We start from the raw sequence: 140,052 nt of genomic DNA on the forward strand, positions 1-140,052 counted from the left end.
ATGACAGATAAATCGGGGTTGAGAGCAGTTGTAATTGGTAAAGAGATGGACACCATTAAAGAGAAATCCAGCACTCCGGACCAGGACACTGGAAAATATTTCACTACAGAGACACCCTCACCCCACGCCTGGGCACCTGTGTGTGAAAATGCAAATTAAATAGAAAAGAGAGAGTCTGATCTGAAAATACTGCTAGAGGGGTTGCCTGTTTGAAAGCAGCTCCTGGGCAAGTGGGTCTTTAGAGCTGTGGCTCTCAACTTTGGGTCATGACCCCTTGGGGGCAGGGGAGAGGAGGTCACATATCAAATATCCTGCATATCAGACATTTACATTACAATTGACAATGCGCCAGGGCGGTGGTGGCACACGCCCTTAATCCCAGCACTCTGGGAGGCAGAGGCAGGTGGATTTCTGAGTTCTAGGCCAGCCTGGTCTACAGAGTAAGTTCCAGGACAGCCAGGGCTACACAGAGAAACCCTGTCTCAAAAAACCAAAACATAAAAAAATTTACAATTCATATCAGACATTTACATTACTATTGATATCAGTAGCAAAATAACAGTTATGGAGTAACAGTGAAATAGTTAATGGTTGAGGGTCACCACAGTGTGAGGAACTATATTAAAGGACTGCAGCACTAGAAAGGTTGAGAACCACAGCTCTAGAATCACTACACAGAAACGGGTACAATTGTGGTCCAAGGGAGCCAGGTTTCAGACTAAAACGATACTGAAACCCAGCAGGCAGACCCCAGTTCCCAGTTCTACTGCCTAGACTTCCCGAGGTTTGGATGTCCGTGTTCATCCAGCTCTTCTACCTACCGCATGCATCGGCTCTTTCTCGGGCCAACTTTATTCCTTGCAACTTTATTTCTTGGATGGCTATCCCATGGTCTTGGAATCACCAACATCCTGGAATTTCCAGAAGCCTCGCCTTCATAGACTCATGCAGTGTCCTCTCAGGGCCCCTCTGCAGAGATTCTAACCCTACCTTCCTATTGCTTGGCTTCAGTGCCTCTCTGGAATTGTGGTTCATGATCCCTTGAAGCACGCATCCCCTATACCTACAAAATCAGTACCATGTGGCTGATGCTCCCAAGTTCTGCCATGTCCCAATGGAGCCTGCCTACCTTGGCCTGGGACTGTTAGAGTCTTTCCTTTGGTAAGTCACATTCCTGAAAGGTAGCTGTTCTGCAGCAGGGAACCCCATCACTTCATTCTTCATTCAGATTCTCTTCTTTCAAAGAAATTCTCATCTTCGCAAATTGGAGCTTTCAGCAGGTAACGGAAGTGGGAAGACTCACCCTACCTGTGAACATTCTGGAGTCCTGGGCTACAGAAACAGGAATGTGTGCTAAGCCCTGGCATCCACCACTCTGCTTCTTGACTGGAGGCATTGTGGACAGCTGTCTCCCCTTCTTGCCACCACGTCTTCCCAGCCATGGTGGACTGTATCCCTTGACTCTAAGCCTGCACAAACTCTTTCCTCCCTCTGGTTGCTTCTTCTTAGATCTCTCTGTCCAAGCAGGGAGAAAAGTAATGAGCACCTGAGCCGAGACATCCTCAAAGAACAGCTTGGAGCACCAAGAAGAGCCAAGGTTTGAAGTAAGCAAGCTACAGCCATCAAAATGGCGGCATGCGGGTGGGTGGGAGAACTAACAAAGAGCCAATGGGACAGAGTGGAGAGCACAGGCATGTACTCACGTAAACACGGTTTAACAAAGGCGGGCGTGATGGAGGGGATGGCCTGTCAGCTGCTGGAGCAGCCGGGCACTCGCTTGTGAAGACTGATTCTCAATGAAGACCTTATGGAGGCACAAAAAAAACTAACCCCCCACTGCAAAACATAAAACTGAAAGATAACACAGAAAACTTAGATGACTTTTGGCCTGGCGATGACCTTTTTAGATCTGACATCGAAGGCACAGAGGCTCAAAGAAATAATTAGCAGGCCAGGTTTCCTTAACATTTTCTGGTTTTTGAAAGACACTCAAGAAAAGGAAAGGGAACGGGCGAGGGAAAGGCTCTGCAAATGTTGTATCTTGCTAAAGGACATGAAATAAAATAGAAATAGAACCCTCAGAACAACAGTAAGAAAACAGCCGGGCTGTGGTGGTGCGTGCCTTTAATCCCAGGCCTTGGGAGGCAGAGGCAGATGGATCTCTGTGAGTTTGAAGCCAGCCTGGTCTACAGAGTTGGTTCTAGGACAGCCAGGACTACACAGAGAAACCCTGTCTTGGAAAAAAAAAATTCCCCAATCCCCAAACAACCCAAAAGTCAAACCAAACAATTGAGAAAAAAAAAAAAAAGAAAGAAAAAAAGAAAAGAAAGAAAGAAAAACTGACTGAAAAGTGGACCAAAAACCTTAACATTGTACCTGGAAGGACTCTTCACACCACAGAACATCAGGGAAGTACAAACTGAAGCAGTGAGACACCCTAACGTCTATCAGGAAGGCCAAAGTCCAGGGTGCTGACACCACCAAAAGCTAACAGGGGCGTGGGGCGACAGGAACTCTCATCTACTGCTTGTGGCCACACAAACTGACTTCTTTGGAAGGCAGCTTGCCAGTAGCAGCGTCCTCTTTCCCTCTGCCCCGCCTCCACCCTACTCAGTATCTCCTCAAGTGAGTAGGAACAAAAACTCACATGGACAAGTTTTGTCAGGTTTGTTCATCATTTTGAGAACTTGGAAGCAGCCAATGCATCCTCCAATAGTTGAGCTGTGAATTGTACAGATGGAGTATCATTCAGATAAAAGAAATGAACAATGAGAAATCAGAAAGAAACCATAAATGACATAAATGTGGACTGCTACATGGAAGAAGCCAGTCTGAAAGGCTGTGTACTACACGATTACAACTTTGTGATGTTCTGGAAAATCCAAAGCTACACAAGCATGAAAACATTAGGCCCTCCGAACTGTTCTTGTGATTGGTTTGTTCCCAGTATCTACCATGGCTGGCTTACAACCGCCTTTGGCCTTCCTGATAGATGTACTAGGGTGTCTCATTGCTTCGATTTGTGGTTCCCTGATGTTCTATGGTGTGAAGAGTCTTTCCTTTCAGGTATAATGCTAAGGTCTTTGGTCCACTTTTCAGTCAGTTTTTTTGTTTTTTTCCATTTGTTTTAGTTTGGCTTTTGGGGTTGTTTGGGTTTTTGGATTGTTTTAGTTTTTGTCTTAGGGTTTTACTGCTACAAACAGACACCATGATCAAGGCAACTTTTTTTTTTTTTCAAGACAGGGTTTCTCTGTGTAGCCCTTGTAGTTCTAAAACTCACTCTGTAGACCAGGCTGGCCTCGAACTCAGAAATCCACCTGCCTCTGCCTCTGCCTCCCAAGTGCTTGGATTAAAGGTGTGCTCGACCACTGCCTGACTCAAGGCAACTCTTATAAGGACATTTAATTGGTGCTGGTTTACAAATTCGGAGGTTCAATCTTTTGGCCTTTTAAGGGTGCCTGCGTGCATATGTGTGTACTGACATGCATACACATATAAATAAAAACTTTTTTAAAAGATATTTTTTTAAATTTAGGTGTTCCTAAGAGCCTGGAGAAAGGGAAAGCAAATAGGTAGCTAGATGGGGGTTTTTAGGGCAGTGAAATCATTCCTATGATTTTACACTGAAGTGGAAACTTCTGGTTTCTTTGGAAAGTCAGCTAGGTCAAATGATGTTTGCTGGGGCACACAGGTGAAAAAATGCTTCTCTGAAGCAGACACAAGTGAAAGGATGTTTCGCTGAAGCAGACACAGGGAAAAGGATGGTTTGCTGTAGCAGACACATGCAAGGATGTGTGATATTTAGAAAGAATATAAATATGACCCCATGACAGTGGGAGCTTGAGCAGTGGTTCGCCTTGCTCTGCCTTTGCTAATGACACACACGTATTGGTTCACCTTTCATTGCTACATGAGCTTCACTTGTGGTGGCGTCATAGAGAGAAACTCGCCAAAGAACTTATCCTGAGGTCCCTGTGGCTTCTTGCCGCTTCTGCAGACTCAGGCAGGTTGGTGGGCCTCGAGGTTTCTTCTGGATTGAACTGACCTTGCTGATTCGTGTGTGGTGTCTGCCAAGTGGACTGGAATGCAGCTGCTGATTCGTGTTTGATGTTTGTTAGTGGACTGGACTGAGAACAACGAAGATTAGAATCACCCCAGAAGAACTATTTCTAAGCAGTTCCGCTCCCCTATATTCTAATAACCTTTCTTTTCCACTACCTCTGGTGGTGGTGGGCTAGAGGGGAGGTTGAACCCTTGTTAAAATAGGTTGAGAAAACTTGTGCCTATATTACATTGATGGCTCATATTTCGAACCATGCTTCATGGTTCATAGAGCTACACACCATAAGAGCGCTAACGTAAACTGTTAGGCAGGATCATGTATCAGCTGGAACAGATGCCTCGCACAGTGGGCTGTGATAATAAACGGGGAAGCTGTGTGCAAGATGGAGCAGGAAGAGCACAAGAGATCACTGTACTTTCTGTGCATATTTTCCGAGAGCCTAAAGCTTGTATTAAAAACAGACAGACAAACCAACAAACAAACAATGACCCCACAGTCTTTCTTTTCTTCTTCTCTTCCCTTTGGTTTTTCAAGGCATGGTTTCTCAGTGTAGTCCTAGAACTCACTCTGTTGACCAGACTGGTCACCATGCCTGGCACAGTCTTTTAAGAAAATAAAAACTAGGCCTGAGAATACCGACAGGGCAAGAACACTTGCCTAGCTTACACAAGGTCCTGGTTCAATCTCTACACTGTCAAACTCATCACAAGCAACAACCCCAAACAAGCAAGCCTGGCTTTGCTCCCATTCCATAGCCTCTGCTAGCTCTTGCTGGTTTCTTCCTGTTTCATAACAAGCTTCTTCTTGTTTACTCAGAGTCAATACAGAGCTGTTTGTTTGCCAGATTGCTTTTCAAAAGTACCTAAGTCAGGCATGGTGGTGCACACCTTTAATCCCAGCACTCGGAATGAACTGACCGGCAGATCTGAGATTGAGGCTAGCTTGATTTACATAGTAAGATACATTGATACAGAGTTACCTTGAAACCCTAAAACCCTGTCTCAAAAGAAGAAAAAATAAATAAAACCAAAACCAAAACAGAAGCAATAAAAAATGAAACCAACAACAACAGAAATATCTAAGTCAGTCAGGAACAGATGATGGTTATTTATTGAATGCCTGCTGTGCATCACAAATGTTGTGGAGATTTTAAATATAGTTCTGGAGATGAAACCTAGGGCCGTGTGCGCTAGGCAAGTACTCTACCACTGAGCTATGTTCCAGCCTTCTGTTTATATTTTGTTTATTTCGAGAATGTCTTACTAAATCTTCCAGGTTGGCCTTGACTTTGTAACCCCCTTGCCACCAGCCTCTGCTAGACTGGTCTGATTTGTGGTTCACCAGAGTTCTATTATTACTAAACTGGGTATGGTGGCACACACCTTTAATCCCGGTTGTCTAGATGCAGAAAGTTCATGAATCCAAAGCCAATCTGGGTTTCACAGACAGACTTTGTCTTTAAAAAAAAAAGGGGGGGGAGGGGGAGTGGGGTGTGGGGGTGTGGGGGTGTGGGGGTGTGGGGGTGTGGGGGTGTGGGGGTGTGGGGGTGTGGGGGTGTGAGGGTGTGGGGATGTGGGGGTGTGGGGGTGTGGGGGTGTGGGGGTGTGGGGGTGTGGGGGTGTGGGGGTGTGGGGGTGTGGGGGTGTGGGGGTGTGGGGGTGTGGGGGTGTGGGGGTGTGGGGGTGTGGGGGTGTGAGGGTGTGGGGGTGTGGGGGTGTGGGGGTGTGGGGGTGTGGGGGTGTGGGGGTGTGGGGGTGTGGGGGTGTGGGGGTGTGGGGGTGTGGGGGTGTGGGGATGTGGGGGTGTGGGGGTGTGGGGGTGTGGGGGTGTGGGGGTGTGGGGTGTGGGGTGTGGGGGTGTGGGGGTGTGGGGGTGTGGGGGTGTGGGGGTGTGGGGGTGTGGGGGTGTGGGGGGGCTGTGGACTGGAGAGATGGCTCAGGGTTCAGAGCTTTTGTAGCTGTTCCTAAGGACTGGAGTCAGTTCTCAGTTCCCACACGGGATGGCCTATAGCTCTAACTCCAGGGATCTGATGCCTTATTCTTGCCTTCTTGGGTGGACACACACACACACACACACACACACATCACATACTCAAACACAAACACACAATCTTCAAAAGAATAAAAAGTTCTGCTTTTGCAGATTTGGCCGATGACATGTAAAAGACTTGAATAACTTGATCCAAGTTCATTCACATTGTGTGGTTGCAAGCACGGGGGATGGAATGTGAGGCCTCAGATGGCTAGGCAAACACTTTGCTGTTGAGTTGACCTCAGCCTTGAGTGTCCACAGTCAACTGGAAACAGAACCAGAGTCTGAGTAGGAGCCGCTTCACTCCAGAGGTTGTGCTGCTAAACCATTACACTCAGACATGGTATCCTCATCAGGTTCTCTTTGTTATGTGCTTCTGAGACATTACAGTCTTTTAATCAATTAATTAGCCAATCAATTTATTTATTTATTTATTTATTGTGAATCTCTTTATGTAGTCTTGGCTGTCCTGGAACTCACTATGTATACCAGGCTGGCCTCAAACTCACAAAGATCCACTTGCCTCTGGCTCTAGAGTGCAGGGATGAAAGGCATTTGTCACCATGCCAAATGATCCTTTTTCCCCCCTTAGTTTATTTATTCACTGAACATCCTGATTGCAGCCCCTCTTTCCTCCCAGTCCCCCTCAGGTATCCCCTCCTCTCCCCTTCTCCTCTGAGAAGGGGGAGGGATGATGCTTTTTAATGGTGTCTTCGGGGCCATAATCTGAAAGATGCCTTATATTATTATGTAGTATGGTAGCCCAGCTTGCCTCCCACCAACTCTTCACCCCACTCCATCTTTTCATGTGATGCCCTCTGACTAAGGCCAATGATCTCATTTTACTGAACCCTGTAGACCTTTCAGTAGCATTTGGTAAAGGGTAAAAAGTTAGAGGTCCCTTCTGTGTTTTGAAAACCCACCGATCCCGGAGCCTGCTGAAGATCAGGACTTAAAATCCCACCAGTCCCCACCCTGGAAATTGCCACCCTGGGAAACTCTGCCCCCAAGAAACCATACATAAGCCTTCACCCCACTCAGTTCTCTGCTGTTTCACACCCGGGCAGAGACAGCCACCCTCTTGCGGCTTCCCCAGCAAATCTCTTGGGTGAGCTTTTTCGTACTGTGTGACTTCCAGGGTACCTTTCCCTTCAGAGCTGCGCCACTGGCATTGGGGAACTCTTTGCCCCCCAGACCTGCAGCACTTACATGGCTGCCTTAACTTGGATAGGCGCTCCAGTGCCTGGTCTTCCCCTCCCCGTGTGAGTTGCACCAAGACTAGCCCTCATCTCCAGGCCACCCACAACAGACTCACCTTCTGGCCTACTGATCACTTGGCACCCACAATTTGGCAAGTTACCCCCCTTAGGTTGGTAAAGACTTCCCCAAGTCCAAAGAAGCCACCATGGAGCATCTGGTACACTCCGATACTCTTGGAGTCAGAGGTACCTTTTGTCCTCAAGTCATAAATTATCTTTGCCTTTACTTGGACTAACCCAGACACCCACCTTTCTACCCAGCTCACCTGGACTGTCCTCAGACTCCAAGCCTGGGAACCAAGACCCTGCCCATCTCTCTTCTGTCGAGAGATGCCATTGACATCTTTAACCAGTAGGAGCAAGGTCACAAAGCATTACTTGATGTAGTTAGGTGTCTTAGTCAGGGTTTCTGTTCCTGCACAACATCATGACCAAGAAGGAAGTTGGGGAGGAAAGGGTTTATTCAGCTTACACTTCCATGTTGCAGTTCATCACTAAAGGAAGTCAGGACTGGAACTCAAGCAGGTCAGGAAGCAGGAGCTGATGCAGAGGCCATGGAGGGATGTTTCTTACTGGCTTGCTTCCCCAGGCTTTCTCAGCCTGCTCTCTTATAGAACCCAAGAGCACCAGCCCAAAGGTAGAACCACCCACAAGGGGCCCTCACCACTTGATCACTGATTGAGAAAATGCCCTACAGCTGAATCTCATGGAGTCACTTCCCCAACTGAAACTCTTTTCTCTGTGATAACTCCAGCCTGTGTCAAGTTGACACATAAAACCAGCCAGTACAATTGACCCCTTATCAACTTGACACACAAACACATCACTATTAAGCTTCAACCCTTACTTTCTTATTCATCCCCAAGATCTAAATTACTTTAAAAGTCCCACAGTCTTTACATATTAAAAGTTCAATCACTTTACACTGTCCAATATCTTTAAAATTCAAAATCTTTTAAAAGTTCAAAGTCTTTTAACTGTGGGCTCCACTAAAATACTTTCTTCCTTCAAGAGGGAAACATATCAGGGCACAGTCACAACCAAAAGCAAAACTCAAATTCCAAATGTCCAATGTCTGGGATCCAACTCACGATCTTCTGGGCTCCTCCAAGGGCGTGGGTCATTTCTCCAGCTCTGCCCTTTGTAGTACACAGCTTGTCTTCTAGGCTCCAGCTGCCTGTACTCCACTGCTGCTGCTGTTCTTGGTAGTCATCATATGGCACTGGCATCTCCAAAACGCCGCTATTTTCCACTGTAATTAGGCTTCACCAATAGCCTCTCATAGGCTCTCTTCATGGTGACAAGCCTCTGCTCCTATGCATGACCCCTTCAAGTCCTGGGCCATCAATTGCAACTGAGGCTGCACCTTCACCAATGGCCTTCCGTGGCCTCTCACTGTGCCAAGAGCCTCAGCTGCTCTTCATGACCCCTTCATGCTTTCAAAACCAGTACCATCTGGGTGACTCTTACACAGTACCAAGTCCAGCCACAGCACAAAATACAACTGTGGCTATCTCTGGAACACACACTCTGTGCCCTCAGAAAACACTTCCCAGAAGATTTCACCTCAGTGATGCTGGTTTCTTCTTAATCACCGCTAATTTCTTAGCTCCAGCTAACCAGCATCAATAGTCCCAGTAACACAAAGGTTTGCTTTAGTGGTTCTGGTATCTTGTTACTCACAGCTGATTCTTCAGCCCAAGCTAACCAAAACCACAGAATCTTCACAATCAAAACATGGCCACTTTAAGAGTCTTTAATCTTCCCTCTGAAATTTCACAAGCCAGGCCTCCATCTTCTGCACTGTTCATAACATTGTCTTCCAAGCTCCTACAGAACTTTCCACAGCTTTTCTAGCTCAAAGTTCCAAAGTCCTTTCACAATCCTCCCCAAAACATGGTCAGGTTGTCACAGGAATACCCCACTACACTGGTATCAATTTGTCTTAGTCAGGGTTTCTATTCCTGCACAAACATCATGACCAAGAAGGAAGTTGGGGAGGAAAGGGTTTATTCAGTTTACACTTCCACACTGCTGTTCATCACTAAAGAAAGTCAGGACTGGAACTCAAGCAGGTCAGGAAGCAGGAGCTGATGCAGAGGCCATGGAGGGATGTTTCTTACTGGCTTGCTTCCCCTGGCTTGCTCAGCCTGTTCTCTTATAGAACCCAAGAGCACCAGCCCAAAGGTGGAACCACCCACAAGGGGCCCTCACCACTTGATCACTAATTGAGAAAATGCCCCACAGCTGGATCTCATGGAGGCACTTCCCCAACTGAAGCTCCTTTCTCTGTGATAACTCCACCTGTGTCAAGTTGACACACAAAACTAGCCAGTACACTAGGATTCTCTTGTCCCCAGAGGTGACCAGGCCTTGGGCCAGTGTTCACCATTACAATGCATAGCAAAAGACCAAACCTCAACTAGTTACTTCTTTCCTCTACCTGTTCTACCTATCGGGCTCTCCTCGGCAGCTGATAAGTGTCCTCGCCCTGGCTCCTGGAGCCCTCTATATCCTCTGGGGCCCCATCACATGGGCAACTTGCTAGTTACTAAGATTCTTCTTGCCCTCGTGTTCATTTTCCTAAAATTGGGAGTGATACCCAGAGAAGAACTCTTGCTGGTTTCCATCAGAGTTTATAGCAGCACAGCATGAGAAACGAATGGTTCGGGTCCTAACCCTTCTCCCAGGCCTGGGTATAACTGCTGGTGTCACCACTGATCACCACTGACTAACTGCCTCCTTTACAATCTACTATCACGGGGCTGGAGAGATGGATCAGCAGTTAAGAGCACTGACAGCTCTTCTGAAGGTCCTCGGTTCAAATCCCAGCAACCACATGATGGCTTACAACCATTCGTAGTGAAATCGGATGCCCTCTTCTGGAGCGTCTGAAGACAGCTACAGTGTACTCACATATAATAAATGAATGAATGAATGAATGAATGAATGAATAAATGAATACCCAAACTATCTGCTATCAGTTTCCCTCTTAGTTCATCCAGGACCTCCAATGGGTGGCTCAGACCGTCCTCACCCTCCAGGGCCAAATTGACTTGCTGGCCACTGCTACAAAACTGGCCAAGGATTAGATTTACTAACAGCAGAGAGAGAGAGAAGTGGTCTTTGTCTCTTCCTTAGGGAGGACTGTTACTTTTGTGTCAACCAGGTATAGAAACAGATAAGATCTGACAAGTGGACAGATTTCCAAAAATAGAAGAAATAGCTCAATGCCTCTGGCCAGTGGACCACTGACAGTCCAGTATGGGACTGGATACTGCCTTTCTTAAGCACCTTCCTCCTTTCTCCAGTCCTACTTCTTATAACTTCTTGTTATATACTTATAACAAGAAGTCTTATAAACTTCTTGTCTAGTTTTCTTCAACAACAAATTCAAAAGATTCCTAACTAGACCTGAATCACTTACTATTACAGGATTATCAGGCCCTAACTACAGGACCAGAGGTCTATAACCTCCAATTACACCCGATGCTGAAGATCAAACTTGCCCCATGGATTTTGATGCCCCTATACTGCAGGAAGTAGTTTAATCATAATGCTGGCCCTCTTCCCAACTTCTGGATATTTATTAATCATAAAGAGTCTGAGCCCACTTCTGGGTCTTGAAAACTCACCCCCATCCCTGAGCTCAAAAACCTACCGATTACTGAGCCCACCCAACCCTAGGACTTGAAATCTCACCAGTCCCCACCCTGGAGGCACCACCCTTCCAACCCTATATAAACCTGCCTTCCACTCAGTCTGCTGCATCTCCCTGGAGCAGAGGCAGCCACTCTCTTGTCTTTCCCAATAAATCTGTGTGAGGTTTGTTGTGCTGTGTGATGTTGTGGCGTTCCTTAGCTCCTGACTACCTGATGCCTTTCCCTTTGTAGCCTCAACACTCGCACTGGGGAAACACTTCTCAGAGCTGTAACACTTAAATTTGGGACATTGACTACTCCCTTCTACAAAAAATATATATTTTTTTTTCTCTTCAGAAACTAGCTTTCCCTCTTCCATCTTTGGTTTTTGTTTCTCAGGATCATTTGTTAGTTTGTCATCTGCCTGTCTGTTGAACATGGGAGTCCATGCGGTTTTGGCTCAGGGCTTTCTCTTTTTAACCTCATTCTGTGGGTACGCCTACGGTCCTCTTCAGTGATCATCTAGATGTCTGTCTTAGTCAGAGTTTCTATTCCTGCACAAACATCATGACCAAGAAGCAAGTTGGGGAGGAAAGTTTTTATTGAGCTTACACTTCCACACTGCTGTTCATCACCAAAGGAAGTCAGGACTGGAACTCAAGCAGGTCAGGAAGCAGGAGCTGATACAGAATCCATGGAGGGATGTTTCTTATTGGCTTGCTTCCCCTGGCTTGCTCAGCTTGCTTTCTTATAGAACCCAAGACTACCAGCCCAGGGATGGCACCACACACAATGAGCCCTCTCACCTTTGATCACTAATTGAGAAAATGCCCCACAGCTGGATCTCATGGAGGCATTTCCTCAACTGACACTCCTTTCTCTGTGATAAGTCCAGCTTGTGCCAAGTTGACACACAAAACCAGCCAGTACAATTGACCCCTTGTCAGCCCTGGCTGTCCTGGAACTCACTCTGTAGACCAGGCTGGCCTTGAACTCAGAAATCCACCTGCCTCTGCCTCCCAGAGTGCTGGGATTACAGGCTTGCGCCACCACTGCCCGGAAACCCTTACTTTCTTATTTGTCCCAGAGATCTAAATAACTTTAAAAGTTCCACAGTCTTTGCAAATTCTTACATATTAAAATTTCAATCCCTTTAAAACATACAATCTCTTTTAAAATTCAATGTCTTTTCACAATTAAAAGTCTCTTAACTGTGGGCTCCATTAAAATACTTTCTTCCTTCAAGAGGGAAAAATATCAGGGCCCAGTCACAATCAAAAGCAAAATCAAATTCCAACTGTCCAATGTCTGAGATCCACTCACAATCTTCTAGGCTCCTCCAAGGGCTTGGGTCACTTCTCCAGCCCTGCCCTTTGTAGCACACACCTTGTCTTCTAGGTTCCAGATGCCTGTACTCCACTGCTGCTGCTGTTCTTGGTGGTCATTCATGGTACTGGCATCTACAAAACACTGCTGCTTTCTGCTGTAACTAGGCTTCACCAATAGTCTCTCATATGCTCTGTTAATGGTGCCAAGCCTCAACTCCTTTGCATGATCCCTTCAAGTCCTGGGTCATCAATTGCAGCTGAGGCTGCACCTGCACCAATGGCCTTCCCTGGCCTCTTACAGTACCGAGCCTTAGCTGCTGTTCAGGGCTCCTTCATGCCTTCAAAACCAGTACCACCTGGGTGACTCTTATACATTACCAAGTTCCACTGCAGCATGAGGTACAACCTTGGCTATCTCTAGAACACAGCCTCTGTGCTCTCAGAAAACACTCCCCAGAAATGTCACCTTAAGGATGTTGGTCTCTTCTTATTCACTGCTAATTTCTTAGCTCCAGCTAACCAGCATCAATAATCCCAGTATTGCAAAGGTTTTTCTTTAATAGTTCTGGTATATTGTTAATCACAGCTGATTCTTCAGCCCCAGCTAACCAAAACCACAGAATCTTCACAATCAAAACAGCAATGGCCCTGATAAGAGTCTTTAATCTTCCCTCTGAAATTTCACAAGCCAGGCCTCCGTCTTCTGCACTGTTCTCAACATTATCTTCCAAGCTCCTACAGAACATCCCACAGAGCTCTTAACATCCCAATGGCTCTTCTAGCTCAAAGTTCCAAAGTCCTTCCACAGTCCTCCACAAAACACGGTCAGGTTGTCACAGGAATACCCCACTAATGCTGGTACCAAATTGTCTTAGGGTTTCTGTTTTGTTTTTTTGTTGTTGTTGTTGTTGTTGTTGTTTGGTTTTTCGAGACAGGGTTCCTCTGTGTAGCCCTGGCTGTCCTGGAACTTACTCTGTAGACCAGGCTGGCCTCGAACTCAGAAATCTACCTGCCTCTGCCTCCCAAGTGCTGGGATTAACCACTGCCCAGCTTAGTTAGGGTTTTATTCCTGCACAAACATCATGACCAAGAAGCAAGTTGGGGAGGAAAGGGTTTACTCAGCTTACACTTCCACATTGCTGTTCATTACCAGAGGAAGTTAGGACTGAAACTCAAGAAGGTCAGGAAGCAGGAGCTGATGCAGAGGCCATGGAGGGATATTTCTTACTGGCTTGCTTCCCCTGGCTTGCTCAGCTTGCTCTCTTATAGAACCCAAGAGCACCAGCCCAGGAATGGCACCACCAACAATGGGCCCTCCTCCCTTGATCACTAATTGAGAATCTGGATCTCGTGGAGACATTTCTCCCCTAACACTCCTTTCTCTGTGATAACTCCAGCCTGTGTCAAGTTGACACAAAACAAACCAGTACACACACCTCTAAATGGTACTCTAGGCTTTTAAAACATGAATGGAACTACACTGTGTGTTTTCTTTTCTGTCTTCCTTCTATAAGGGAAGGGGGAAAAAGGTCTTTTTCTTTTAATCTGGCTTTCTAGCCGGGGTCCAAAGGTTAAACTCACCTAAGAGAAACAAAAACCTGGGCTTGAAGGGACAGGGTTTTCAGCCTAGCACTCGGGAGATGGAGGTTGCAGCATCAAGAGTCTGAGGCCAGCTTGAGCTACACAGCAAGATCATACCTATATCAATAGTGATATAGATATAGTTTGTATGATATATATTACAAATATGCTACATATGTGCATATAACATATATGTGCATGCAAGGGAGAGAAGTAACAAGATAGGCTAGGAGTGTTGTGTTGCTCAGTGGTACAGAACTTGCTTAGAGTATGTATGTCTCTTGATTTTGTTCCAGTACCCCCAAAATAAAAATACCTCTGTCTCAAAAAACTCTGTAAAATTATAATAATAACAATAATAGGGGCTGGAGAGGTGGCCTAACAATTAAGAACACTTATTGTTCTTTTTTTAGAAGATTACTTATTTATTCATTTTACATGTATAAGTACACTGTAGCTGTACTGATGATTGTGAGCCATTGTGGCTGGGAATTTGAATTCAGGACCTCTGCTCGCTCCAGTCAGCCCCACTTGCTATTTATTTATTATATGTAAGTACACTGTATCTGTCTTCAGACACACCAGCAGAGGGCGTCAGATCTTTTTACAGATGGTTGTGAGCCACCATGTGGTTGCTGGGATTTGAACTCAGGACCTTTGGAAGAGCAGTAGTGCTCTTAACCTCTGAGCCATCTCTCCAGCCCCTTATTGTTCTTTTTACGGCACAGATTTGATTCCCAGCACCCACATGGTAGCTCACACGGACCTGTAACTCCAGGTCCAGGGGATCCAGTGCTCTCTTCTGACCTGAGGCTGCCAAGCATGTATATGGTGCACAGATATACATGCAAGCAAAATGTTCACACACATAAAATACATCTTAAAAGTATCTTTATATTTTGAACCACTTCAGACCTAAATAATAATAAAGGTTGAGTCAGTGTGTTGGCTCGGCAGGAAAAGGAGCTTGCTGTGAAGCCTGAAGATCCGTTTCCTCCCGGGATCTACATGGTGGAGGGAGAGAGCTGACGCCCACAAGCTGTTGGCTCACCTCCTCATGTGCACTGTGACACGCACGCAAGGCACCTGTGTGGCACTTGTCTCTGAGACTGAAACAGTCCATTCTTTGGACAAGCTCCATAAACTGGAAGGAAAACAGCTCGGAAACAGCTCCTGGGTGTCCCTGAAGCTGACCAGATTCACCAGGCCCCGCCTTTCCAGGGGAAACAATAAAACCTGCTGGAATAATAATGCTTGCAGTGTGCTCCAGGGTCCCAGTTCTCTGAGCTGTTGCCTGTGCTGGGATGGGCTTTGGTGATGTTTGTGTCATTTCTGCTCCTGTAAGTAGCAAAGGGTCTCCCCCTTTGTGGTGCTTTGAATAGGTATGGCCCCTCTAGACTCACACGTTTGACATGCTTGGCCCTATGAGTGACACTATGGGGAGGTGTGGCCTTGTTGGAGGAAGTGTGTCACTGTGTGATCAAGCTATGCCCAGTGTGGCACACAGTCTTCTGCTGCTGGCTGTGGATCAAGATGTAGAAGTCTCAGCTCCTTCTCCAGCACCGTGTCTGCCTGCGGGCCACCATGTCCCACCATGATGATAATGAACTGAACCTCTGAAACTGTAAGCCAATCACAATTCAATGTTTTCTTTTATAAGAGTTGCCATGGTCATATCTATTCTCAGCAATACAACCTTAACTTACAGGGTTTTAGTTAACTTAGTATTAACTTAATAACCCTGATAATACATTTATTCCTATAAGTAATCCCAATAAAACTCATTGGTTCACCAAATTGGACTTTGGTGATATCTATACTTCTGTGTGTGGTGGGCTTCCAGTCTGGGCAGACCTGTGTATGTTCTGTCTCTCTGGGAAAAGTCTTGTCATACAACAAACATGCCCCCCCAATAAATAAATAAATAAATAAATAAATAGTAATAGGTTCGTAAGGTAAAATATGTAGAACTGCAGTGTAGTTCAGTGATAGTTTGTCTAGCATGTTTGAAGCTTGTGTGTAATCTCAGCATCACACAACATACACACACACACACACACACACACACACACACACACACACACACACGGTGAAACACACAAACCTATAGTGCCAGCACTCAGGAGGGAGAGCTAAAAAGGGTGGCAGTACGGGTGAAGCTTAGGTCCTGTCTAAAAATAAAAATAAAAAGTAAAATAATCAATCTGCACCTCGTGTGTGAGCGAAGCTAATGATATCACTTTCTTGTAGGCACAAGATTCTGCTGAGTCCCCAGCACCGCAGTCCATATCTGTCTGCTTGTGTGATGCACGTGTGTGCCTGTGTATGTGTGTGGAGGTTAAGAGTGTAGCCTATAGAAGTTACTTCTCTCTGGAAGGACCAAACTCATGCTGTCAGGCTTGGTGGCAAGTGCCTTTAGTCACTAAGCCATCTCCCTGTCCCTTAATTATTTTTTGAGATTTTTTTTTTTTGAGGTAGTGAGAAATGAAGACAGAGGGCCGACAGGATGGCCCGGTAGGCTAAGGCCTGCCTGGGTAAGCCTGGTGCCTGCCGACCTGAGTTCCACGCCTTGAAACCACATAAAGAAGAACAAGGAGAGGACTTGGCTCTGATGACCACCACATCAGATGGCAAATGCAAATATAATAATACATAAATAAAATAAAGTGTGAACGCTTGAAGTGGTGGCACACCTTGAATTCTAGCTCCTCAGTAGGCTGAGGCAGGAGGATCATGAATCTGAAGCTAGTCTAGACAGATGAATGACAACATTAAAATTTTTAAAAATCACGACGGTTCTAGGGTTGCGGCTCAGTGGTAGAATGCTCATTTAGCCACGCAACCTGGATTCCATCCTCAGTACCAGATGAAGAGAAAAAGTGGATGTCTCTCGGGCATACCCTGGTTCCACATCCTGGTGTCTCCTCGAATAGAAGCTGGGATTCCAGCAAGGAGAATGGCTGAGCGATGGCACTGGAGAGATGGCTCTGCGGTTGAGGGCACCTGCTGCTTTCTCAGGGACGCCATGTTGGCTCTCGGCACCCACCTCAGGCAGCTCACGGTCACCTGGAGCTCCAGCTCCAGGGAATCTGCTGCCTCAGGCCTAAGTGGGCGCCTGCCCTGGCCTGAACATATACTACACATGCAGACATGTCACCTACACATAATTTAAAATGACAAAAAAATATTAAAAATCTCAAAGAGACATGAGATCGTGTATTCTAGAACACTTATATGAGTATAAGCTTGCAGCTGTCTTTATTGTTTTTTTTACATTAAAAGTGTTTTGTGAGGGGCTGGGCAAATGGCTCAGAGTACACAGAGTGACAAGTGTACTACTCTTGACCCTAAACCATCCTTGAAAGGGACCAGTATAGGATCAGGAGTCCCAAGACCAAGTTCTCAGAAAAAAGGAGATTTCTTTGCCCCAGAGGAGGAAAGGGCAGGCAACAAGAAGCAAAACAGAGAGAGCTGGCTGGTGTTGGCGCAAGCCTTTAATCCCAGCACTCAGGCTGAGGTGGTCCTCTGGTCTACAGAGTGAGTTCCAGAACAGCCTACACAGAGGTGTGTGTGTGATGGGTGTGTGTGTGGGGGGGGGGGAATAGAGGACAAGGAAGAGGGGAAAGCAGTATTTGTCTCAGAAAGGGGTGGGGGATGGGGAGGGACAAAGAACCCCTCTGGATAGACAAGGCCCTTAGGAAAATGGCAGTTTCTAAAGGTAAAGGTGTTAGCATCCCTTCTAGGACCTGCCTCACAGTTACCTGGCAACAGCAGGGTATGCCTGACTCAGTATAAAAGGGACTGTTACTCCTTCCCTCTCTGCCCCTTCTCTTCCTGTTCCCCTCCCCTCTCTCTTTCCATGTGTTCATGGCCAGCCTCTACTGCCCCCCCCCCCCTTTTCAGTCTCTCCTCCCTCCACTCCCCTCCCCATGCCCTATGCTATACCATACTGTGGCTGGTACCTCAGGGGGAAGGGATGTCTCAGTATGGCCCGCAGAAGTACCCCCTTCCATCTCACCATTCTGCGTCTCTACCAAACATATTCCTGGTTCTTTCTTTTATAAAACACAACAAAAGGTATTTACCCGGTGTTCTGGATAAGGTGTTTAATTTCGATTTGACAGGTTAATTGATGAACCGAAGGGAGGTTTTTGATTTCTGGATCTTACTACTTTGATAGCTGGACCTTGGTTTTTGGTCTCAGGAGGAGGAGGAGGCCAAATAAGGGACTAGACCTGGGGGAGGGGGGCTAGCTTAGGAATGTAATGTAACAAGCAAGGCAGAAGGAATGGGGAGTTGGGGGCCTGAGGTGGGGGTTGGGGGGGGGAGAAGGCCCGCCTGAGCCAGGTTTGCCAAGCTGGAGCTGACTAGAGTCTCTGGAATTGTCACCAGCCTTTCCGTCTCTGACTTTAAACATTTTACTGCACTGGAAAAAAAGTTTAGTGGTTTTTTTTTTTTCACTGATCCGCGGGTGAAGTTCCAACTTTACAAACATTTTACAAACTTACAGTTTGTAAGTTTGTCCAGCTGAACAACCTGCTTCCTGTTTACCTCTCCTGCTTCCGCTGCCTGGGACAGAGCTCTCCAGCACTAGGGCACTCGGTTCCTTCCATCTCAGGGCCTCTCCGCAGACCACTCAGACACCATCACGGCTCCCCGCGGGGTAACCCTTCACTGTTCCGCAGAGGCACCATCACTTTCCTCTAGGAGGCATTTCCCGACCTTCCAGCCTCAACCAGAGCCCAGTTCCGTGCTTTGTAGCGCCTATCTCTCAGTAATTAGTACATAAACTCCAGGAAGTTCTCAGCCAAGTTTGTTTAGATGCTGTTTGATCCAAACATGACTGCTACATAGAAAATACTTACTTAATGTTTTCCAAATGTGAACTTTGAGAAAGTGTGGCTCAGATTAATTTAACAAACTACCACGCCAAGTCCACAAAATGCGAGCCGGGCTGCCGACCGGACACATCCTGTTGACTCACTCTGCACCGTCCAGCCCAGATCCACTTTCGCTGTCTTCAGCTGCCGGAGCTCTGCCCAGTCTCTCCACTTAGATCTAATCTCTGTCCATCTGATTTGAAATGGTTAGGCTTGGATACTTCCTTAATATAGGCAAATCAATACATCCATTTTAATTCCCGCTGAATGAGAAAAGGCTTAAGGCAAGGGCTGGGCCTGGTGGAAGAAACGTGAGCGAGGTGTGATGTTACGTAGCTGCTTACATTTTTTAAAAAATTATTTTTATTTAAGTCCGTGTGCATGCAAGTGTCCATGGAAAGAAAGAATCCAGTCCACTAGAGCAAGAGTTACAGGCAGCTGTGAGCTGATGGATGGAGGTGTTGGGAGTTAACACACACACACACACACACACCGTCTTCTGTAAGAGCGACAAGCATTCTTAGCAGCTAACCTTACCTCTGGACTCCAACATATATACTTTTAGTATGTTGGTTTTGGTTTATGTTCTCGCTGGTTTTTTATTTGTTGCAGTTAGGGTGTTTGTTGCTGTGATAAAACATTATGATCTTTTTTCAGCTTACAGCTCATAAATCCATCACTGAGGGAAGCCGGGGCAGGAACTCGGGGCAGGAACACAGAGACAGTATCTGAAGCAGAGGCCTGCTTGGAGTGCTGCTTGGCTGGCACCCGCCCAAGGCTGGCACCGCCCACAGTGGGCTGGGCCCTCCCACATCAAGTACTAATTAAGGGAACACCCCACAGACTTGCCTACTCGCCAATCTTATGGAAACAGTTTCTTGATTAAGATTCCCTCTTCCCAGACACGTCCAGGTTTCTGTCCAAAATATGACCAAGCAGCATGTTGTGGGTTTGGTGGGTTTTCTAGTTATTTCTTTTAAACATTGGGATTTTTGTAGTCCTTGATGGCTTGAAACTTATTAGCTGGCCTTGAACTTGAGGTGATCCTCTTCTGTCTGCCTCCTGAATGCTGGAAATACTGGCCTGTGTCATTGTACCTAGCAATTTGTACTAAGATGTCATAATGCGCCGAGTAATGGTGGTACATGCCTTTAATCCCAGCACTTGGGAGGCAGAGGCAGGCAGATTTATGAGTTCGAGGACAGCCTGATCTACAGAGTGATTTCCAGGACAGCCAGGGCTACACAGAGAAACCCTGCTTAAAAAACAAAACAAAACAAAACAAAACAAAACAAAACCAGCGGGGGGGGGGGGGGGGGGAACATAATGCAACCCATTGCTTTATATGCAAGCTAAAAGAACAGGTTAAAAAAGTTTAAAAAGAAAACTTTTTAAAACTTTTATAGCTTTGCCAAAAACTATAGCCCAAAATTAAGGCTGAAATGGAAATGTGTGTTGCTATTTTACATTCTTTTGGAAGGTCCGGACCATGCTTTTAGATAGTAAGGCTCCCAGAAGGCTCAGAACTCGACTCTGGAAGCCAGGTGAGCATCCTAGCAGTTGGGAGGTAGAGGCTGGAGGACCAGAGCATCGGGGTCATCCTTCTCTACATACCGAGTTCAAGGCCAGCCTGGAATAAGATACATGAGACCCTATCAAAAAAGAAATAAACAGCAGAGATAAATTTCATTTTACCTAGAGGTGATAATCTCAGAGAACTAACTGGAAATCATTTTAGGTGATAAAAGAATTAACGAGTAGTTGAGTTAAGAATATGAGATGTCCTCCACTGGACTTGGTGCCCACCATCTTTAATCGCAGCTCTCTGGAAGAGGGGCATGTAGATCTCCGCAAGTTCAAGGGAGCAGCTTGGCCTGTGTAGGAGTGCTAGCCAGGGCTGCATAGTAAGATCTTGCCTTTTTTAAAAAGCAAGACAAGACAAAACAAAACAAAACAAATAAATAAATGGAATGGTGTGATTGTATAGCACTTAATTAAAGAAAAACACCTAGGAATCAACTTGACAAGAAAAGGTGAGAAAACATTGAGGTGCTATTGTCGGACACAAACAGTAAAGTTCCAACACACAACACACGGGTGTGCTGCCGACACACGAACTACACGTCTGACAGGAAGAGCCAACACCAGGAGGATGTCAGCTTTTCCCAACTAGTCTCTGTCTGCTAATAAGACTGGAGCTTGTTTGGGACTAGTACAGTGCAGGCAGCTTAATGCTCAGTTTGAACAGTGTCACACAGGGCTGTGTCTGGATAGCATTTCCTGTTTCCTTGTGTGTGTGTGTGTGTGTGTGTGTGTGTGTACTTGTGAGGAGAGGGCACCTTTCAGGAGTCAGTTCTCTACTTTTGACAAATGGCTCTGCGGATCAGACCTGGTCATGGTCCTGCCTGGCATTCAGCTCTTACCTACCGAGCCCTCCTGCTGTCCCTGGAACCCCACTTCAGTGATCTTCCCTGCCTCCCTCCTTATTTTGTTGAGCAGAATGTAGTAATTAAAAAAATATAAACACATTGGAATAATTATTAAGGATTCATGTTCTTTGGCTCTAGCATGACAAAGAAGAAGATTTATGTTTGTGAAGACACCGTCCGCCATCACTTCGTGCAGAAGGAAGTTGGATCTAATTTTCATAGTCAGCCTTAAATAACCCATCTCTTGGCCCAGCAGACTCGCGGGGTATGTGTTTTTCTGCCACACCATCTTGATGAAGGCCAGCTATCGAGCTCCTAAGGCTTGGATCCATACTGATTGCCTTTTATGGAAGGAACGATCTGCCCTGAGCAATCCTTCACACTCCGGTTGCCTCTGCCGGGCAGTATGGTGGAGAAATGTGTGAGCAGCAGACATTCACTAATGAAGGGACAAGAGGGTTGTTGTTTTCTTCCCCGGGACAGGGTTTCACTGTGCGCTGACTGTGTCAGAATTCACTCTATAGACCAAGCTGGTCTCGAACTCAGATCTACTTGCCTCTGCCTCTCAAGTGCTGGGATTAAAGACGTAGGCCACAATCACCCAGCTGGGGGCAAGAGACATATTAAAGACTCTTGTTTGCTTTTAGATAAAGATAACAGGTACGCAGTCATGCCTGCTCCTTCTGAGCTAAAAGGATGAGACCAGCCTAGATTTCTCTTCACCAATAGCACAGAAGTTGGCCTCTCATATGGTAGGTACTGGGCACCCTCTACTCCTTCCAGACAACCCTGCTTTCCACTGAGCAGGGCAGTGGCGTGTTTGGGAATGCCCTGAGACAGCACGTGTGGAAAAGACATTTATCCTGGTCTAACTGGCTTGAACAAAATGCCTTGTCTATGCTTCTGTCTCATTTGTCGAGTGCCTGCCTCATGGGCACTGGGAGGACTGAGTCAGCGTGTGTTGTAGGTGTATAGAATACTTCCTGGCAAGCACTTAGCCACTGATGCTTAATTGGGATGCTGGTCTGAATGGAACCCAGGGCCCTCCCAGAAGCCCCTTTGAGGGCTTATTTATATTCTTGTGCTTTCCCCTTTGCCTTTGTCCTAATGATCTAGTGTGTTTCCATATAAAACCCAAGAAAATAAAGGATCTCATCTTGTCTTTATTCGAATGTGGTTACAACTCATAAATACACTTGTTTTTCTCCTGTTCCCAAACTCTCCTCCACACTCGGTGACGCTACCCGAGCCCCTCCACACTCGGTGCCGCTACCTGAGCCCCGATCCTCCCCTCTCACTGTCCTCTCCCCAGGAGCGAGGGAGGGATGATCCTCCAAGCGACTTCATCTTCACCCAGGGTCTGTCTTGGTCCATGCAGTAAGCCCTCAAGGCCTCTCAAGGTTGGGGATGAGCACCACGAAGCCTTGCAAGGTCCCCAGGATGTCCTTTGCAAGTGACCCTGTGACCAGCTCCCTCCTCTGTCATGTTCAGAGCGCAGAGAGACATGGTAGGGTCACAAGCCGTCCCTGTGTCTGAAGCTCAATGGCTGAAGCCTCTGGGAGCTGGTGGGTCTGCAACAAGGTCTCAGGCTTGCTCAGGCAGTAGTCAGAGTCCTGGGCGGGCGCTGTGGCCTGCTAGTGTCCGGTGCTGCTCTCAAGAGGTGTCTGAGGCCAAGTCCCTTAGGGTTCTATTTCTCAGAGCTACCCAGACCCTGTGAGTCCTGGTGGGTAGAGCAGCCTCAGGAAGAAGGTTCTGGACCCTCTCTCCTCCTTGCCCTTCCCAGATGCCATCAGGCATGGGTGGCAAATAGGTTCATGGCCCTGTCAGAGGTCTTGGCACCCTAGGGTCTCTGTCTCAGCCAAGTGCCAAGCTTTGCCGTCCTCCTGGTAGGGTGTAGACAGTTCAGGAGGGCCAGGGGCTCCCTCTTCAGGAGTGGGGTATGGAGGTTCAGGGGGAGCTGGAGGGTCCCCAGGGCCCCGTGTCCCCCCCAGCACTGGCCCATTGTATATATAGATGTTGCCGGTGACAGTCACAGAGCCCCCGGTCACGTGAATGCCGTTCGCACCTGTGGGAGGGAAGGTGGGAGGAGAGAGGATGTTTCCAGAGCGTTCTTCTCCTTTCCTTCCAGGTCCCCCTCCCATTTGTCACTCCTTTCTTTGAGTTAGGGTCTCACACGGCCCAGGCTGGGTAGTGCAGGATAGCTCTGAAATGCCATTTTCAGTGCTGGGGTCGCAGCTGTGCCCCAGTCCCAGCGTGTCAGCCTTGCTATAGGCTCCACACGTTCTGTACACACTGCTCTGCTTCCTTCAGACCCTTCCCTCAGAATAAAAATACCTTTTTATTCTGCCTGGACCGTATTCTTCCTCCCGCCCACCCAGCCACCATCCCTCCCTTCCTTCCTCCCCCTACTCCGTTCTCGCTCTGGCCTGCCCAGCTCACCGTGGGCCACCTGGCCGAGTTCCCCGGGCTCAGCCTCCAGCTCCCTGGCCTGGACCAGGGGACTCTGCTGTTGTAGCACCACTTCCTCCAAGGACGGGGCCGTTGGGGGTCCAGCAGGGGCTGGGGACAAGTCTCCAGACATGGGTAGGAGTGGCTCTGCCAGGTCAGGGAAGTGTGGGTTGGCTCTTGGAGGGGGGCAGGGGGGAGATTCTTCTCCCTGCAGAGGAGGTATAGAGAGAACCAACGTGCAAACGTTGATGCAAACGTCAAAGGGACCTAGACTTCACCACAGCTTCCCTCCCGCGGCCCACGGCTTGTATTTCGGGGATTCCTTGTCTGTCTTTGTCCCTCACTACGCTTCTTGCCTCAGGACCTTTGCACCTCCTGCTCCTCCAATTCCTAGATCATTTCTTCAAGAGTTCACTGGCTACCTTCCTCATTTCTTCAACTCACTGCTCAAATAATCAGTGTATCAAAGAGGCCCTGTCCACTCTGTCTAAAAGAATGTACCCCAATCCTTTGCTGTCACTCTCTGTCATTTTTATTATGGTTGCTACCTGATGTGTGTGTGTGTGTGTGTGTGTGTGTGTAATTACTGTTGCGGTAGTTTTGTCTGATGCAGGTTCTCTTACTCTAGTCCAGGCTACCCTGAATTTCACTAAATAGCCCAGGCTAGCCACAAACTCCTGGTGAGCCTTCTGTCTCTGCCTCCCAAATGCTTGGATTACAGGACCGAGCCACCCCGCCCTCCACCCCAACTCCCCTCGCCCCCCCTCCCCCTCCATAGCACAAGCAACGGAGTCCAGGTACACGCTAGCTAAGGGCTCTAATCCCCAGTCTTTGAACGGTATTCTTGTTCCATTCCTGTGCAAACCCCAGGGTGGGAGGCACTCTCTCGGGCTGTGTGTCTGGTGCCTGAAATGGGGGCTGGACCGTGGCACACTCAGCAGCCAATCAGTGGGCGGAATGGACGCTAAGCCTGCCTCCCGGACCTCACAGCCCCGCCCCTCCTGGACGGCTTCTTCCACTCCTTTACCTCTGGGTGCGGCTTGAGCAGAGTACCTGAAATGAAAACCACAGTGGGTAGAGAGGCCTGCGGTTCCCAACCTTCCAACGTCTATCCCGACACCGCGTGTCCCAGCGGAGGATGATATTGCTACCCTTATCCCTAGCGTCAGGACGAGGGCCAGGAGAGAGAGAGTCTTGTGTGCGAGGGTTTGCCCTTGACCACCCCTCCTGTCAATCACCACTCCATGTGGGAGGCTCCTTACCCAGCTTTCTGCAGAGGGAAGGGTGTCTCATCCAGGCGCAGGCCAGGATGGTGGTGAAGAGCAGGAAGAAGACCAGCGACAGCAGGATGGCCAGCAGCATCATCGTTCCTGCCAGGACAGCAGACAAGAGGGATGGCACCAAAGGACAGGGGGGAGGGGCTTCCCCTCTTTTGAAGCCATGTCCCTTGGGCTGTGGACAAAGGGCTGAGGCTGGTCTCGGGAAGGATCTTTTGACCACACGAGAGACTCTGTCCCGAGTGGTGGTGTCTAGACCTCTCGCAGTCAGTGGGTGAGGGACACTTCGGAAGCTGGTTTTCAAGGCTGGAAGGCAGGCGTGTGTGTGTGTGTGTGTGTGTGTGTGTGTGCACATGCACGCTTGGACCTAATGGAGAGCCCCATTTCTTTGACCTGGCCTCTCTGTGCCTGTGAGAACTTCATCCATTTCCGAGCCTGGCCTATGGCATCCGGGAAAGCAGGAATTGCGAACTGCTCACCGGCTTGCTCATGACAGGGCATAAGAAGGAAAGGGGCAGAGAGCTGGCAGTTTGGTTCCCCAGCTTGCCCCCCGGGGATTCAGCCACAGCTGTGGCCTAAGGAAATACAGAATGCAAGGCAGGGAGAGAAGCTGGACCAGGCATCCGGACACTAGGTCCCTGTCTTTAAGTCAGTTCACCTATTAGAGCATCAGTGTGTCATACATGAAACAAGCAGGCTAACAGACTTTCAAATCCTAGCTCTGACACGCCAGTGACCTTTGATGCCCAGCTGATTTTGGATGCATAGCTCAAAGTTTCTGAGAGAGCATGGGGAAAATATAACACACTGTTAACCAGTATATAAGTGAATATATTATATAATATATACTATATATTATAGTATATAAGGGAATATATATATGAATATAAGCGAAGCTAGTATATAAGGGAATATATATGTGAATATAAGAGAAGCTAGTATATAAGGGAATATATTATATAATATATACTAGTTATATATTATAGCACATAAGAGAATATACTAGTATATAAGGGAATTATATATATATACACACACACATATATGTATATGTATATATATGAATAGAAGGTAATCTAGTATATAAGGTGGTTCAGTGGTTCAGCATCTACTGACAACTTCTCCCCATCAAAAAAATGTCAACCATAAAATACTCTATCACCCCACTTTTAGTTTAGAAAATTATATGACTAGAAATGCATAGGAAATGTGTTGGAAGGGATAGACCAAAGCAGTTAGAGCAGAAGGGGTCTACGTTCAGTGGGGGAATTTTCGTTCTCTCTTTCTCTCTTCCCTCTCTCAGAGACGATCTCTTGCAGCCCAGGCTCCGAGTTCTGGCTACACACACTACAAATGTAGGGATGACAGGCATGTGCTACCACACCTGGTATGAATTTTTAAAACATTTTATAGGAAAAAAAAAGGCAGTAGTGGCACATGCCTTTAATCCCAGGACTTGGGAGGCAGAGGCAGGTGGATTTCTGAGAGTGAGCTCCAGGTCAGCCAGGGCTGTACAGAGAAACCCTGTCTTGATAAACCAAACCAAACCAAACCAAACCAAACCAAACCAAACCAAAACCAAAAAGCAAACCAAAACCAAAACAAAACAAAACAAAAGCCTTTGTATAGCATGTGTGCCTTATAAATGGGCCCTGAGTAAGGAAGACATAGATACAGACAGTAATAACATGGTTTACACACACACACACACACACACACACACACACACACACACAGGTGATCTCAGGCAAATCATTTAACATCTCAGTTTTCTTTCCCCGTCAGTGAGAATGAATAATCCCACTTTATAGAATCATGAGGAGCTTAAGTGGGATCACTGAGGGTTTCCGAGTAATTCTCTGTACACTGGAAGCTATAATTACAAAAGTCTGGTCATTCAAAAATGTTACTCCTTTCTGTCAATTAGTAGCAATTACAGTCATCAGAAACAACCTATAGTCAACCAGCAGGCTGGGAAACTAGTGGGTTTCCTGGAAGACAGAAACCAAGAAACAAGAAAACCTAGAAAGAGCCCAGTGGGGGAGCACGTCTCCAGCAGATGTATGTCACTGAACAAAGAGGTATTCAATGAGTGAAGGGAGCCTGTGACCGAATCACATGCAAACATACCGATGAAGCCGGTTAGAATTACATCACAGCACAGGAATGCTTCCTGGCACAATTCATAATTTTGAAAGTGTAGGAAAAGAGTCTAGGGATGTTCTAATTTCCAGGCCCTCTTTGGTGACAGGCTCACTCTATAGCCCAGGCTAGCCTCAAACTCTTGATTCTTCTGCCTCGGCCTTCAAGTGCTGGGGATGACACGGGTACGCCGCCACACCTAGGTTTCCAAGTTTTTGGTTTTTTCTTTTGGTGGTCCTTGGGTTCAAACTCAGGGTCTTGTGTACCCCAAGCAAGCACTCTACCACGGAACTACACGCTACCTGCTTCGGATTTCTTCAGAAGAAATGTTTCTTCCTTCGTCTAACCTTGGGAAGAAAGATGCACATGCCCCTGTTTCTGTGGATGAGGGAGGTTGAGGCAGCTTCCTAGACCCTGCCTTGTGTCCCTCAGCCCAGCGTCTTACCTGGCTCTGGTGGATTCTTACAGATGGTATCCGAGTAGGAGGTACCTGGCGCTGCCTCCACCAGGCCCTGGCTCTCACATCTGTGGACAAACAAGACTGTGAGCCCTTCCTGCTCCCCTTGGGGTCTAGCTCCAGGAACACATGGTCAGAGTGGCCAGGACCTGAAGTCAGGGATGGAGGAGATGACAGTCCTTGGGCTTCCTGGGGTGACTGTGTGTGTGTGTGGGGGGGGGAGGCATGTGGGACAGACCCTCTCACCTGGTATGGGGTTGACAGCGGGCTCGGGGGGAGGAAGTGTTCTGGAAGTGTCCTGGCTTACAGGTGACACAGTTGACGTCAGTATCCATAATTTCATCTGACAAAAGAAAGGCGGGCCAGTCAGGGTGGGTGGGTGGGTAAGTGGGAGACTGGTGGTGGGCTTCTGTTAGGACTCCTCTTTGCCAACCTTTCTGTTCTGTAGCTGCTGTCTTTCCTAAGCTTGGCTTTGTAGCCTGCTGTTTTTGCCCAAGCTTCCCCAGTGCTGATAAGAGATACCTTCTAAGCAACTCACACCAGTTCAAGTCTCGGCAGACCCCCTCCCGTGAGCCCTTTTCAAGGAATGATAGGTTTATGCCAAAGAGAACTCCAGTGGGGAGAGGCACCATGGGCACGTGTTCCTTGCCCTTGATGCCCAGCCTCCCTTCACTGGCTGCCTTCAGTGACCTCTGACCTGTGACCTCAGCTTCTGTGCCAGGCCCGCAGAGTACAGGCCGCTCCTCCTCACAGTGCACACACTCGTCGTCCAAATACACACAGGACATCCCCGGCTTACAGCGGCACTCGGCTTTCCGATCGCTGGTGCAAGGGGCAACCTCCTCAAAGCCCAGCACTGTCAGGGAGAGGGAAGAGTCAGAGAGGAGCTGGCCTTCCCGCAGTGCCCCATCATCCGGGTGCCGTCCCCACCCCACTCACCAGAGTCACAGGGGCGGCACAGCTGGCAGGTGGAGAGATGGTTCCAGTGTTCGTTGTAGGAATTACGGGGGCAAGTCTTGCAAGCTGTGTCTTGGCTGTGGCTGCATACAGCATGGACAAACTCACCTGTGAGGCGAGTGGGGACAAGAGGGCTATCAAGAGACAAGGAGTCTCTCCCTGCCTCCGCGGATTGCTGCATTGAGTCATGGAGCTTCCCCTTGGTCTCTTTGTCCCCATCCTGTCTTTAAGGCTACTCGACTACCTCTTCAAATCTCAGTGTCCGTGTGACAGTGCTAATGCCTCTCAGTCTCTCCTTCCTAGCTGGTTTCACCAGTGTTGGGCGTCACTCTGCCTCGCCTCTACCACCCAAACGTCCTGGGGCCACTGTTCTCACCTGGGGGACATCGGGAGCAGCAGACGTCATGCATGGGCTCGTAGTATTCCTTGTCCTGGTCCCAGCAAGTCTGGTTTTCTATGCGATATGGGGGCACCTTGCAGGGGAGGCCGAGACAGAGAAGAAGAATGAGGCAGGGTCAGCTCTGGAGGGCAGAAGGGCTAGAGAGAAACCTCACCCATCCCGCCCAGACCCTCCCTCACCAGCTGGGGCGGAGAGGCCACCAGGAGCCTGCTGAGTCCCAGCAGGAGTGGCCCCCAGACCAGGCCGCAGGGAGAGGAGGCCCCGGGCAGGCGCATGGCGGCCTTTCGGGTCGGCTGACCAGACCGGGTGGAGGCCTAGGAGGAAGGTGGGAAGCCCGGACGTCCTGAGCAGCGGTGGCCACGACTTCCCAAGCCTGGCGGCTGGGCCGACGTGCCCCCGGGGGCCGGGAGCGGCCGGGCCTGGCCTCCAGGGCTCCAGCGCCGGGCTCAGGAAGTGGGAGTGGAGAGAGCCGGCCGGGGGCGGGGGCAGGGAGCTCTGGGAGCAGAGGCCGGCCTGTCGCAATCGCGACGGGGGAAGAGGAACAGGCTTGGCCGCCTCGACGCAGGGCGGGAGGGGGTGGCCGGGAAAGCACGTGAGAGCGGCGGGCCCGGAACCCGGCCTCCACCTTTCTTCGGAAGCCTGGTCCTAGGAGGGGGGTGCTGCCGATCAGGACCACCTGCTGGCGGAAAGAGGGGGCGACAGAGCCAGTGGCTAGCCATCATCAGGCAGGCTGACCTCCAAGAAGAGCCCGAGGCAGAGCTGACCCGGTTGACCCCGACATGGATGTTGAGACGGTGGACAGCTGGGTGCCAGATTTGCAAAGCGGTGACACCCGGGGATTGACAGTGCACCCAGCCAAGATACCCAGACGTGGCTAGCGTCTGCCCAGGACTTGGCAGAGACTGAGGGCCTGCTCCAGCTTTGACTTTTTAAAAAGAAGCTGCCACAGTAACAAGCCCGCCCACGCCACACACCAGGGTGCACACCACAAGACGTTGGAGAGAGTTCAGCTGGCCCTGAATCTGCCTTGTCCTATGGGGACCTCTCTCTGGAAGCGTGTGTGTGTGTGTGTGTGTGTGTGTGTGTGTGTGTGAACCCAGGTCCTGGTGAGTGGGGACCTCAGAACTGGGGCTGGCATGCACATACGCCTATAACTCTCTTAGACAGAGGAACCCGAGAGCCCAGCCAGCGTGGGTACATTGCTTTCTAGAGAAGACCTGTCCAGGATGCCAGGCAGAGGAGTGTGGGGTTCCGAGGTTGTTCAAGCTGGTGGGCCTTTTCTTCAGGTCATTAATAGCCCAGAGCTGCTGGAAGCATGTAACACCCCTCTTTCCCACTTCCACTGGTTGCCACCCCCAAGACCCCCTCACCCAACCCCCTCTCCAAATTTCAATTCAGAAAGTGGCCATGGAGACCCTGAGGAAGCCTAACTCTCTGCCCTGTGCTCCTTGCTAAGGCTGTGGGCTGGCCCGTGGCCTGGGTTGGATATTTAGTCTAGGCTCATGGAGTTTAGCATGATCTGGCTCATGCCACATGCCAGGTACATATTCATGGAGCAAATGAAGGAGGTCCACACTGCTTGGCTTTGCACTGAGGGGAAGTCTCTTGTGATAGCTCAGGACAGGCACCTGAGAACGGGCCTTTTCCATGGTGGATTAGATATCCAGACAGGCTTTTGGTGGAGATGTGAAACGTTGGTGAGGGAGTGAGTTTTAGAGGTGGGGGGGGGGGGGAACCTGCCTGGGCTTTTGATAGTCACTCTGTACTGTCTCCTCACTGGGTGCCTGGCCAGCAGGTCCACTCTGCTACCTGCCAGTGGTAGAGACACTGAATTGCAGACCTCTGATTTTCTTCTCCGCTCCGGGAGTTGGGGCAGGGGCTAGACTCACTTGGATCTCTTAAAAACATAACGGGACAGGTGAGTGGGTAGCAGCCTTAGATAAATTTCACTATTTCTTCTTTTTATGTTTTATTAGGGAAAATTCACATGTACTATGCAGAGAGAGAAAAAGAGAGAGAGAGAAGGAGAAAGAGAGAGAGAGAGAGAGAGAGAGAGAGAGAGAGAGAGTAGGTATTTAGAGCTACTATGTTGTCCTAGCTTTTGTTTGTGACCAATTTTTTTTTCATATCCTTTTTTTTCTCCACATAGCTCTGGCTAACCTCGAACTCCCTCTGTAGTCAGGCTGGGCAGGCCTTGAACTCAGAGATCTGCCTTCCTCTGCCTCCCAAGTTCTGGGATTAAAGGTGTTGGCTACCACTGCCTTTAATGTGTATTTTAAAGTGTCTGAGTTTTCACATGTGGACTAGTGGACTCTCATTAATTTTTTTCACCTGTTTATTTGTATATTTATGCAGTAAGTATGTGAGTGTTCTGAGTCAGGACCTGCAGTGCAAGAAAGGTAGGGAGACCTGACCCACCTCCTGGCAGCCTACAGACTGCAGACAGACAATATGAAATGGTTAATATACTGCCTCTCCAACCTTCTTCTGGGGGATGGAGACTCAGGGTGAGAAATCTTCAAATTCTTAGTGAACACAGCATTGCCTTTGTTACTTGGGCTTTTCACCAGTTTCTGCAAACTTTTTTTGTTTTGTTTTGTTTTTTGAGACAGGGTTTCTCTATGTAGTCCTGGCTGTCCTGGAACTCACTCTGTAGACCAGGCTGGCCTTGAACTTAGAAATCTGCCTGCCTCTGCCTCCTAAGTGCTGGGATTACAGGTGTGAGCCACCATGCCCGGCACTGCAAACTTTTATCAGTGTCCATTGGGCAATACCAGACCAGGACCGAGTGCCCCCAGACTCCCAGAAGGCGTGAAGGGCTCTTCTCCAAGGCCTCCTCAGAGGGGATTGCTGAAACACCCCTTTCCCCACAGCATGTAATTCCCAAAGAGAATTAGTGTGAGTCTCTCACTCTAAAACACTCCTGCCTTCTTCCTTATAGTTCCCTTAGCCAACTGACCCTGTTAGCCAGCCCAGCTGGCCTGGTAGACAGAGAGAAATGGGCGGAACAGATGACAGGTAGCCTTTACCCTGAGTGTTTGGAGTTTCAGTGGGAGCAAAGACTTGGCCAGTTATTCTCCATCTTGGTAACCTTGCAGCACCCCAGAAAACATTTGGAAATATAAGACATTTTACGTTGCAACTGCTTGGAATTCCGATGGTCACCTAGTGCACAGAGGCCAGGGATGTTGCTGTGATCTGCAGTGCAAGACAGGCCCAGACAATGAGGAATTGCCTGGCTGGGAATGTCAGTAGCGAGGACCTTGTCAAGCCGCGTAACTTACCAAAGGAGTAAGTCATCTTCCCAGGTCGCTAAATTGAGGATGGGAGAGAGAAATTTTCTGGTCTATCCCGTTAGCTTTATACTACATAAAGAAAGATAAAAGGATGCTGTTTGCCACAGTAGACTGCCCCATAGTTAGTGCTAAGTATAAGAGTAAAGGGGTATGTTTAATTGTGTGACTCGTTTTTACCCTAGAAAGCATAAAGGCTGAAAGGGAAAAGGGGAAAGAAATTTCGATAAATTAATAGATTCCCACAAATCAATGAGGGCCGAGATGGTTGATGTTTTTCCAGTGCATGCTCTACTCTGTCAAGAGATAAACCTTGTATCCTAGCCACGATGTGAGATTCTGTTGTCGGTGGAGTAGGCCAGCAAGTAATGACCACTGAGCTGGGCCCAGTGGCATACATTTGAAACTTCAGCGCTTGGAGGACTGGATAGGAGGATTGAAAATTTGAGAACAGCCTGGACCACAGAGGGAGTGTCTCAGAAACAAAAGAGAAATAGTAGCCAGGAGTCACCAAGGTAAACAAGGCTGGTGCTTGTCAGCAGAGTTTTCATAATATGGTCTACACACATGAAGGCATGTGGAAGGGAACACAGGTGCATATGTGGGCCACATCATTAACAGTAAACAGCAGGAGGTGTTGAGGCAGGCTTTCCTGGGGGTGGGGCAGGTGTGGAGGAGAAAGGGATCCTTCCTGTCACCTGTCCCTGAAATGATGAGGCTGGAAGACCCCTGAGTCCTAATGCTCACCCCACTGTGACCCTGAACGTTGGCTTCCTTCCCTGGTGCTGCTGTATCGTTTATGGCTGTACTGAGGGTGGGTGGGTGGCTGGTATGGGGCAGAGAAGGCAGCTCCTTATTTAAGAGATGGCTTGGGGCCCGGAGAGGCAACAGGGAGCCCTGGGTAGGAGGCCTTTCTCAGAAAAGGTAAAAATGTCCTTGAAATGACATACAGGACTCTTACTATTTTGGGAGTCAGGAAAGCAGCACCAGACTTGGGAAACCATGCACCCCAACTCCTGGGTGGTCCTGACAAAGTCACTTTGTTCTTAGGCCTTAGTTCCCCCATGTTCTGAGCGGGGAACTAGGTGCAGTCACCTGGCAAGGCCTTCGTCCTTGGGCAGCCTGCCCACTACTTCCTTCTCTTCATTCTTTAGATGACAGCCCTGGGCCCAGAGGTAAAAATGTCCATCCTCTCTCTGTCTCTCTCTCTCTCTCTGTGTCTCTCTCTGTGTCTCTCTCTCTGTCTCTTTCCCTGTCTCTCTCCCTCTTTCTCTCTCTTTCTCCCTTCCTCTCTCCCTCCCTTCCCCACCTCTCTCCCAACTCTCTTTTGATAGGATCTCTCTATGTAGCCCTGGCTGTCCTAGCACTCACTGTGTAGACCAGGCTGGCCTTCAACTTAGAGTGCTCTGCCTGCCTCTCAAGTGCCAGGAGTAAAGGATGTACCACTATGCCTGGCTTAAAAATGCTTTCTGGAAGACAAACAGTTTAAAAATAAAAATGGAAGTCATAGAGTAATACGTATGAAATGGTCACACTTATTATTATTATTATTATTATTTTACTTTTTGGAATTGCATGTAGGCTGGCATGCCATACACATCTGTAATTGCAGTACTTGGGAGGCTGGGGCAGATAGATGATGAGTTCGAGGCCAGCCTTGGTTATGAAGCAAGTTTAAGGTCAATTATACATAGAAATCTTGTCTCAGCATATGGCACAACAAAACCTGTAAGTCTGAAAGACAGCCAGGAAGAGATGGATTGATGAACATGTCACAGTGGTTCTCTTGGGGCTGTGGGGAAGGAGGAAGGGGGACAGTAGGCAGCTTTTGTTGTTTCATGATTCTGCATTTCTGGGAAACTATACACTGACAAAAATGGATTCACTAGGAGAGCTGAGGCAGGAGAAGTACTGTGAGTTCCAGACTGGGCTACAGAAAGATCCCCTGGTTGTGTGTGTGTGTGTGTGTGTGTGTGTGTATGTATTTGTGTGTATGATGTTTCAAATGGGACTCTGACCCAAGTACCACTATCTATCTCACATCAGGCTTGCACTGGTCCATTCCAGCTCTCTAGTGCCAGGGTCACCAAGCCACGCCAAGCCACTCTCTCACACTCTGTCAGGACACGCCCGAGTCACCACACTCTTTGGGCTAGGCATTCTCACAGAGTCCTTGAGATGAAAACTATTTGTCATGCTGCCTTAAGCCAGTACTCGGGTTTCAGGCCCAGCTAGCAAACAGAAGAGGCAGGGAGGAGCCGGCTTCTCGGAACCTCACAGACTAAACAGTCAGGGGAAGCAACCGGGCACCTTGCCTGTAGGACACTGGCTTCAGGGCTTGCTTGATTCAAGGGAACATAGGGGCGCTGGGGATACGGAGAGGTAGAAACAGCTCAGAGACACACACAGCCAAGGAGACATTACCTTGAGAGGATGAATCCATGGGCTTTGTGTGGGAGGGACCAAGCCCCTCCTGCTGGGCTGGCACCCCAGGAGTTATGACTGGTCTGTCTCAGGAGGTAAATGAAGTGAGGCTCCGTCAGAGGTTTACAACTGCTGCCGTTCTGCTTTGTGACGTCAGAAAACTGGTTTGTTGTTTTGGAGGGTCAGTTTCCTCCTCTGAAAAGCAGAGAAGGAGTCGGCCTCCCTCTCCTTACTGAAGGCTTCAAGGTATCATGGAAGTGTGTAGGGCATCTGTCAAACAGCCCAGCTAGCAGGTGGAACCCAGGTTGTCTGTTTCAAGAATGAGACAAGGCACTAGCTCAGAGGGGGACCCTCTTATTTATTTGGTAAACGCCTTATTCTTCAAGATTCAGCGCAATGCCAGTCTTCAGGGTGTCCTGTGAAATGGGTCCCTCCTGCTGTATCCCCCACACTCCCCCAGCACTTGGTTCTTATCCCTGCCTCCAGAACCCTCATCTCACTGTATTTCAACTACTTGTTAGGCAGGCCTGTTGCTTTCTACGAGCCTCTATGGCTGCTTAGGTCTGTGTCTGCAGGTCTGAGGCACAGAGAACACCTCTGTCTGCTGCTCCTCCTCCTGCTGCTGCAGAGAGGGCAGGAAGAGCCAGTGAGCACACGGGAACACTTACTTTGTGGCTGCTGCCCTCTCTGGGGCTCAAGTGACCACAGTCACTAGGGAGCTCTGCAGGGCCTGGGCTGTGTGAATGCCTCTCCTGTGGCTTCTTCACACTTTCCTTTGGGGTGTGAGCCTTTGAGGCTTTCACACCTGTGTGGTCACTGCTTGCAATCTGTGTCCTCCTAGCTGAGGTAGCTTGAGGGAGATTTTGGAGAAAAACACAGCCTGAGGAAGAGGAAGGACTTCTCCTTCCTGGGACAGCGTACCCACCCTCCTTGCCCCAGATACCAGTGTGGACCCAGCTTGTGTTCTCTTCCAATGTCTGCCATCCCTGCCTGTCCCTGGGCTCTTGGTCTGTGCCCACAGAGCTCTGCCTGGCCCCCACGCACACGGTTACCTCTGGTGCCCACATTCCTGCAACCCTGTGACCACAACAGGGGACATTACACATTCCTGGCCTATCAGCCAATGGTGTCAAAAAGAACAGAATGTCCTAGGACCTGGCCCAGCCCCCTACTTCGCCTGGGCCCCTCCCAGGCCTGGACAGGGCCAGGTAGATGGGGTGAGGAGTTCAGAGGGAAGGGGATGGGAAGAAGATGGTGGGGCCAGCAGGTGCTCGCAGTTTTGGGGGGACCCATTCTCCTTTTCCTCCAGCATCCTGGGTGTGAGGCTGACCTGGGATGACCTTGAGGGACCTCAATCAGAAGGGACCCTGGCTTCTGAAAGTCCACTTGAGTTTTCGTTCCCCTGGCCAACTTGCCTGACAGGAGAGTCCCTTTGGAGCTGGCTCTCTTCTCTTTTCCTCCTCCTACACCTTCCCTCAGCACTTTGCCCTGTCCTCCTCGGCTGTCTCCCTTTTCTGCCTTCCTGGCTTTTGTGTGTAGACTCCGTCCTTCCCCTCAGGTTCTCTAAGCCTCACCTGTCTTCTGTTCCTAGTCTCCTTGCCAGTCACTTCGCCATCCATCCCTGGCCGAAACTCTGCAGCTTCCCCCTGTCCCCAAAAGCCCTCCTCCCTGGAGAGCTCCCAGACCAGACTCCTCCTCCGACCCTCCCTCTGCCCTGCTCACCTTTAATTGAGATGCTAATGAGGCTTCTGTCGCTCCCGTCCTTGCCCGTGGCCGACTGGCGGGCTCCGGAGCCCGGCACTGCACCTGTCAGGTGAGAGGGTGGAGAGGCTCCGCTGCCAGATTTAACTGGAAAGGAACCAGTCACAGCCCAGCCACACCTGGGAGCCGGGAGCAGGAGGCAGCTCCGGCCTCCTGCTGCTGCCCGCGGTCCCCGAGGCAGAGAAGGAGGTAGCAGCGAGCCGGAGGCCAGGGCTAGAGCCTAGAGCAGAGGACCCAGGAGGAGCCAGGGGAGGCAGGGGAGGAAGTGGGGCAGGATCAGAGCGCCTGGCACAGAGAGGGAGACCCAGAGAGAAGCGGGAGTCAGCTGGGCCAAGAGGGCGTGAAAGCTGGAGCGAGTCAAACAGTCTGGGAGGAAAAAAGGGCAAGAGGGAGAGGCGCTGAGCCAGGCGGTGGAGACCCAGGGAGGCGCCGGCGGGCAAACGAAGGTGGCCTTCGCTGTGAAGCTCTGGGGCCTCTCCAGTGAAGGCACTCCGTGCTGCCTGGTTGGTCCCGACTCCAGAAGGTCAGCTGGCTCCTGGAGAGGTGGAGGAGGGTGGGAGGACTGAGGGCGAGTGAACTCAGCGTGGGATGCAAGGACGGTCAGGGGCACCCACATTCCGCCTCCGTACTAAAGATGCTGGACCACACCAGAGCCCCTGAGCTCAACCTTGACCTAGACCTTCACGACCCCAACTCGGCTAAGGGATCCATGAAGGGTGACAATTTCGAAGAACAAGACCCTTGTCCTCCTCTGCCCATGCAAAGGCTGGGGAAGGGGGACAAGCGTGAAGAGCAGGGGCTGGGCCCGGAACCCTCGGCGCCCCGGCAGCCCACCGAGGAGGAGGAGGCGCTGATCGAGTTCCACCGCTCCTACCGGGAGCTCTTCCAGTTCTTCTGCAACAACACCACCATCCACGGTGCCATCCGCCTGGTGTGCTCCAAGCACAACCGCATGAAGACGGCTTTCTGGGCGGTGCTGTGGCTCTGCACCTTCGGCATGATGTATTGGCAGTTCGCCTTGCTGTTCGAGGAGTACTTCAGCTACCCTGTGAGCCTCAACATCAACCTCAATTCAGACAAGCTGGTCTTCCCTGCCGTCACTGTGTGCACCCTTAATCCTTACAGGTCAGTCTGGCCGGGGTACGGTAGAGAGGAGTAGATCGGTGCTAGAGGGTATACTTAGCGCGCACAAGGTCCCCGGAGTTCTACCCTCGGCAGCCACAAAGCAAGCAAGCCGGAGAGCAAACAATCGTGGTCATGGAGCTGTGAGGTCAGAGAGCTGAGAGGCCAAGGCCTTGGCGGTGGATAAGATCTTTGTGTAGAGGGGAGCAGGTACCATGGGGGTGGGATCAAGCTGTCCCCGAAGTCTCCGGCTGACCTGTGCAGGGAATCACCACTCATCTGCCTTACCCACCTGCCCAGGACTCTGACTTTTAAGGGTTTTGGTGTGTTTTGAAGTTTTGGGTTTCATCAATGCTCTTTTCAGTTTGGGTCTGGAAACTGGGCTGTTACCATGGAGACGAGAGGAGGGCGGGGCCGGGTGTTTGTACATACCATTTGGTCTGCACTCCACACATCGAAAACTTACATCAAGCCAGACTGTGCTAGGCGCCCAGCAGAAGAGCATTGTTGCTACTTTGACGACCTTTATCCAGGGCCAGGTACTTTGCTAGGTCCTGGAGACGGAAAAACTACCACAGGGTAGGAGAGGTAGGCGTGTGAACAAATACTGCAGCACACCGTGATTAGTACAATAAAAACTCGACGTTGGTCTGCCTTCCAGGAGTGTAAGGTCTCTCGGGAGGGTTTGAATGAGGGTAAATGCGGGTGAGCACACCCTGAGGAATGTGGGCAATTATGGATGGCTGGGATCCGTCGCACTCTGAGGGTGGAGGCTCTCTCCGGTAGCCTGTCATGTCCAAAGATGTGTCATGGATTAACAAAGGTTGGGAAGTCCTGTTCTGGAAAGGTAAAACCGCCCCCGTAAAATGAACACGGTAGGGGTCACTTACTGGAGCTGAACATATCAGACCCTTAGAGGTCATCTGCAGCCTCCTGGTGTCTTTCTGTTTGGGGGCAGGGACTGGTTTTGTGTGTAGGAAACTGAGGCCAAGAGGCCAAGGCAAGTCAACAGGGTCACCAATCCTGACCAATCCTGACCGGATTCTGACTTATCCCATTAGCTTGATCCCCAAACTTGGCCCCCTCTTATTCTCAGGAGCTGCCATGAGGAATAAGCAAAGTTGTTCACCTGGTTACCTCCATTTCAAGCCTTGGGATAGCTCCTTCCCTTAGCCTCAGTTCTTTCTCACCCCCGACAAGGCAGGGTGGGGGACAAAACAGGCAGAAGGTGCTGGCAGGGGAGGGGCCGGGGCCTGGAAGTAAGCTCCAGGCACTCAATAAATATTTGTGGTCACAAAGATGAGGAGATATGGGGAGGGCTGGGTGAGTCTGTTGAAGTCCGCATATTTTCTAAGGTTCTGCTGGGTGCATGACCGTGGACAGGCCAGGATAAAACACCAGAGAGTGGACATCACAGGGCCTAGGGGCCCCCGACCGGGAAGCAGCTGTCCGTATAGAAAATTTCCCTCTTACTAGACAGTGGCGGCAGAGGGAGGAGAAGAAACTTCAGAAGGGAGGGGAGGGACCCCAAGTATAGAGGAAACTGAATACCTATTAAGTGCTTGACTCAGTGTTGGGTGATTTTTAAGCACTAACTCCTTGATCCTGCAGTGTCTAGCGAGGTGGGCACTTTTATAGATGACCCTTGTTGCTTCCTTTTCTTTTTTTCTTTTTAAAGACAGGATCTGGGTGCAGTCTAGGCTGGCCTTGAACTCTTGGCATTACAGGGTCCTCGCTATCACACCTGCGTTATTCCCAGTTTCCAGATGAGGATAATTGATGTTCACTGAAGCAAAATTAATTAGACCCAAAGCTGTATATAGCTAATAATGAAGAAAAATAACAGTAACAATAGAGAATGCATATTTATGTCCCAGATGGCTCTCCAGAGGAATCTAAATCTGAATGAAATATTGTTAAATGGGCCAGGTGTGATGGCACGTGGTTTTAAACCTAATACTGTGGAGGCAGAAGCAAGCAGATCTCTTGTGAGCTGTAGGCCAAACTAGTCTATATAGTTCCAGGACAGTCAGAGCTATGTTGTGTTGTTAGCTGTGCCCCCAAACCCAGGCTGAATGAACCTAGGAGACCCCTGCTCAGTCATCCTGTCCACCTGCTCAGGTGTCTGACCTTTAAGAAAAGAAATATTATGAAATGACTTAACCCCACAACAGACTTAGGGAACGGGTACCACTATTCCGTCCATCCGATAGATGAGGAAACAGATACCCAGAGAGTTAAACTCAGACAGATAGCAGGTGTCCACACTGGGATGCAAAAATCACTTCCAGCTAAGAGCTAGAGCCTCTCGGGTTAGCAGTGAAGTGACCTCAAAGCTCCCTCTCACCTTGGAAGGGTGGCTGGGAGGAGCCCAGCAGGAAGATGGGGGGGGGGGAGGAGCTCCTGGTTAGGAGTGCAGGGGTGGGGAGCCATTGGCCAGTGAGAGGCAGAGGTGGCAGACAGTGGTTGCTGCCCTGAGTGTGAATCATGGTCGTTGTCACAGGGAGTGACGCGTGATCTGGGGAGAGAGGAGGATAGAATGGAAGACTGAGTTGCCAAAGAAGGCCTGGAGGGGAGCAGAGTCATGCTGGGGCATCCACCTGGTGAGGGACACAGGCAGCAGAGAGCTGTAAAACGGAGGTCCTGACTGCAGCTCTGTGTGGCTCGACAGTTTCTAGTCACTCGGAGGAAAGAGCCATTCATCACCACATCCTGGAAAACAGAGCCTCTCTCAAACACGTATGTAACAGGGCTGGACCCAAGGCAGATCAGCCAGGCCTGCTGGCACGTGCTAGTAATCCTGGCCCTTAGGAAGTAAAGACAGGAGGAGAATTAGAAGTTTAGAATTAGTTTAGGCCTGGCTACACCTTGAGTCTGAGGTTGGACAGGCTGCATCAGACCCTGTGCCCACAACAAAGAAAACCTCGGAAGAGTGTGGCGCTTCCGGACAGGGAAGATCATGGGTCTTAGCTTTTCTGCAGATGGCAGAGCAAGGAAGAGCCTGGCAGCGGGACTGAGCAAAGGGAGGACATTTCCTCAGACAGCCACAGGAGGTGTGGCTCTGAGCGGGAAAGCCACCCTTGACCCGCACTCTCATCTCGTCTGGGTGCCAGGCTGCTCCTCGGTGTCTGGCAGGGAGAGGCCGGACTGAGGCTGAGAGCCTGGGCCGCCAGTGCTCAGGGCTTCCTTAGTCAGGCAGTCGGTGCTGGGGTCAGCGTGGGGCAGTGCAAGGGTTCTTGCACAGACGAAGCTGTGTGTGTGAGTGTGTGTGTGTGTGTGAGTGTGTGTGTGTGTGAGTGTGTGTGTGTGAGTGTGTGTGTGAGTGTGTGTGAGTGTGCGTGTGAGTGTGTGTGAGTGTGTGTGTGAGTGTGTGTGAGTGTGTGTGTGTGAGTGTGTGTGAGTGTGAGTGTGTGTGTGTGTGAGTGAGTGTGTGTGTGGTAAGTACGTGGAAGAGGACTTTCTGTGGCCAGTCTTCTTTCTTCCTTTACCTGGTTTCTCTTCTGGGGCTGAACTCAGGCTGCTCCACTATTCGGCAATGTTTTGTTTTTCTTTTAACCTACAGAGCCATCTCAGCTTACTGAATAAGCAGATGACAAAACTGAGGCCCCAACGACCTAAAAGCAGAGAAACAAAAAGCCATCGGTTGTTGAGAGGCGTGAGAATTAGAATCTGGGTCTCTAGTACTCTCCTGCGACTTTTGTTACAACTGCGAGGGTCTGGTCATGGTAGATAAGAGGTGGTCAGCACTCCCTGTGATGGCACGTATCTCTAATAACGATGCTCATGATAATAAAACACCAGCTGCAGTCACATGGGACCCACACTCCCAAGAGTGAGGTGTAACCCTTCTCATGTATTATTAGAAACTCTTTGCCATCTATGTGGGGTTCATATTTCAATGACAAGGTGAACATCTCATTGGATTGCAAAGGGAAAAGGTTTGTTTTTTTAAAAAATACTCCTTTCAGATTTATTTATTTTTTGTGTATGAGTACACTCTCGCTGTCTTCGGACACATGAGAAGAGGGCATTGGATCCCATTAGAGGTGGTTGGGAGCCATGTGGTTGCTGGGACTTGAACTCAGGACCTCTGGAAGAGTAGCCAGTGCTCTCAACTGCTGAGCCATCTCTCCATCCCAGAAAAAGATTTTACAGCATGAGTTATTATTTATTTTAAGGACTGGCTATCCATAAAAGATGTCTTAGGTCACTAGGAGTCACATTCTACATGGCCTGGGCCAGCTCATTAAAATATGGACTTCTAAACTGGGAAGTGATGGCTGACCTTTAATCCCAGCACTCAGGAGGCAGAGGCAGGCAGATCTCTGTGAGTTTGAGGCCTGCCCTGTCTACAGAGCAGGTTCTAGGCCAGCCAGGACTATATAGAGAATCTGACGCCAGGCGGTGGTGGTGCACCCTCCAGCACTCTGGGAGGTAGAGGCAGGTGGATTTCTGAGTTCGAGGCCAGCCTGGTCTACAGAATGAGTTCCAGGACAGCCAGGGCTATACAGAGAAAACCTGTCTCCATAAAACCAAATCCAAAAAAATCAAAAGAAAAAGAAAAAGAAAAAAAGAAAAAAAAAAAAAAGAAAGAGAATCTCTGTCTCAGGAAAAAAAAAAGTGGAATTCTCCACAGCATCATCCTGACAGCCTAAGAGAGATTGCAACAAGGGTTTGTTGTGACTAACTCTTCCTAAAGAAATAATGAATCCTGGTTAGAGGTGACAGCGTTGCCCTGAGCCCAGCCCGCCCAGAGGCAGTAACAGTCCTGTCAGTGAGGCCAGAACTCAGCACAGCCCTCCGCCTCAGCGTGGTGCCCACACTCACCACCTGGCTGTCCTTCCTCTCAACAGCTTAGGAGAACCTTTGGCTCTTAAATTGCCATCACTGAGGCAGACCATGAGGGTTCAGAACCCACATAAGGGCTATATGTGAGTGAATCATGGTACAAGCAGGAGCAGTAAGGTCTGTGGGCGTGCCCCGTTAGCACTGTTCAGAGCCGGCTTGGGAGAGAAAGGGCTGGGAAATTGATCAAAGAGAGGGGTGTCAAGTGTGGCTTGGGTTGAAGTGGAGAGTTGGGCCAAGCACACAGGAACGCATTGCCAAGGAAAGAGCCTGGTTTCTTTCCTGTTCTCAGCAGAGGTCCCTGAGGGAATGTTTGGGAGCCCACCAAGGATATCAAGGATGGAGGAGTAGACACAGAGGGGAAAATATGTATGTCAGCTCCTGAATCTCTTAGGAGTCCTATATCCTGCTAGCCTGCCTTATACAGAGGAGAGTCAGAGGGGAGGCTTCAGAGAGAGGATGCTGATAGCCAATTTCAAACAGGCCTTAGCCTTAGCCAGGAGTAGTCGAAAAATGAAATAACTCTGGAGTCCAGCAAGCCTGGGTTCAAAGCTATTCAAAGCTCAGGATTTCCCTGGTGAGTGACCCTAGAGTAGTTGCCTAGTGTAAGTACTTAGGTATCCTGAGTTGTAGAATAAGACAGTAATAAGGCCTGATGGAATTGGATTGGGAGCAGGGAATCACCCACCTCCCACAGGTCAGACAGACACGGGTGAGGGCAATGAGCATGGCCAAGGAAGGAAGTCAAGGCCACACTGGGTGGACCATCCTGTTAGCATCCTGTCAAAGGAGTCTTGATCCTTTGTGTGCCTCCTGGTCTCAGGACAAGACCTGAGTGTTTCACTGTGCCTTGCTCGTGGTCAGTTCTCCCAGCACTAGTGTCAGCCAAGGGCTCTGAATCCCGTCAGACAAAAGCAGAGAAGTGTCCTTGGGGTCAGAAAGACCCCTGTGTGGAACCTGACTTCTGCGGGGACCAAGGCTTGGGAGACCAGACAGGTGAGTGTGTGCTCATTGGCACCCAGTCCAGAAGAGACAGGAGGATGCCTGCCTGGATTGTCACTGAGAAGAATTTGGTTCAGGGATGACTTAGTCTCAGTGGGGAAGAGTGTGATGAGGCAGAGAGGTAGCAGTGGTGGGGGAAAGGGAGATGACAGTAATGGCTGTGTCATAGTAATAATTCCAGCAGAGTTGGGGATCTGGATTCTTCTTGAATGACGTTGAGGAAGTTGAAGTGACACTCTCCTGGGCATCCGGCTCCGTCTACATCTCCCCGAGGCCTGGCCATCTTTACTTAGTGTCCCTGAGCATTTCCTAATTCATCTTTCCAGAACTTTATGTGTCAGGCTGACCCTAGCGCTGTGTCCATTCTACAGATGGGCAAAGGTTGGATGCCTTACCCAGCATTACGTAGCTGGGGCACCAGAGTGCCCTTCCAGCAGGGGGCAGCATGTATGAGCACTAGTGGTCTTCCTGGGACAGACTAGAGGACACTGAAAAGTTGGACCACCTTCTGACTCATGTCCTGGCCACACTGTCTTGGGAAAGGGCATGACAACAGTATTAGCCCAGATTGCTGAGCGGTAGATGTAATGGGTGTACCTGGCTCCTCAGAAGGGCTCACAGGAGCTGGCACGGCCATTCTTGGAATCATCAATACTGAGTCAGTCTCTCAGAAGGCCTTGGGCACACACCTTGAACTTGAGCTCTGTCTTCTTCTGTGAGGGGATGAGGGGCGGCTGCAAAGAGGGAATGCTTAGGGCCCAGCCGGCTGGGTTGTCAGGACGAAAGCAGAGCCAAAAGGAGAGAACCTTGTAGTTCTGAACTGGACAGCGGGACATCGGGACTGTGCATGAGATTTTAAATAAGCTTGCAGCTCAGTGGTGGGGACTGGAGGAAGGGCCTAGCATTGTAAGGCTCAGTGCCTGTGTCCGACCCCAGATGCACTCACCCCACACCTCTGGCAAGAGCAGGCTTCACTAGTGCTCAAGGTTTGATTTATGATTATGATTATTACTATTACTATTACTACTACTACTACTACTGTCTTATCTTGTAGGTGTGGTTGACCTAGAACTCACAGAGATCCTTGTGCCTCTGCCTCCCAAGTGCTGAGATCAAAGGTGTGCGCCATCACACCTGACTCTCGAATTTTTCTTTAAGTGACATTTAATAGTCAAGATATTGGGCATTTCTAGCCAATCCCTCGTGTGTGTGTGTGTGTGTGTGTGTGTGTGTGTGTGTGTATGTGTGTTATTTCTTGAGACAAGGTCTCACTATAGCTCTGGTTGATCTGGAAGTTGCTATTTATATCAGGCTGGCCTAGAACTCACAGATCTGCCTGCCTCTGCCTCCCCAATGCTGGGATTAAAGATGTGTGCCACCATGTTTGGCATAGCAAATATTTTTAAATTATTTATTATTATTATTATATTTTAAATGTATAAAATGAATACATTTGAATGTATGTATGTTTTTGCACCAAGTTCATGCCATGCTCATGGAGGCCAAAAGAGGTCGAACCCTGGGGCTGGAGAGATGGCTCAGTGGTTAAGAGCACTGATTGCTCTTCCAGAGGTCCTGAATTCAATTCCCAGCAACTATATGTAGCTCACAACAATCTGTAATGGGATCCAGTGTCCTCTTCTGGTGTGTCTGAAGACAGCAACAGTGTACTCATATAAAATTAAAAAAAAATAATAAAAAAGAGGATGAATCCCCCAGAACTGAAATTATAGATGGCTGTGAGCTACCTTATAGGTGCTAAGGATTGAACGCAAGTCATCTGGAAGAACAGCCATGTGCTTAGTCTCTGAGACATCCCTCTGTCCCCCTTTGTAGGAAATATTAAACTCAGGCAGTACAAGCTTTTCTCTTTTCCACAACTGTTTTGGCCACAGCAGGTTCTTTGCAAGCAGGTGTTGTGGAGGCATGGACCTGTAAGCTCAGCTGCCCATAAGGCTAAGGCAGGAAGGTTTCAAGTGTGAGGCCAGCCTGAGCTTATAGAAACTCTTGGCATTCTATAGAAATCTTAGAAACACCTGTCACTTCTTTTAAAAAATGTTTGCTGAAGCCGGGTGGTGGTGGCGCATGCCTGTAATCCCAGCACTCTGGAGGCAGAGGCAGGTGGGTTTCTGAGTTCGAGGTCAGTCTGGTCTACAGAGTGAGCTCCAGGACAGCCAGGGCTAAACAGAGAAACCCTGTTTCCAAAAAACCAAATCGGGAAAAAAAAACCAATAAATAAATAAATAAATAAATAAATAAGTGTTTGCTGAATTTGGGATCTGGATTGTATGGGATCTGAAAATCAAGTTGGGAGACATGACATTAGCAGCTGCATGATTCCATATGTTTTGGCCTCTGTCGGGATTCTAGTGTGCTCCTCGGTGTAAGAAATCTTGCTTATATTAAATTTAGGAGTAGATCTGATAGATAGAAGGTTTACCTGTGTTTATATGTACATGGGAAGGTCTGTGAGCATAAACCACATGTGTGAGTGTGGCTGGAAGCCAGAAGAGGGAGTCAGATTTCCCTGGAATTGGAGTTATGGGGTTGTGAGTCCTCAGATGTGGGGGCTGAGAACTGAACCTGGATCCTCTGGGAGAGCCTCAGGTGTTCTCACTGGCGTACCCTCTCTCCAGCCCCAGTGTGGTGGTATTGAAAATATTTTCCATTTGTTGCTAGTATTTAGAAATGCAGCTGCTATTTATGTATTGGATTTGCATCTTGCAGCCTGGTTTTAATTTCTTGTCTCTGCTTTGTTTCTTAGACTGTAATTCTAAGGGTGTCTATCGTGCAGATGTCTGTACAGCCAGTATTGAGAATGAAAAATGTAAGGATTTATATGGACTAGTATTTGGATCCCTTCTAAATCTCATTATAATGTAGTCTTTGGAGAAGGGGCAAAGGTGGGAACTTCATCTGGCATTTTCAGAGCAGTGCAGGGAGATTCTGAAAGTGCAGTTACTGAGAAGCCACGATTTGAAGGCACAGGGAGCAGGCATTCCCAAAGGCCACCGTCGCCAAAGGGGACCAGGCAGAGCGACCTGAGCTAAGAGAACACTCTTTTTAACCTGTGCAAATACAATTCCTACACTCTACACTACCCAGCCGACAGCCCTGAAGCTCTCATAGGGATCACTGATCCCCTCGATGTTTATGGAGAACGCCGTGGCTCTTCGATGCCAGAGATTCGGCGGACCGCCCCTGGACCGACCTCCTGACTATTGGCTTTTTCAGATACACTGAAATTAAAGAGGATCTGGAAGAACTGGACCGCATCACGGAACAGACGCTTTTTGAGCTGTACAAATACAACTCTTCCTACACTCGCAAGGCTGGGGGCGGCCACCGCCGCAGCACCCGCGACAGCCGGGGTGCTCTCCCGCACCCCCTGCAACTCCTGCGCACACCACCTCCGCCCTACCCTTCCCGCTTGGCGCGCAGCGCGTCTTCCAGCGTACGCGACAACAATCCCCAAGTGAACAGGAAGGACTGGAGGATCGGCTTCCAACTGGTAAGCCCCGCCCCTCGGTCCAGGGCCTGCCCTCGAGCTTGCTCGGTTCCAAGGACAGCCTACTCCATCAGACTTAAAGGCCTGATGGACTTTCCAGCAAGTAACACCAATAAGAGATTGAATGAATGAATGAATGAATGAATGAATGGATGGATGGATTAATGAATGGACGATTGGATTAATGAATGAATGTTAGCAGAAGATAAGTGGTGAGAAATAAAATCTGTTGCAGAAAATAAACATTTCTGAATTCTAATCCGTACTGATGGGACTCAGTTGAGACCCTCCAGTGAAGAACTGAAGTTCTTCAAGCCTGTAACAGAGAATAAGTAAATGAGACACTTAGACAGTAAAATGAGGTGTATGTGTGTGTGCATGTCTGTGTGCGTGTGTGCGTCCATGTCTGTGTGTGTGTGTGTGTGTGTGTGTGTGCGCGACCCAGGCCCTTGCCTGTGCTGGGCAAGGACTCTTCCGCTGAGCTACGTTCCTACACTCTAAACATGTAGACTAAAAAGGAAGGGTAGGAGGAAATAGGACAGAGGGTCATCTAGTGAAGGAGAAAGGGAGGCCCCGGGGAGATGGGCTGCACCAGCAGCACACGGAAGTTCTAGACCCACCTCTGCTGTGGGAACAAACATCTGATCCCAGAAGCTTTGGCACCAGTGAAAGGGGAGGTTGTATAACTAATTACAGTGAGGAGTCACTGCCCACCACCACCTCAATCCCATGATCCTCTGGCCAGCAGCTCTCCTAGGGGCGTCTAGGAAAGTGTTTCTCCCCTTCTCTTCTGCCCACACCCTGCTCCCTGTACCCGCCTGCCCGGCAGCCCTCAGGACACCTCAGCTCTTCACCTTGACCTCGGTGGCTCTCTCAGGTGCCTTGACACTCCTGTCTCTGTGCAGTGCAGCCAGAACACATCAGACTGTTTCTACCAGACGTACTCATCGGGGGTGGACGCCGTGAGGGAGTGGTACCGCTTCCATTACATCAACATTCTGTCCAGACTGCCCGACACGTCGCCTGCTCTAGAGGAAGAGGCTCTGGGCAACTTCATCTTCACCTGTCGCTTCAACCAGGCCCCGTGCAATCAGGCGTGAGTAGGCCTTGCTGGCTCAGGTGTTCCTCAGAGTCTCCTCGCCTGGGTCCTCCTGAGGGCTCAGGAAATCCTTGGTGGTTAGGTGAGGAAATGATGCAATGCAGTCTGTGCCCAAGTCTGTGCCCAGCATGCCATCTGTAGACGGGAGTGTGGTAGGATCCATGGGCGGCCGGTCCCAACCCGCGTTCCCACTACGGTTCTATCTCTTCGTGGCCTGGTGACTCTTCCATTTCAGATCGTTCTCCAGAGTCTTTTCTTTGTAAAATGCAGACAAGTCCAACCACAAGAAAGAAGGTTTACTCAGCAAACATTTCTGACTATTCTGTGTGGACCATGTGCCAGACTGTGCTGAAGGCATCTGGGATATATTACAGGAAAAAATACGTCCGATCCTTTCCTGATTGGCACTTTTACTAAAGCGATAAAGACAACGATGCTAATGCACACTTTAAGTCTCGTCACTGGCGTGAGATGACAAATATGAGGTCACCTGATACACTCTAGGGCATAGTGGGGGTCGGTCCTCCTGCACCCAAGCAGCTGAAGCGACATGCCCAGAGGCTCAGGCTGGCCTAAGGATTCTCCACAGCCCACTGTCCCTCGGGGATAATTTCTGTCAGGGCTCCTGCCACAACATCCTTCAAAAGAGGCCACATCCACCTGTTCAAGCTCTCTGAGAGCGTACAAGGTGGAGGTGAGGGGCTTCCTTCTATAACCTCTGCCTGCCTACTCCTGCCTTCTCTTCCTCTGTTCCTCCGTTTTCAAGGGCCACCTTCATGCTTCTGGCTGGGGAATGCACTGAGGCAGTATCTCTATAAGGGACCCTTCCCTCCAGTGTCACCCGAGAGTGGCAGCAGGACCAGGTGTCACCTGCTTCTTCTGGCTTCACACTCTGCGTGCTCACTGCCCATCACAGCTCTGTCCCGCCTGAGCTAGTTGTTTGTTTAGGGATAAACTCCAGCAGCTGGTAAGTGACACAGCTAAGCCCACCAGCGGTCGGCCAGCCAGCCGCACCTGTCGCCAAGCCTCTCTGCCACCTTCCACCTGGAGTTTGTCCCCATCCTCTCCGGTTGTCCTCTCCCAGCTCTTGCTGTCCTCGCCGGCAAGTCCACCGGTCACGCTAGTCTCAGCACGCGGGTCCCTTCCTCAGCTCATGATCTGATCCATTCCCACGAGGACTGTTGGGACAGCACTGCAAACTGTCCATCTTTCTGCCCCCAAGTTCTCCCTTCATTCTGTTGCTGTAACAGAATACTAAGGACTGGTTGGTTTATGAAAAAAAAAAAGAAGAAGAAGAAGAAGTTCATGTCTTACAGTGCTAGGGTTGAAAGTCCAAGAGGCTGGTGCCGGAAGCTGGCGGAGGCTCCCACGGAGAGCAGAAAGGGGAAGGGAAAGGAGCATGGGAGAGAGAGGGTGAGGCAGGGCGGGCCAACCGACTGAAAGCCCATGTGTTCTTAGCTCGCCCTCGCTAGAACTCTGTGGTAATGCACTGGATCCATTCGTGAGGATTTGCTCATGGTCCTGTCTCTTCCCATTGGATCTCATCTCCAACACATTGGGAAGTAATTTTCCAACCCAAGAATGGAGAGGCACATTTGAAACACAGCAGGGAGCTTAAGTGTGTTCCATTAACTATTCCAGTCAGTCCCTGTTCAAAATCCTCCGAAGTAGAAGCCGGAGAGACTCAGCAGTTAAGAGCTCTTGCAGAGCTCTGTGCTTGCAGAGGACCCAGGTTCCGTTCCTAGCACCCACATGCGGCTCACAATTGTCCTTAACTCCGGTTCCACGGGATCCGACACCTTTTTCTGGCCTCCAGAGGTGCCAGGCATGCTCGCGGAACACAGATATGCAAGCGGGCAGAGCACTCACACACTTACAATAAATATAATAAAATCATCAGCCATCTCCCGGGGCTTGTTGAGTCTAACCGCACTTCCGTGTGATGGGCAGCACGGCCTCCTGGACCCTCCCCTTCACCCCGGACCCTCCCCTCCACGGCCTCCTGAACCCTCCCCTTCCCCCCGGACCCTCCCCTTCACGGCCTCCTGGACCCTCCCCTTCACCCCGGACCCTCCTCTTCACCCCGGACCCTCCCCTTCACGGCCTCCTGGACCCTCCCCTTCTCCTTCCTCTTCTCTTTTGGTTTTCTTTTTCCTTTTTTTTTTTTTTTTTTTTGTTCTGAAGATCAAAGCCAGGGGCCCCACACCATGCAAGCAAGCACTCCATCACTGAGCTCCGTCCGCAGACATAATCTTCTCCTTAATAACACGTAGTAAAAGTCTTCCCTTTCATATGTACACTTTAGTGGTTTTTAAATATACTTAGAGTTGTGCAACTACCGTCATTATCTAATTTTAAAACATTTTCCTCACCCACCCTCAAGGAACCCATTTACTTACTAGCAGTTCCCCATTCGATCCCTTTCAAGCCCTGGGAACTATAATCTGCTTTCTTGTCTTAATGGACTGTTCTTTGTGGCTATTTCACACGATAGCTAGGGATATAGTTCAGTGACAGATTGTCTAGCATTTATTAGGTTCTGGGATGGAGATTTTACATACATACATACATACATACATATGTATGTATGTATGTATGTATATATGTATGTGTATATACATACATATGTATGTGTATATAAGCACATATATGTATATATGCACATATATGTATGTACATGTATGTGTATATATGTGTGGGTGTGTATATATATATATTTATATATGGCATCTTTTGTGACTGGTGACTTCTGGTTTCTTTCACTTAGCACATGTTTTCCAGGTTTATCTCTGCTGTAGCACATGTCAGAACTCACATCTGAGCAGTTAATACTGTGTTGTGTTGTGTTGACACATCACACCTTTCTGATGAGAAGCTTGCCTCCACTTTGCCTTTCTGAAGGGCGCTGCTGTGGGGTGTTCCTAAGTAAGGCTTTATACTGCTAATGCTTTGGTATTGCTGCACCGGGAGTGCAGCGCTGGGTCACATAGCCACTTAGCATCTGGAGGCTGCCAGGCTTTGCCTGGGGATACAGGTCTTTATTTTCATTCCCTGCAGGGACCCTGAGGGATCTGCATTTTCCACATCCTCTGCTTGTTACTGTCTACCTGAAAGACAAACAAGCAAACAGACAAAACTCCCTGCTCTTGTTTGTATTTGCGCATGTGAGTACGTAGAAGACAAGTTTCAGGAGTTGGTTTTTCTAACCGTAGGGCTGCAGTTTGGTGGCCAGCACCTTAACCCGCTGGACCATCTCAGCAGACGTTTGTCTTGTTTTGCTTTGGTCAGTGATTGGTTAATCAGTCCCACGTTAGTGGGAAATGAATACAGTTCACTCAGCACTAGTGCTCTATCTCAGCCCTCAGCTCTCTATCCTACCTGTTTCTGAGATCTTCCTTTGACAGAGGAGAGTGAAAGACTTGTCTGGCTTTCTTTCTAGTATTTGCTGCATTTACTCAGAAGGAGTTGAACTCTAGAGACTTTTGTTGTTGTTTGCTTGTTTTTTGACAAGGTCTCTCTCTCTTGTCCCAGGCTAATCTGGAACTCACCATGTAGCATGTAACCCCAAGTAGACTCACACTGGCAACAGTCCTCTTGTGTCACCCTCCCAGGGGCTAGATTACAGGAGTGCATCACCATACCTTGATGGGGCTTTTTAAAATTGACATTTCTGCACACACATGCATGTACTCACACACATGCTATGGTGTACTTGTAGAGGCCAGAGGACCCGTGGAAGTCAGTTCTGTCCTCCTACAATGTGGATCCTGGGATTTGAACCCGTGTTGTCAGTCTTGGCAGCAAGTACCTTTACCTGCTCAGTCATCTTGCTGGCCCAAGGCTTTACTCTTAACCATCTCGTGATTTGGCTTCTCAGTGGACACTGTACCAATGTGCTAAATGTGCATTTCCTTGTATGTGCATTTACAAAGTTTACATTTTATCTACATAAGTGATCTTGTATGTTATAGGTCTTATTTTATCTTCTTCTAAAATACCAAATAAAACCTTCCTAGGCTCTCATGAGACCCACTGACTTCACCTGCTACACGATATCCACCCTGGTAGGAAACCACCACAGTGTGTCCTTCCCTCTTCTCAGTGAGTGGGATCAGCGGCCCTTTAGGATAGCGCTCTCCTCTCTACATCCAGCCTATCTCTAGAAATTCTGACTCTCTCACAGTCTAACGGGAGTGCATCCTATGCCTGCCTTTGGTTTGTAAAGCCAGTAGACTGTCCTGGATCTTCTAAATTTGTTCTCCTCATTTTACAGAGGAAGTAAATGACCTTGGGAAATGGGGCTAGTTCAAAGCTACATGAGCAGAGAGCCACACCCACCTCTGGTCATCATCCCCTCTCACTCCTCTGCTGGTCACCGGCCAGAGTCTCCTGTCTGGTTGGTTCCCACTGCCATCTCCCACTTGACAGGAAGTAGAACACAGGTCCCCTCTCCCCACATCACTATTAGAACCTGTGGTTTGCTGTCAATCTGTCTGTCTGCTGCGGTAGCGCGGCCGTGTGATTTCCTTTTGATTCCCAAGCCTGTTAGAGACCAGCTGTTAGCACGGGACTTGTTCCTCTGGTGCGCAGAGGTCTGTGGAGAACACTTGGCTTCATTCTGCCCTGTGCTCTGAACTTCCTCCCTTCAGCCCCATGCTCACTGTGGTTTTTGTCCCCTCCTCTACGCTGATTTCCTCCATCTCTCCATTTCCCTCATCGATGAGCCGAGAACCAAGATTGAGATGCTGAGAAGTTAGGAGCACTGCACAAGTCTTAGTATACCATTACAGACACAAGGAAGCAAGTGGCGAGGTTAGAGGCGATGCCCATCATCACCGTCCCCGCGGTCCCTGGGATCCCCACTGACTGCCGGAGGAGCAGAGCACAGTGCACACCTTCATCAGGGAAGGCATATAGCAGGCAGTGCCAGCGGGAGCAGTGGAGCATCATGGGTGGATCTTATACACAGAGCTCAGGAGGGTTTGGCTTTGTTTCTTTTAGAATATAAAACAAGATCTATAGCACACAAGATCACATAGCAAATCCCAGGCCTGCTATCACTGTCTGTGTGGCCTTGTATGATGCAGAATGGGACTGTTGGCTGGGGTGACAAAGGAGCACAGGCCTACTTCCCAGTGCCTTGCAGACACACTGGAGGTGACCAGAAACAGATACTGCTTAGGCCCAGAGGGGAATTTCCTCCGCCCCTCCTCATGCTTCACTGAACTCCTGTCTTCCCTCCCTGTTATCCTGGTTCCCTCGCCTGCTCAGGAATTATTCTCAGTTCCACCACCCCGTGTATGGGAACTGCTACACTTTCAACAACAAGAACAACTCTAATCTCTGGATGTCTTCCATGCCTGGAGTCAACAATGGTGAGCAGCCCCCGTCCCCACGATGCCCTTCCCACTGGCCTGCCTCACCCCGCCCTTACCTACCTCAGTCTTACATTCTAGAGATGCTGGAGACCTTCTGGGTCTCACCTTGATATGCCTCTTGCTTTTCTGGAAGGGTCTGCTCTGACTTTTCTCCCCCAAAGCCCTCCTCCCCCCATAGTCCATTCTAAGCCTGGAAGGGATTCTATCCTTTAAGCTAGGCCAGAAACCAGCTCTGGGTTGCCATGAGGGCTTTACTGGCCTTGCTCCACCAGGAGAAGAAGGGCCCTGCCAGGGTGAGAGGCTGGGCCTCCATCCCTAACTCTTCTCCTGCTGCATCCCCAGGTCTGTCCCTGACGCTGCGCACAGAGCAGAATGACTTCATCCCCCTGCTGTCGACAGTGACTGGGGCCAGGGTGATGGTGCACGGTCAGGATGAGCCCGCTTTCATGGATGACGGTGGCTTTAACGTGAGGCCTGGCGTGGAGACCTCCATCAGCATGAGAAAGGTAAGGGCGCTCCGACTGGGGAGGAGAACCCCACGGGATGGAGAGGAAGACGTGGGAAATGGGAGGTCGATTTGACATCCAGGAGACTGAAGGGAGGCCCTGTGAGTCGTCTCCAGGATGTGGAGGTCTTTGGGAGCAGAACCCGATAGAGGGGCTAGTCAAGGGGCCCTGGGAGGCAAGGCTTCGAGAAGAACTCAGGTGCTAAGAAAGGTTCAGGGTGTCTGTCCTTAGGATTTCAGAGGATTCGCTAAACCCATGCACGGCCTTCAAAGTGCTACGAGGAGGGGTGTTGGGGTGCTCATGCTTTGAGATGGGGAGGCTGGCAGATTGCTGGCAGGGCGTGAGTTTGAAGTTGGGCATGAGGGAAGACTGATAAAGCCAGGGTGAAGCTGGAGTCACCCTCTCTGCCTCTTCACCTGTGGTCTCGGGACGCGCAATGGTTCACAGGAAGCCCTGGACAGCCTCGGCGGCAATTACGGAGACTGCACTGAGAATGGCAGCGATGTCCCCGTGAAGAACCTTTACCCATCCAAGTACACACAGCAGGTACGCAGAGCCATGCCCGGGACGGCACACTGGCCAGCTGGGCTGAGGGGACGGAGAGGAAGTAGGTGGGGTGGGAGAGAGGGCCACGGTGTGCAGTGCAGTGGTGAGGAGGGCGGGGTTGGGCCAGGCCTGAAGTCCCTTGCCTCTCCCCTCCCCTCCAGGTGTGCATCCACTCCTGCTTCCAGGAGCACATGATCAAGAAGTGTGGCTGTGCCTACATCTTCTACCCGAAGCCCGAGGGTGTGGAGTTCTGTGACTACCTCAAGCAGAGCTCCTGGGGTGAGTCAGGGAACCCCTGTGCTGTCTGCAGCTCGCCTCCTCTTCGGGGGTGGGGGTGGGGTGGGGGTGGGGGGGGTGGGGGATGGGGTGGGAGTGGGGCTAGCTCCCAGAGGCCTTGTCTGGGTGGCTTACTTCCACTAGCTCTTTTGCCCTCAGTCCTTGTCTTTCTTTCCCTGGCTCCTTTTGTGTGTAAATGAAGGAATTATCTTGTTTAAAAATAACCTACAGCAGAAGGAAGGAAGTGTGTGTTTATGCAAGCACACGTATGTTTGTGCGTGTGTGATGTGTTCTCCCGCTGTGGTTTCAGCGTGCCTGCTCCTTCTGTGACGTGCCCAGCAGGGCTGGCTCCTGGCGGATTGGGTGGAACAGCCAAAATCTCACGGGTGTCTGGGTAGAAATTATTAGAAGTGCTGTTTCTGTCTCGTCTCTCTGTTTTCTTTCAGCATGCAATTTGTGAGTTAAAAAAACAATAACCTTCCTCTCTCTTCCTTTGGTCCTTCCTCCCTGCCCTCCTCTGTGTGTGTGTATCTCTGTGTCTATGTGCGTGTATATATATGTGTGAGTCTATGTATGTATGTATATGTCTGTGTGTGTCTGTGTGTGTCAGTGTGTGTGTATGTGTGTGCGCTTGTGCCACGTGGGTCATAGGTTGGACTCTGTTCAAGCTCAGGAACTTTACCCATTGAGCCATCTCTCCCCCAGGGATTCGATTTGTAAATCAAAAGGTAGAAAATGTTTTTACATTGGGCAGTGGGGGTGCACACCTTCAATCCCAGCACTTGGGAGGTAGAGGTAGGCAGATTTCTGAGTTCGAGGCCAGCCTGGTCTACAGAGTGAGTTCCAGGACAGTTCCAGGGCTACACAGAGAAACCCTGTCTCAAAACAAACAAAACAAACAAACAAACAAACAAACAAAAACAAAAGCAAAAAAGAAAAAGGGAAAAAAAAGGAAAGAGAAGAGAATGTTTTTACCCGGAGCAGGGCGGGCACAACACAAGCTGCAGAGCCCTGGCGCGTCGCGCCATCCGGCCTTTGTCCTGAGCACACCCGTTTCCTCTCTGCTGTTGCACAGCTATCCGAGGATTCTGGGAGAAAGCCATTCTAACAGGAAACTGCCGGATTGTAGGCTCTATCTGCACAGACCCTGTCCTTCAGGCCCTCCTCCCAGGGCTTTACACACTCAGCTCCTCAGCAGGGTGAGAGAGGGAGGAAGGGGGCCATTGCCGAGGGTCAAGGCACCAGACACCAGGACACGGAAAGACCACTGTGGAGCTGTGTCGCCTCTGCCCCAGCCCCATCTGTCTGTGGTGTCTGCCTCCTTTCTTGCATGGCCCACCTGACAGCCTTGCCCTTTGTCACTGCTCTTGTAGGGGCGGGGCATCCCTGCCCCTGCCCTCTGCCTCCTGCCTCTGCCCCCTGTCCCCTGAACCCTGCCTACACCCCTGCCTCTTGTTCCCTGCACCCTGCCTACACCCCTGCCTCTGGTCCCCTGTCCCTTGCCTTGGAGGATCACAGAATGTCAGAACTGGAGGGAACTCAGAAGCCACTTGGTGTCACCTTTTTTCTTGGATGGGCAGACAGAATCCTGGAGGGGAGAGGAGACAGGGCATCAGGGTGCTGTTTGGTGACAGGGCATCAGGGTGCTGTTTGGTGACAGGGCATCAGGATGCTGTTTGGTGACAGGGCATCAGGGTGCTGTTTGGTGACAGGGCATCAGGGTGCTGTTTGGTGACAGGGCAGCGGGGTGCTGTTTGGTGACAGGGCAGCAGGGTGCGGTTTGGTGACAGGGCAGCAGGGTGCTGGTTGGTGACAGGGCAGCAGGGTGCTGTTTGGTGACAGGGCAGCAGGGGTGCTGTTTGGTGACAGGGCAGCAGGGGTGCTGTTTGGTGACAGGGCAGCAGGGTGCTGGTTTGGTGACAGGGCAGCAGGGTGCTGGTTGGTGACAGGGCAGCAGGGGTGCGGTTTGGTGACAGCTCCCCTCCTCTCCCCCACTGCTTTCATTTATTCACTCAAACAGGGCCTCACTACATAGCTCTGGCTGTCTTGGAACTCACTATGTAAACTAGGCTGGCCTCAATCTCACAGAGATCCCCCTGCCTCTGCCTTCCAAGTGCTGGGATTAAAAGTGTGGGCCACTAAGCCTGGCCTTATTTCTGAGTTCTTGTGGCTTAGAAAATCTGAGAGAAACTGTGAGGGGATGAGCTAGGGCTAACCACAGCATGGCGCCCTTCCCAGGTCTTTTTCCCCAGAGAAGGCAAGCCAGACTGCTTCCTGCTGAGTCCCAGCGTGGTGGGTAGAGGGTTTGGGTCAGAGATGGAGGACCTGTGTGTACCACGGCACATTTCCCAGTCTCTGTCTGTCTGTCTGTCTCTCTTTCTGTCTCTCTCTGTCTCTCTGTGTGTCTCTCTGTGTCTGTCTGTCTGTCTGTCTCTCTCTCTCTCTCTCTCTCTCACACACACACACACACACACACACACATTTCCATGTACATACCTACACTATAACAAAATAGTATTTTAAAAAATGTTTTTCTTGTAGCTCCCCAATGGGCCCTTTCTTCTTCTTTTCATGTGTCTGACTGAGATGATTTGGATTTTACAGACTTCACTCACTTAAATTGTATGGTTTTAGTTAGATTGTAGGGTTTTTTGTTTGTTTGTTTGTTTGGCTTTTTTTTTTGCTTTTTGTTTTTTTGGGTTTTGTTTGTTTGTTTGTTTTTTGTTTTGGATTTGGTTTTATGGAGACAGGGTTTCTCTGTATAGCCCTGGCTGTCCTGGAACTCACTCTGTAGACCAGGCTGGCCTCAAACTCAGAAATCCACCTGCCCCTGCCTCCCAGAGTGCTGGGATTACAGGCGTGCGTCACCACCGCCTGGCTCTAGTTGTAGTTTTGATGTTGGGTTTTTATTCTGGTCTTATAGTCAACATCTATTTGAGAATTTTTAAAAAAATTTTCTTGATTTGTTTATTATTATATGTAAGTACACCTTAGCTGTCTTCAGACACTCCAGAAGAAGGTGTCAGATCTCATTACAGATGGTTGTGAGCCACCAGGTGGTTGCTGGGATTTGTACTCAGGACCTTCAGAAGAACAGTCAGTGCTCCTTAACTACTGAGCCATCTCACCAACCCCTATTCGAGAATTTTATAAATCACTCCCCAAAGAAACTTTGTATCTATGTGTATGCTAAGTTTCCCAACCCCCACTGCTAGCCACTGGGCAACCGCTGACCCCTGTGCTGAACGGTCAGGTAGACAGAACCGATAGCCTTTGCTACTGGCTTCTTTAACTTAACAGTGTTTCCTGGCTCCATCCATGTGTCGACACTTCATTCACTTTATTCTGTTATGACAGAGCAGTATCCTGTAGTATCGATAATAAAACTTTCATTTGTTGAGGTAGAATGTCATACTGGAGCCCAGGCTGGCTTCAAACTTACAGCAATCCTCCTGCCTCGGGCTCATGAGCTCTGGGATTCCTATGGTGTCCTGCCGTGCCCAGCTCTGTTCTGCATATTTTTGTTCACTTACTGTGTTGATGGATGTTTGGGTGCTTCTGGTTTGTGGTTTTGTGACTAATACTGCCGTGCGCATTTGTGTATGTGTCCTCGTGGGGAGCTGGGCTTGTGGTAACTGTTCAAGCCTTCTGAGGGACTGTCATACTTTTGGAGGTGGCTGTATCATCTCATATTCCCAGAAGCAGTAAGTGATGCCCCTCCTCCTTCTTGCTGGCAGGTTTGGTTTGGTTTGATTTGGTTTTTTTAACAGTTTTCCTAATGAGTGTAACATTGTATCTCATTGTGGTTTAACCTCTTTATTATGCAACCATTGTTCCCATTTTTTTTCTGACTTAATTTGTGCCTTTTGGACACATTTATTTGGGTGTTCCTGGTTCCCAGCGTTCTTGAACAATGTTGTTGTGGTTCACACACATACACACACACACACACACAAGATGCTCTGGTAAAGTGGGCGCCCAGGCAGTGTGTAAAACCTTTCTTGGGGAAAAGGTGGAAATGCCCTCAGAACACAGGCACTTCTCTGCGCCCACAGGCTACTGCTACTATAAACTGCAGGGCGCCTTCTCCTTGGACAGCCTGGGCTGTTTCTCCAAGTGCCGGAAGCCTTGCAGGTAAGGCCCTTTCCTCAGGTTGGCCTTGGCTGCGGCGGCTGCTTAGCCTGATAGGAAGCAGGTGACTAGAAGACTCCCACTTTTATCTGTCTGCAGTGTGACCAACTACAAGCTGTCTGCTGGCTACTCACGTTGGCCATCTGTGAAGTCCCAGGTAAAGTAGGGAGGGGAGGGGTGGATGCTCATGGGAACATAGTTGCCCATAGTTGTGCAAGTGGACACGACACAGTGGCCCTCGGAGTATCATCCATGTTGGTGTATTTGGCTGATACCACCTGGAAACCTTTGGCTCCTCATTTTCCCCCAGGATTGGATCTTCGAGATGTTGTCCTTGCAGAATAATTACACTATCAACAACAAAAGGTCAGGCCTGCTCCTGAGCTCTTGGACAGGACCCTTGGGGTGGGGGGTGGGGGATGGGGTAGGGGGTGGGGTGAGGGTGGGGAGGGGCAGGGGGTGGGGAGGAGGTCTGGGAAGGGGTTCTGATGGAGGTGTTGGGGAGAGCACTGGTGAGTGGTGTCAACCCTCTACCACTTCTTCCACTCTCTCCCCTTCCCCAAAGGAATGGAGTTGCTAAACTCAACATCTTCTTCAAGGAGCTGAACTATAAAACTAATTCAGAGTCTCCCTCTGTCACGGTATGGCCTGCCTTAGTCAGGAAGCCTGGGATCTCCTGGGGGGGGGGGCTTGGTAGGGTAACTGTGAGGGGGACAGCTGGTCACCTTGAAGGGCCAGAAGGGTTTGTGCCTTGGGGGCAGAGAACAAGGAAAAGGAACAGGGGCTCAGGATAAGGGGAAAGAATTGGAGGGGGAATCTGGAAGGGAGGGGTGAAGTGGGGTGGGGGAAGCACACATGTGTGGCAGACCACTGGAAGAAGGCCCTTGAGAATTGTCCCGGTTTCTGCTGGTCTGGTGACCATTTTTTTTTTCCTGTGGGTGATGGCAATCAGGAGGTCACAGGCATGGCAAGGAGGTCCCAGGGGGGCCCAGCTGCGAAGGGAGCCGGCTTGCTAAGGGGATGGGTGCTTCTTTCTCCCGCAGATGGTCAGCCTCCTGTCCAACCTGGGCAGCCAGTGGAGCCTGTGGTTCGGCTCTTCTGTGCTGTCTGTGGTGGAAATGGCGGAGCTCATCTTCGACCTCCTGGTCATCACACTCATCATGCTACTACACAGGTTCCGGAGCCGGTACTGGTCTCCAGGACGAGGGGCCCGGGGGGCCAGGGAGGTGGCCTCCACTCCAGCTTCCTCCTTCCCGTCCCGCTTCTGTCCCCACCCTACATCCCCGCCGCCACCTTCCTTGTCCCAGCAGGGCACGACCCCTCCTCTGGCCCTGACGGCGCCCCCACCTGCCTATGCTACCCTAGGCCCCTCCGCCTCTCCTCTGAACTCTGCGGCTCCTGACTCTTCTGCCTGTGCTGGGGCGGCAGCGCTCTGAGAGAGGAGAGTGCTTTTCTCGCCCAGGCCAGAGATCCCTTGTACACTGAAGAATAGCTCACTTCAGCACGCCTCCCATGGCTGCGCAGCTGTCTTTGGTGGGCCTGAAGGAACAGGCTAAGCCAGGGGGCCAGGAAGTTGTCCCGAGGACCAGGACGGGGACTAAATTGCTGCTCAGAGCCGCCCCGCCCCTGCTTCTGAACGCGGCTTTCCGCACAAGCACGGACAAGTCCCCTTTACCCTCACGTCAGCCAAGCCAAACTTGGAGCTCCGACAAGGAGCTTTCCTGGGAAACGACCAACGAGCAAACATAAACAAGACCCAGAGAAGCAGCCACAGCTTTCCCACCCCATGACCAGAGCCTGGCCTGGCCTCACTGCCTTCGAGGACACAGATGTCTGCTCCCCCTCTTGAACTTGGGTGGGGAACCCCACCCAAAAGCCCCCTTGTTAGTTCTTTGGCAAGTCCCCTTCCCTCACTCCTCAGGGTGGGGCTAGAGTAAGATGAGGGTAGGCCTGGCCTTCTCCTGCACTCTCAAGACCTCCCTTATTGGATCCACCACACCCCAGTGCCTCTGTGTTGTCTCCTGGCTTGTGTGTCTTCTGAGCTGTTTCCTCCATCACCCCTCGGAACACATCTATGAGTCCCTTAGAAACCTGCTCGAAGGTACCATTGCTTTTGTGAACTCCTTTACCCTATCCTGTCTCCCCCAGAATTGTCCTCCCCTCCCCTCCACGCCCCTCCCCCCACAGTGTACTGTATTATATGTTCACATTCTTTTGTGTCTGCCTCCCTGGGGAGACTGAACTCCTGTGGTCAGGGATGAGTTTTATCCATTTTTGTATCCTTCCGGTATAGCCCCGTATCCCACTTGGAATAGGTAGGCAGGTATTCAATAAATGCTTGTCTGGTCAAACAGTTTCTGCAGTGCTGGATGGGGCCCCGTGAAGTGGCTAGGGAGGGGCATGCAAGTCCCTGAGGCACTGCCCTACATTTTTTGGAGGGAGGTCTTAGAGCAGAGGGAGGCGCCAGGCAGCCATCCCAAACTCGTCACAGTTATACGTCATCAAACTCCACCCAGCTGTGATGTAGCCTCTGCCACCCTCCTCCCTGGCACACCCTGGTGGTACCAGATACCACCCTGCTGTGATATAATCTCTGCCACTCTCCTCCCTATCACTGCCCAGATGGAGGAAGAGGAGAAAGAGGAGGAGGAGGAGGAGACTGGACCAGTTCTTCCAGATTGTCAGAGCGTTGGGTACTCTTATCCACAGAGTGAGGGCCAGAGAGAACCCTTTCACCCCAATAAAGGAGAAGCTGGGGGTGTCTAAGTGGAGCCTGCTTTTCTCACCTGCAATTCCTCTGCCCATGCCAGCGATCAGACCTGGGACCCAGAAGTGACCTTGTCTTGTTGTGTTTGGGAGTAAGACTTGGGACTGTTTCTGCTTCCCCATGCATCACAACATCTATCCTCAGGAGGCAGAGGGGAAGAAGCAGGGCTTCCCCTCCCCCCTTTCAGGGAACTCCTATGTAGATCAGGTGGGTCTTGAACTCAAAACTCACAAAGAACTGCCTCCCTCTGCCTCCCAAGTACTGTATCATAGTATAGGTTTGGCCATTTTGAATTAAAGGCTGTGGTCAAAGGTATGTGGAGAAGGGGACTTTGTAGAAAGAAGGAAGGAGCAGGCCACAGTCATGCGACATGAAGGCTCTGACTTCCCTTTCCTAGACTCAGGCAAATGGCAGGAAATGGTGTTGTTTCAGCAGTGTCCCTGTCACAGCCTCAGGTGTAGCTGCCCTGGCCTCTCCCTCTCTGCTTGGCCCCAGTCTGGTCCTGCCCAGCCCTGTCCACGGCTGGGAAGGGAGAGCCTGCTGGCCAGAGGGACCAAGCAGGTTCTATTATGGAGACTGCCGTCAGTGCCCCTCCCCTGGGCTCCGGTTCCCCTCATGCACCTGCACCTGTGGTCCCTCCCGGGGCTCTGTCCTTATCTTGTTCCGGACCGAAGACCACTGCTGGGACTTGGGGGTCTGAGTGTTAGTGGGGCCTCATTTCCTTATCTGGCATGGCAGGTGGAGTGACTTACCCTGCCTGGGCTGTGAGTGTCACAGAGCTGGCCTGGGTTCCAGGGCCTGGACACTGACTCACCTGGCCTCTACGTCAGGACTGTGGCCAGGGCCCGTGCCACAGGGATTTGGAGCCCAGTGCCCTTTGGATTCAGCATGATGTTAGGCACCTGTGCATATGTGAGGCCTGCCACACCCCGTGGGGGAGGGAGGGAGGCTGTTATCCCGGCCTCTTCCTTCCACCCTTTGATCTGCCTTCTGTAACCACCAGCTCTGACCCCTGTTCTACCCACTGGCACATTTTTTTCTCTTTCTTTTTTCTTAAAAACATAGGATTTTTCTTCTTCTTCTTCTTCTTCTTCTTCTTCTTCTTCTTCTTCTTCTTCTTCTTCTTCTTCTTCTTCTTCTTTTGTTGGTTCTTTTTGGGGAGGGGCGTTCAAAAATTTTTATATGTGTTTTACACAAATGTATGTGTGTGCACCACATGAATGCTTGGTGCCTCAGAAGAGGGCTCCAGATCCCCTGGAACTGGAGTTATGGATGGTTGTGAGACACTGTGTGGGTTCTGGGAACTGAAATTGGGTCTTCTGCAAGAGCAACAAGTGCGGCTCTTAACCACGGAACCATTTCTCCAGGTTATTTCTCTGTGCCATTGGTGACACGCGCCAGTTCAAGCCAGATTAGATTATATTAAAGGCAGGTTTGTCAGGAAGCTGCGCTTGGGCAGGTGAGTTCACTGATCCCCAAGGAACAAGGCCAGGGAAGTCACCATGGGGAAAGGGGAGATAGGGGAAAGAGAAAGAAAGAGAAGGGTGCGTGCACATAGGGAGAAGGAGGAGAAGATGAAGAAGACAAAGAAGAAGATGAAGAAGAGAGAAATAAAGAAAAGGAGACAGAGGAGGGGGAAGGGGAGGAGAAGGAGAAGAAGACGGAGGAGGGAAGAGGAGGAGGAGGAGGAGGAGGAGGAGGAGAAGAAGAAGAAGAAGAAGAAGAAGAAGAAGAAGAAGAAGAAGAAGAAGAAGAAGAAGAAGAAGAAGAAGAAGTGTGTCCAAAATGTTTGGATTCTATAGTTCTATAGGGCGGACCCTCTGGGGGAGGGCAGCCAGTTCCTGGGCTGGAAAGTTCAGTGTTGGAGGCAGGGTATGCTAAGTAGGGACTGAGGGATGCTGGGAAAACCTGGAAGCCAGGTCGGCTTTGGTGTGAAATGTGCACCTCAGTCCCTTGCCCCAGGTCCAGAAACCAAACACCATCTTTTCAGTTATTTTTTTATTTTAAGATTTCCTATTTTTTATTTTATATGCATGGCTGCTTGCCTGCAGGGATCTCTGTGTACCACATGCATACCTGAGGTCAGAAAAGGGTGTCTGATCCCTTGGAACTGGAATTAGTGACAATTATAAGCTGCCATGTGGGTGCTGGGGGCCCAACCCTGAACCTTTGCAAGAGCAGCAAGGACTTTTAACTGCTGGGCCATCTCTCCAGCCCCAGCCCCAGTCGATGCTGTCTCTGTTCCTAGAGTCTTATTCTTTTATTTATTGATTTATTTTTTCATTTTTTATTTATTTATTTATTTTCGAAACAGGGTTTTTCTGTGTAGCCCTGGCTGTCCTAGAACTCACTTTTTGACCAGGCTGGCCTTGAACTCAGAAATCCACCTGCCTCTGCCTCCCAAGTGCTGGGATTACAGGTATGCGCCACCACTGCCTGGCTTTTTTTTTTTTTTAAAGATTTATTTATTTATTATAAGTACACTGTAGCTGTCCTCAGACACTCCAGAAGAGGGCATTAGATCTCATTACAGATGGTTGTGAGTCACCATGTGGTTGCTGGGATTTGAACTCAGGACCTTCAGAAGAGCAGTCAGTGCTCTTACCAGCTGAGCCATCTCTTCAGCCCCACTAGAGTCTTATTCTTACCATTCTTCTCTCCTCTGTAAAACTAGCTGGCCCTTCATGGCCTCAGATTTGCCTGTTTTTACCTTCTTAAACCGAGTTTTATGGAGCACCTTAGTACTGCGTTGTTTCAAAGCTTCAAAGGTGCTAGGAAAAGTCTAAGCCCTGAAGGAAATTCCCCTTTTGTCCCAGTCTCTGAGTAATAATGGCTTTGGCAGGTTGCATAGACCATTAAAAGTTCCTTGTAATAGTAAACATGGGACCTCGAAGCAGTTAGTTATTATTTACAAATTATTGATATTGTAGGATACTTAACATGTGCAAACACTCCTCATATTAATATGAATCTAACCATCAAACCAGCCTGAGAAATGTCACACACACACACACACACACACACACACACACACACACATGCATGTGTGCACACAGGGATGAATTTAGGGCCTTGTTTATGCTGGGGAGGCCTTCTAAACTGAATTACACCCCAAGCCCTACCTCCGTTCCCCCGCCCCCATTTATCTCTCTTGGCTTGCTCCTATTGAAGACTGGCCAGTCCGATAGAGGGGAATGAGGCCCCCCACACCCCACCCCCAGCAGCAGGGACACCTCCAGCTGGTCTTCAGAAGTTCTGCCTTTGGGGGTCACAGAGGAGAGGAGACATCAGGGTTAGGATACTGGAGCTGGAGGTCAGAGGGAGCCAACAGGGAGAAGGGCAGGAGCTCTGGTCCCAAGTCCCCGAGCCCTAGGCCCCTATTCCTGGGTTTTTCCACCATTATTTCAAAGTCTCAGCTGCTAACGGAGCACAGGTTGGTTGAATTGGCACACAAAAAAGGTCATTGACTCTCGAGGGCACTTGAGTGAATGGTGTCCTGGTGTTATAAGGTGCGCTTGGGAGAAGACATGCCCAAAGGGGAGTGGCAGGAGGTATCTATCCCTAGTAAGGGATGGCTACGGGAAGGTAAGCTCTTACTCAGAAGGGCAGAGAGAACAGTGGGGCCTTGCCCTAGGAGCCAGGAATCCTGATTCTCGGAGATCTGCCTCCCAGTGCGCAGAGTCCGGGAGTTTGCCTTCACCCCTAAAGGTACAGAACGTGGTCTATCTATCTTTGGGGTCAGTCCCAATAGAGGCATCAGAATATCTAGAGCTGGGTGTGGTGGTGCACACCTGTAATCTCAGCATGTAAGAGGTGGGAGGATCAGAAGGACAAGGCCAGCCTCAGCTAGACAGTGAGTTTGAGGCCAGCCGCTCTCGGGCTAAATGAAACCCTATTTCACACAAGACCGAACAGTTTAGGAAAGGGGCTCTGGGAACCCTTGACAACCAGAAGCATTTACAGAAGCCTGAATCCTCGTGGCTTCTCTGTCCCTGTGTCAGGGCAGGCGTTTTTCAGTCCAAATTAGTAGCTGGGAAGACAACCAAGGCTTAGGATGGGGGCGGGGGAGTGTCTGACACCCCCTCACCCACTCCCCACCGTGGCAGAGCCATGGTGGGCACCTGGGGGACATGTCTGGAAAAGTTAAGATGACAGTCAGTGGGAGGGACCAAAGGTCAGGGCCCAGGCAGGGTAGAAAAATACATTTGGTTTCCCTCCTGGTTTGGACAGACCGGGTAAGCGGCCAAGAAAGTGAGATTAGAGGGAACTCAGGGAGGGAGAGCGCGACGGGACCCACTGAACCTCAGACACTGCCCTCCCTCAGTAACCCCCGCCTGCCATCCCCCGAGATAGGTAGGCTGTTTTCCTTTGGTGAATTTGACAACAGGCTTGGGGGGTTAGTCCGCCGGTCTAAGCTCACCCTCTTAAAAAGCAGAGGAGTCTCAAACTCTTAAGTGGTGTTAAGTAGTTACTGGAGAGCCAAGCTGTGGGACCCGGGCAACAAAGCGTTAAAGAACCTTGGGGGCCCTCTCCTCCCTCCTCCTAGTTCCCTCCTCCCTCCTCCCTCGCCTCTCCCCAGGCTCTTCCGGTCCCGCTCTTGCAACACCTACCCCCGCCACTCTCCCTTCCCCTCCTACCTCCTCTCTCCGCTCAGCTTAAGTTTTCTCCGAGTTTTCCGAACTCTGGCTCATGATCGGGCCTACCGGCTACGAGGTCCTGGAGGACCGGACCCTGATCTCTATCTACCTCTGACTTCCAGCTTCTCCGACCCGAGGCGGAGGCTGCCACCGCCCGGGCCACCTGCTCTGATCGCCTTACTTCGTTCACCAACGTCGCCAGTTGCTGCCCTGTCCCCAGCCTCAATGGGGGAGTGAGAGGCCATTGCCGGCCGGACATGGGTCTCCCCACCGTGCCTGGCCTGCTGCTGTCACTGGTGAGATGGAAGACAGGAGGGAAGGGTGGGCGGCTGGCGAGCCGCGGCCTGGCTGGAGTGGGCTTGTACTAGGGGTAGGGATGGGGGCAGGGTTCTTTGCCCCCTGGGTTGCTGAGCCTCACCTGGGGCTGCTCTGAGATGTGGAAGGGAGAAACCTGAGAGGGCGAGAATTCCATCAGCCAAGCTGGCACGCCTGGGGCCTGACAGTCAAGGTCCTGGCCTGTGCTGGGCTGTGGCAAGGCCAGCTGCTGGCCAGTGGAATTAGACGGAGCAGCCCTCTCTTTCTGGTCTGGCCGAGGTTGAACAGCGTGGGGCAGGATGTTGGCAGACTGAGTAGGAGATCCACTGGCAGGACAAGTTTGGGATAGCGTGCTTGGGAGTGGACCAGAAACTGGACAAAGCTGGCCCGCCTTCCGGTCCCAGACTTCTCCCTGAGACAGCCTCTGCCCTTCTGCCTCCATTTCTGCTTCCAGACAAGAGGTCTCCCCTGGCCTGACCCTCCTTAAGTGGCTAATACCCCTTTACCTAGGTGATCTATCCTCTAACTCCCTCCCCACAGACCTGAAAGTCAGTCTCACGGTTTCCAATTCCACAGTTCCAATTGGGGAAGTTGGTAGCAGCTTTCTCTCGTCACTGGAAAATGTACTTTTCTCTGGCCTTGGCCTTGTGCTCAGGTTCCCTTGATTTCTGTGTGTCCAGAATCATTCTGTGTAGATCCTCTGGGGTGGGGCTGGGGGCCCCCTGGCTGTCTGGGTGGGTTATACCACCTGCACAGTGTTCTCTGGGTCCCGCCTCTCCCTGGCCCAGCATTACCCCTGACACCTGCCTTTTTCTCCGTCTCCCTCTCCCCATTCTCTTCCAGTCAGTTTCCAGAACCTCCTTACAGGACAGGGCTCCTTTTTTTTTTTTTGGTCAGTTCCCTGCCCTTTCTCTATGTCCCATTGTGAAGCAGTGTCCCCAGAACTCTGTACTGCTTTGGTCTGCCTGGAGTCACCTCCCCTCTCCCTCTCCTGCCTCCCGGTCTCAGGACTTGTCAAGACTGTCCCTTCTGGCTACCCACACCCACTTCATTCCTTTCTCTTCGGGGGGTCGGTCACAAGGATTTAAGTCTCAGCCCAGCACCCTTACCCAGTGAACTCTCCCTGCTTTTATTTCTTTTATTTCCCAAACGTCTCTAATGATCAGTTCCTTGTAGTTATTATTTTAAGATTGAGTAAATGGGTGTGTGTTAAATACTTAGTTTATTCATCTCCTACCCCGCTAGGTCCGACTTCTGGTGCTAGGATTAGAGGTGAATGAAATCCCTGAGTTCAAGTTGATGGTCCCAAAGGGGAATAATACGCCACACACAGAGAGGACTCAGTGAATACTTGGCTTCTCTTTCCTCATCTCAGTCGCTAGCTACTCATCGTGATGTGACGTCAGACATCACAATAGCTGTCAGCGTCTGGCAGAGTGCAACGGCCAGGCTAGGTAGAGGAGAGATGCTGGCCCAGGTGGGGAGGGGCTACTGTGAACAGAAGCAGCACCTGAAGCCAAGGGACATGGAAGCTGCTGGAGTCTACATTGGGGCTGTCCACTGCCTTATCAGTACAGAGAGTAGTGACTATGAGGTGTATGGGTATTGACGAGGTGCTGAGGTCATGGGGCAGCAACGGACGTGGCAGGGATGTGGCGAGGCCAAGAAGACTTTGCTACTTTTAAAGAGTTTAAACACAGGAGTGAAAATGGCTTTAGAATACTCCGGAGGAAAAGACGGTCCAGTTCCAAGGCCTTGTGATGTACAATCCTGGAGGCAGAACTGGGCGAGGAGATTGCTTAGGCCAACTGTCTGCTTGCTTAAAGGCCTTTGCCTGTCTGCCGGGCTGAGCTTGCTGGCATAGTCCCCAAGGCTCAGAGTGTGCTGTTATGTTTGGCTCACAGAGAGCTCTTGAAAGTGTGAGCTATGTCGGTCCCCAGCACCCGTCCAGGCCCTGGAAAGGAGATCTCGACCATCAACTAATGGCTTAGACTAAAGGCTCAATCAACTAAGGAACAAGAGATGGGTCAGATAGGAACAAGGGGGGCGTTGCATAGAAAAGAGGACTTGGAAGTGGCGTGCAGAAGCCAGGAGGAGGGGGGACAGAGGACTTAGGAGCCTGGGTTGGGGGAATGGAGAGATGGGACTTTGTGTTGAAGGCGGTGGCACAGGAGTTGAACACCTCAGTGTGTGTGTGTGTGTGTGTGTGTGTGTGTGTGTGTGTGTGTCTGGGGGGGTGGCCACGCTGAGCAATGTCACAAAGAGAGAATGGGCATTTTGGAGTGTGTGAAGAAGAACCTTGAGCCAGTCACGGTGCCTGTTATCCTGGACCTTGGGAGGTGGGGGCAGAGCTCAGATCAAGGCCAGTTTGGGCTATATAGGGAGCTTGAAGCAGGCCTGGATTACTGAGACCATGTCCTTAAAAATGCCAAAAAGAAATAAAGAGTCACCACTTCTTGACATTTTGGCAAGATCAAATGTAGAAATAGAGTCATGCTTAAGGACTTAGGTGGAGGCCTGTTTTCCTCCCTATCTTCTTCTCCCTCCCTCTTTCTTTTTTCCTTCTTCCTTTCTTCCTCCCTCCCTCCCTCTCTTCTCCCCTCCCTCCCCTCTTCTTCCTTCCTCCCTCCCTCTTTCCCTCCCTCCCTCCCTTCCTCTTTCCCTCCCTCTTTGACTCCCTCCCTCCCTCCATCCTTCCTTCCTTCCTTCCTCCATCTCTCTTTTTCTCCCCCTCCCTCTCTCTCCCCCTCCTCCTTCTTTCCTTCCCCCCTTCTTCCCTCCCTCCCCTCCCTCCCTCTCTCCCTCCTTCCTCCCTCCCCCTTCCCTCCCTCCCTGCCCCCTTCCCTCCCTCCCTGCCCCCTTCCCTCCCTCCCTGCCCCCTTCCCTCCCTCCCTCCCTCCCTCCCTCCTTTCTTCCTTCCCTCCCTCCTTTGCTATTCACCAAGCAGTCTGGCCAGACTGTATTCCAAATAACAGTGAGTCTCTCAGACATATGTGTTCACGGAAGGATTTATCCATGGAAATGATGTTTGAAGCCAGGCCCTGGAGGCGCAGAGGAAGATTCACACCCCAGTGGTACAAGTTGAAGCCTGACCGTAGATAAGAAACTATGTGGGTAGCCTCAGCGCCTGCAAAGATTTGAGACAGGCACATCACGTGCACCAGAAGGTTGCTGTCTGTCTGAGCCACGCAGCGAGGCCCTGGGACACTGCTGTGGAGTAGGAAGGAGAAAGGAGGTTGTAAGACTCAGTGCTCTGGTGTGGGGCAGAGAAGGGAGAGATTCCAGGAGAAGGACTGACAGATAGATGACTCTCAGGGCTGTGGCAGAGTTTGCAGCATTGATACCAAGAAGTTGGTGGTGTGATATCTAGGTAAGGAGTCTGGTGAGCTCAGCTGGGGGCAGGTTAAGTAGGTCGGTGGCTGGCTAAGTGGAAGTGTGGTTGTACTGCCTGAAGTAGTAGCAGTTCTCAGCCTTTCTTCTAGCTAATTCCAGCTGCACTGGCCTCGCTGGACTCAGCAATGGCGGATTGTCAACAGGGACAAGTGAACAAGTGTACCTGTGCATGGAAGGGGATGCACAGCTTCTAAAGTATCTCCCAGAGGCAAGAGTGTCTGAGGCAGGGGGATGCTGCTTCCCTACATCTTCGAATGTACATCATCTCTGTCTGAATGGAAGGCACCTCAGTCTGTCCCTCTGGCCTGCAGGCCTGGCTCTGGGTGATGTGACCAAGACATGCTCTGATCTCTTAGCTCATAGGGTTTGTGGTCTCTCTGGGGAGATGGTATCTACTCATTTGAAATAACTATAGCTTCTGATAAGAGCCCAGAGTGGGTATGGGGAGGTCATGTTATTCAACAAGAACACGTGAGTGGGTATCGGAGGAGCTTGGGTGGGGAGACTTGAATCATCAACGGGGGGCTTCGTGGGTGGGAGGTAGGATTGTGGCAGCGCTCTCAGAGGAGGCCACCCCGAAGAGCTCCTTACCACATAGGTCTTGACATTAAGTGGAACACAGTTTAACGTCATGAGCACATTGATGTGGGGGACGGGCCTGGTGGGTGGGTCCTCAAAAGGTGGCGGGGTCAAGTGTGACTGCGGGGTCCACTTCAACTTCTCTGCCCTATTCAGCAGCCTCGACACAGGAAGTCACACCTTACGGCCTCCCTAGGCGGAAGCTGAGGGGTAGTTAGAGAGGTGCCTTGCCACCTCCTCAGCCATCTTTCCTCAGGCACCCCCCAGCTTCCTGCCCCTCCTCTGTTCTAGGCAAAGGCATTCGGGTTTGGGCCAGGACCTTGGACCTGGCTAGTCTAGACCCTTGTTTGCCTTATCATACAACTGCTAATAGGTTGCCTACACATGGTGCCTATTGAAAGAACCAGAGGGCCCTGGTATCCCTGGAGCACGTGAGATTAGAGTGCTGCTTCCTTGCCTGCCCCATCTCTTTTGTTACTTTGTTTTCTTAGAGACTCTGTGTAGCCCTGGATGTCCTGGAACCCAGTGATCAGCCTGCCTGTGCCTCCCAGAGTGCCTGGATTAATGCCTAGCTCCCTCCTTCTCTTCTAACCTTAAGAGGGCTGTGATTTTTGCTCCGAAGCTACTTGGCTTGGGGAGTGGCTATAAAGCCCTAGAACTGGCCCTGTTTCTTAGGGGTCGTCTAGAGAGTTCCCAAACCGGAATACAACTGACTAGAACCAGGCAGGCTATGGGAATGTGGTGAACTCGAGGGGGTTGGGGGGAGGGCAACTTGGGTTCGGTTCTTGTTGGAACTGGGGAGTGTCAGGGGGCTGCTGGGAAAGCCCAGGGAGCCAGGGAGCAGCGGTCCTGGGACCCAGGGAGCCAGGGAGCAGGGGTCCTGGGACCAGCTTTATCAGCTGAAGACGTGTTGTTTAACTTTGAGGAGGAATCAAGGCAGGTCCAAGTCTTAAGGAAGGATGTCGGAGACTGAGGAGGTTGGTCCTCCGGGAGGAGCCTACTGACCTGACAGGGAAGCCAGGGGTCAGGAAGACTTCCCTTTGGGATGGGATGGAATAGGGAGGCATTTCCCTGAAATCTGAGCCCAGTGGGACAGGGGTTCATTGCCTGGCTGTTTTAAGGGAAAGGACGAGAAGGACTCAGAGTGGGGGGTGGGAGAGAGAGAGACTGCGCACCCTGGAAGGAGCAGATGGGGTTCCACTTGCTGGTTGGCTTTTCTGCTGACTCACCGCCCTTGTAGAGCGAGGGAAGCAGCAGTTCCCTGTCCACCGTCCTAGATCTCCTCCCTCTCTGGCCTGAGTCACCGGGGCGGAGCTGCTGGGAAAAGATTTCCCTTTCCCGGATTTGACTTAACCCCCAGAGTTCTGGAGAGGGAGGGACACGTGACCAGAGACACCAGGCTCCTTCTCCGGAGGCTCACCCATTACTGGTGGAGATGCTCCCTCCAAGGCTGTCCTTGGCCCGGAGCCCACCTCTACCTCTTCCTGACACTGCCTGGCCTGTTGGCTTGGCTTCAGGCTTGTCTGATGGGGTTGGAAGTCTCATTGACCTTAGGTGCTCCACGCATTTCTTCTTCGGGGAAAGGAACCACACTTGCATGATTGGGAAGTTCTTATCATAACTAACCCTTCCTGTCACTCTGGAAGGCACTGTGTGTGTGTGTGTGTGGTGCACCCCTGCCTGAGAGATTGCTGGTGTGCTTGTGTGTGGCTTCTCTGGTCTATGGCTGAGGCACAGGCTTCCTGGCCCGTGCAGCTGCTGTTGCCAGGAGGTAGCGCTTCGAGGAACAGCAGCTGACAGGGTGCAAGCTGCCAGCCTCCTTCTGAAGGAGCTGCGGAGGGTGCAGGGCCCCCAAAGGCATCAGTGAGTCTAGAGGGCTATGGGTGGTTAGGTCTCCCCTGAATGTGATCTGATTGGTCAGTGGCTCCTGCATCTTCCTTGAAGACCTCCACTGCTATGACTTAAAGTGGGGGGAGGGGGGATGACTGAAGGCTGAGGGAAACCCAAAGCTGGGAGAGATCAAAGAGCTAGGTATAAATTGAAGCTAAGAGGGCCTCGCTTTCTCTCTGCACTGAAGCTGGTTACAGAAAAGCCATTTGGTTGCCATGAGCTTTGTCAAGTTTATAAAGCCTGCCTTCCAGAATGTCCTGCTTTGGGACCCCTGGCACATCCTCAGCTCCTGAGCTGCTCTGGTCATCCTGATCACCAGGCTCTGGCCGGCTCTAGTCCATGACACACTTGTCTTTGCTCATACCTAACCCTTGTCGCCTGCCTTCCCTCTCCGTTTGTCCTGGCCAACCTGAGCTGTAGAGTAAATTTAGGTGTGAACAGCCCGGATGTGAGGGGCAGCTCGCTGAGCAAGACTTGAGACAAGCCGGGCGGTGGTGGCACATGCCTGTAATCCCAGCACTCTGGGAGGCAGAGGCAGGTGGATTTCTGAGTTTGAGGCCAGCCTGGTCTACAGAGTGAGTTCCAGGACAGCCAGAGCTATACAGAGAAGCCCTTTCTCGAAAAAACCAAATCCAAAGAACAAAACAAAAAACAAAACAAAACAAAAACCCAAACAAACAAACAAAAAGACTTGAGACAAACATTCAGAACTCTTGACTGAGCCTGCGGCTCGGGGCTCCTGTGAGGCCCTTGGTTTCATTCCCAGCTCCCCCCCCCCTCCCCTCACTTGAGTGCACGCGGAGTTCTTCCTCTTGTTTCTGCCCGGGGATGGTGCTTGGAAGAACATCATCCACGGTTGCGTGTTCATAGCTGGTTGTATGAGTGTGCATGACTGTCAGAGGTCAACCTCAGGTGTTTTCCTCAGATGCCATTCACCTTGTGTTTTGAGACAGGATCTCTCTCTGGACCAGGGCTCAGTGACTCGGCTGGACTAGGTTACCTAGAGTGCATCGGGTCCTGCCTGGCTCCCCTCCACCCCTGGGAAAGAGCCAAGCTGCCGTGCCTGGCTTTTTATGTAGGTGATGGAGTTTGGTCTCAGGTCTTCAGGTCGCACAGTGGGCACTTTGCTGAGCCATCTTCATGACAGCCCTCCCTACAACTTGATCCTCCCCCCCCCACACACACACACTCCCCCAGCCCCAGAGTAGTACTTTATAAATTACTGTAATGGAATTCAGAGAGGTTTGCAGATCCCAGTGGTTCATCTCTAGGAAGTCTCCAGGAACAGGCTCAGCGTGAAATCTCACCCAGATATAGAAATGCCCAATGAGCTGTAGGATTGATTGTCTGTTGGAAAGACAGGCTATAACGGAAACAGCCTGCCACTCCTGGCTACATTTCTTTGTCGGGCAGAGGGCACCTCAGTGCTTCTGTGTGAGGCCTGGAGCTCCGCCCTCAGCTCTGCAAATGCACCGGAAAACTAAACATTCCTTGACCAGCTTTCCTGTGAACAGCCTCGTGAGCTGCTTCAGGGAACTGAACGCAGGGAACAAAACACAGCTGGGGCCTGAGGCCTGCTTGCTCGGTTGGTGAAACAGACGCTAACACACAGAACACCAGAGACCAAGAAAATACTAGACTGCGGGGGTGGGCAAAAAAAAAAAAAAAAAAGAAAATACTAGACTGCACAGTGGCCACCGTCTAGGGGAGAACATCCCTCAGGGGAGATGTGAACGTGGAGGTGTGTGTCTGTGTGTGGGTGTGGGTGTGGGTGTGTGTGTTCAGTTTGTTGCTACCTCTAAGGCCCCACCCCTGACAGTATTTCCTTTTTCTGATTGTTCCTTCAGGTGCTCCTGGCTCTGCTGGTGGAGATACACCCATCAGGGGTCACTGGACTGGTCCCTTCTCTTGGTGACCGGGAGAAGAGGGATAGTTTGTGTCCCCAGGGAAAGTATGCCCATCCTAAGAATAATTCCATCTGTTGCACCAAGTGCCACAAAGGTAGGAGACAGTGGGAGCAGAGAATCCTCTAGAGGCTTCTTTTGCTTGTTTCTGATGTTCCCAACAGCCCCCCCTTATTCCCCCCTCGGACTTGGGTTTTACCCGCCAGCTCTCCAGTACAGCCTAATCCTGACCCCATCCACAGGAACCTACTTGGTGAGTGACTGTCCAAGCTCAGGGCAGGAAACAGTCTGCAGAGAGTGTGATGAAGGCACCTACACGGCCTCCCAGAACCACGTCCCACAGTGCTTCAGTTGCAAGATATGTCGGAAAGGCAAGCCTTGGGATTGGGCCAGGTCTCTAGAAGGCGCATGGCGTGTGAAGGCGTGTGAATATGTCTGTGTGTCCTATGGGTGTTGGTCAGGGGTCACGCTTCGAATCTGAGCGCTCATGAGTGTGGCGGGGACATGCATGCACATGCAGGCCTGGGCCTGTGTGCATTGGGGGCGGGGGTGTCCATTACAAAGACGAGCGTGTGGGGCAGAGCCACAGTGTCAGGATTTGTGTGGGAAAAGGGGATGCGAGACTCCTACACTGTTTCCTTTCCTCTTCAGAAATGTTCCAGGTGGAGCTTTCTCCTTGCAGAGCTGACCAGGACACCGTGTGTGGCTGTAAGGAGAACCAGTTCCAACACTACCTGAGTGAGACGCATTTCCAGTGTGTGGACTGCAGTCCCTGCTTCAATGGCACCGTGACAATCCCCTGTGAGCACCACTCCCCCAAGTCCAGGACTCTTCCCTCCTCAGGAGTATCCTGCCCCCCTCCTCTGTCCCCCCCATCCCCCCACCCCCCACCCATGAGGTAGCCTCTCTACTCTCGGTTCTGTCTGTGGGCATGAGCTCCTCAGTGGCGCCTGCATCCAGCCCTTCTCCCTCTCTCTGGCCCTTGGACTGCAGGCCCGCTCTCAGTCCTACTGTGTTCTCACAGGTAAGAAGACTCAGAACACCGTGTGTATCTGCCACGCAGGATTTTTTCTAAGAAGAAATGAGTGCGTCTCTTGTAGCCAGTGAGTATCTGAGGAGTGCTTGGGGGCCCAGGGCAGATGAGCAGCTGTGGCCGAGAGGCCCTAGCAGGATTAGAGGAGGAATCCTACCTCTGGATGAGAAGAGGACACTACAAGCCATCGGACAGCCCTTTCTCTCTGTCCAGGACGTCAGGGGATATAGGCAAGGGGGCTTAGCACTTGCAGCAAACAGTCTGGCCTCCTGAGTTCAATCTCTAGAACCCGTGTAAAAAGGAGAGAATATCAGCTCCACACAGCCATCCTCTGACTCCACACACGTGCCACAGCATGCCTCTTCCGTGCGGGGCAGTTAGACACGCGCACGCACACTGCTCTCTGGTGTGTCCTACTGTTGGTGGTATCTTAGGTTTGGCTCCGGATGCCACTCTGCTACTGGTGATTCCTTCCCAGCCTCCCTGACAGACTTCCTCGTTCCTGTGGCTCTGCATGGGTTGCTCTTATACATTTGCTTCCAGAGGAGAAACTCTGAGACTCTCATAGTAGAACTGACCCGGGGTTAAATCCCAACCTACCCACTTCCTGGCTCTGCAACCTTGGGCAAGTTCTTACATCCCCACACCTTATGTTTCTTAACCTTTAGGGTAAGGACAGTGTGGGTGGAGGTGAGGGCCAATGGTAGAACACTGGCCTAGCGTATTGGAGGCTCTGGGTTGGATCCCCAAAACAGACAGCTAGACCAACAATTTGTAAAACTGTCTGGACCAAAGCTGTCTCCTTTCTATTTTTTTCCCACTCAGTTTCAACTCAGAAGAGCTCATGTACCCAATCCCATGTTTTACACCCTGATCTCATGAGGCAGACCAAACTTCCTTTCCCTGTTCTTCTACTGAGAACTCACATTCCTCTGCCGTCCCCCTCCCCCCGACCAGTGTAGTTTTCTCATCTGTCTGCCCTGTGACAGCTCTCAATGGCTGCCCCAGTGATAGACATCCTAAAACCTCTTGTGCCCTTGTGGCCTGGCATCTCCAAAGTCAAGCGCTGCAAACAGCAGTGCCACTGGCTGGGAAGCCCTCCAGCGTCTTGTAGGAGTCTGTTTTCTGGGCCCAGCTGGAACTGGTTCAGCTTAAAGCAAAGACCGGCTTATTTTGCTCCTGGTTTCATCCAGCTCACGGGGTTTGGCATTGCTGCTTCTGAGCCGGTGCTGAGGCAGAGCATCACCGTCAGAGCAGAGTGTGCAAGCAAAGTAGCTCACGTTGTAGCGGCTGAGTGGCCAAGAGAAAGCGTGTGAAGTGGGGTCAAAAGTGAGCCCCAGGGACCTAACTTTTACTAGTCCCTGTGTCCCAGTATGCTGGGACCAAGCCTTCAACGCATGAATCCAACAGGACATTTCAGATCCACACCCTGGGCCTCTCCGTGCTGCAGTCCCATGGGCAAACAATGATAAACTCAGTCCACCCACAGCGGCCGTCTACCATGCCGTGTCAGGGCTAACTGCTTGATCCCGGAAGGAGGCATCCTGAGCTCCATGAGATCCTGGGCCAGAAGAGTGAAGTGACTTGTCTCTGTCATGTTCTAGTCAATGACTGGAACGGATTTTCACTCTGGCTATAAAGGCCTTTTAAAATGTATTTTTAATATATTGGTTGATTGTTGAATCCAGGCTCTTTGCATGCTCTCCAGGTGTCCTACCATGGAGCCGTATTAACCTCAGCCCTTCAACTATTTTGTTTGATCTCATTTTAGTTTTTTTTTGTTGTTTTTATTTTTAAAGATTTATTTTTATGTGTTATATGTAAGTACACTGCAGCTGTCGTCAGTCACCAGAAGATGGCATCACATCTCTTTGTGGATGGTTGTGAGCCACCATGTGGGTGCTGGGATTTGAACTCATGACCTTGAGAAGAGCAATCGGTGCTCTTACCCACTGAGCCATCTCTCCAGCCCCAGTCTCATTTTATTTTATTTGTTTGTTTTTACTCAGGGTCACACTGGGTAGCCTTGGCTGGCCTGGAACTCATGAGGTAGTCCAGGCTGGCTTTGAACTCCTAGAGATCTGTCTGTTTTAACCTCCTGACCACTGAGGTGTGCCGCCATGCCTGGCATTTAAAAAGAACACTTTAAGAATTATTTTTATTTTATGTGTCTGAGCATTTTGCCGGCATGTGTGTCTGTGTACTGTGTACATGCTCGGTACCCTCAGAGGCCAGAAGAGGGCGCTAGATGCCCTGGAACTGGAGTTACAGATGGTTGTGAGCTGCCTTCGGGGACGATGACTATTTCAGACTCATTAAGATGGCAGACTTGCCCTCTCTCTCCCTTTCCTCTTCCTTTTCTCTCTATTCTCTCTGGACAGGGTCTCCTGGAGCCCAGGCTGACCCTGACCTTGCTGTGTAGCCAAGGGTGACCTTGAGCGATCCTTTCGTCTCTGCCTCCCAAGTGCTGAGGTCACATGGCTCTACTTCTGCTCCTGGCTGTCAGCACGGCCCTCCCGTGGTCCCTTCGGGGGTGTAAAGTGTTGTACGATGGACTGTCTCATTCTTCTGCGACGGCTCTCTAGGCGGGTTAAATTCCATTATTGTGAAGAATTAGCAACACAGTGGCAAAGCAAAGAACTTCAGGCAGTCTTCCTACTCACCAGTGCCCCTCTCTTCTTCAGCTGCAAGAACACTCAGGAATGTGTGAAGCAGTGCCTGCTACCTCCAGTTGCAAATGTCACAAATCCCCAGGACCCAGGTGAGGGGGAGTGGCTTGGTGCCATGCTCACCAGCTGACTCCGTGGCCTCCCTCCACCCTACTCCTCCCCTCCCCTCCCCCACCCCCGCCAACCCTCTCCCTCCCCCTCGCCTCCCCCCAACCCCCTAGTCTCTGCTGCCTCCTCACACTGAGCATGCTCTGTTTTGCCTGCAGGTACTGCGGTGCTGTTACCCCTGGTCATCTTCCTGGGTCTTTGCCTTTTATCCTCCATCTTCATCAGTTTAATGTGCCGATATCCCCGGTGGAGGCCCGAGGTCTACTCCATCAGTGAGTGTGGATTTGGGGGATAAAGGGTGTTGGTGCAAAGAGGGAAAGAGTCCGGGTGGACGAGTAGGAGGGAGATGAGGGGTGGCCTCTCTAATCATGGCCCTGGGTGGTGGGAGGGAAGCCATACTGATATCAGTTAGTTCTCTTGTCCCTGGGGCCACATAGACCCTGAGGCATGACACCACAAGTCCCCAAGGTCTGGGTGCCAGAGTGGAAAGGGAAGTGAAATTCATGAGACCTTGTTTCTTTTTTCTCAGTTTGTAGGGATTCAGCGCAGGCCAAAGAGGTGAGAAGAAACGACTCCAACTTGCCTGATTACTCCTTCCAACGCCTGATATTCAAATTACTTGGAATGAGGGTAGTGGGCTCCCTTAGCTCCTCTATCTCCAGCCCCATAAAGAATGAAGCGCCTGAAGGGAGTCCTTTTCTTTCCCCCAATAATGCTAAGCTTGCTTTCTTTCAGGCGGAGGTTGAAGGAACTAAGCCCCTAACTCCAGCCCCTCCCCCAGCCTTCAGCCCCATCCCCGGCTTCAACCCGACTCTGGTCTTCAACCCCATCCCAGGCTTTAGTCCTCCTGTCTCCAGTACCCCCATCAGCCCCGTCTTCGGTCCTCCTAGCAACTGGCACAACTTCATGCCACCTGTAAAAGAGGTAGTGCCAACCCAGGGTGCTGACCCTCTGCTGTACGGATCAGTCAACTCCGTGCCAGGCTCCACCCCTGTTCAGAAACAGGAAGACTCCGCCCACCCACAAGGTCCTGAGGGTGAGTTGAGTTTGCGCTGGGGGCTTTACTCCTGGAGGGGGTCAGGCAGGGTGGGGGGCGCAAAGGCGGGGCTGCTGCTGGAGGTGCAGGGTCCTTGTCCCCACCTGCAGACCTTACGATGCTGTATGCTGTGGTGGATGGCGTGCCTCCGACGCGCTGGAAGGAGTTCATGCGGCTCATGGGGCTGAACAATCACGAGATCGAGCGGCTGGAGCTGCAGAACGGGCGCTGCCTGCGCGAGGCTCAGTACAGCATGATGGAAGCCTGGCGGCGCTGTACGCCGCGACGCCTGGCCACGCTGGACGTAGTGAGCTCCGTGCTTTCCGAAATGAATCTGCTAGGGTGCCTGGAGAACATCCAGGAGGTTCTGAGAAGCTCCGCCTCCTCGTCCACGACCCGCCTCCCGCGATAAGGCCACACCCCCACCTCTGGAGAGGGACTGGAAGGACCATCCTGCTAGACGCCCTGCTTCCCTGTGGACCTCTTTGAGTGAAAAGAAGCAAGGGTCTCTAAGGGGGCAGGCTCGGGCTGCCAGCCACTTCCTTGGTGCTACTGACTTGGTGATCATAGCTTTTCTCAGCCGCCGAGGATTGCCTGAGCTAGCCCACTTGTGCCTGGCAGGAAGATGCGCCATCTGCTGAGGGTGCCAAAACCCAAAACAGGTAGAGGAAATGTAGAGGAAAGGCACAATATATCCGATGCCCACTTGGGATGCACAGCGCCCAAGCAAAGCTTCTCAGGGCGTCCTCAGCTGATTTCTGATCCTTTTTCACAGTAGATAAGCAATCTTTTGTATCAATTATGTCACACTAACGGAAGAACTGTCTAAGGGAGGGGCAAGCACGGAACAATGGGGTCCCACCTGGAGCCCTCTACTCTTGTAAATACACTAAAAATGACCTCTAACCCTGGAAAGAGTGGTCTGTGGATAGGAGAGAGTGGGCAGAGCCCAGGGGGTGAAAAGCCGCCTGGGAAGTCCCCCCATCCTGCCAGCTAACACTGGGTACCCCGTGGGTACCCGTGCTTTCCGCTTCCCACCCTCATCCAGTGTCAACCAAACAACCACGTTTCTGAGCACTTTTATGTAGGGCTGGGGATTGTCTGTGAGACAAAAATGTTCAGTTCTTGAGCTCCAAAGTCCTCAGAGAAGGAGGTGATGCCTGGGTATCCACCTTGAGGTGGATCCTTGAGGTAGAGTCCAGGGGAGGTGGTGACCAGCACTCTTGGGGAGACAGTTCCTCTAGGAGATGTATCAAAGGGCCTCGGCTTTCCTCATACTTCTCTGTGAAGGAAGGAGACAAATGCATTGTTAGGTCACGGTCAAGCAACGAGTGGGCTGATGGGTAAAGCGGAGTGCCCTTCCCTGTGTTGGTCCCTGCTCTGCACAGCCTACCTCTTAGAACGGCCCTTCACTCCGTACTGCCCTCCTGTCCCACAGTAGTTTCTGCACTTACGATGTAGACAGAGGCGTGTCCAGCTGTATGATGTGGGGGCCCCTCATTCTCTGCAGCTGGGCTCTAGTCAGCCTCCGGGACTTGCCGTTCCTAGGTTCTGGTTCCGAGGCTCCCTCGATCCTTTGGCTGGCCAGCTCCTCCCTGATCTCCCTGAGCATTTCCTCAGCCGGCAGGGGGCAGGGGCGGAGTCCGGGGGATAGAAGCCCCTCATCTTCATCTGAGGACTCCCAGGGGCTTTCCCCAGCAGAGTCAGTATGGGTGGGGGAGTGGGGGACAGGACTCCGACGTTGTGCCCTGTATAGGGTCTCTGCCACCACATTTCCTGGTGTCGAAGTCTCATCTTCCTCCTCGGACCAGGTTGGCGGGGGTCTCCTGGGTAGACTGCCTCCTCTTAGGACCCCTTCTGGAAACTCTGGGGCACTTCGTCGCTGGGGAGCTTGGGGGTCAGGAGGCTGGGGGCGCAAGGGAACGTCTCTGAGTTCCAGGGTGGAGAAGGTGAGGCGAGGGTCCCTCCGAAGAGCCTTGGACCGAAGCCTGTTCAGGGGTGAATGAGAGGCCTTCGGGGAGCTGGGAATCAAAGTGCCGTAGCCAGAGTCTGAGGTATCATCGGGCACGGAGGGTGTGTCTTCGTCTGTGTCTTCAGTCACCACCAGGCGGGGGATTCCAGTGAACTCCAAAGTCCTACGGTTAAGAGCAGAAAGTCAGACACTCATGCTGAAGATCAGATCACATTCAAGGCTGAGAAGTCTCTTCTATTACTCCATTCAGAAGTACCTCCTCCTCCTCTTCCTCCTTCTCCTCCTCCTCCTTCTCCTCCTCCTCCAAACTGACTGTCCTATCTCAGTGTATGACAGTGATCAGTTTCCCTGCTTCACTGGTTAGGATTGTGCTTTATAAAAGACCTTGGGTACAACTTTTGTACAGCACCTGTACAGAAGCTGGAATGTCACGGGGATTAGTACACTCCTTGTGCAAAGTCATATTTGTAAAAGAAAATGACCTTGAGGGAAGCTGGGGGCGGTTGCTAGGGAGGAATGTCGCAGGTTTGAGGTCAGCCTGAGTTACTCAAAAACAAATTAAAGCCCAGCCGTGGTGGCACACGCCTTTACTCCCAGCACTTGGGAGGCAGAGGCAGGTGGATTTCTGAGTTCAAGGCCAGCCTGGTCTACAGAGTGAGTTCCAGGACAGCCAGGGCTACAAAGAGAAACCCTGTCTCGAAAAAACCTCTTACATTTCGGGGGATGGGGGAGGCAGGGGGTGTGGTTGGAGTGTGCTCTGTCCTGGAAACTCTGCTATTCTGAGAATCCATATCTGCCTTCACTCTGAAGCCTGTTCATCACAGGAGTTCACAGGCCACGTCTCTGTTTCCTTTGCCTGGTGCCCACCCTGTGCCACGGTTCCCTTCACATGGTGACTGCCAGCCTGTTCCGCTCCCAGCTGCAGCTCACGGTCTTGTTCTCACCCAAGTCCCCTGAGGCGCTCTACTCAGCCTCCTCAGCCTCATGAATGCCTCCTCCCTCCTCCCACCTGCGTCCCCCTCCTTGGATGGTGATGGGGTCTTACCTCCCCTCTGCACTGCTCTGGGAGTCCTCTGGGGAAGGGGAAGGCGTGGAGGGCCTGGTGCTGGGGGACTCCCTGCCCTGGTTGCGATAGAGGGCCAGCAGCTCCCTCTTCTGTTGAATGAACTCCTCGGCCTTCAGCTTCTGCAGGGTGACCTGGGGAGGGACTTCCGTTATTACGAGCTCTCATTTATAGAGCGCTTGCTGTATGCTGGACACGGCTTCCCGATGGTGTCTCTGATTCTCCTAACTCCCATTCTGAGGTGCAGGTGTTTACATTTCCTTTCCTACTAAGAAGGGAACTAGAAGGCTAGGGACCACCACAGGAGTCATTCTTACAGGAAGGGAACACAATGCCAGGATATGGTGGCACCGAGCTGCAGGGCTGGTGCGGGAGGGAACTGGGGTGGACAGAACACCCCCTTTCCTCCGCTCTCATGCCCCTGCCTCCGTGCCTCCGTGCCTCCGGGAAGCTCTCTGATGCTCCTCTTTTAGAATCTCTCCCTGACGGAGAGGATGCTGCCGCGAGGGCCTGGACCGCATCGGTCCTCTTGGGCTCACTGCTCTCTCGTCACCTTGGCCTTCATCCTGAAGGTGGGAGGAGCACGGGCAGGCTGAGGACTCTCCTGTGCCTTAGACAGGTGAGAAAGAAAAGGTATCTCAAGATGGAAGAGAAGGACGACGCATGTCTGTGTCCCTTCTGAGTTTTCAAACAGAATAAAGCAGTGGCAGCTGATAAATGTCTTGCAAAGGACCTCCATATGCACAGGGCTCTTTGTCACACACCATTACCCTCCAGCATGGCGCCAAGAGCTCATCTTAGGGAGGCAAAGATAAGGCTTAGTTGCAGCTGCTTGCCAAGGAGGCTCTGGTGGAGAGCCGGGTGAGCATATATGCTTTAAGTCTTAGCTCTGTGACTGCAAGCTTTTTGGCAGCCTTGAAGGGCTTTGAGTTATCACAGGAGGTTAGTGTTGGGGAGACAGCAGATCCTGAGGAGACAAGGTCGGTGGTAAGAGGAGGCTTGACATGAAGGGACACGGAAGTGGCTGCTGTAGGCAGAATGGACACCAATATTCATAGGTGTGGCTAAGAAAATACTACAGCACTTCCCAGCTGGTGAAGAAATGGCGGACGGCTAGGCTGATCCCAGCATTTGGATCTTGGTGTATCCGCTTGAGGCAGCCGGATCTCTGAGTTTGAGGCCAGCTCTGTCTACATAGAGAGTTCCAGGTCCATCAGAACTTATACATTGAGATGCCAGCTCAAAAAGAAAAAGAAAAGGGGCTGGAGAGATGGCTCAGAGGTTAAGAGCTCTGGCTGTCCTGGCAAAGGGCCTGAGTTCAATTCCCAGCAACCACATGGTGGCTCGTGGGCATCTAGAATGAGCTATTGGTGCCCTCTTCTGGTGTACAGTCATACGTGTAAGCAGAACACTGTGCACATAATAAATAAATAGATAAATAAATCTTTAAAAAAAGAAAAGATAAAGGAAGGCAGGAAGGCAGGAAGGCAGGAAGGCAGGAAGGCAGGAAGGCAGGAAGGAAGGAAGGAAGGAAGGAAGGAAGGAAGGAAGGAAGGAAGGAAGGTCTGTAGTCGGAGTCTTTCATTTCCTTTCCCCACCACAGCAACAGCTAAGGTGCTGCATCAGTCGTAGAGCAGGGCCCTCAAGTGTCCCCTCGCCCCACACAATGCTCTCTTCTGACTGATGCCAGGCCAGCCTGATGGCTCCATATTTGCCCTTTCTCAGAAGCTTGGGGAGTGTGAGCCAACAGCCCCGGGGCGCCCAGGCTTCTCCAAAGCTTGGGTAGGAGCGTGAGGGCGGCTGGGTCAGGACGAGACATGTTGGAGGAGGGCTGGGCAGGCATAGGAGAATGATACCAAGTGGACAGTCTTAACAACGCTCCTTTCCCTGCCTTCCCAGTCACTGACCCAGAACAGAGGCTGAGAACGGGGCCAGCGCCCGTGTCTCCTCCCTCTTCCCCGGGCATCATCCTTCTGCTCAGCGTGAGTCGAAAAGGTACAAGCAGAAGATCGGCGGCGGCGGCGGCGGGGCTGCACCGCCTGTCCGGAGGAGAAGCCACGCCCTTTGCCCCACGTGCCCCAAGTTCGACTTTGTGATTGATGGTTGCTGAGGATAGGGTTGGTGTGGAAGGAAAGGATGGGAAGAGGAAGTCGATAAAGAATATCTGCTGGCCTCTTCTCACTAAGCTTGCCCTTGTCCCTTCCCGGGAAAGGCAGGAGTTGGGGAACGCCCCCCGGGGGCGGGGAAATGTTGGGTAGCAGAGCCCAAGGCTTGCAGCCACCTCAGAAGCTTCGGTTGGGGGGGGGGGGGGGCGATCTTCTTGGCTACAGCAAGAGAGCCAAGCAGTAGGGGAAAGAAAGAGGTAGAGTGTACTTCCCGACACAGAGCTGAGAGAAGAGGGAGAGAGGGAGAGGGCGCCCAAGCAAGACTCCTGTGGAGAATCTCCAAGAGAGAATACATCTGCTCTCTGCAGGTCTTTGGGATCACTACAATCACCTGTCTCCCCAGGACTGCATGACAAGACATCTGTAGAAGGTGCTCTTCGCCTCTCAGTCACCAACACCAAAATCCTCTTCCAGCTCTGCACTGCCTACAACGCCCTCCTCCTCCTCTCTTTCCTCTTCTCTCTTCTCCTTTCTTTCTCCTCCTCCGTTCTCTTCTTCCGTTTTTTCTGAGACTGGGTCTTTCTATGCAGCTCAGATTTAGAACTTGCTGTTTAGCCCAGGTTAGCCCTAAACTCACAATCCTCTTGCCTCAGTTTTCGGTGTGCTGGGATCATAGGTGTGCTCATAGGTGGCGCACGCCTGTAATCCCAGCATTTAGGAGGCAGAAGGCAGCTGGATTTCTGAGTTCGAGACCAGCCTGGTCTACAGAGTGAGTTCCAGGACAGCCAGGGCTACACAGAGAAACCCTGTCTCGAAAGGAAAAAAAAAAAAAAGAGTGCTCAGTCAGCTCACCCCTTTGTGTCACGATGACACACACTTGTAGGGCACCCATGACTCACAAGGCCTCCTGACAAGCCTCTCACTGGCTTGCTGGCTGTCACTGTACCTTCCCAGACAAAGACCAGGCTTAGAAAGAACACAGGGTGGGCTCTGGACTGTCCTCAAAACCTTGCTTTAGCTTAAGTGGCCCCACGTACATCTCTTGGCCTCTCTACCTCTGAGGGTTCTCAGTTCCCTTTCCTCCTCCCCGCCACCAAGTCTCCCCACCCCCACCCCAGCTCACTTTCTGTTAAAGCATAAGCCACCTCGGTAAACCCTCAAGGACTCACTAACATTTCTGCAAGGGGAAGAAGAAAAAGTGTGAGCTCTGGGCAGTGAAGGGACTGAAAGATACTCTGCCACCCTTGTGTGTGTGTGTGTGTGTTGCAGTGTTTCAGCCTTTGAGTGGCTGGGAACCTCACTGCAAGTTTGATCACAGAGGAGAAATGATGGCCCGTTTGTCACCCTGAGCCTATCAGGGGCTGTTCTTTTGCATATGAACACTAGCAGGTTTTACTGGTTCCCAGAAGTTCCAAAGGGAGAATGTGGGAGAAGGCTTGTTGTAAGATTGGGAGCCAAAGGAAGAGGAGAAACTTGAGAGGCTGGTGTGGTAAAGCAAAGTTTACAGGTGTGGCAATGCAAATCTAACTATGCACATACATACACACACTCACCCACAGATAAATAAACAAGTAAATAAATGTACACATCCATCGCTTCCTGGGGCTGGGGGTGGAGTGCGGGAGCCAAGCACTTTCCCAACATAGCAAAGGTGCTGTCTGAACAAACAAGACAGAGTCTCTGATGCAAATCTCCAGCTCTCTTTGCCATTCTGTTCCCACAGTGGGTTTGCCTGGAGAAAGCCAGGTTCTAAACCCAATCCCCAGAAAGCATAAATGTGACATTAGTTGGGAAATGGGTCTTTGAAGATGTGAAAGGACCTAAGAGGAAGATCTCAGACAGGCTTCTTCATGCATTCTGGATGGATTCTAAAGCAGACGTCCGGTATCTTCACATGAAAGGGAGGGATGGGCTGGAGAGATGGTTCAGTGGTTAAGAGCACTGACTGCTCTTCCGAAGGTCCTGTGTTCAAATCCCAGCAACCACATGGTGGCTCACAACCATCCGTAATGAGATCTGACGCCCTCTTCTGGTGCGTCTGAGGACATCTACAGTGTACTTAAATATAATAAATCTTTAGACTGGAGCGAGCAGAGGTGCTGAATTCAAATTCCCAGCAATCACATGATGATGGCTCACAACCATCAGTACAGCTACAGTGTACTCATATATACATAAAAATAAATAAATAAGTCTTTAAAAAAAGAGAGAGAAAACTCTAGCATTAAAAAGAAAGAAAGAAAAAGGGGAGGAGGGAAATCTCAACACCAGTATCTGAGGGGAAGCCAGAGATGGGGTTCAGGAGCTGCTGCCCCAAGTTAAGGGCCACAGAAACCATCAGTCGCTGAGACAGAGATTCTCCCCTAGAACTTGGTCAGGAAGCTCAGTTCTGCCAGTACCTTAATTTTGAACTTGTGGCTTCCAAAATTGTGAGGGGCTGTTTCTGGATGTTTGGTTTTTGCTTGTGTGGAACTGAGGCTCAGCCAGCTGGGGGTCTCACGCATGCGGCCGTCCACTGAGCTCAGTCCCCTCCACTGAGCTCCGCCCCCTCCAGTGAGCTCCGCCCCCTCCACTGAGCTCCGCCCCCTCAACTGAGCTCCGCCCCCTCCACTGAGCTCCACCCTAGCTCTGCTTGTTTTTTCAAAGCCACTGAATTGATAGTAACTGATGCAGCTATACTGCTCTCTCTCTCTCTCTCTTTCTCTCTCTCTCCTAACTTTATTGCTTAAGTCTGCCTACATCACTACCCTGTTTAAAACCTCCACTGACTCCATAAAGTCTCTGGGTCAAAGTTCAAGTCCCTACCATGGCCCTCAAAGATGGGCGTGGTCCCATGGGAACACCTCCTGGACTCAACTCCTGCTGCATCCACCCTTATGCTTCACACCCTGGCAATGCCAAGCGAGCATCCCGCTCGGTTCTACACATACACACTCAGGGGCACACACCCACACAATCATGTACATATACCACACACAAATACACACAATTATGTGCATACACCACACATAATAAACACAATCATGTGCATAAACCACATAACGCACACACAAAGCCATATGCATAATATACACACACATACACACAGTCATATGCATACATCACAACATAAAACATACACAACATACAACACACAGTTATATGCATATACCACACATAATATATACACAGAGTCATATGCATAAGCCACACATATACACCCACACAGCTATATGCATACACCACATACACACACACACACACACACACACACACTTGGTGGCAACGGGAGGGTAATCTAGAACACGGTCCCGACTGAGTTCTAGATGTTTGTATGATCCAGTCCTGTTCCCTGCCTATAAAGTGAGAGACGGGCCGGGGCCGACTCGACGCTCCGGGTGCGGTGCCCTCTCGGCACACATGACTGTTCCCATTTGTGTATCTTTGTATTGGAATCTCCTTCCTCCTGCCTCGTTGTCTGCTCTACCCCCAGCTCGGATGCACTGGTCTCTCCCCTAAGCTCTCTCAGCACCACCGCTTTCCAGCAGCTGGGACAGAGGCAAGGCCAGTCCCTGCTGCTGTCTCTGGTATGATTGCACCCTGATTACTCTAAGGAGCTGCGGCACAGATTCCTGGAGGGCAGGAATGGTGTTTTCATTCTTTTCAGATTCCCTGGCATCTACCACTTGTGCCTGTCCCCAGCAAGTGCTCCAGGGGTGTCTCTGAACGGAAGGTAAAGTTTATAAATTCACAGTTTCAGTGTGAGGAAAGCATTAGGGTGTACCCTATGTTGGGTTGTCTCAATAGCTGCCTTGGTAGATGGCCGAAGGCTTTCTCAGACTCTGGAAGGCATCCGACATGCTGCTGGTCAAGTCTGCACCTGCACCCAGCCCAGCCTCTCTGCCCTCCTTCAGCCCTCTGTGATGTCAGTCCTGAGCTCCGGGGGGTGCAAGTTCACACACCCCCCCCAAGCCTGACCGCCACCCACCTGAGCCTGCTGGGTCTTCTCCAGCCACCGTGTCCGCTCTGTTGAACTGGGACAGTGCACAGTGAGGGCACTGGAGACACACTGGAATTCTGTGAGGTGGATCAGCAGGAAGGTGTCTGCACAGAGAAGAAGCTCTGCTTTAAGGGCTGGGCCTTATCTGACCCCAATCCCGACCCTTCCTCCTCTGGAGAAGAGACATACTGAGGTCTCTCAGTGGTCGACACACGAGTTTCTCCAGCATGAGGGGAGGACGGATGACCTTGGCTCTGTCTGCCTTGCGTTGGGGTTTGGTTACCAGGAGCATGTCAGAGAAGAGGAACAGGTACACATCCATCTGCAGGTAGGGGTGCAGGAGAAAGAAACAGGGTCAGTCGGAGTCAGGGGAGGGGCTTCTCGGGGATTCTGGCTCTGCCTGTGAGCATAAGGACAAGGTCAGAACTGCAGCGTGGTTAGCTGGGAAAGCGAGCGTTAACTTGGTTCCATATCTTAATTTACAAGCAGGGAACAGGGCTGACTGAAGGTCATACAAACAACTGGCACTTGGGCAGGACCAGAACCATGTCCTTTAGCCCAGTCCACCACACATCTGTATGGCAGTATACACATGTGAGTGAAGGTGCCCAGAAGAGAGTTTTAGATCATCCTCTGGAGCTAAAGTTGCAGGCAGTAATAAGCCACCGACAATGGGTGGTGAGACCTGAACTTGGGTCTTCTGCAAGACCAGCAAGAACTCTTAGCTGCTGAGTTATCTCTGTAGTCCCCAGACTCAGTTCCCTAAGAAGGTGTTGAGGATTCAACCTTAGGTTCTCACGTTTGGTTTTATTTGATGTTTGGATCCAGTTTGGTAAACTACAGCTTCTTGATTTTTTTTTTCTTTGAAAGAACTATTTGTTTTGGGTTTTTTGTTGTTGTTTTTTATTTTTATTTACTTAATGTATATGAGTACACTGTAGCTGTCTTCAGGCACACCAGAAGAGGGTGTTAGATCTTATTATAGATGGTTGTGAGCCACCATGTGGTCGCTGGGATTTGAACTCAGGACTTTTGGAAGAGCAGTCAGTGTTCTTAACGGCTGAGCCATCTCTCCAGCCCTATTGGTTTATTTTATGCATATGGACCTTTTGCCTTCATGTATCTGTCTGTGTAGCACAGGTATGCAGTGCCTGGGGAAGCCAGAAGAGATGTCGGACCCTTGAGCTGGAGTTAGAGACAGTAATGAGCTGCCATACAGGTCTTGAGAACTGAACCTGGGGCCTCTGCAGGCGCAACCAATGCCCTGACCTGCTGCGCTAGCTCTCTCTGCATGCCCAGGTCCTCGTGCCTACAGAGCAAATGATCTTAGCACCAAGCCACCGCCCCGGCCCCATTTCCAGTTCCTTCCACGTCTCCTCTGTCACCTCTGAGCGTGGCACCCTCACCTTCCCTTCTCGCCCTTCCTTCACGCGCACAGGTCCCTCCAGCAGCAGCTGCCTGGTGTACTCAGGGGCGACCCCCAATATAGGCATCATCAGGTCCAGGGTGGAGAACGGACGCAGGCTCTATGGGAACAGAGAGCAAGCAGAAAGGGGATCAGGGCATGGTGCCGGCGAGCCTCTCTATCTCAGCCCAAAGCGGCTCCTTGTGCTGTAGGTGGTCCATCCTTTCTGTACCTGGAGACACAGCAGGCACCCCCCAGGGTCCCCTTTTTACTCCTCCCATCCACCCTTTGGGCTCCTCCCACAGGAAGGAATGATGGACACGCCCAGCCGTGGCCCTCAGGTACCTCTGTCCTCTCCCGCCAGGCTTCTCCTCCATCTCCTTTCCCTGGAGCCTGGCAGTTTTGGAGTCCGTTTCCTCACCTTCTCCACCTCCTCGCTGGAGGGCTCTAGCACCTCATAGGGTCCTATGCGCTGCGCCACAGCCATTAAACTCTCCTGCTCTTCACCCTGCCGGACCTGCCCGTTTATGTGTCGCAGGAAGGACTCCACGGCTGCGATCTTGGGGTGTGAGAAGCAGAAGGAGGCACAGCTGAGCCCGGCTTCCCCACCCAATGGGAGACACAGAACTCTAAAGCAGATCTAGTCAGTCGGCACTGTGGAGGAACGAGACCCTCGGGGAGCGCTAGAGATCAGTTCTTACCCATCACCCGCCAGCCCCCACCACACTAGGGCCCTTGTCCCACCTGAATACCTACCATGGCGGTCAGGGCTTCTTGGGCTCGAGGCTCGGGGCTTCTCTTGAGCACAGCCTGCAGCAGCAGTGGGTATTTGGTGATGCGCTGGTGAGGCTTGATAAGCAAGTCACCCAGCGTCTGTCTCCCGGAGCGCTTGTGTTTCTCACACCACTGCAGGGGACGCGGAAGAGCTCAGGAGTCCGCAGGGCCCCTCCTGCCTGCACCTCCAGTAACCGTGCACCCAACCGGAAGCCTGGTGTGACCTGGCTGTGCAATTGTGCCCACCCCCCACCCTCCCCACCCCGCGGCCCCCGTGCTCCACCGCACCCCACCTGCACGAAGGTGTGGAAGGAAGGGTTCGTGTCTTGCAGCTCCCGGGCATAAGCCATGGTCTGTTTTACTCGAAGGCAGTACTGGACATAAGGCTGGAACCGCTGGCCAAACTGGAGCAACGCAAAAAAGGGCGGGCAGGGGAGGGCCGTGAACTAACTCTGGCTGTAGAACGTGGCTGCGGGCTGAGAAGAGAGCCTCACACAGCCCCTCAGAGAAGCCTCTGCCAGCTTCCACCTCCGACATCTCCCACAGCCAGACCCCTCACTCTACTCCAGAGAGGAAACCACGCCCTGAGAGACAGACCCTGGCCATCCCTGGAGTTGATCCTCTCCACAGCACTGGCTGCTCCCCCACCGTCCCCCTCCCCCCTCCTTTGGACTCACTCTCTCACCATCAATAATTCAACCTGACTTGTTTTCGGGGCACTGAGGCTCCTGTTTCTATGACCTGAAAGTTGCCCAGAAGCCCTACTCTGAAGGAAGAGGTGCCAAGGCTCCCAGGAACCTGCCTGAGCTAGCTTTGTACCCCATCCCAAAGTTCCCTGCTGACCCAGGGACTCTATGGGACAAAGTTTAGCCCCGTCTTTCTCACATTCAGTGCCCCCCCTCCTCGGATCTCCTTACTGGGACAGCATTCGTTAAGAGACGTTTTATTCCATTTCTTTATTTTATTCTATGTGTATGCGTGTTTCGCCTGCACGTGTGTGTGTGTGTGTGTGTGTGTGTGCCCCATGGGCCTTCCTGGTTCTCTTAGAGGGAGGTCAGGTCTCCTTGAATCAGTTACAGATGGTTGTGAGTCACAAAGTGGGTGCTGGGACACAGACCCAGGTCCTCTGTGGAAGCAGCAAGTGTTCATAACTACTGAGCCACCTCTCCAGCCCTTAGACCTCATTCTTGCCCTGAGCGGTCTGCTGATGGGTCTCAATGAAATAACTAATATTTTATAGCTGCCAAGTGTTGCACATTTGTTATTACAGCGCCTGAAGACCTAAGACAGAAGTGCTTGAATTTGAAACTAGCATGGGTAACACTGTCTTCAAAACTCTGTCTTTAAAATAAAACAAAAGAAAAACAGGTGGAGTTGGCGTGGGCCTTTCATCCCAGCACTTGGGAGGCAGAGGCTGGTGGATCTCTGTGAATTTAAGGCCAGCCTGGTCTACAGAGTGAGCGCCAGGATAGCCAGGGCTACATAGGAGACCCTGTCTCAAAAAAAAAAAAAAAAAAAAAAAAAAAAGCAAACCAAGCCAAACAAAACAAAAAACCAAAACAAAACAAAACAAAAAACAAACAAAAACAAAAAACCCAATAACAAACCCCCAAATAATAACAACAACAACAACAACAATAATAAATAAAAAGGAACACAATACAAATTGTAGTGCTGATGACGGCACCCCTCCCCCACCTCCTAGGTATATCTTCATTTCATAAGAGTCCCTAGAAGACCAAAGAGCCTTTGGGACAGGTCACACTTGTGGAATGGTGTGAAGGAGATATAGCTCTATTTTAGAATTGGACTGGGCTGGACCCTGTGGGTTTTTTGGGTTGCCCTCATCCTGCTCTTTCTGGGTCTCCCCAGACTCACTGTCAGGAAGCCATTTTGTAAGCTGACAGGGTCCAAAGGTTGACCAGAGGTGCGAGTGTCTTCCAGGACGGGCTGCAGCACCTCCTCCCAAAATCTCCGGTGGGCTCTAATCAGGTTGGGGACATTTCCAAACAGGGTCTCAGCCGATACCTGGAGGAGTGAGCAGAACTCAGTAACAGACAGGAAGGGACAGGTAAAGACTTTCAGCTTCAGTGACAGGGCTGGGGAGGAGGGAAGAGCCTGACAGCGGCCTAGAAGACCCTCTACCCCCAACCCCTGCCCCGCGTCACCAGGGCAGCCTGTGGCCAGCTGAGGGTCTAATGCAAATGGGAAATGTAGGAAACCCAAGGACATCCCGGAAAGCAGGGCCGTGGGAATTCAGACGGTGCAGCCTGGAGGGCTCGCCCTGGCCCTGCCTTCTTCTACCGTTCCACTCACCTCAGTCAGCAGTCCCACCCGCTGCAAATTCAGCAGACCAGCTGCCAGGAGCTAGAGGCAGGGAGAAAGACAGGCTCAGCGCCTGACCTTCCTCCTTCAGGCCCCCACCCCCCACCCCAGTGCCACCATCTTCAGTCCCCCACCCACCCTGCTCAAGCAGGTCTGAGACCGTGGCGGTTCCTAGCCCTCATCCCAGCCCTTCTGCCCCGGGAGGATGGAGATAATCCTAAGGACCCAGGGACCCAGGTAGGGAGGAGATGGGGTCGAAGGAGGCTCACATCTGTCATGATCTTGAGCTTTCTCAGGTAGATGAGCTCCGTGGTCAGGAGTTCCCACAGCGCCTCCTGCTGGTGGCAAAGCTCGCGGCTCATCTCCTGAGGGGGACAGTGCTGGTTCACTTGGGGGCCCCTGATGAGAGCAGGTGCCATTTGTTACGCGTTAGATATGCGCCACGGGTTCTGGTCCCTTTACGCAGGACCTTTTCATCTTAGCCAGTCCTCTAGTTTGTAGGAGGCATCACCCCCATTTTCCATATGAAGCAAGTGAGATTCGGGGCGCTGGGGGGGGGGGGAGTCCTCTGTCTGTCATAACCAAGGTTTCACTACTTGGTGGCAGAGCTGGGATTTGAACAAGATCTCTGGAGGTTTTCCCTTCCACGTGCTGTATTCCAAGGCCTTTGTCTTTTCCAGGACAGAAGTGAGACATGTGGATGCGTGTGTGGAGAGGGGCTGATGTGTTAATGGAGACTATAGCGTTTCAAGCTCACCTCGTGTCCCGGCACAAGCTCCTTCCAGGACTTCTCCATGGTCAGGGCACTGTCACCGCCCTCTCCTATCTCCCAGTGTCTCCGGTCCTCCGGTGGCAGGCGGGGCATCCCAAACATGCTGAATGTGTGTAGTCTCACTTCCAGCTCATGGGCCTTGGTGACTTCCTAGGAGAGCAGGGAAGATGGTTAGCCTGGCATATCCTCAGCATCTGGTGCCCAGGCTCCGGATGGGCGGTGTGCACACACATGTGCACACACGTGTGTCTGGAAGGGCAATGGATAGGTTTGTTATTGCCGAGGAAATGAAGTTACAGTTTTGTCTGCAGAAAGATCCCAAGGTAGAGGAGTCTGAGGGGACATCCCTGACCAGAACAATTCCTTCTAGAAGTTTCCTGATTCAGAATAGGGCTGAGGGGCAGAATCAGACTTCTCAAGAGTGGTCCATAAGAATTGATTTTCTTTACTTGAAAAAAAATAGAAAAAGAAAAAGAAAAGAAAAGAGAGGAAGGAAGGAAGGAAGGAAGGAAGGAAGGAAGGGGAAAAAAACCCTTTCAGTTTTTGGTTGTACTGTAAATCAAAGCCAGGACCTTCTGCATGCTGGCCAAACCCTCCACCACTGAGACTTACACCCCAGACTGAGGGGCTTCCACGTAAGGACCAGGGCTCGGCCTAGGGAAGCAGGGTCTTGCTGGGTGGTGGTGGCGCACACCTTCAATCCCAGCACTTGGAGGAAGAGGCAAGTGGATCACTGTGAGTTTGAGGTTAGCCTGGTCTATGGAGTGAATTCCAGGACAGCCAGGGCTACTCAGAATAACCCCTTCTTGAAAAAAACCTAACCAAACCAAACCAAACCACCACCAACAACATGAAACAACAAGGCATGGTCTCAGGTAGCACAATGACGTAAAATGGATGCATTTTTGTTTGTTTTTAGGTGGAGATTTGCTATGCAGCTCAGGCAAGCCTCGAACTTGCAGTCTTCCTGCCTCCGCTTCCTGGGCGCTGAGACTGTGAATGTGCACCGTCATGCTTGGCTCAAAGCAGAGATATTTGTGAGGCATCATGCCTTAAAATGGTTCGTCGTAAGTGGTTTTGGTGTCAGATAATGGGGGACAAGCAATTCTTAGGTTCACTCTGCCCTTCCTGTGACAGGGGAGGAAGTGGCCGGGCTCCCGGCTAGGATGAAGGATGCTGAGGGAGAGTGGGGGTGAAGAGATTGTCCCTGGATCACATGTTACTTGGTAATTTCCAAACACTGTGAGAGGTTGCTTTTATTTCATGTGCACTGGTGTTTTGCTTGCATGTATGTCTGTGTGAGAGTGCCAGGTCCCATGGACTTGGAGTTACAGAGAGTTGTGAGTTGTCATGTTGGTGCTGGGAATTCAACCCAGGTCCTCTGGAAGAGCAGCCCGTACTCTGTTTGTTTGTTTTTCGAGACAAAGTTTTGCTGTATAGCCCTGGCTGCCCTGGTCTGTAGACCAGGTTGGCCTCGAACTCAGAAATCCACCTGCCTCTGCCTCCCAAGTGCTGGGATTAAAGGCGTGCATCACCACTGCAAGACTCAGCCCGTACTCTTAACTGCTGAGCCTTCTCTCCAGCCCCCAAAGCAGGGTAGTTAATATTAATAGTTTAGTCTCATGGGATCCAGCACATCAGCCTCATGCTGAGCTGTCTCTGAGAGCACCTCTGCAGAGACCTGTGCCTGACTGACTTCTCAAAGGCGCTTGCTGTCAGAGGCTTCCTGCCAGCGTTCAGTTCATGGAGTTTCTGGGCTTGACTGTATCTAGAGGCTGTCATGGCTGGGATTGTGAGCTCTGGGACAGAAGTCAAGGGAATCCTTACCTTGAGTTTGGGGGAGTGAGGTGGGCCGATCCCAAAATGGCTTCCATGCCTCTTCTCTGGCTCTGGTTCCCGAAGTGCCAGAGGAGACAGGCCTCGGGTCCCAGCAAAGGGGACATAGTGCTGGAGGCGGCGGCGACTAGGGTCCTGGAGGAGGACACGACGGGAAGTTCTCTGAGTGTCAGAAATACTAGGGGCCAAGCTTGGCTCTGGACCTTGTCCCTTGCTCCTGCAAGTTGGGCTGGCTCGCTGCTCTCATCAAACCAGTTTGGTGTGAGTTGCTGCCGCTTTGAGTCACAGTGGCTGCTGCCAGGGAAGCCAAGCTCGGCCGGGCAGGGCCATGCCTGCCTGGGTCCTGAGGGGGCCTGGAGGTAGAGGCTGAGGCCTCCAGCAGGGCTTGTACACAGGCACACACACGCCTGGGCTCTGCATCTGGGAGCCAGCTTCTGCCCAGCTATACACATGTCCTTCGTGCCAAGGGCACACAGGATGACCCATGCTGTGTTCTGAGGTCCTCCCTTTTCGAGTACTTAGGCTCCCTCATATGTGGAAATGAAGAGACCGCAAAGGTTCAGCCTCCTCCCTAGGGCCTGCAGCAAGTGTCCTAAGCCACTGGGAGTTGCTGTCCTTCTGTGTTAGAGGTTGAAGCCACAAGCCTCCTCCCAAGGCAGGCCTGGTCACATTCCTTGTCTGCCTTGGCCTGAATTGCCTTACATACTTCCTAGTGTCCCTTTCTGTCCTCTGCCTGGGCAAGTCTCCTCTCCAGGGGTGGAATCCTCTAGGGAAGCAGGGAATACCCCACCTAGAAGGGGTTCTTAAGGTAGCACGGAGGGCAAAAACAGCCTAAGTCTGGTTTCCACACCCCTTTCCTCTACTAGGCTTGGAGGTGGGCGTGGCAGGTGGAGTCAGGGGCGGGGCCGAGACAGTTCCCGCCACTCCCCCTCCTTGCCCTGTGAGAACAGGGGCACCCTGAACCTTTGCTCTTCTTCAACCCTGACTCAGGGAGCTTTTGACTCCTCCCAACGCATGGAGAGAGGGAAAGATGCCTTTCCTCACTGCACTGGTAACTCAGAAATGCCTCCCCATCCCTCCTGAGCTCCCTGCCTCTCCCACTCCCACCCCCAGCAACCCCGGAAAGCGGAGGAGGTTAAGGGACAAGAATAGAGCAGCCTGTGAAACTATAAGGGGACAAACTTCAAAGCCTTGGTGTCATCCCTCCTGCCCCACCCAGGTCACCTTCCGGGCACAGGCCAACTCACCAATACAGGACCTCCTCTGGGATGTATATTCCTAGCAGCGCTGTGGGCAGAGGTCGGGTGACGGCCCCCGTAAGCCTCAATTCGGGAAGCAACCAGGCCTTGGAGGGGGCCCTCATTTGCAGGACCAGAGGCTTGCATTGTTTCTCTCTGAGTTACCCCCAGAGGATCATAGCTCCAATGTCCAGGAGAAAGGGGGGGGGTTGTCCCCTTTTCTGCAAGACAGAAAGCCCAGGCTGGATTAGTGAGGAATGTCTTCACAGCTCAGAGAGCAAGGAAAGACAGGAGGACAGAGTGGGGAAGAAGAGGGCCAGATGGTGATTACTTGGGGGGAGGTGGAGTGTGTGCTATCTATAAGTTAGTAGGGGGAGGGCAAGTCCGAGTGCATGCTGGGTAGGAACATCTGCTTTACATTTGGGAAACAGTCACACTTCAGCCTCTGAGGATGCTGTAGCAGCTGGGAGCAAGGGTCACAGAAATCTCTAGCACTCCAGATAGCCCGAGGTAGAAGGCGTTCTCTTGTACCTAGATGTCTCCTTTCCTGCGTTACCTTTGTCAGCACTGCACAAACTCCATGGACTGGGAAGGGTAAGGCTGACTACAGACAGCCAAGTGGGTCCCTCGTGTCGGAACAGACTGTAGGCTAAGAGCGGCTTCTGTTTTCTTTCCTGATTTGAGAGAGGAGGGTCTCATAATATAGCACAGGCTGACCAGGAACACATCATGTAACCCAGGCTAGGCTACCTTCAAATTCTGGATTCCCCTGCCTCAATTTCTAGAATGCTGTGATCACAGACATATTCCATCATGTTTGGCAACTTTTACATTTTTAAATAGTGGGGGGGGGGGGGAGCAAAAGGAAAAGTTTTATCATGGTGCAGTCAGTCAGCCACCCTTACTGGTTGACTTGCCATCCATGGCTGCTTTTCTGTTAGTCGCAACTGTGACTCAATAGGCAAGAGACTCTACGGTATATCTTTTCCTGAGAAGTCTGCACTCCCCTTACCTGGACCCCCACGTCCACGCGCGCGCGGTCGGGAGATCTGTCAGACAGGATCTGTAGAGGTGCGCCCCGCTGAGGCAGCCCGCTGGTCTCCCACTAAGTTCTGTCTTTCCAGGCCTCCGAGGGCACCACCGTGGAGCTGGAAGTCCGATGCGGATCTCCACCCCTCCTTCCTAAACCAGGATGGAAGACCCATCCCTTGCAGTAGGCAGGGCCTGAAGGGAAGAGGCCCTTAATCGGAATTGGACTCTGGAATCCCATACAGGGGCTGGTTTCCCACCAACTGGGCCCTAAGCACCTCCATTTCCCTCCCCTAACTTTCTCTGATTTATGCGCAGAGGAGATTGCTTATTATGTTGCTTGCCCCGGGCCAACAACAGTCCAGCCCCTGAGGGCAGTTCCCTGCCCCTCCCTCCCCCGCCCCCTACTATCCCTCCCCACTCCCACCTTTCCTATCTTTTCCCAGACCCAGCTTTTCCACCTCCCTCTTTCCCAGCCTCCTTCCCTCCTCCTTCTGAGGCCTTGCGACCCTGTCCCAGGTCCTCGGGTTCCCTGTCCGCCCCGGCACTCGCCCTCCCAAGTGCTCACCTGTGAGCGCGCAGGCGTCCCGGCTTCCGCTGTCTTCGATGCCCGCTGGATCCGGTGGGGAATCCTGGCCGTTGTCAGCTTCCTTGGCGATGGCAGCCCCACTGTCCCAGCTTGGGACTAGGACCGAGCGGCCCGCGGGGCCAGGCAGCACGGGGCCGAGAAGGGAGGTGAAGGTGGAGGCAGAGGGGCGGGGCGCGGGCTGGCACCTCCCCCTCCCTGCCGGCCGTGCAGCGTCGCGGTCCGGGTCACCCGGACGGGCGGAGAGGGCTGGGAGCCGCACTCTCCGTACACCGGCCCCAGACCAGGAGTGCTCACTTCGCTGTGTGCGCCTTTCCCTTTCTTTTGCACCTGAACCAGCCAGCGATCTGTCGCCTGGTCGGGGGCCAGGGGCCGGGACCTGTGCCACCCGCAGCCACCAGCGTGTCCTCCCTTCCAGGCCAGACCCCTGCCAGGCGCCAGGGTAATGAGGGGTAAATGAGAGGTTGGGCGCCGCTAGGCGGAGGCGGTGAGGTAATGACCGAGCGACTTGTGGCAGGTACCCATCGCTTCTTTGCATCCAGGCCCCTCTTGCCTGTCCTAGACCGTTACCCTGAAAGGAAGCCAGCCTAGCATCAGGAAGGGCGTAGGCCTAGGGATCCTCGGCACCATGGCTGTCCTCTGGTCACCGAGTCCAAAGTGTAGCCCTTATCTCCAGTGGACCTGCTAGCCTGCCCTGGCAACAGGTTCTGTGGACTTTGCATTTGATTTCAGGGAGGGGTCAGGGGCCAGGCTTAGCCCATACTCAACACTACTGTCCTTACCTAAGCCTGGAGAGAGGGGGCACACCAGGTGAGGGCACCCTCCCACCCTTCTGCGCTTGGGCCAGTGTGGCCTTCCTAAGGGCTATACAGACTGAACAGTTTCTCCAAAGCGGTACAGCACTGGCTGGGCATGTTGTGAAAGACTTCCCCACCCCCACTCCCTCACGTTCCCAAGTCCTGCTCTTCAGTCTGAGGGAAGCGCTGGTTGTCTGAAAAGAGAGGCATCATCCAGATGTGCAATCCAGAGGTGGAAGTCTCTGCAGGGGGCATGGACAGGTAGGTCCGAGGCCCACTTTGGGATCTTCCTTCTGTCAATGGACTGGAAGAACTGGGTCTGACACAACTTCCTACCACACCAAGCATCCCAAAGTCCACAAAACCCTTTCAGAAGTATCTCCCCGTGTTCAGAGCCAAGAGGCTCTGACTCTCACCCTCTCCCGTGGGCTCCCTTCAGTCTGGAGAGGCGGCGTCTTTACTGATGGTTGTTTGAATGTGTTCCTGTTCCCGGCCACACATTTGCCCTTCAGTGTTCTTTTCCAGATTATGATGTGAGGTTACTGAGGAGCCCTCTGGACCTCTGGCTGCCTCCATCCTGCCTCTTGTCCCCCACCTCCCCCCAGCTGTGTGCCCTGGGGGGTGGGTGGAGGAAGGAGTTGGAAGAGAACTGTGTTTGCCAAGGATGTAGTGTTTGCCTGTCCCTAGCATTCTCGCTGTGGGGGCCGGGAGAAGAGGAAGACATATCCAGGGATGTCGAGTAGCCATGAGGGAGAGAGTTAATGAACCAGTTGGTGTTGATTACTGGCTATATTAAATGACACCCCAGAGACAGTTGGCGCTGAGGGCTCCTAGCTTCTCCTCCCACTGTTTCCCAGGCAAAGATGGAAGGAGGAGAGGGAGGGAAATTGGAGTTGAGAGGGCAGGAGGGACAATCCTGGTCTTACATCTCCCTAGGGTGAGCTGCTGATGCCTCCCACAGACCCAGAGAGAGTTAACCCTTTCCCTTCCCTCAGGGCTGAGGTCCCAGCTCCGCCTCCCACGCCCCCCCAGGGCCTTGTCTCAAGCCTCCTGGGAGGAGAGGTTCCCATACCCAGCTGAAGCCCGAGGTGTGGCCAGCTGCGGGCGTGTGGGCAGGTGGACTCGCAGGCTCTCTTGGTCCATTACTTCTATTCTGGCTCTGTCCTGTGGAGGACGGACTCCTGGGGCAGGCCGAGAAGGAAACACAAGCAGAGGAACTGAGTAGTCTCCTGAAGATGGAAGTCTCCTGGGCCTCTGCCAGGAGGGGCTGAGAGTCACTGGTCAGAAGAGAGGGGACCTCCTGGACACCTCTTTTCTTTTTCTGCTTCCTTAGAAGTTCCCGGTAAGCCAGGTGGTGGTGGCGCACACCTTTAATCCCAGCACTTGGAGGCAGAGGCAGGTGGATTTCTGAGTTCGAGAGCAGCTTTGTCTACAGAGTGAGTTCCAGGACAGCCAGGGCTACACAGAGAAACCCTGTCTCCAAAGACCAAAAAACCAAAAAAAAAAAAAAAAAAGTTCCCGGTAGTCATAACATGGAACACGTTCTTTGGCCGTGCCTCAGTTTCCTCTCTGGGCCAGATGTTCTTCATCAGGCCCCCAGTTTGACCCTACAGCTGATGAGGTGTCTGTCCTAGGATCCCACAGGCTTTGTCTGAAAGGTAACTTTGGGGCCCTGCGCTGGGTCTTGTAGGTTGGCATAAAGATTCAGGGTGCAGAAGAGGAGACAGTCCACATCCCTGAGGAGAGGCCGGCCATCGGCCATCGTTAAGGAGGCGCCAGAAGTTACCAGCAACACAAGACCACCAGCGGGAGCTATGTCTTTTCTGAAGAGCTGGGAACAGACTGGGGACTTGAGCAGGAGGTGGCAGATCCCCGGAGGCAGCCAGGCCACTGGGTCCGGCTGCTGGTGCCTTCCGTCAGTCGTGGGCCTTCTCCCCGCCTTCCTTCCTCCTGTCCACCTGTGCGAGGCCTACAGAGTTCAGAGATAACTGAGAGAATGCCAGACGGATACAGGGAATTCCAGACCTGTGGAGAGACAGACAGGTAGATAAAACATTGATAAAGGCAGACATAGACTCGATGGACCGGAAACCACGAGCACTCGTTAGAGGGACCAGTTCCTATGCAGGGCAGGCAAGGAAGGCTTCCTGGAGGAAGTGAGCTCTGTACTGAGACCACGATGCGCGCGCACAGGGCGCTGCTGCCGGGGATGCAGGGAGGACACTTCTGGAACAAAGACCCATGATGTGGGAGAGCTTGCTTGTAAGGATGCCAACTGCGGAGTGTGATGGAGCACACTTGTCCCCGGTCCCAGGAGGCCGAAGTCCGAGTGTTCGTAGGCGGCTTGTGCAGCCCAGTGAGACCCTGACAGAAAAACCAGCCAACAAGGCTAAGGAGATGTCTGGGAAGGCAAAGGCCTGAGTTTGCTCCTCAGGACCCACTTAATGGAAGGAAAGACTCTGACCTCCTCACACACATACATATAATTGGGGAAAAATTAAAAAGGAAACAGACAAGCAAACAGGGCCCCGGGGCGTGGCTCAGGCAGCTGGCTCAGGGCTTGCCTGACCTGCGTGAGGTGCTGAGTTTGACTCCCCGAACCAGCATAAACTGGTGGCACTCGCCTCTTACTCTAGCACTGGGGAGGTGGAGGCAGGATAATCAGAGGCTCAGTATTATCCCGGGCTCTACGAGACTTACATACAAACAAGCAGAAACACGGAAAGGGAAGGTTTGCCAAGGACTCCAGCGTCTGCTTTGATGGCTCCCTAGGGACATCCCACCTTCTCTGCGTCGTGGCGACTTGGGAGGATAAACCCTATTCCCTCTGGCCTTCAAGGGTCTCCTTGTTGGACCCCAGTCACAATTTCAACTGAATCTGTTTGAACTTTTCCTGATGCTTTTGCTTTTGTTGTCTTGTGTCCTTTGGCGTTGCCTGCAATGTCGCCCCCAAACCCTCCCCTCCCACTTCCTTCAAACCCCTCTCAGGCCTAGCCCTTACTTTCTTTCCTGCTGACACTGGCCTGCTCACAGTGTTTCTTCACAGGCCCTGCTGCTTTCTCATTCCAGATCCACAGCTATCTGTTTCTGTGTCGTGGACCTTAACTAAAGGTCCCTGAAGCAGAAACAGCCCCTTACATAAAATGTGGTGCTAGCCTAGCGTCAGTGTTGGCTGGACTGCACTGAACTGACTTGCTGGAAGACCTAGAACATTCCACGTGGAAGACGCTTGCCCACACGGTCTCGGGTCCCACATGTTTCTAGATAGCTGGTGTTTGCATGACTTAGCCTGATCAGCCCTGATTGAGAGAACCCAGCAGCAGGCTAAGCAGGGATCTGTGGATGGATGGCTCGGGAGGAAAGCGGCGGCCGGCAGAGGCTTTTTCAGTGTGTGTGACGCTGTCTGTCTATTCTAGCACTGAAAGAGGCACTGTGGGGATGTGAGGTGTCTGCTGGGGGCACAGGTGACAGAGGACAGAAGAAGAGGAACAGGGAGCCCCAGAGGCAGGATGGCTGTGGGGTTTACCCAAGGATGGCCTTGGAATCTGACGTCTCATGTCCAGGCCTGTTCTCTGACTGGGCCTTCCTCTGCTTTTGACCTGGGAATGCACACATGAGGGTGCACGTTTTTCACCCAGACTTGTAGTCCCAGTATCCCAGGAAGCCCTTAGCAGCGAGGCGCTGGTGAGCATACCAAACCCCTCACCTGTGGGATGCTTCCCACCCTTCCTCTCTGCTTCCAGAGAGCAAAGCGAAGCAAAAACAAAACAAAACAACAAAACTCCCAGACCACAGCAATGGTGGGTTCTTTACCGATCAGATCGCTGCTGCCCAGGGAGAGCTCTGCCCCATTACTGTTGCTCCTAGGGGCATCTCCTGGAAATGACAACTGATATGCTTTGGTTTTAGGGGCACAGTGGACAAACCCTATGCCTGTTCTTCTGGAGGAGACCCACAAGGCCTTGCAATCTGAGGGCTGGCTGACATCCTGACAGAGGGTCCCTAACTTGGTGTAATAACCCGAGAAGCTTCTCCCAGCATGCCCTGGGAGATACACATGGAGTCTGATACATGACGAGATTGCCTTCCTCAGTCCCCTTCCTCAAAGCCTGTGCTTCACTCTGTGCGGACTCTGGGTCTCCTGGGTTTCTGCAGCCATAGGGTGTCCCGAGGGCCCACGTGTGTGGGCAGGAGAGACTAGGTTAGTCCTTGGAAAAGTTTTCATAGCTAGGGCAGCTTTCCCCAAACACGGCCAGTTTCTACCAGCCCAGCCCACGTCACTGAGTCAGAGGTCGCAGACCTGGCTCCTTGGTGTGTGTGTGTGTGTGTGTGTGTGTGTGTGTGTGAAGTCCCACTTGCCAGGGCAGCTGACTGTCCCAACCTGTCTCATTTCACCACTCCTTGTTCAGCCCAGGAACGCCACAGCTCTAAATCATTATTTCCAACTTAATTGGCCAACCCAGACTTTCAGGAAGTTCTTTCTCATCTCTGTCCTGCATTTGTCTTGCTCAAGCTTACTGTCCTTATGCCCTGGGGAATCCCTTCTTATTAGAGGCTGTCCTATGAGCAAGCTGCAGCCCAGGTCATTTTAGTGAGCGCTCCTCCTCCGAAGGTTTCTGCACCTTCCTTCAGAGATCAGGTCCTCAGTGGATTCACATGGGCTGTCAGTGAAGCCCGAGGGCCCATCCTAGTCAGGAAGTGTTTTAAAGAACTCCAAAATGGCCATTTCACTCTCTCCTCACCCTCCCTGAGGAGACCAGTGCTGTTTCTCTTATCCCTGTAGATGCCAGCCACACTCAGCTTCAGACTGAAGTCCCAAAGGCAGAGTGGAAGGCACAATGATTCAGTCCTTATGTCAAACAAGGTGTTAGCGTGAGGTCCGACCTCGGGATGTGTGTGTGTGAGACTGGCCTTCACTCCAGGGCTGTGATAATCCTCTCCATCTGCCTCCCTCACTGTCCTTGCTGTTCCCGTGTTCACTGGTTGGGTGTTTTTAGAGTGCAAAAGGCCAGGTGTGGTGGCATGTCTCCCAAGGAGGTGGGGCAGAGTGAGTCCAGGAATTCAGGACCAGCCTGTTGTCTGGGCAGCATAACAGGCCCAGCATAACAGAGGAAGATGAAGAGGTGGAACAGGAGGAAGGGGAAGAGGGGGAAGGGGAAGGAGAAGAGGAAGAGAGGAGAAAAAAGAAAAGAAGAAAAGAGGAGGGGAGGGAGAAGGAGAAAGAGGAGGAGGAGGAGAAGAAGAAGAGAAGGAGAAGGAGGAGAAGGAGAAGAAGGAGGAGGAGGAGGAGGAGAAGAAGAAGAAGAAGAAGAAGAAGAAGAAGAAGAAGAAGAAGAAGAAGAAGAAGAAGAAGAAGAAGAAGAAGCTACCACAGATGTGGCGATGAGCACCTAGAATTCCCACACTTGAGGTAGGAGTAGCAAGATCATGAGTTGAAGGTCACACTCAGCTCCACAGTGAATTCAAGGTGTGTCTAGGTTAGAGAGTTTGTCTCAAAAGGAAAACACTACAAATGAAAACAGAATTAATACATGTGCGCTGTGTACACAGCCCCCAGAGGCTTAGTGTGCCTTGCTGCCCTATGTCAGGGTATCAGGGCGTCTGTCAGAGGGTCCACTTATGAGGAGGGTCTCTTTCCTTCTCTCTCTCTCTCTCTCTCTCTCTCTCTCTCTCTCTCTCGTGCTAGAAGTTAAACTCAGGGCTTTGTACATGTAAAGTAATTTATCACTGAACTCCACCACTCCCAGTTCAAGAGTTCAGGAAGCCCTTCATAGACACCTTACTTTTGGTTTGGTTTGGTTTGGTTATTATTTTAATTTATTTTCTTTGAGACAGGGTCTCTCTACATTGCCCTGGCTGTCCTGGAACTCATTGTATAGACTAGGCTGGCCTCAAACTCACAGAGATCCACCTACCTCTGCCTCCTGAGTGCTGGGATTGAAGGCGTGCTCCACCACACGTGACCTCATAGACACATAGGAAGAAACAACTAAATTTAGGAGTTTTATAATAACAGCTAATCCTTGAACAAGGCTGATTAGGGAGGGTGTGCAAAGCTCGTGTGTTCTTTCCCTGGTTCTTCACCTAAACCGTAGGTGGGACTATGGGCATGGCTCAGATGGTGGACCATTTGCTTGATGTGTGAGAAGCCCTAGGTCCATCCCAGCACCCTAGGAGCAGGCGTGGTGGTACATGCCTGCTATCCCAAGCTCCCAAGAGGCAGAATCAAGAAAATTGAAGTTTGGGGGTCATCCTTGGCTATATAGTAGGTTCAAGGCCAGCATGACTGCATGATAGCCCCTCTAAAACAAACAAACAAACAAACAAACAAACAAACAAACCAAAAATCCAGGTAGCATCACTGTCCCGTAGCCTGAGGACTTGGGCTCAGAAGAGTCAGCAAACATTTTTAGGATGCTAATGTTAACAAGGGTCAAAGACAGAATTTCAATTCAAACTCTTCTCATCCCCAATTCTTAACTGCCATTGTGTGGGAGATGGGCAGTTTGTACATACACGCTCACCTCTGATGAGGCACAAACTAGAGTTAACCACCTAACAGGGCGTGGTGGCCCATCTACATACACCCGGATGCTAGAGGAGGAGCAGCAATCCCCAGTTCAAGGCCAGCTTGGGATGCACAGTGAGATTGTGTCTGCAGGACCAACCCCAGCCGAGCTTAACAGCTTCACTTCAACGCTAAGGGACATCTCATTACTCAGAGAAACAGGCATATAACTCTTAAGGTCTTCACAAGGAATATTGATACTCCAATTTACAAGCTGGGTGCCATGCTGTGTCCCTGTAATTCCAACTCCTGGGGAGGCTGAGGCAGGAGGATGGAGAGTTACAAGTCATGGTGGGCTATATAGGAAGATCTAAGCCAGCCAGGTCTACACGGCAAGAGCATATTGTAAATACTCAAATCATTCAAATGGACCAGGGGAAGAACCAGCTTTGGGGGATGCGCATTCTGTTCTGCCACCATGGTAGACGCTTCCCGATCTTGCATGACCGACGCTGTCCGTGTTGCTTGGTAGCTTCCTCCCATATTGACTCTGGTTTGAACCTGAGATTTGCTTGGATCAACAATGTGTGCTAGGAGTGGAGCTGTACTGGTTTCAACTGGAAGCTTTTGTGGGGCTAGATGCAATGGTCTACAGTTATATGATCCCAGAATTTGGGAGGATGAAGCAGGAAAACGATGAGTTTGGGGATAGCCTGAGCTACATAGTGAGATTTTTCCCCCCTTCTCAAACTAAACCAGATCAAACCAAACTAAAACAAAACAAAACCAAAAACCCATTGGTCTTGTGCTTTTTCTTTCTCTCTCAAAAATCTTTCCACCAGCCTGAGGAAGAAGCCAGTACCTTCTGCAGGGCGAGAGACTTTGTGGCATGAACTCTGTCCTCCTGAGTCCTTCCCAGATGTCTTAGTCACTGTCCTATTGCTGTGAAGAGACACCATGATCAAGACAGCTATTATAAGTGAAAGCGTTTAGCTGGGGGCTGGCCTACAGTTCCAGAGGTTTGACTCAATTATCACCGTCATGGCCGGAAGCATGGCGGCATGCGGGCAGGTGCAGGAGCTATGGCTGAGGGAGGGCTGCATCCTGATCCAAAGGCCGGGAGAGAAAGAGACTCTGGGCTTGGTGTGAGCCTTTGAAACCTTAGAAATCCTACCCCCAGTGGCACTCCCAAAAGGTCACACCTCCTAATCCTTCTAAGCTTTCAAATGGTTGTAAAGTAAGTCTGGCTTTTCTATGCCTACCCTAGCTTCCAATATAAGGACATGGAAACCTTATATTTATTAATAAGCTTCAAGCACTATAGCTGTCAGATACCGATCTATTGTAACCCGTCTACACCTGCCTCCTCCCTGCCACGTGCCCCGTTACCTAACAACTTAGTCTTGCCCTGGTTGCTCCTGCTTCACCAGTGTCCCCAGGACGGCGCCCCTGGCGACCTGCTACTAGCGAATTCCCATGGCGAACGCTCCTGGTGAGTCTCCCTCTCTCCCAACCAGAGATCCTCTCACTGGGCTTGGAAATCCTGCCTCTTTGTTAACCAATCAGAGGTGACGGAAAACAATTTTTACACAACGTTGAGACAGGAGTTGTGTGACAACGCCAATGTCCAGACTGCAAGCAGATCTCTGGGCACAGTAATCAGAAGACGCAGTGCACAGAGCCTGGTGGCTAAACATTCGAATCTATGAACCTATGGGGCAACTGTTATTCAAACAACCACAAAAGACCAAACAGAATAAAGCAGGCCCATACATATCCTGGAAGAAATCAACCTAGCCTGGACCAAATCAACAGTCCCATCTATATGGCACAGAAGTTAATGATTCGACGTCTTGTGGGTGCCTGTCGACAGTTGCAGTTGTCTCTCCTGAGTTACTGATTGCTTCAGCTGAAGAAGTGCCCACCCACCCTGCTCCTGCCACGGAGGAGCTACACACAGTGACAGGCAGGTGTGTGACAGCATAAAAATCCGGTCCCTTTGTTCACATCAGAGATAGTTGTGCAGTGTCAAAAAACAGCTTTGACATCCAGGGTAAACTGAGGTGGGACGTAGCTCCCACCAATCAACTCGTTCAGTTGAGAATGCTCCCTAGGAGGTCAATGAAGAACTTCTTTGGGGCCTGAGAGAGGCTGGTGAGAAACTCCTTGGGGCCTGCCCCCCTGGAGAGAGAGGCTTGATGGATGCAGGGGCCTGTGGTGTGAGCCACTGACTCCAGGCCTTGATTCGTCCCCTTCTGCCCTCCAGAAAGGCTGAATCCAAGAGAAGGCCCAACAGCGCTGTTCTCCACAAAGGCTGCTTTCCTAGAACTAGCTGGCAAGGGCTTGTGTGTTGGTTAGACTTGTGTCACCATAACGAAGACCCAAGATAGAGAACTTATAAAGAAGGTAAGTTCATTTTGGCTCACGGTTTTGTAGGGCTCGCAGGTTTTTAGGTTTTAACGTACTGGTTGCCCCTGCTGTTTTGAGGCTGGTGGCAACCTAACGCACCACGGTGATAGTGGATCAAACCATTTACCTCACAGTGAGGAAACAGAAGAGAACAAAGGGGGTAGGGTTTGTTTACACACCATAAGAACACCCTCAAGGGATCCAAAAACCCACTTCCAAGAGTGTCCACTGCCTCTTAATAGCACCAAGTGCTGGGTGTGGCTCTACTCTAATCTTTAGGGAATAATGGCAAGAAAAACTTCTGTTCCTGCTTGGTCGTTGCATATTATTATTATTTTATTATTATTATTATGCTAATATATCCCATCTAAGGTTGAATGTGAGGGCACTGCTTATAACAAAGAGGAGGAATAGAGGCCCCCACCGAGAAGAACAAGGACCTCCTGGCCCAGAGAAGGCACACGTTCAGTGATTTATCTAACATGCGATGCCAGACAGTCTGTTTGATGTCAGTCATTTCAAAGAGTGGCTAATGTTTCTTGTGCTTATTAGGTTTTTTTTTTTTTTTTTTTTTTTTTTTTTTTGTCATCACGGCAGAAGTTCAGGTCATCTGGGAAGGCAGATCTTCCGTTGAGAAAATGCCTGTAGGTATGTATGTCTTTGAGAGATTTTTTTTTTTTGATTAATGATCAGTGTGGGAGGGCCCAGCCCACTGTGGTTGGCTCCAACCCTGGGAAGGTGGTCCTGGGGTATAAGAAAGGACAGCTGAGTAAGCCAGTCAGCAGCAAGCTTCCCCAGCTCTGCTTCAGTTCCTGTCCTCAGACTGGAGCTGTTGCCCTCCCCAGTTGCTTTGGCCAAGGTGTTTATTTCATAGCAACAGAAAAGAAAGCTGGGGTGTTTCTGCACCTCCATATCTTCAAAGCGACTGTGTTGACTTTGTACAGCTACAGGAGGGCCAGGTGAGTTAAGATCGTGACACTCTTAGAATGCAACCCCATTGCACTGGCTGGCATTGTGTGTCAACTTGACACGAGCTGGAGTTATCTCAGAGAAAGGAGCTTTAGGTGAGGAAATGCCTCCATGAGATCCAGCTGTGGGGCATTTTCTCAGTTGGTGACCAAGGGGGGAGCGCCCCTTGTGGGTGGTGCCATCCCTGGGCTGGTGCTCTTGGATTCTATAAGAAAGCAAGCTGAGCAAGCCAGGGGAAGCAAGCCAGTAAGAAACATCCCTCCATGCCCTCTGCATCAGCTCCTGCTTCCTGACCTGCTTGAGATCCAGTCCTGACTTCCTTTGGTGATGAACAGCAACATGGAAGTGTAAGCTGAATAAACCCTTTCCTCCCCAACTTGCTTCTTGGTCATGATGTTTGTGCAGGAATAGAAACCCTGACTAAGACAGCCATGTGTTTGCAACTCAGTTGATGATGATGACTTCAGTAGGATATATCAGTGAACAATTATTACTGACAAATGTCTATTGACAGAGAGAGAGAGAGAGAGAGAGAGAGAGAGAGAACAAAGCAAACATGAAACCCCTCCCTTCCTCCTTGAAGTCATGAACACTGCACAGAGCAGAGCCCGACAGGGATGAGAAGTGAGAAACGCCGGCCTGGCACTTTCTTTATCACTAGGATGTTGCTTTAGGCAGGGCTGGACAGTGCTTTGTAATGAATTAGCATGACCGGGTTTCTTTTTAACAACCCTGAGTATCAGCTAGGCAGTGGTGGCTCACGCCTTTAATTCCAGCACTCAGGAGGCAGAAGCAGGTGGATCTCTGAGTTTGAGGCCAGCCTGGTCTACAGAGTGAGTTCCAGGACAGCCAGGGCTACACAGAGAAACCCTGTCTCTTAGCCACCAGGCCTCCCCCACCCCTCCCAATCTTTACAATAGGTGTTCTGCCCTGAGGGCCTCACCTGGGTGACAGGGCGCCGCCACCTTCATCATGTCCTTTTCTTGCACTGGGCGTCTTTGGACAATTAGGAGGTAAGGAAATTAATGTCATCGGCACTCTTCCTGGCTGGTCTATCTGAATCCAGGAAGTGCAATGTAGACTCCAATAGCTCCCATTTTTAAACTTTGTCCCTAAGCAGAAGATATAAATGTCCTTCCATGGCGCCACCTTTATTCCCAGTGCTTAAGGAGGCTGAGGTAAGGAGAACTTACGGTACCCCAAACCAATCCAGGCCTGAACGAACAGGCTGTCCAGTTTTCATACCTGGGCACATGAGAGACTTGGTCACAGAGTAGCGCTCTAGGACAACACAGCTACACAGAGAAGCCCTGTGCTGAAAAACAAGACAAACAAATGTGTAATTGCTACTAAGGCAGAGACATCTATATTATTGTTCCGAGGTGGGAGTCCTGTGTGCTTTGGTGCCTATGTGGGCTTGAGGGTTCTGAGGTTTCTAGGTGCAAGAAGGGCTGGTATATAACCCAACCCAAATAGGATGCCACACTGAACTATCTCCTGTGCTTGCCTGGTAGTGCCCTTCTGTGATCCCAGCGTTAGAGAGGTGGGAGAATTGCTGAAAATTCAAGGCCATCTTGAATAAGAGTTCCTAGTTGCCCAGGGCTGTGTTCTAAAACTTTGTCTCATCCCCTACCCCAGAAACAAAGCAACTTTTTTCCCCCCCGAAACAGGGTTTCTCTGTATAGCCCTGGCCGTCCTGGAACTCATTCTGTAGACCAGGCTGGTCTCGAACTTAGAAGTCTGCATGTGCCACCACCGTCTGGCTGCAACTGGAAGTTTCAAAGGAAACTCCTCTCTCCCCCACCATCCCAAATTCCAAAAGGCAGAAGGGACAAATGTCTATCTGTGGTGCCTATCAGTTTCCCAAAGAGCCTGCTGGCCTCGGCCCCCTCAGTAACACAGGAACCTGTTACCCATTTCGGAGCCCATGCTCAAGTCCTAGCTCTTCTGGATAGATCGCTCCTCTATCTTAAACTCCCTCCCTCTCCCCAGCTCCTCATCCTTCTTAGAGCTCTGCTGTTTCCACTGTGCTCCCTGACTCCTCTTCATCCATCTCTGGTCTCCCCTTGTTCTCTTTCTCTCTCTCTCTCTCTCTCTCTCTCTCTCTCTCTCTCTCTCTCTCTCTCTCTGTGTGTGTGTGTGTGTGTGTGTGTGTGTGTGCGTCTGTCTGTCTCCATCTCTGGTCTCCCTCTCTTATTCTTGTTCTCTCCCTCTCCGTCTCCCTCTCTCATGCTGAGATCTAGTCTTCGGGCCATGCTCCGTCCACTATCTCTCTGCTCTGGACTCCCAGATGCCTCTGGCTGTTCCCTCTCATGTTTACAATAAGATCCTTCCCCTCAACCATCTCATGGAGTGGTTATGTTGTCAGTTTACATAGCAACTTTTGTTATTTTTTTTTTAAAACATACTTTCTAGGGTTTTGTTTTGTTTTTCTAGACAGGGTTTCTCTGTGTATTCCTGGCTGTCCTGGAACTCACTCTGTAGACCAGGCTGGCCTCGAACTCAGAAATCCGCCAGCCTCTGCCTCCCAGAGTGCTGGGATTACAGGTGCGTGCCACCACTGCCTGGCTGTTTTGGATTTTTTTAAGGCTTAAAAAACTGTGTTAGTGGGCTGGAGAGATGACTCAGTGACTAAGAACACTGACTGTTCTTCCAGAGGTCCTGAGTTCAATTCCCAGCAACCACATGGTGGCTCACAACAATTTGTAATGAGATCTGAAGCTCTCTTTTGGTGTGTCTGAAGACAATGACAGTATACTCACATATATAAAATAAATAAATAAATAAATCTTTAAACAAAACTGTGTTAGTAATTTTCCATTATTATAATGCAATACCCAGGGCAGTCCAACTTTATAAAGAAACCTAACTTATAGTACTGGAGTTGTGTGCTGGTTAGTTTTTGTCACCTTGTCACAAACCAGAGTTATCTGGGAAGCGGGAACCCTAACTGAGGAGGGTTCCCCAGTTTGCCCTGGGCATGTCTATAGGGAATTTTCTTAATTGCTAATTCATGTGGGAGGACCCAGGTCACTCGGGTTAGTGCTTCCCAGTTAGTTCTACCCTAGGCAGGTGAGGCCTGTGCTGTATAAGAAAAACAGCCAGCAAGCCAGAGGAAGCAGGCCAGTGGGCGGGCCATGGTCTCATTGTCACTGGCAGAATCCTGACATAGCCAGAACACCATAAGCCAAGAGGCAGGGAGTGTATGTGCCTCGCCTTTGTGACACAGAGGTCACTGACTTCTCGGGATTCAGAGATTCCCCAGTTTCACAGTGTAACAGGAAGGGCAGGACCACCTCTATGTAACCGCTGGGGCAGCACAGCCTCAAAAGCATCCCTGCAGGAGGACCTAATTGAGGACTGCCTGAGAGACCAAGGATTGCTGGTGCAGACAATGCCAGCCAGTTGGGAACTGCTGTTTAGGAGAGATGCTTTCTTGAGCTCAGCAGGGCCATGGGTGGAGGGTATTAAAGGAGCAAGCAGCGGTGCTCAGGTGAGTTTACTGCAGCGGTGCTCACCTGCTCCCAGAGTCTGTGTCTTTGACTCTGCGCCACCTCACCTCACCTCACAACCCCCAAGGGTTCCATTCTGGAAAGCAGTACGGAGGGCCCACAAAGCACTAAGAGTAAATTTACTGTGTGACTCAGCTGAGCCACGCCACCTGGCATAGGATTCCACACCCTGATCCACAGACACTCGCTCAGCAAGTTGCCTGCTTGCCACACCAGTCACATCAGCTAGGAAACAGAAGCGATCTAAGTGCTTTTCAATAGATGAGCCCGTAATGAAAACACATGTACCAAACAGAATACTCTTCAGCTGCAAAGAAAAGTGAAATCATGAAATCTACAGGGAAAGGAATGGACCTAGAAAAGATTCCATGGAGGTGGAAAACCTGGACCCAGAAAGAAAACCCTACACAGTCTCATCTGTGGTTCCTAGCTCCAAATTCTCAGGTATGGTAATAAACCCATGGAATAACCACAAAACCTAGGGAAATATAAAGGAACTATGGAGTGAATGTGTGTGTGTGTGTGTGTGTGTGTGTGTGTGTAAGCGTAGGGGCTTGAAAGGTGAGTAGCAGGATCCAGGTGATTTTTAAGTAGTAAGTGGAAAAATGGGAAAGGTTTCAACTGGGAATGAGAGGTCAGTACTGTAGGAGACAGACAGATGTGGGGATGAATAACCGCACGGTTGTTTGATAAGGCCTCAAGGAATTTTATTACATGATATTTAACTAAAATCATACACAGGGTGTAGGGGAGATCATGCCACTTGGGTAAACGATGCTCCCCACAAGAACCATAGACTACCAAAACCCCCAGTACCATGTCTGAGAAATCTCCTTTTGAATGGTGGTGAGCGTAGTCCAAGCGACTTCCAGGACAAAGGAGTTGCGCGTAGTGGAGTCTCAGAGGTAAGCCCCTCCTGCTGAAGACACGGAGCACTTAGGGGACAGGACTGTGTGAGCTATGTCTAATTGGAAAGCCTCCTTCCGGCAGTCTACTTTTTATAGGACTGGAAGGGGCTGTGAAGGCTGCCAGTGGAGAGAAGCAAGTGAGAGTCCTCCCCAGCTGTGACATCCATGAACTACAATGACGACCAGCAAGGTGCTGTAAAGGTGTAAAGGTGCGGTGGTGGCACTGGCATTGGTGGTAACTGTTAGTATTCTGTCTAAGCTCCACCCCACAAATACCTGGCAACAGACCTGGCCCACTATAAAAGGGGCTGCTTGCCCCTCCTCTCTCTCTCTCTCTCTCTCTCTCTCTCTCTCTCTCTCTCTCTCTCTTTCATTGCTTTCGCCTCTTGGCACTCTCTCTGCCCTCTTGGGCTCTCCTCCCCTTCACCCTCTCTCCACACGGTCATGGCCGGCCTCCACTTCTCTACTCTTTCTCTCTCTCCCTCTCTCTCTCTCTCTCTCTCTCTCTCTCTCTGCCTCCACTACCCCATTAACTCCCATCCTCTGCCCTGAATAAACTCTATTCTATGCCATGTCTGTGTGTGTCTAGTCCCTCAGGGGAGGGGTGCCTGGGCATGGGTCCGCCTAAGCACCCCCTTCCCAACAGTGCCTTATACCATTCTCTAAATCTCTCTCTCTTTTTATAAACCCAATATTTGGTGCCGAAACCTGTGAACAACAGTAACCAACTGCTGTCTAATGGACTTAAGAATCACTGAACAAGAAAGAAGTCTCTGCTGCTAGAAGCCAAGCCAGATTCCCAGGGCTAATCGGGTCATGGATCAGAAGAGAATCAAGACTTAGAAGAGTTTCAAGTCGGCACTAAATGCTAACTACATTCTAAATCTTATCCTTATACCCACAGGGAAATCTATCACTCCTCTCAAGCCAGTTTCTCCTTAAAGCAAATGGAGAACATCACAGAAACCACAATTGGACACAATGCAGAGATCAACAGGGCACGGGGAACCCAGCTCTGATGGCTGCGTCTACGCCTCAGCTCCTGCATCTAGGGTTCAGGGAACCTTGAGGGAGAGAAGGCAGAACAAGTTTAAGTCAGAATACCAAGATGTCTACTGTGAAAGTCTCTCAAAGCAATGGCTGCGTAAACATTATCTGAACAATAGCAATATCAATAGACATGTTAACACAGCAAGGAGGGGGGATATCACATGCCCCCCCCCCAAACAAAGAGCTGCAGGTAAGAAATGACTACAGAGAAGATTATCAGCCCTTGCCAGGGATAAGCCCCTGATTGCTTGTCCTATACAAGGGGTCAGCCCTGAACACTAGTACACAAAGGCAGACTCAGTGGGTTGCATTTATGCATTTGTGCATACACATACATGTATGTGTACATGTATGTGTATATGATGTATATGTATAAATGATATTAGCCAAAGAAAAAGAGGCTAAGAATGAAGGGGGGGGGACATGGAAGGAGTCGGACAGAGAGCTTGGGATGGATTGCAGGGAGGAAAGGGAAGGGCAAAAACTGTGTAATTATATTTAACTTAAAATGTATAAAAATTGGGCTGGAGAAATGGCTCAGCAGTTAAGAGCACTGACTGCTCTTCTGAAGGTTCTGAGTTCAAATCCCAGCAACCACATGGTGGCTCACAACCATCCTTAAAGAGACCTCCTCTGGTGCGTCCGAGGACAGCTACAGTGTACTTAGATATAATATATAAATCTTTTAAAAAATGTATAAAAATTAAAAACTAATGAAACGAAGAGCAGGTAACCATTGGTTGCTTACTGTTCTCAGAGTCTCCACAGACAAGGCATCCCTGTCCCTGCCCCTGGCTGCCGTGGGCACCATTGGTACAGGTTTAGTTCCACGTTTGATTTCCTAGAGCTGCATGGAACCCAGAACCACATGCATTCTAGGCAGGGGCCCCCTACCGAGCCAAAGCCCGCCCCTACCTTTAAAAGATTTACTTCATTTTTACTTTATGTGCATGGGTGTTTTGTCTTCATGGATGACTGTGCACCACATGCATGTATTGCAATTTGGAGACTGGAAGAGGGCACCAGATCCCCTGGACTCGGAGTTTCAGGTGTCGTGAGGCACCATGTGGGTGCTAGGAATTGAACCCATGTCCTACTCAAGATCAGTGTTCTTAACTGCTGGGCCGTTTGTCTACACCACGCCCATTGTTCTTTCATAAAATGGCAGACAGGTGACTTGGTGAGAAGGCAGGAGGCAGGGAGCATGGCTGGATGCCTCACCGCGGCAGGGGCATTCCAAGATGACTGTAGCGGGGATCTAAATACTTCTTGGTCGGTAGTTACATGAGCCGGCAAAAAGCCTTGGCATCTCTGTTCCTCGTACCCACCTCATCCCGTCGTCCCCATCTCATCGTCCCTGTCTCCATCCGTCCTGATCTTTGGGCGGATTCATCCAACCTAGACCAGGAAGCTGAGCCGCTGGTCTTAGGGCTGGCAGGACGAGCCTGGGAACTCCATGATAGAAAGCCAGCTGTTCCAGGTTGTGTGGGTGGAAATAAGGTTCTATGCTTTATAAAGCTTATAAAGACCGTTCACGGGGTCAGGGAAGTCCCTGTTATCTGAACAAAGACGAAAAGCATCGATAGGTTGAGTCAGGAGTCGGCAGGGGCATTAGGGGCTTGACCGGTGCCGAGAAGGAAAACCCAGAACTTGAGGAGCGGGAAGATTGGACAGAAAGTCAGGATGGGCTGGGCGAGGTGGTGCACGCCTGTAATCCCAGCACTTGGGAGGCAGAGGCAGGTGAATTTCTAAGTTCGAGTCCAGCCTGGTCTACAAAATGAGTTCCAGGACAGCCAGGGCTACACAGAGAAACCCTGTCTCGGAAAAAACAAACAAACAAAAAAGTCAGGACGGGGGAGCTCAGAGTCCCAGTGTTTTCCAGATGGGAGCGCAGAGGGCTGGACCTGACTCACTCCAAAGATCCAGATGTGAGAGCTCTGGAGTTAGGGGTGGGGATGAGAAGCGCGATGCCTGGAGGTTCTCCGAGGTTAAACCAACAGATGCAGGGTCTTGTTCTTGCAGGGTTGCCTGGGAGACTTGTGTTAGTAAAGAATCCTGTTTACAACCTGCTGACTCACGGTCACCTGTGGTTTCCATGGTTCCCAGCAACAATGTAACATAAATCAATTTCTAGAGGGCAGGTATGCAGGGTGGAACATCCTCTCCCTTGTCTGGCTCATAAGTCAGCTGTTTCTATGCTCACTGCAGGGTGATACGGGGAGGGGAAGGTGTGTTCTCAGGCAAGGGTTTCCTTGGGAGGTGAGGCAGACGCTTGGTCTCACAACTGGGACTGATTGCGAAACTCTGCCGCTAATCGGAGGTTTCACTCCCTCACCTTAGTTAGGGAGGAGTCCAGAAAGGCAGACACAGAGAACTCCCAGCAGTGAGAAGTAGAACACTTTGGGAGCTCTGGTCACTTAGAGTTCTCCCGGCCAGTCTCGGGGTTGTTTGGAGCCAAAAGTAGGGAAAGTCAAAGTATCAGGTGGCTCCCCCCAACCTCACCTTAGAGGCTAGGTTTCCCCATGTACTCCTGGCTTTCCCGGAACTCGCTGTGTACTCCAGGTGCGTCTTGAGCGGGCTCTCATTTGGCATCAGCCCTAGGAGAGCTGAGCTCACAGGTGCACACCACCACGCCCACCCAGGGTTTCTTTTATGCACGGCTTTAGAGCCTACAAAGTCTTTTTATTTTCACGTTTCAAATGCTTTACGTAGAAGATGGTGAAGATGTTAAATCAAAGAATATCACTCTGTTCTTTAAAAAGTATATATTTTTTTGGACAGGGTCTCCCTATGTAGCCTTGACTGGCTTGGAGCCCTGGGTTTGTAGACCAGGCTGGCCTTGAATTTATAGAAATCCACCTGCCTCTGTCCCCTGAGTTCTGGGATTAAAGGCTTATACCACCCTGCCCAGCACAATTATTCCTCTTCAAGTTACTTAACAATCAAGATGGCTGAACATGGTGGTTCGAATCTGTAGTCCCAACACTCAAGAAGTGGAGGCAGACCAGCGTGGGCTACACAATGAGCTCTCAAATACCTCTAATCCCAGCAATAAGGAGGCAGAGGCCGGCAAATCTCTGTAAGCTGAGGCCAGCCTGGTCTACACAAAAAGTTCCAGGTCAGTCAAGGCTATATTGTCAGACCCTGTCTCAAAAACAAAAGCAAAAAACCCCAAACAAAATAAACGACCATCAGAGCAGAAACTGAACATTATGATTTCTGCTTGTTCTGCTAAGTCAGCGTTTCTCTGTAGCCCAGGCTAGCCTTCTGCTGTAGCTGGGATTACAGGTCTGTGCTCCCAGGCTTGGCTTATGTCGATGTCCCTCAAGTGTGGCATCCCTGCTCCTTGTCATTTTATTTGGTGTCGTATACCCACAAAGCACCAACATTTTTGTAAATTAAAAGTGTTACAGCCAGATGGTGGTACACACTTATAATCCCAGCACTTGAGGGAGATCCCAAGTTCCAGGCCTGCCTGATCTACACAGCAAGCCCCAGGCTAGTTGGGGATACAGAGAGTTTGTCTCCAAAACAAAACAAACAAACCCCCCAAGACCCCAAACAAAACCTCAAACCTAAAGCAACAACAATAACAAAAATGCCTAACAAATAAATGTAAAATGCTTCCCCCATCAGTGGCTAGGGCTAGAGAAAGCTAACACAAGGTGTCGCTTCTTACTGGCTAAGATACTAATTAAATAATGTTGACGCCTGTCTGTAAGAAGGGAGGGAGATTGCAAAAAGCTTTGCATAGCGCTGGGCTGGATCGTAATCACTGAGGTTTATCCTAGGTTCATTATTTTGCTAATTGAGAACTTTCCCCATGCACAGCTGGCGGGATTGTAAAATGATTTAGCTGCTACACAGAACTGCTCAGTGGCTCTTCAAAGGGCCAAATGGAAACTGACCCTGTGATCCCAAAGTTCCCCCTGTCGGCAATCATCAGAAAGCTCAAGACACATTTGTACAAAAATGTGTACATGTGGCATACACCTGTAACCCCAGGGTTCAGGAGGCAGGGAGAACAGAGATTCCAGCTCATTCTTGGCTTAGCAGTGAGCTGGGGCTAGCCTGGACTACCTAAGACCCTGTCTGAGCAGTTTGATCTCATTTATGTAAAATATCTAGAATAGACTCACCATAGAGACAGGGATTGAGTATCTGCTTCCTGGGGGTGTAGAGGGGAAAGAACAGAGCTGCAGACAAGTTTGGGGTTTCTGTTGAGGGGAGGGGGCGATGGGAATGTTTCGGAATGAGATAGTACCAGTGATGGTGTCTGAACACAGTAAGCATGCCAAAAGCCACGGACCAAGTTTAAATGACAAGTTTATACTGTGTGAATCACAGCTCAGTAAAAATGCCAAAACCAAACAAACAAAAGCCATGTGAGCACTTTACCCTGGGAATGAGCGACCGAGACTTCACGGGCAGAGAGCGGAAGCAACTCAGTGTTTAATGTTCCTGTGTTTTCTGTATACACATTGGAAAGAATGTGTCCTTAGTGACTGTTGTTGAATCATGGAGACTTTTCTTTCTTATTTCCTTCAATACTTCATTAGCCTCAGGAGCCACGTTACTAGCTATTAGTGCCTTTCGGTGAATTAAAAGGGTTCAAACTGGCATCCCAGTGACTGTGATAAAAATAACACCTAGTATTTCTTGAATTTAAAAAATATTTACTTTGGGGCTGGGAGCTGACTCAGGGGTTTAGAGCACCTGTTGCTCTTGCAGAAGACCTGGGTTCGATTCCCAGCACTCACATAGCCACCTTGCAACCACCTGTAACTACAGTTCTGGGGATCCAACTCCTTCTGAGAGGTCGGCGTGCATATAATATGTACATACACGTAGGCAAAATTCGCACACCTATACAATAAAATGAACGGATATAACTTCTAAAAATATTTGATTTTATTGTTTCTATGTGGTGATTTGAATATGCTTTGCCCAGGGAGTGGTGCTATTAAGAGGTGTGGTCTTGTTGGAGGAAGTGTGTCACTATGGGGGTGGGCTTTGAGACTCCAATGCTCAGGCTCCACCCAGCGTGGAGGAGATAGCTCCCTCCTGGCTGCCTTTGAATCAAGATGTAGAAATCTCGGCTCCTCCGCACCAAGTTTGCTTACAAGATACCATGCTTCCCGCCATGATAATGGACTGAATCTCTGAAACTGTAATTAAATGTTCGAGTTTCTAAGAGTTGCCTTTGCTGTGGTGTCTCTTCACAGCAATAAATCCCTCACTAATCCATCGATAGGAGTGTATGTATGTCTATGTACCATTGGCATGCCTGATACCTGTGGAGACCAGAAAAAGGTGTCCGTCCCCTAGAGCTGGAGTTACAGATGCTTGTGAGTCTCGAGTGGGTTCTGGCAAGTGGAATCAGGTTCTCTGCAAAAGCAACAAGTGCTTTTAACTGCCAGGCTGTCTCCCCAGCCCTTTACCGGGTAATTGTACACACTATATGACCCTAAGTGTGATCTCTCTCTCTTCCCTGCTCCCACTCAGTACTGGAGATGACTCCAGGCCTCACCTCACACGAGCAAGCTGGGTGCTCTACAGCCAAGGTCCAGCTGTAACCCCACATGGATTTCCTCACTAATCTTTACAAACACAAGCAACAGGTATGGTTATTGCATTAACACCAGGTTTTGAAAGGGAGAAATCTAGAAGCACAGAGAGGTACGGTGCCTTCTCTGTCGTTCCAATTCTCCGTCTGTGTGAATTCAAGGCTGCATTTTCATGCTCAGACTAAGCTTAGATAGAACAACATTCTGTTGTCCTATGGGAGGGGTTGTAGAGACAGGTGAGACCTGTGTCTGTGGTGAGCTTTGCCCTTGTATACACCCTTCCTCCCCACAGCTACTTCGAAGTCTGTCCAAGGTGGATTTTAGCCAGCCATAGAGAACTATCTGATGGAGACACAGAAAATAAAGCTAGGTTGTAACATCCAGAGTCATTTTTAAAAAAAAATTTTTTTTTTTTTTTGGATTTTTCGAGATAGGGTTTCTCTGTGTAGCCCTGGCTGTCCTGGAACTCACTCTGTAAACCAGGCTGGCCTCGAACTCAGAAATCTGCCTGCCTCTGCCTCTCAAGTGCTGGGATTAAAGGCATTCACCACCACCGCCAGGCCAGAGTCATTTATAAAAACTGTTTTTATGTAGTGACCCTTGGCTGGCCCAGAAACAACTGGATATACAGACCAGGCCAGCCGTGAGTCACAGAGTTCCTACCGGACTGGTTGCTTATTACTTTTTCTTGTTTGGCATTGATTGTTTTTGTTTGTTTGTTTTTGTTTGTTTGTTTTTTGAGTTGGGGTTTTTCTGTATACCCCTGGCTATTCTGGAACTGGCTTTGTAGACCACGATGGCCTCAAACTCAGTGACCTACCTATCTCTGTCTCCTGAGTACTGATTAAAGGCCTGCACCACCACACCTGGCTCTTTATTGTTTTCTTATTTTTAAGATTTATTTATTGTATTTATATGACTATACTGTAGCTGTCTTCAGACACACACCAGAAGAGTGCATCAGATCTCATTACAGAGGGTTGTGAGCCACCATGTGGTTGCTGGGAATTGAACTCAGGACCTCTGGAAGAGCAGTCAGTGCTCTTAACTGCTGAGCCATTTCTCCAGCCCCCTATTGTTTTTTTAGACAAGGTCTCACTGTGTAGCTCTGGCTATCCTGGAACAACTTGGTCAATTGATCAGGCTAGCCTCGAATTTATAGAGATCCGCCTGCCTCTGCCTCCTGAACACTGATATTAAATGTGTGTTACCCCATGCCTGGCCCTTTCTAAAGTTTCTGCTGTAGCTGTTTTCTTTCTCTGTGTCACCCATTCCCAGCAAGAGTGACTTCTATGGTTTCAGAGTGTTAAGAATCACAAGCTGTGAATGCAGAAAGCACTGTTAAAATTTTTTTTACTGTTAATTGTGTGTGTGTGTGTGTCTGTGTGTGTCTGGGTGTGTCTGTCAGTGGAGGCCAGAAGCAGCATCGGATCCCATAGAGTCAGAAACCATAGGTAGTAGTGAGCCAGCTGCTTGGGGTGGGTGCAGGGCTTGCCAAGGGTACTGAGGGGCTGACCTGGCCCTCTATAAGAACAGCAAGTGCTCTTCGCAGCTGAACCATCTTCCTAAGTACCGTTTAAAGCGTACACGATGCCATGCATGTAACGAAGATTAGCCAAGGGTAGTCTCAGAAGCCCAGGCCCACCCAGCAAGTGTGCTGGACAAGTACCCTGCCCCAGGCTACATCCTCAGCCCTTGCTTTCCACTTTTTATTGGGAGTGGGGGCCTCCTCAAGCTGCACAGGCTGGTCTTGAACTCAGTCTGTAGCCCAGATGGGTTTTTGAACTTTCAAAATTTTCTGCCCCAGCTTCTCAGGTACCAGGGACACTAGCTTGTGGCAAAGATTGTAACAATGATTAGAAATATCACAGTTATTGAGCTGAGGGTGTACCTCAGTGGTAGAGTGTGTTCTTTGTACATCTGAGACCCTGAGTTCAATTCCCAAAGAGACAGAGAACAATTATTAAGAGCATAATGGTATTCCACAATGGTGTTTAACTGTCACATTCCAGACTCGTGGCAAGCAGAGGGACAGAAGTGACACATTTCATGTCTCCGAGAGATAGACTCGGAGACGGCTGTGGAGAACGTGATGGAGATGGATGGGGGAACAGTCTCAACTAAGTTAAGGGGCACTCGGAATTTCAAGGTATTTTCCCAGAATGATGAATTTTCTTCCACTACTCCAGTCTGTGCAGTTGCTGGGGTCCACCAGCAGGGGGCAGTGTGTACCTAGAGATGCTGGCCTTAGGTCTCCCGGGTGCAGCGTTCCTGTGCTCCAGGCTCTACACAAGCTGGCCACACCTCTCAGATCTCTTCAGATTAATTTTGTTCTCTCTGTATACTTAGGGTTCTTAACCTGGTCTCTATGGCTTTTGACATCCTGTCCTATAAACATCAAGAGACTATATACGCACCACAAACTCACCATCCTCCTGCCTCCTGCCTGTCCCCAGAGTGTCGGGATTACAGGCAAGGCTTGGTTTTATAGTTTTAATCAAACTCTCAAAGAGATTTGTGACATCACACGCCCTCGACCCCCACAGTCAAGAACTCTGAGACCCAGTTGCAGGAGGCCCTGATTATATACGAAGGGCCAAACTTTACATGTGTAATTTAACCATAATCCTCAAAAGGGACCCTCCAGGAAGATCCCAGAATTTAGCAAGGATAAATTTAGTTAGTCCTGAGCAGGAATGCCGTGGCTGTGCTGTGCCTTCTGCTGTGATGGTGTCCTCCATCCAGAGGTGTGGTGGTCCTGAGGTCCTGTCTAGGTGGCATTGACAAGGATGTAAGCGGAACTTGTCAGGAATAAGCAGACAGGAGCAGAGAGACCCAGCGGGGATCACACGCCTACAGGGCTGTCCAACAAGACAAAGCGGCAGGGAGTGCTCAGAATAAAATCGAGATCCTGCTCCTCTGTAATCCCAATACTCAGCTGAGGGAGGGAGGGAGGGAGGGTCTGAAGTTAAAAGTCATCCTTGGCTATGTGGTGAATTTGAGAGAGACAGAGTCAGAGACAGACAGACAGACAGAGACAGCAGACACACACACACACACACACACACACACACACACACACATGCCTGCTGCCTGTTGTGCAATGGAGCTGGGCAGGGAACCAAGGCCAGCAGAGATTTCTAGGTTACTTGAGGAACTCAGCTATTATTCTGAGAAAAATGGAAAGCTATTGTCTGTTTTTAAGAAGAGGAAGAAAGCCACTGGTGTCGCATGCCTCGAATCCCAGCACTTCTGGGAAGCAGAGGCAGGCGGATTTCTGAGTTCAAGGCCAGCCTGGTCTACAGAGTGAGTTCCAGGACAGCCATGGCTACACAGAGAAACCCTGTCTTGAAAAAACCAAATAAAAAAAAAAAAGAGGAAGAAATACACACTAATTTGTTTTTTTATTAATCTTGTGGTTACAAAAGCACAGCATAGAACTTAGCCAGCCTTAGGCTAGGGTATGGTGGCACACCTCTTTAATTGCAGCATTTGGGACACAGAGGCAGGTGAGTTTGTGGGCAGCCTGGTCCATGTAGACAGTTCCAGGTCAGCCAGGGTTACACAGGAGACCTTGCCTAAAAACAAACCCGGATAGCTTAACTATTGGTGTGTGGAGTGCGCATGCTCACGGAGGGCAAAGGTCAACTTCAGCTATCATTCCTCAGACGGTGCCGTCTGCCCTGAGACAGGGTCTCTCAACCTGGGGCTCTTCAGCAAGGCTAGGGTACAGCGCCCCAGAGAAGCTTTTATTATGCGCACTCTGGGGACTGGACTCAGGTGTCCACGCTTTTGCGGCCGAGTGTCCCCTCCCCCACCCTAGGCCCGACTTCAGTGGAACGGTTCTTTTGTTGTTTCCACACTTGTAAGCAATGCGAAGACCCTCACTTCACTTCGGCACCACTTTCGTTGGCTCTCACGGTTCTCGCATCCTTTCTCCACGATGTTCCTGGGATCTCAGGAAGGGTGACACAGATGTCCTGTTTCGCCTGAGCCTCAGGAGGTCATTCATCCTTGGAATTTGGCCAGTTATGAGTCCTTGTTTTGACCCTTGCCCACGGCTGAGAGTGGCATGGTTGGGGGGGGGGGGGGCGGCGTGTGTGGCAAAGCTAAGAGCTGCACTAGTCTATGGATACAAACATAAATATCTAGAAGGCAGTTTGACAACATGTTCATTTAGCATAGGACCCATAGGCTTTTGACCATGAAAACTAGGTACGTATTCCCTCCCAAGGATCAGGCCTCAAATCTAATCAGAGACTGGTTTGTAACCTCCGGGTATGCATGCTGCCAGTGGGCGTGTCTTACCAGGCAGTTCGGGTTTGTAGTTTGTGGGGTCTACAGCTGGGTAGATCACTCTCTCCTTCTATGCCTACATAGAACCTTCCAGCACGATGGATACTGGCTACAGAGCTCCCTAGTCCAGTCTGATTCCCGTTTGCTAGATGAGCCATGGGGTTTTACCGTCTGGTCCCGGCGCATAGCCAAGAGTGGTGGCAAAAGCCGCTGTTATGGCATCCTGTCGGGACTCTCTAGGCTACAACTCACTGTGTGTGTGTGTGTGTGTGTGTGTGTGTGTGTCTGTCTGTCCGGGGTGGGGTATACCACTGTGGCAACGAGACTTTAGTTTGAAAGTCTAAGACTCTGGGAGCCAGTTTAACTATTCTTAAGTAAACGCTCACTGGGCGTGGTGGCACAGGCCTCTAATTCTTGCACCGTGGCAGGAGTATTGTGAGTTCAAGGCCATTCCAAGCTATATAGTAACAACACTGGGTCTCAAAAACAAAACAAAACAAACAAACAAAACAGACAACATACAGGAGCACCTCACTTGAGGCTTTTGCGAGGCTACGCCATTGCTACGGACCTTTGCACCCTACCCTGGTGAAACTAACTCTGCAGTCCTTGAAAATTCACTCCTCACCCCTCCCGCTCTTAGCCCTGCATAATGAACTATTGTCATATATAAATTACATGATAGTGGGTTTCACTGTGGCATTTGGTGGAATGTGTCAGATAGTCACATTCCTCCCATGAGCCTCTCTTGCTCCCCTTCCACTCTTGCCCATCCCTTCCTGACTCGTCCCTGTGTGCTTGTCTTTTATTTTTTGAACTTGACTTCTCTGAGAACCTCCCAGAAGCGGAGTCACACGGGACTTGCTACTTCACGACCGGCTTACTCACTGGGTATACTGTCCTCGGGGTCCGTTCTTGTCCTAGCTTGTGTCAGGCGTTCCTTCCCTTTTAAGGTTCAGTAGTATCCTATGATGTGTGTACGGACCACGCTGTGCCAAGCCGTTCATATGTCCACGGGCACGGAACTCACAACCGCAGCAGAAGTACAGTTATGAAGCAGCAATGAAAATAGTTTTATAGTCGAGATCACCACAACACGAGGAACTGTACTAGAGGGTCTTAGAGTTCGGAAGGTTGAGAACCACGGCTGCAGGGGGAGGGGTTACCGGTGGGCGGGGCTTCATGGGAGGGGCTCCAGGGGCGGGGCTTCTGGGGCAGGGGCTGCCGGGAAGGGAGGTGGATACAATGAGATCAGCCACTTATTCTCTCTTGAGGCATCTCAAGGCATCACATTCTCAAACCACGAGCCAAAGCCAACCCGCCTCTGAGGTGCATTTCCAGCTTTTTGTTGTGGCAAGGAGACCGGTGACCAGTTCACTGCCTAGATGGAAGGCTACCAAAAGCCAGCAAATTCTTCAGATACAGAAAAAAAAGGAAAACCAATCCCCAAACCAAATGGAATTACAAAAGGCATCAAGTAGTCAATAGTGCACACGTGCGCGCGCGCACGCACACACACACACACAGAGGAAGTCAAAAAAAAAAAAAAAAAAAAAAACCCTTGTATGTCAACAGACTATTTTTGCCGGGGAAGGGAAGAGCTTGTGGGGTAGCGAGTGAAGATGGGGAGCCAGCAGGAAGGGGGAGCTGTGGGCCAGGAGGAAGGATGGGCGCCCATGAGGATCACTAGACTTGTGGGGACAGGTAGGTCCTTTGTAGATCAGGAGAGGAAAGAAAGAGCGGATTAAGTTGTGGGTGGGTGACTTTGGCAGTGCGGGCAGTTCTTATCACGTGGCTCTAAGTGCCCAAGAAAGGGAGAAGAATTTGGTCAGGTGATGTTCAGGAGCCACTGAGGGAGCCTAGTGCAGCTCCAGGCTGCAGTGGTTTAGTGACCCAGGGTCTGAGTAGGCGGGGAGTGGAAGGCAGAAAGCTCTTAGGGGGATGTTTTTGTTTTGCTAAATGGACATGCAGTCAAACCGCCTTCTAAACGATCGTGCTCATACACATCAACATCAACGGCGGGCGCTGCTCTCCGCCTTTGTGAGAGGAGCAAGCGTCTCTTTGCAGTGGGCGCAAGACTCATGGCTGGTCCAAGTGCTGAGAGCAAAGGCCTGCAGGAGCCTGCATTTGCCCTTCCTCCTGGTGATGAGGTGAGCACGGCTATGCCATTCAGGGCCGCTAAGAGCACTGACTGCTCTTCCAGAGGTCCTGAGTTCAAATCCCAGCAACCACATGGTGGCTCACGACCATCTGTAATGAGATCTGACGCCCTCTTCTGGTGTGTCTGAAGACAGCTATATAATAATAAATAAATCTTTTTTTTTTTTAAAGGGAGGGACACAGCCATGATATACTGACGACCATAGATCCAAAATATATGGGCCGTTTACTGATGGATCATGCCAGTAAGAGTTCCAGCTGTTAGGAGTACCCAGTTACTGGACCTTTATAGATTGCCAGCCAAACAGTTTGTGAGTCTCCCCTGGTAAATTGCAGCCGGGTGCACCCGGTCTCCACCCGAGGACGCTTTGCCTGTCTTTAGCCTGTCCTTGGTCCTCGGGTCCCTGCTGTGAGTTCCTAGTGAGGCTAAATTGCACTAGCACCGTGCGACAGGCCTCGCCTGGGTTTGCAGGGTGGGTGCATTCTTTTTATTCCTTTTTTTTCTTGGCTTCAGACTCCATTGTGTAGCTGAATCTGGTTTTCAACTCCTGAGCCTCCCGCCTCTACCCCTCCCCCCAAATGTTGGGCTAACAAAGGCAGATGTGATCCACTACATCTGGCTCTACTGTTTATGTTGTGGGTGGTGTGTGTGTGTGTGTGTGTGTGTGTGTGTGTGTGTGTGCTGTTGTGACTGGAACCTAAAGCGTCACAGTTGCTAAACCAGTGCACAAGCACTGAGTTAGGAGATCAGCCCCAGAGTTTCTCTTCGGGGGTGGGGGGCAATCTTCCTCTGTGGCCTTTAGGGGGAAGGCAGGCATCTGAGACTTGCCTGCCAAGGGGGAAAGTGCTCCCCACTGCCTCTGCCTCTGCCTCTGCAGTTGAGCTTTGTGACTGGCGACCATTGGCATCTGATGAGGTTGATGGAGACAGCCTTTCCCTGCTTGTTCTGAAGGGAGTCTCCCCTGGTTTCACTCATGTGATCTTTTTTTTTTTTTAAACTAGCCATTCTGCTTTTTCATGAGATTGAAAACTCTTCCCATGTCGGTGTCTGAAGGATCCAATCATCCTCCATTTGATTTTTTTCTTATTTTTATTCTTTAAGATCTTGACATTCAGCCGGGCGGTGGTGGCGCACGCCTTTAATCCCAGCACTTGGGAGGCAGAGGCAGGCGGATCTCTGAGTTCGAGGCCAGCCTGGTCTACAGAGTGAGTTCCAGGACAGCCGGAGTTACACAGAGAAACCCTGTCTGGAAAAACCAAAAAAAGATCTTGACATTCTTTGAGTAGCACCGGCAAGGCACCACTGCCCCCTTCCTGAGGTCACCCTCCTGCCTCACAGGAGTAATCACTCCGGGCTGGAGCTCTTTTCTCTTGCAGGGAACCTCAGTAATCCAGGCTCTTTGCTGTGTAGCTCCTGCTGTTTTAGAGTTTGCAATCCTGCCTCTGGTTACTTCTGTAGTGCAGGCATTATAGGCTTCCCCACTATGTCTGTGAAGGTTGTTGAGGGCCGTCTGGGCTCCTTGCGCGTACCGGAGCAAACCCACCACTGAATCTCAAGACGCCCTCCCTACTGGGCACTGGAAAGACAGTGCGTGGGAAATCAGAAACCACTCACCAGCCTCTAGCTTCCTAGAGGCCCGAGGGGTGGGTGGAGGGGGTGGGGTGGATGGAGGGGGTGGGGCTAGGGGAGTGGGAGGTGCTTAGGTTTGTTATGGACCTACTCCTAGGGCGGGTGGGTTAGTGACTCACAGTTGCTGGAGCCTACAGGTGGGGCTGAGTGAGTCACTTTTATTGCTCAAGGGAGGAATGAGGTGGGGTGGAGTGGAGGGAACCGCGTGTTGAAAAGAAATGAGGAATTTAGATCTGAGAATTGGGCCTGTAAAACCTTGAGAAAACTACCTTCATTTCTTGTTAGCTGACCGGTCCTTGGGAAAAGATCCTACATTCCAGATTACTGTGGGATTAAATGAAAGCGTTGCTTACATAACTGAGTGTACACTGGGCGTGGTGACTCACTTCTTTCTTTACCCAGCACTGTGATCTCTGTGAGTTCAAGGCCAGCCTGGTCTACAAAGCGTTCCAGGGCAGCAGGGCTGTTACAACGAGAAACCCTGTCTCTAAAATAACAACAACATCAAAAACCCACTATAAATCTGGGTGGTGGCGGCGCATGCCTGTAATCCCAGCACTCTGGGAGGCAGAGAGGCAGATTTCTGTGTTCGAGGCCAGCCTGGTCTACAGAGTGAGTTCCAGGACAGCCAGGGCTACACAGAGAAACCCTGTCTCGAAAAAACCAAATCCAAAACAAAACAAAACAAAACAAAAAACCCACCATAAACAAACTACAAATGGTGGTAGTGCCATTGCTTAAATCTTCATTTGCTTTCTGAAGACAGGTAGGGTAATAATATCTACTTCCTTCAGAGATTAAGGGCTCTGCGCAAAGGTATTGGGTAAATGTTGGTCATTTTCATCCGCTGGGGGTCACTAGTTAGTTCATCAATGAAATGAGCACATTAACCCAGTCTGAGGGGGCGGCAGTTAGGATGCATTAGGTTGGGACCAGGCAAACAATTCACTTGTGCCCGAATTGTGAGCCTTCTAGGTGCTCATATGCTTATATTTAGTGTCGCGCCCCCGCGGGGCGATCGAAGGAGATGAAAACCAACTGATAAGGGAGTGTTTGTGCTTTGCTTTCTCCTAAGAGACATCGAACTCGGAACCAGGGGCCCAGGCTGCGCTTTCTGATGTGGCCTCCAGGGGGCGCGCCCTTTGGGGCGCTCGGTGTGGCCTGGGAGGCTGCGGAGACAGTCAGAGGCAGGAGGATGAGTCAGCCTCCGAGGCTTCCGGCGCCCCTCGGGTCCTCTCTCCCAGCGCGGCCGCTCCCTGCCCGCGGGATCCCGCCCCAGTCACCCCTCTGGTATGAACCTGGGGCTCTGCAGGAGCCTAGGGCCAGCCCTCTGGAGTAGTGGGGCTTCCCGCGGGCCTCGTGTGCCCTCTCTCCGCGGGGCCAGGGATTGCTTCCCTCTCCAAGGTCCAGGGCTTCAAGGCCCGAGGCTGGCATGGGATGTGCTAGGGCTGGACCGCAGGAGGAGCATCGGAGGAAAATTTGCCACTATCCAACCACTGGGGGAGCTATGGAGCCTGGCCAGTTCCCTGGACCCCCAAGAGTGTTCTCACCTCTGCTTAAAGTCAGAAAGAGCAGAAGCTCCCCACCCCACACCTAGCCCTTTTCTTGGCTTCAGGTTTAGAAGTTAACAGGGCTTGAGGCTGGCTCAGCCCCTGTGGATGGTAAATTGGGAGATCTGGTTGATCCTGGGAGGGCCTCACAATGAGCCACCATGCCTGGGAAGAGGTGATTCCCAGATGCCCAGGACCTAGGTATGGCTTCCCACTCAAGAGGAACTTGGAAGCGCCCAAAGTAACGTCTAGCACAGAGCACCCAAACATTGTATACAGTAACGTAATATAATTATATATGTATATTTTAGATATAAAGTCATAATTAATACACGAACCATACAGATCTCTGTGCGTGTATACACATGTACTTTACAGGGCACCCCGTGTAAGCTAGGTATTGTCCCAATGGCTCTACAGGAATTAATTATCTCAGGCAGTCTTCACAGGACACGAGGGCATAAGTACTGTTACTGTTCCCATACAGTGGCTGAGAAAGTCTGAGCTCAGAGGGTAAGCTTGAGTGAGTGTGGTGGTGCATGTCTGTAATTGGGAAGCAGAATCAGGAGGGCCAGTGTAACAGGCCCCAGACCGTAGCACAACCGACTCCATGATGGAAGAGCCGCTCTGGCTGTAAAACAGCACGTAGGCAGCAGCACCTGCCAAAACCGAAAACAAAGACCTAATCCATCCAAGTCCATAGTCCCTGGAAGGGCTAAACGCTCTAACCTTGCTTTTTGGCTTCTATAGTTCTGCTTCTGGCTGACTGAAGTATGTCAGCCCAGGACTATTTGTGTGTGTGTGTGTGTGTGCGCTTAAAAGCTCACCCTGAGAGAGACTTGGGGCTACACTATGGGATCCTGAATGCCTGTGTAGCTAATAAAATTTCTATTGGCTTAAACCCATGCCCAGGTTGTCTTCTCTGGTGGATACCCCACAACATCAGGAGTTCAAGACTGTTCTCAGCTATGTGCTTTGGAGGAGGAGGAAGAAGAAGAATTGTTGAAGGAGAGGAAGAAAAAGAAGAAGATGAAGAGGAGGGGGAAAGGAGGAGGAGGGTGAGGAGGAAGGGTGGAAGAGGAGTAGGCGGAGGGAGGGGGAAAAGAAGAAAGAGGGAGGAAACGAGGTTGAGAAAGACTGAGATGAGAGGCTTTTGCCTTAGACCTCTGCCTTTAGCATTGAGACTTCAAATATTTCAGGGTGGGGTGTAGGGGCTGTGGGGTGTGGAGTGTGGTAGTGGTCTAGAAGTGAAGTGTGAATGCCCCCCCCCCCCACTTTAGGGCGTGTGAGGAACACAGTTATTGACACTGGAAGGAGGAACTATTTTCCATCCAGGTACTGTTCCCCTCTGTGCCTGCCTGCTGCCCCTGGGTGCCTGGAGAGACTTCCAGAGTGCTTCTCTTTCTCCCTGTTGGCTGTCTTTGTCACCCTGGTCTCTGGCCACCAAATATCACCCTCTGCAAGTTTAAAGGGCCACACCTACAGATTGGGGTCAGTTGCTTTTGATACGGTGCCCAATTCCCTGTCAACAGAGTGGGCCTGAATCTCTTGGGAGACATGCTAAACGCAGACTAAGGAGCCCATGTGAGAGTCAGTGAGAGCCCATTTGTGAGTCTCAACGTTGTTGCTACAGTCAGTGATGACACAGCTGCTCTTCATCGACGTTGTCATCATCGTCGTCATCATCATCATCATCATCATCATCACCATCATCATCACTTCTTTACATTTATTTTTCTGCAACCACATTTTTAAAGACTTATTTATTTTATGTACCACATGTGTGCCAGGTGCCCACAGAGGCTAGAAGTGGGCACTGGGTCCCCTGGCACTGCAGTGACAGTTGTGAGTTGTCATGTATGCGCTAGCTATCCCCTGGAAGAGCAACGGGTCCTCTTACCTGCTGAGCTATCTCTGCAGACCTCCTTTCTGCAGTGGGAGACGTAGTTATTTGGGTGGGGACTCCTCATTCCTCTGGCTGTCACAATGGTGAAGCTGAGTGAAGAAGCCAGAGGCTGCTGCCGCTGCTCCTCAAGGGCGGCCAGTTCTTGGCCAGTTCTTGGCCAGTTCGCCATCCGCTGGGGCTTTATTCCTCTGGTGATTTACCTGGGATTTATGAGGGGTGCAGATGCTGGGATGCTTGGACCGTTGTTTTGAAGCCTACTTTGGGGATAAAGGACTGTTTGGTCATCTGGATTTGGACACAATACAACAAGGAAGGTATGTACTCCGGCTGGATAAGAAAGATGTCATTTCAATAGATCTGTGACAGAGGAGCCTGTACTGACTTATGAGTAGACTATCAAGCCGGGCAGTGGAGGTGCACGCCTTTAAGCAGAAGCAGGTTCATTTCTGAGTTTGAGGCAACCCTGATCTACAGAGTTCCAGGACAGCCAGGGCTACACAGAGAAACCCTGTCTAGAAAAAAAACAAAAAACAAAAAACAAAAAAAAAAAAAGAAAAGAAAAGAAAAAGAAAATATTATGAAAATAAATATATTTTTAAAAGATTTATTTATTTATTATATGTGAGTACACTGTGGCTGTCTTCAGACACCCCAGAAGAGGGCATCAGATCTCATTACAAATGGTTGTGAGCCACCATGTAGTTGCTGGGATTTGAAGTCAGGACCTTCAGAAGAACACTCAGTGCTCTTAAACACTGAGCTGTCTCTCCAGCCCATAAATATTTTTAACCATAAAATAAGTTGCCAGGCAGTGGTGGTGCACGCCTTTAATCACAGCACTTGGGAGGCAGAGGCAGGCGGATTTCTGAGTTCGAGGCCAGCCTGGTCTACAAAGTGAGTTCCAGGACAGCCAGGACTACACAGAAAAACCCTGTCTTGAAAAACCAACCAAACAAACAACAACAAAACAAACAAAAAAGTAGTTATTTCAGAATTCCTTTAGATGTATTTTGATCATAGTCACCTTCCCTCCCCAACTCCTCTCAGACCCAACCCATCTCTACCCACCCAATTTTGTGCCTGCCCTGCCCTGTCTAGTCCAGTTTGTGTTGCTGATATATTTTTGAATGTGTGACCCTCCTCTGTGGGGCAGTTGACCTACCCAGGGCATAGCCACTTACCAGGACATATCTGTAAACAGATTCCTCCCTCAGAAGCTACCAGTGGCCAATATTTCCTCAGTTAGGGGTGGAACCTCCCTGTTACCCTGAACCTCAGCTACCCGTGCTGAGCTTTTGCCTGATTTGAGCTTTTGTATGTCTTGTGCATGATGTCAGGGTCACTATGAATTCCTATGTGCAACTGCCAGCTGGGTTCGAATCCTATGGCTTCCTCATAGTGCTCTGTGGTTCAACCTCCACTTCCCCTGCGCTCAGTCAGCTTGGACAGCTCAGGCAGGAGTTCCTGAGGGGAGGATGCACGATGCAGGAAAGGCCTGGGGAGAGGGATGGGGGCTGGATGATGGGGACCTTTGATATCCAGCGAGTGCAGCGAGAAACAGGCTTCTCTGGAGGCAGGCTTCAATGAACAGCTCTTTTTTTGGGGGGGTGGAGGAAACAAAGGCTATTTAAATCTTTGGGGACTGAGTAGAAGCTTTTGAGGTGAGTGTACATCGTTGGCTAGGGCTGGGGTATTGGGAATACCTTATTTGCATAAAGTGGAATTCCAGGTGCGTGCTGGACGTGACCTTATAAGAAAGGAAGCTTAACCTGGCAGGGACTGACCTTCTGAGCCTGACCTTCTGTGGTGGAGAAGCAGGAGGTCCAGGATGTGCAGATCCAGGACCAGGGAGGGAGTGGTCCTCACTCCTACCACTCTCCATAACTTGACCTCACTCCTGCTCCAGACTGGCTCCTCCCAGTTCCACAGTACCCTGGTCCCACAGACATCCACTGCCTCCAGCTTTGACAGTCTTTCTACAGCCTTTCTGCTGTTTCTTCCTCAATGATTCCTGAGCCTTGGGGGTCTGGGGGAAGGAGATGTGATATAGAGATAGCCCCTTAAGGGCTGAGCATCCCACAATCTCTGCACCTTGACTACTGTAGAAACTTTATAAAGTATATGCATTCACCTATAGAAAAAATAAATTATGTAGTTACTCTATAACAAAGCACAAAGTCCCCACTAGACACCTCAGATGAACAAACACAAAAGTCTCAGTGCCAAGAATGACTTTCCTCTTTAGGAGTCATGGGTCAGTGAGGTCCCATAGAGTATTGGACATGAACGTTATAGAGTATCGCCAGTACTCTGTACTCTTCAGAACTTGATGACAAGACCCTGTGGCTGAAGACAGGTACAGCTGAGTCTTAGAGCATGGGTAAAGGGAGCCGGAACTCACCTAGAGGTCTTGTCTCTCCCCTCTAGCTTTCCTAGAGTCAGAAGATGTGACACATGCTCTTAGAGAAAAAGAGATCATCGGTCTTACCCAACCATAATCTCTGAGAGCTTTATTAATGAGACCGGCCTGGCAAGACGTACCCACCGGTGCAACAGTGGCAATGCCATGGAAGCAACCAGCCATGTTTTGACTGGATTTAAGGCCTGCCCACAGGATGAAGCCACACCTGGCACTGTTATGGGGCCAAGAATCCATTGTTTGTAGGGTCCTAGGTACTAGGGGAGAATCTGCTACCATTCTGCCAAATGGCCAGTATTAAACTGATTCCTAGTGACTAATAGTTACACCCATAGATTTGTGCTCCTCCCAACCCTCATTAGAAAAGCTTTATTCCAGGGGTTTCGAGAGATGGCTCAATGGTTAAGAGCATTGACTGCTCTTTCAGAGGTCCTGAGTTCAATTCCCAGCAACCACATGATGACTCACAACCATCTGTAATAGGATCTGGTGCCCTCTTCTGGTATGTCTGAAGAGAGCAACACTGTACTTACATACATTACATTAAAAAAATAAATCTTGAAAAAAAGAAAAAGAAAAGCTTTATTCCTTAGTAAATGGTGATTAACCCAGAGATTTTCCCAAGCATTCTGAGGACGTCGGTCTGGGGCTAGGATCTCAACAAGTCTCTAAGGGATTTGAGTGGGCAATGAGGCCCAGAAGCACTGCTCTGAAGATGGAGGTAGTAGGCTGAGGTAAGCCGCCACTCCACACGCTGAAACTCCTGCTCCAGAGATCATCATTTGCAGTTGCGTCTAGAAGTGCCTGTCTTCCCACTGTTGCATTCTTCCATGAAGTGCTGGGGTTGCAGGTGAGAGGGGCCTCTGCATGAATCTTCCTTCTGTTCAGCCTCTCTCGACCCAGCATCAGCGTAACTAGATTTATTCTTACCAGACACATCTGTTCTCACTCTTCTCCCTTGCTCAGTGGGGTTCACGTCTCAGGGGTTCTGGGCCATCCTCTGAACTCTCCACATGAGGCTGAGACCCTTTAAAGGTTAGGGTCAGAGAGCTCTGTTGGCAGCCCATGGCGCTCTGTGAACCCTCTTGTTTGTCTGTTTCCCAGATCTGCCTTTCATTGAGGTTGCCTTCCATCTTTGAGTCAAGTTCTACCTTCAGCACCCAGTTCAATTGCCTCTTCTTCCTCTTCCTCTTCCTCTTCCTCTTCCTCTTCTTCTTCTTCTTCTTCTTCTCCTCCTCCTCCTCCTCCTCCTCCTCCTCCTCCTCCTCCTTCCTCCTCCTCCTCTTCTTTTTCTTCCTCTTCCCCCTCCTCCTCCTCCTCTTCCTTTGGCTACTAGGCTACTATTCTAGATACTAGATTAAACCATGAGTCTTCCTTGTCAATGTAATTGGATTTAGAATTGTCTAAAAGATAGACCTTTTTGGTAAGTATATGAAGGAATTTCTAGAGTTTTGACTGAGGAAGACCCACCCTGGGTGTGGTGTGAACATCGAATTGTTTTCTCTGATCTCTGAGCGCAGATGTAATGTTTCCCCATGCCTCTGCACACAGTGAGGTCACCCACATCACTATACTTTCTCTGTCACAGTGGACTGTACTCTTAGACTGTGAGCCAAGATAAATCCTGCTTTCTTTTTTAAATTTCCTTTTTGCTACCTTTTGCTTTTTCTTTCTTTCTTTTTTTTTTTTTCCAATTTTTTGGATTTGGTTTTTTCGAGACAGGGTTTCTCTGTGTAGCCCTGGCTGTCCTGGAACTCACTCTGTAGACCAGGCTGGCCTTGAACTCCCAAGTGCTGGGATTAAAGGCACGCGCCACCACTGCCCGGCTGCTTTTTCCTTCCTTCTTTCTTTCTTTCTTTCTTTCTTTCTTTCTTTCTTTCTTTCTTTCTTTCTTTCTTTCTTTCTTTCTTTCTTTCCTTCCTTCCTTCCTTCCTTCTTTCTTTCTTTCTTTCTTTTTCCTTCCTTCCTTCTTTCCTTCCTTCCTTCTTTCCTTCTTTCTTTCTTCCTTTTTCCTTCCTTCTTTCTTTCCTTCCTTCTTTCTTTCCTTCCTTCCTTCTTTCCTTCCTTTCTTCTTTCTTTCCTTCCTTCCTTCTTTCCTTCCTTTCTTCTTTCTTTCCTTCCTTCCTTCTTTCTTTCTTTTTTCCTTTTTTTTTTTTGGACTTGTTTTTTTTGAGACAGGGTTTTCTCTGTGTAGCCCTGGCTGTCCGGGAACTCACTCTGTATACCAGGCTGACCTCGATCTCAGAAATCCTCCACCTCTGCCTCCCAGAATGCTGGGATTACAGGCGTGCACAACCACTGCCTGGCTTTGCTTTGGCTTTAGACCAAGATGGCCTTGAACTCACAGAGAACCATCTGCCTTTGCCTCCAGAGTGCTAGGATTAAAGGTGTACACCACCTCCGCCTGTCAAGTGAGTGGGGTTACCCTACCATGGAAGGCAGGTCAAGACAAAGCAAATGCCACTCCTTTGTGAGTAGTCCTTTGTTCAGGACGGCCCCTCCCGGTGCCTGCTATTCTAATTTTGGAGGCCACACCTATATCTAAACACTTGTTGGAATTTACAGAGCTCAAAACAACAGGTGACCTTCAGATAGCTGGAGTACATGTGAAGCTCTTCCTACTTCTTAGCTGTGCCTCTGCAAACACAAAGGTCCCAAACTGGTGAGAAGTCTGTCTGAGGAAAAGTACTGAGTCATTCCATAGAGCTCCCTGGTGAAGCTTGGTGACACTTACTTGCAATCAGGAGATGGAGGAAAGAGTTCCAGTCTAGGCTTGCAACACGACAAGACTTTGTATCATAAAACAAAGTGGAAACCCTAAATATACACAAACATACAGACACTAGCCCAGTGATGTGGGGACTGAGTACAGCTGTCTGGGAGGAAGAAGGAGGAGGAGGAGGAGGAGAAGGAGGGGAAGAAGAGGAAGAAGAGGAGGGGGGAGAGGAGGGGAGGAGGGAGGACAAGGGAGGGAGAAGGGGGGGGGAGGAGGAAACAGCAGCAAACAGGAGACTGAACATTTTTTTTCTTTCTCCCTATGAGTTTCCCAAAGAGGAGCTTTAAGGGCCATAACTCCCTCCACCCTTTAGGGCCCGAGCTCTTGTATAAAACGGTTTTCCTTTTAAGCTAAATAGTAAGTGGCTGAATCAGAGCCCTGTAACAGTAGTCGTGTCCTGAGCATTAATCTATGAATTGAGTTGGATTGGATACATGTATCCAGTAGCTGGCAACACTGTATAATTTTACCTTTCCTTTTTTTTATTCCTTCTATTTGCTCCTTTTGGTTATAATCTGGTATATCCCAGGCTAGTCTGAAATTAGCAAGTAGTTGAGGATACCTTGAACTTGGGATTCACCACATCTGGCTTGCAGAAGCCAGAGGGTACAGAAGCAGGGTTTTATGCATCCTAGCTGAGTGCTTAACTTAAGTGACAGCTCCGTGCTACTTTTATCTTGGTCCTCAAGGAGTCAGCAGATACTGTTAAAGTCTGAGACAGTGGTAGGTCATAGAACTTTGTGTCTGTTTCTCACTGAACAGGAATATACTCACAGGTGCCCACTGTGTGTGTCCAGTCAGGGGCCAGGGGATTCCAGTCTGTCAGTAAGTGAGGCAGGCAATCCACAGAGTAAAGGAGGAGGAGGAGGCTTCGAAGATAGCTCTGCAACAGCATTAAAAGTAGGGGAAAGGGCGGGGCTGGTGAGAAGGCTTAGTGGTTAAGAGCACTGACTGTTTTTCCGGAGGTCATGAGTTCAATTCCTAGCACCCACATGGTGGCTCACAACCATCTGTAATGAGATCTGATACCCTCTTCTGGGGTGTTTGAGGACTGCTACAGTATACTTACATATAATAAATGGATAAATATTTAAATAAATAAATAAACCTTTAGAAAAAAACCAGACTTAAAAAAAACAGGAAGGGGGAGGGGATAGATAGGCCTGCTGGTGATCTCAGCATGTGACAGGCAAAGACAGGTGGGTCTCTGTCCAGCCCTACACAGAGAGTTCCAGGATAACCAAAAAGCAACACCTAAAATAATAATAATATACAATGAAAAAGGAACACTGGGTGAAAGTTGACCGATGGAAGTGGAGACTGTTTCAGCCTTGCAGAGTGGAAACCAAGAATAAAGGCTCAGGAACTACTCATGCAGAGCAGCCAGGAGAACTCCCAAGCTCTGAGCAGGCTGGATTGGTGGGGAGAGGACTCTGGAGGGAGAGCTGAACAGCTTGAGGTGGAGAGGAGGAGGCTGGAGGCTCAGTCAGCATCAGTGCCCCAGGCATGCAGGTCTCTGGTCCTAATGGGTCACCCCAGGGGAAGAAGGGACCTCTGCTTGGGGGACAGAGACCTAAATACCAGAGTTTCCCAGCACCAATAGAGGCTGGTGGTTGATAGCTAGGTATTCTAGATGCCAAAGCCACTTCTCCCTTCTGCCACAATCTTCTCCTCTTCCCTCTGTGTACCTTTCAGAATTCCCCACTCAGCTCCGCACCCTCCCTTCCTGCCTAGAATGACCATGGCCGTGGCTGCCCAAAAGTCCCACCCAGAACCTCCATCCCTCGTTCTCACAGAAACGCCACTCGGGGATAGACGCGGCGTGGAAACTATTCTGTCCGGAACCAAGAAGGAGGAAAAGAAAACTAAGAAAGGTCGGGATGATTGAGGGGGTAAAGCGAACCCCAGCCCGGGCTCCTGTGCCCAGTGATGCCCACCAGCCAGTGGGAGCGCCGACGAGATTGAGTTTGGCAGGCTTGAGAGGTGGGCGTGGCTTTGGTCCTCATTCCTCTGGCCCAAGGCATCCCAACGGCTCTTCCTGCTCCTGTCCCTCCCTCACCTCCTCTGCTTCAGAGTGGCTGTGCCTCGCCTTTTTGTTTTGTTTTGTATTTTTTGTCAGCTTCAAGGCTCTTTGACATTTTCATCGCTTTTTCTTCTTCTGTGGGTTCCTGGGATGGACAGAACTCAGGTCGTAGGCTTGTGCTTTTACCCACTGCGTGCACGCACACACGCTTGCACACACACACACACACACACACACACACACACGCACACACACACATCCGGTCTCGCCAGTCAGTCCTTGAGCAGTTTTGAAATCACTTAGCTCTCCCCCACCCCTTTTTTATCTCGAGACAGAACCTTGCTAAGTGTCCTAGCCTTGACCCTGTGACTTTTTTGCTAACCCTGTAAAGTAGAGGTAAGAACCACAGGCCTAGGCCGCAGTCAGGCCTAACTATTGGATACATTTATTCACCACCTGAGAAAAGTTTCTCAAGTGCCTGCTATGTCCCGGGTGCTACTCCAGATGATTGACAGGCATTAGTGACCAATAAAAACAAATATGGAAAATGCTGGGGGAGAGGGCGAGGGTTAGAGAAAAATTAAGGGAGCTGGAAGAAGGGGGGAGGTAGGCACTGGGACAGGTGCTCCTGAGGGTCTTCAGGGGGAGGGTCGTCAGGGTGGGCCTTACTGAGAAGCGGCATTTGAGCCTCCTGCAAGAGCTGAAGAGAGCTCTGAGCTTCTAGAAGGGGCTTGATGTGTGGGAGGAGACATTCTAAGCAAAGGCCCTGAGCCTGGAGACCCCTGGGAGCAAGAAGACAGGGGGGAAAGGCCCGAGTGTTCGGAACCGAGGAAGCAACGGGAAGTGATTGCCATATCGTCTTGCTTCAGTCTCTTGCACTTTCTGGGTCTCTTGCTTCAGCCTCCAGGGCTGCAAGGCCTGCCACTTTCTCCAGAGTGTTGAACAGAGGCTGCGTCTACCCTCCGTGCTCTTAGCAGCTGAATTCTCTTTGTTTTCTGAGTGTAGCCTGTCTGAGAGTCATTGACCAGGAAGCCAAAGGCCCCGACACACCGTATGGACTTGAAAGGGACTCCTTGGGATTTTCCAAGTGAGTCTTGTATATGAAGGCCAAGAGCAGGAGGGTTTTGTTTTGTTTTGTTTTGTTTTGTTTTGTTGTTGTTATTTAAAATGAAAAACCTTTAAAAAAAATTGGGGCCTAGGTATGGTGGCACAAGCCTTTAATTCCAGGACTTGGGAGCCAGAGACAGGCTGACCTCTGTGTGTTCAAGGCCAGCCTGGTCTACTAGCCTACATAGTGAAATTCAGGATAGCCAGTACTGTGTAGAGACTCTGTTGAAAAGAAAAGAAGAAGAGGAGGAAGAGGAAAAAAAGGA

General features: G+C 50.6%; 4 protein-coding genes across 5 annotated transcripts; 2 read left to right on the plus strand and 2 right to left on the minus strand.

The window, feature by feature from the left end:
* Positions 1-22,355: 22,355 nt before the first annotated feature.
* Positions 22,356-29,388, minus strand: Ltbr (lymphotoxin beta receptor). Its single transcript, XM_052174909.1, has 10 exons — positions 29,073-29,388; positions 28,870-28,966; positions 28,476-28,601; positions 28,234-28,392; positions 27,783-27,879; positions 27,525-27,604; positions 24,923-25,030; positions 24,688-24,713; positions 23,652-23,868; positions 22,356-23,277 (listed from the first exon to the last, which is right to left on the minus strand). The coding sequence occupies exons 1-10, from the start codon at positions 29,166-29,168 to the stop codon at positions 23,036-23,038; spliced, it is 1,248 nt and encodes a 415-aa protein (XP_052030869.1). The 5' UTR covers positions 29,169-29,388; the 3' UTR covers positions 22,356-23,035.
* Positions 29,389-36,689: 7,301 nt separating this feature from the next.
* Scnn1a (sodium channel epithelial 1 subunit alpha) lies at positions 36,690-61,135 on the plus strand. The gene is made up of 12 exons (XM_052174908.1): positions 36,690-37,496; positions 46,575-46,851; positions 47,754-47,944; positions 53,219-53,322; positions 53,668-53,831; positions 54,279-54,377; positions 54,539-54,656; positions 58,709-58,787; positions 58,884-58,941; positions 59,095-59,150; positions 59,350-59,425; positions 59,828-61,135. Exons 1-12 carry the CDS (start codon positions 37,006-37,008, stop codon positions 60,218-60,220), a joined length of 2,106 nt encoding a protein of 701 aa, XP_052030868.1. The 5' UTR covers positions 36,690-37,005; the 3' UTR covers positions 60,221-61,135.
* A 4,998-nt stretch (positions 61,136-66,133) lies between these two features.
* Positions 66,134-80,021, plus strand: Tnfrsf1a (TNF receptor superfamily member 1A). Of its 2 annotated transcripts, none has more exons than XM_052174911.1 (10): positions 66,134-66,484; positions 74,213-74,366; positions 74,512-74,640; positions 74,921-75,070; positions 75,294-75,372; positions 77,987-78,063; positions 78,238-78,351; positions 78,609-78,709; positions 78,815-79,115; positions 79,226-80,021. In XM_052174911.1, the coding sequence occupies exons 1-10, from the start codon at positions 66,446-66,448 to the stop codon at positions 79,525-79,527; spliced, it is 1,446 nt and encodes a 481-aa protein (XP_052030871.1). In that variant the 5' UTR covers positions 66,134-66,445; the 3' UTR covers positions 79,528-80,021. The 2 variants fall into 2 exon arrangements, with proteins under 2 accessions (XP_052030871.1, XP_052030873.1); XM_052174913.1 differs by having other exon boundaries at positions 66,135-66,484; positions 78,609-78,637.
* A 167-nt stretch (positions 80,022-80,188) lies between these two features.
* On the minus strand, positions 80,189-96,731 carry Plekhg6 (pleckstrin homology and RhoGEF domain containing G6). The gene is made up of 15 exons (XM_052174910.1): positions 96,594-96,731; positions 95,338-95,481; positions 93,496-93,660; positions 93,008-93,103; positions 92,730-92,780; positions 92,292-92,441; positions 90,707-90,817; positions 90,396-90,545; positions 90,061-90,198; positions 89,641-89,760; positions 88,424-88,556; positions 88,223-88,338; positions 82,133-82,284; positions 80,570-81,250; positions 80,189-80,397 (listed from the first exon to the last, which is right to left on the minus strand). Exons 1-15 carry the CDS (start codon positions 96,729-96,731, stop codon positions 80,388-80,390), a joined length of 2,355 nt encoding a protein of 784 aa, XP_052030870.1. The 3' UTR covers positions 80,189-80,387.
* Between the last annotated feature and the right edge of the window lie 43,321 nt (positions 96,732-140,052).

Source organism: Apodemus sylvaticus, chromosome 2 (genome assembly GCF_947179515.1).
Source record: "Apodemus sylvaticus chromosome 2, mApoSyl1.1, whole genome shotgun sequence".
NCBI lineage: Eukaryota > Metazoa > Chordata > Mammalia > Rodentia > Muridae > Apodemus > Apodemus sylvaticus.

What these genes read in the sequence shown, in the direction of transcription:
- Plekhg6 (XM_052174910.1), bottom strand. Translation starts at nt 96,731, where the DNA reads ATGCAAGCCTCTGGTCCTGCAAATGAGGGCCCCCTCCAAGGCCTGGTT. An exon ending in AAGAAGCCCTGACCGCCATG is followed by an intron (nt 90,199 to 90,395) that starts GTAGGTATTCAG and finishes TCACACCCCAAG; the next exon opens with ATCGCAGCCGTGGAGTCCTT. An exon ending in CAGAGCAGTGCAGAGGGGAG is followed by an intron (nt 81,251 to 82,132) that starts GTAAGACCCCAT and finishes TCTTAACCGTAG; the next exon opens with GACTTTGGAGTTCACTGGAA.
- Ltbr (XM_052174909.1), bottom strand. Translation starts at nt 29,168, where the DNA reads ATGCGCCTGCCCGGGGCCTCCTCTCCCTGCGGCCTGGTCTGGGGGCCA. An exon ending in TTCCCTCTGCAGAAAGCTGG is followed by an intron (nt 24,714 to 24,922) that starts GTAAGGAGCCTC and finishes TTTTCATTTCAG; the next exon opens with GTACTCTGCTCAAGCCGCAC. An exon ending in TGCTCAAGCCGCACCCAGAG is followed by an intron (nt 23,869 to 24,687) that starts GTAAAGGAGTGG and finishes CCTCCTCTGCAG; the next exon opens with GGAGAAGAATCTCCCCCCTG.
- Scnn1a (XM_052174908.1), top strand. Translation starts at nt 37,006, where the DNA reads ATGCTGGACCACACCAGAGCCCCTGAGCTCAACCTTGACCTAGACCTT. An exon ending in GGAGGATCGGCTTCCAACTG is followed by an intron (nt 46,852 to 47,753) that starts GTAAGCCCCGCC and finishes GTCTCTGTGCAG; the next exon opens with TGCAGCCAGAACACATCAGA. An exon ending in GGCCATCTGTGAAGTCCCAG is followed by an intron (nt 58,942 to 59,094) that starts GTAAAGTAGGGA and finishes ATTTTCCCCCAG; the next exon opens with GATTGGATCTTCGAGATGTT.
- Tnfrsf1a (XM_052174911.1), top strand. Translation starts at nt 66,446, where the DNA reads ATGGGTCTCCCCACCGTGCCTGGCCTGCTGCTGTCACTG. An exon ending in TTGCACCAAGTGCCACAAAG is followed by an intron (nt 74,367 to 74,511) that starts GTAGGAGACAGT and finishes CCCCATCCACAG; the next exon opens with GAACCTACTTGGTGAGTGAC. An exon ending in TTGCAAGATATGTCGGAAAG is followed by an intron (nt 74,641 to 74,920) that starts GCAAGCCTTGGG and finishes TTTCCTCTTCAG; the next exon opens with AAATGTTCCAGGTGGAGCTT.